This window comes from Pogona vitticeps, chromosome 1, assembly GCF_051106095.1.
Source record: "Pogona vitticeps strain Pit_001003342236 chromosome 1, PviZW2.1, whole genome shotgun sequence".
Taxonomy (NCBI): Eukaryota; Metazoa; Chordata; class Lepidosauria; order Squamata; family Agamidae; genus Pogona; species Pogona vitticeps.
The window spans coordinates 133,211,504-133,355,682 of record NC_135783.1 but is presented as its reverse complement, the minus strand read 5'-3'; the positions used below and the strand labels follow the sequence as shown (position 1 = coordinate 133,355,682).

At 43.1% G+C, this 144,179-nt stretch overlaps 1 protein-coding gene, 1 long non-coding RNA gene and 2 other non-coding genes across 6 annotated transcripts; 2 read left to right on the top strand and 2 right to left on the bottom strand.

Moving 5' to 3' along the window:
* Positions 1 to 14,147: 14,147 nt before the first annotated feature.
* LOC144587844 (uncharacterized) lies at positions 14,148 to 15,010 on the bottom strand. The gene is made up of 2 exons (XR_013543022.1): positions 14,704 to 15,010; positions 14,148 to 14,281 (listed from the first exon to the last, which is right to left on the bottom strand). It is a non-coding gene; the product is annotated as an uncharacterized LOC144587844 (long non-coding RNA).
* A 56,716-nt stretch (positions 15,011 to 71,726) lies between these two features.
* Positions 71,727 to 137,458, bottom strand: RNF144A (ring finger protein 144A). 3 transcript variants are annotated; one of them, XM_073001202.2, is made up of 8 exons: positions 137,198 to 137,458; positions 95,071 to 95,216; positions 80,781 to 80,885; positions 80,528 to 80,588; positions 78,579 to 78,786; positions 77,311 to 77,458; positions 76,306 to 76,395; positions 71,727 to 73,016 (listed from the first exon to the last, which is right to left on the bottom strand). In XM_073001202.2, the coding sequence occupies exons 2-8, from the start codon at positions 95,203 to 95,205 to the stop codon at positions 72,885 to 72,887; spliced, it is 879 nt and encodes a 292-aa protein (XP_072857303.1). In that variant the 5' UTR covers positions 95,206 to 95,216; positions 137,198 to 137,458; the 3' UTR covers positions 71,727 to 72,884. The 3 variants fall into 3 exon arrangements, with proteins under 3 accessions (XP_072857303.1, XP_020632999.1, XP_078245364.1); XM_020777340.3 differs by lacking the exon at positions 137,198 to 137,458 and adding an exon at positions 101,185 to 101,676; XM_078389238.1 differs by lacking the exon at positions 137,198 to 137,458 and adding an exon at positions 99,209 to 99,476.
* On the top strand, positions 105,662 to 105,827 carry LOC140703546 (U1 spliceosomal RNA). The gene has a single exon (XR_012082882.1). It is a non-coding gene; the product is annotated as a U1 spliceosomal RNA (small nuclear RNA).
* Positions 121,538 to 121,703, top strand: LOC140703405 (U1 spliceosomal RNA). The gene has a single exon (XR_012082816.2). It is a non-coding gene; the product is annotated as a U1 spliceosomal RNA (small nuclear RNA).
* Positions 137,459 to 144,179: the final 6,721 nt, after the last annotated feature.

Genomic DNA, 144,179 nt, shown 5'->3' with positions numbered 1-144,179 from the left:
CTTAAGATTATAGCAGGCTTCTTCTATCTAGGAAGAGACCACTGCCCTGCAGAGAAAAGTGTCAACTATTAAGGGTAATTAAGGAAAGTGTGAATAAACCCCCTGCTACTCAGTGGGCATGTTTGTGTTAATGATTGCCCGAAAACACAGGGAGATCACTTAGTCGCCCTTCTTTTTGTGTTTCCGCCTGAGCATTCACTGATGTGATCTGTCGAGTGCTTCAACATGGCACTGAGAAATGAAATATGTAAGAATATTGTCTACCACAAGACCTGCCAGAAGTTTGTTTTTATACCATCTGGGCTGCTTTTATTCATCCAGCTGTATTTCTTTGCATTATATTTTTAATTGGCACATCATTCAAGAAAGAGGTAACATTATTTTAACCTCTTCAGTTCCACTTCATGAAGCCATGTCTAGGAAGTAAAATACACACACACACACACACACACACACACACACACACAGAGAGAGAGAAAGAGAGAGAGAGAGAGAGAGAGAGAGAGAGAGAGAGAGAGAGAGACCCCTCTCACTTCATTAGGGGAAGGCTGCCAGGGCACTGCCTGTTGTATTTTTGTGTATTCCTCTCTGTAATTTTTAATTCATGTCTGATGAACTTTACTCAGGCTCTGCACCAGATTTTGTCAAAATCCCCCAGGTACTTAAAAAGGGGGGGCGGGGGTCTGATCCTGAACAATGTGTGTAAAATCCAGATCAAAACAAAATGGATAGATTCCCCTGAGATATGTACGTAATGATAATCAATCGTGATATGCAACAGGATTCACAATTTTGTGCAGTTTTAATTCTTCCTCACCTCCATACCTGGGCCCATAATTCATTCATTGTAAGCAAAATGATGGCGCTTGATTAAGTAGGTAAAACTATTTGCGCTAGAAGGAAAATTGAATTTTCTTTTTGAATTTTCTGAATGTCTGTGAATTTCGTTGTATGGGTATACTGTGTATATACTTACAATGACAATAAATTATTATTATTATTATTATTATTATTATTATTATTATTATTATTATTATTATTATTATTATTATTATTATTAAATTGACTTTTATTATAGGGGACTGGGCCAACTTGACGCATCAGCACACCAAACAGTGGGAGAAATGACTGTGTGGACAGGCTCTTAGTTTTCAGAAGACAAAAATATCCATTGTGATGGGAGACGAGGTAGAGATGAGAAGTTTCGCATAATCCTGCATAGTTAGTGTGTTGGTGTAAGGCTTGGGTTCAAATGATTCCTCAGCCATGAAACTCACTGGGTGAACTTGGGCCAGTCATAATCTCTGACCCTGACCTACCTCATAAGGTTGTTTATAAAGAATTCTGCCACTTTTAAAACAAATGAGTATCCTAAAACAAGAAAAATAAAGATATAGGATGGGCAATGCTTGACTTGGCAGTTGTATATGTGAAAATCTAAGGAATCTTAATAGACTTTTGGTGATCATGAAGCAACCGTGTCATACACTGGCAAAGGGATTCTTGACTGCTTCCATAAATGTATCGTGTCCAGGTCAAAGGAAGTAACAGGTACCATTCTATTCTGCTTTGGTGAGACTTGGAGTACAGTGTCTAATATACAGTAATCTAGTACACAGTATCACAAGAACCCAAGCAAGACCCAAGACAGTAGAAGATCTGGAAAACAAGCCCAATAAGGAAAAATTAATGTCGTTGGGCATATTCAGCCCAGAGTAGGTTGATAGCTGGCACAAAAGACATATTCACATAGCTGAAGAGCTGTCACATGGAAGATGTAGCAAGCTTGGTTTTTTGAGATCCAGAGGGTAGAACCCAAAGCCAATGATTTCAGATTACAAGAAAAACTATTCTGGCTAACCATTAGGAAGAATTTCCTGACAAAAAGATCCGTTGGACAGTGAGGAAGACCAGTTCTGAAAGTGGAAGGTTCTCCTTCCTTAAACGGAGGCTGATAGCCATTTGTCAGGCATGTTTTAGCTGCCTTGGCAGGAGATTTGTGCTAGGTGGCCATCAAATTGGGATCCCCTCCAGCAGTTCCATGATTCTATCCCATAAACCTCCCGAATGGAATTTTGCAACAAGGGCATAAGAGGAGAAAGTATATTCATTTCTCCTTAGGGAGTTCAAACAGAAGATCATTTCTTTTACTATTATTTTATCACATATTTAGCAAGCTCTGATCAAATTTTAAAGCCATGATATTTATGGGATTATGTGTTATTCTACCTTTGCCATAATTGCCAAATCAATCCAACTGAAAGTGCTCCCATCTGGTTCTCGTGAAAATGAATTATCAAAATAATCTGCTGCTTTTCATTCTTACTTCGTTGAAAGCTGGTTTTTATGGCTGTTGAATGTGTCACCCTCTATTTAACAACATGGACAATGGAGACAGTGTAGTAATATATATATATATTGTAAATAAATAACGCAAAACAAATCACAGCACGGTGGTTTGAAATAAGATTTGGTGCATTTAGAGATAAAAACCCAAGAGTACCATACAGAGAATTGGTGCTCATGATGAAGGCTAAGAGGACAGCCGTTTAAGCGAACACTTCATTAGGAATGAATAATGAATGAGACCTAATGAGAGGAAAATTGCTGCTTGAAAAGGACAGTGTGCCGAATGCTTAGCAATTCATCACTGGCTTGTAGAGAAGAAGTTTGGTCAAGTGTGCTTGTTCTTGCCATCATCTTATGCCCTCTTCCCTCAAGAAACCAATGTGTAAAGCTGAATGGAGCTTCTGCTGTCATTCATTATCCTCGACTATTCAGGACAGGAAAGCTCTAGGCGACTGAATCATGTGAACAAACATTTTCTGGTTAAGAAGCTGATGCTTTTGTCTGCCCTGACACTGCACTTAAATGAAGTTTGCTAAGCTTTTGCATGTGGTACCTTCTATTTCATCCTTCTCTGACACAGGGCCCTCGAAAAATGTTAGACAACAGCATTGGTATGTCCGTTGGCCCCTGTGGCTGGGGATGAAGGGAGTGGTTGGCTAACACATTTGGAGGATTCTTGCATGGCGAAGGCTACTGCCTTGTAACATCTCCATCACACAAAGTGGTTGGAGGTGTGAAACCTTCCATGATCGTCCACAAATATGTCCAACTCCCCAGCCAGTAGCATCTTTTTTTGTTTTGTTTTTTAAATGCTATTAATATCTGGTTACTTTTGCTATTTTTTTATCATTCTGTACTGAAAGCACCAGCCAGTTATTGTGTTAGTCTACTGCTCATCATTACCAAATTAAAGGAAGACCTAGCTACCAATTTCCAATTCTGAACCTTACTTTGCATCATGAGAATTGTTCTTTATACCTTTACAACAGTGGTTCCCAACCTTGGGTCCCCATATATTCTTAAAGTACGAATCACAGAAATCCTGGACAGCACAGTTAGTGGTGAAGGCTTCTGAGAGTTTTAGTCTAAAAACATCTGACGACTGCTTTACAATAATACTATGACATTTATATGGTGCATTATGTCACTCAAAGTGCTGTGCATGAATTATATATGTGCACACTCCCCAAAACTTTGTATTTCAGAAGTGGGCAATGCATGATTTGGGCACAGCGATATGAGGAAACAATCCCACTATTGAAATTCTAGCCAAAACTGGCTATATCAGCACAGCAAGGCAGTACTGTTAACCCTTCTTCAATGAAGACAGGAGGCTGGTAACATCTGAAACTAGAACAGATCAAAACTTCACACCTCAACCCATCTTATATGTGGTATATAATAATATTTATATTGTTGGCAGAGCAACACATATGCTGGAGCTGAACACATTGAATATTTACCAACTTTTTACAAATCACTTGGGTAAAAGTGTAAATAGAGGCAAATTATAAATTATATTATAATTATAATTTTCCAAAAATCTCAATAAGGATGAATTTTGGTTATTAATCTCAGAGGAACACAGTAGGTATTTCATGAAAAATGTATGAATGAATGAATTTACCATTTGTTTATTACCAACATTCTACTAAAAACTATTTGTCTTTACCAACATTCTCAAAAGCACCCCTAGCCTCTGCTAAGGCTTTTCCTCAACCTGAGGAAAGTACAGAGATTACCCCTGCCTCACCAAACTTTCCTAAGCTCCCAACTAACCAGTTGTTTACCAAGCCAAGACCCTTCTGGCATTTAAACTGTCAGGCTCTCAGTTGTGAATCTCCTTCTTCCATTTGATTGGCTATTGCTGTGACAAGATGCCATTAACTAAGAACCTTTCAGGGAGATGGACAATCTACCTGTCCATCACAATGACCTTGAGGATTCTTTAGCTCCTGTGAGAGACCTCGGCTCAGGTACAATGCCAAGATCGCAAAGAGCTTTTCCCACTGTTGTTTTCACAATTTGACCTAAATGTAATTTATATAAACCTCTTGTTTCTGGGCTGCAGTAGTGGCCTTTTCTTTTGTGGAACTAAATAGGCATATGCACACATGCGCCCCAGGCACAATAGGAAAGTTTAATCAGACAGGCAGACATAGACAACCCATATGCTATTGTATGATTTTTCTAATTCGTAAAATGAGTTCAAGGCAACAGTTATCATGTTACTCAGTGTTACACATTTTACAGACTTCTCACAAAATGCAGAGAGAAAGAAAGAAAGAAAGAAAGAAAGAAAGAAAGAAAGAAAGAAAGAAAGAAAGAAAGAAAGAAAGAAAAGGAAGGAAGGAAGGAAGGAAGGAAGGAAGGAAGGAAGGAAGGAAGGAAGGAAGGAAGGAAGGAAGGAAGGAAGGAAGGAAGGAAGGAAGGAAGAGGGCACTGTGTTTCAGGGGCCCATGGCGAGGATAATATTTTTGAAGTTTTCACATTCAAGCAAATACTAACATACAGTGGACCACAAAGCAGCAACACAGACAGGGGGAACTAAACTCTGCCACAGACCCAGAGGCTAACTCTGCCCACACATCTATTCTGGTAATGTGATTACAGGAATAACAATGGCACATAAAATATCAAAGGCACCTTCACTTGCTCCTCAGTTAATGTGATCTATGCCATCTTTAGCCATCGACGCCCCTCTGCACTCTACATAGGACAAACAGGACAATTTGTGATCACAAATCTGACATCAGAAACCACAACACAGAGAAAACTGTCTCCAACCATTTCAGTCTACTAGGACATTCTGTAGGAGATTTAAAAGTCACTGTTTTAGAACAGAATCATTGCAAATCAAGAATACAGAGGGGAACAGGTGAGATAAAATGTATATGCATAATGGACACCCATGGATTCAATATAAGCCTAGGTTTCTCAAGTCATTACCAAATGTAATATTTCTTCTGTTATCTTCTGCTTTTTTCTTCATAACCACCAAGCCCATCTCTCACCACAAGGCTCAAGGTTAAAAACTGTCAATATTCCCTACATTAACACATGTGATTCCTCTTCTTTCACTTTTATATTTACTTTTTATGTATTCTTTTCCCCCTCTTGAGTTTTAACTGAATCCCCAACATAGACTATAAGTTACTGCATGTACGGCATACACCCAACAGCCCATGAATATTTAGAATGTTCTACTTGTGAAATTGATATTTTATTCAACATATCAGTCTGTTTCCATAGGCCTGATAAAGTGGGCATACCCATAAGAGCTCACATTAAAATATAACACTTAGTCTTTAAGGTGCCACATGTTTTTGTCTCTTTTGTTTTGTTTTGTTTTGTTTCTTTGGATTTTGCCTGAGCTGCTTGGACAGACTAACACGGCCGCCTCCTCATTCTGCAGCTCCAGCCCTCCCCAAAACTTAGTACAAAACTTTGATAAGAAATTGGGAGTTCTCTTTTAAAGCAAGGAGGAAATGCTTGAATTAAATACTCTTTGATAGGTTGTCACTGAAGTTATAGTACTAAAAACCATAAACAGCCTTTTTGCTTGTCCAAAAGCTGTATTCTCAGTTTGCCACTGACTTTTGGTGCCACATTGGCCCAAATTCTATTGCAAAATACTATGTACCAAATGGTGCAGTTTGTGTACCACGCTGACTATTATTCACACAACTAGTCCTTTATCCTAGAGCAGTGGCTCCAACCTTGGGTCCCCAGATGTTCTTGGACTAAAACTCCAATAATTCCTGGCCAGCACAGCTAGTGGTGAAGCCTTCTGGGAGTTGTAGTCCAAGAACATCATAGCGCAGCCTTTTAGTCATTGTGCTGCCCCAGCTTATTTTCAATACAGGATTCTCAGCAAGAATTTGACAGATTCTAATATTTCAAGAGGACAATAAGTTGGCCAGTTGACTGTTAATGTCCATAGCTAAAAACAAAAGAGAACAGATTTTTTTTTTTTACAGCTTTTGGGTCACCTGATAGCCATTCTTCATTGTCTGCCCTAGAATCCGGCAATAGTTTTGGGAAGGCAGGTGTAGAGCTAAACCTTGTTCTTCTTTATTGTCACACATGCATACAGAAGCAAGTGCTAATATGTATCGATTTCATTAATAAGTTGCAAAAAAGTGCATGTATAATTTAAAAACCATGTGACATGTGTACCCTTCATAACATGCTGTTGAACTCAGAGTGCATTGGTGTAGATAAACAACCTCTTTGCTTAGTGTTTTATTTTAATTTCTTCCTAAATTTCATAAGCTTTTTTTGGGGAAAATCTGTACACACCAGGCAGAACTGGGAGGAAAGTATTGAGACAGAGCGTACTGTCTTGATAGAATTCTCGAAATTGTCCCAATGATACTCATTATTGCAAAAGCACCAGCAAACTCCCAGAACTATCATTCTGTTGTCTGAAAAACCAGTGATGCGATGTCAAAACCAGTGGTGAGAAAAGAGCAGAGATGTCTCTGAAGCAAAAGCTGCCATGCTCGGGCCAGATTGTGAACAGCTCCTGTGTGGATATGGAAAAGCAGAGAAGTCATCAAACTTTTTCTCAGTTTCCTTAAATCAGTGAGATGGGAGTCCCACAGATGTATATATCAGGCAAAAAGCAAAAGCAAAAAATAAAGAGGATAAAAATGTTGTGGCACCTTAAAGGCTAACTGCTATATTTTAACGTGAGTTTTTGTGCACATGAATGAGGAACTGGACTTGTCCACAAAAGCTCACATTAAAATAAAGCAGTTAGTCTTCAGGATGCCATTATGTTTTTTAATTTTCTTTTATTTGTTTTTGGCCCGACTCACATGGCGACCTCTTCTAAAACTACATATTTGTATGCAGTTCTGCTCATTCAGCTGGACAGTCATCTGGAGACGTCCGCTATTTTCATAGGAATATTTTTATATGGAATTCCAATAAATAATATTAATCTTAACCTGTTATAAACCTTTTTCAAGAAGGCACCAGATATGGAGGGTGGCACAGTGTTCTTTGTGGCATTGTTGTTGTTGTTTGTGTTGCTGTTGCTGGTGATGAGATGTTGGACCCTTTGTTAGCTGTCAGCAATGGGATGTTTCTCACCTAGTCACTTTGTTAGAGTTTTCTTGTTCCACATGTTTTCTTTATTCTGCCCTCATATCTCTGACCCCGTAATGCTAGAAACTACCTTTTTTGCTTGTTCGGTAGAAGGAAGAATAGCAAGACAGGACTAGCACCACACTGCCACACTGCCACACCATCCTGTCCTGGAGCATTTTTTGCTCATTTAGTATAAAGAATGAGGCCATGCAGAATCCAAAACCACAAATCCCAAAGCAGGTGAGGGCAAAGTGTGGCCTTCTTTTTTGTTTTTTACATGCAACTCACAGGCTGTGTTCTAGGCCTCCCCAACCCTCACAGGAATCCTAACCCAGTGATGTGCTTTTAAAAAACAAACCCCAGAAGAATGCTTTTTAATGTTTCTGAAGGCATGCAAAAGTGATGTTTCCATATGGCAAGGAGCACCAAACTCCCCCAAAACTAAAAAAAGGCTTTTCCATAGTGTCCTCCTCGTTCTCGGTCTTGGAACCCCTTTCACAATATGTAGACCATTTTTTACAACCCTTTGTCTCTTTGATTTCATCGTATATCAAGGACACCAAGGATTTTATTCAGAAAATTGAAGGTTGGAGTGTTCCGCAACAGGTGAGATTATTGACCATGAATGTATTGGCTTTATATACCAATATTTCTCATCAAGAGGGTAAGTTCTTTTTCTGTCAGGAATTAATTACTTGTGGACCTTACTGATCGTATATATTATGGAGTTGTTCACCTGGACCTCTTCATGGACAGAAGACACGTTTGAATTGTGATACTGTTGTACTGATATGTTACTGTGTTACACATTTATATAGAGCAAATGGGTGATATTGATTGACGCTGTATAGCCTGCATATATATGGTTTATGTTAATCGTGCATTGAGAATTAAGAATATATAGCTTTGTTAGCGTTTCCACTTCTTATTAGAGTTTGACATGCATATTATACAATGCGATAAGGCTGTATTACTTATTGTACAGAGTTTCTTTCTAGTTGCATTATTTTCCGAAAGACTCAGCAGGAATTGCTTTGAGTGGAAATGTCATCACAGCCCTTGTGCCATATGGGGAACAGCATAAGTAATTACACTTACATTATAGAAATCATGAGATGATATTTGCATATATTAGCCTTTGTAAGTTTAAGGCACAAATGCCCTCCGTTTTTGGTGAAGAAGGTCTTCCATTTAGGTTCTCCTTGTTTCTGCATGTGTCTTCCTTTTTTGGAGATGGAACAGTGGCCATCCTAGAACTCAACATGGTTAATAACAAAAGTCACTTAAGGTTTGGGGCTGGGGATTTGGACACAGTGCAGGTAAAATGGTAAAAGGCAAATGTTCCCCTTGACATTTAGTCCAGTCATGTCTGATTCTAGGGCACGGTGCTCATCCTCATCTCCAAGCCGTAGAGCCAGCCTTTGTTTGAAGACAGTTTCCGTGGTCACATAGCCAACATGACTAGACATGGAACACCGTTACCTTCCCACTGGGGTGGTACCTATTTATCTACTCACATTTACAGTGGTGCCTCGCAAGACGAGCGCCCCGTTTAATGTCGAAATCGCATTACGACAAACTTTTTGCAATCGCAAAAGTGATCACTTTACGATGGTTTCAATGGGGGAATTTCACTTTGCGATGATTGGTTCCCTGCTTCGGGAACCAATTCTCGCAAAATGACGATTTTCAGCCAGCTGATTGGTGGTTTCAAAATGGCCGCCGGGTTAAAAAAAATGGCTCCCCGCTCTTTTCTGGCACGGATTCCTCGCTGCATGGACAGTGAAAATGGCCGCACTATGGAGGATCTTCACTGGACAGTGAGTTTCAAGCCCATAGGAACGCATTAATCGGGTTTTAATGCGTTTTTATGGGCTTTTTAATTTTGCATTACGTTTTCGTTTTACAGCGATTTCGCTGGAACAAATTAATGTCGTAATGCGAGGCACCACTGTACATGCTTTCGAACTGCTAGGTTGGCAAGAGCCGGAACAAGTGAGAGGGAGCTCACTCCTTTGCGTGGTTTCGATCTTACGACGGCTGGTCTTCTGACCTTGCAGCACAGAGGCTTCTGCAGTTTAACCCGCAGCACCACCACGTCCCAACATAGGGGTAAAATGGCCCACCCCTAAATATTGTATTTTAAACACTCGAATGCTGGCCCAAATGTCTTCAAATTGAGAAGTGGATGAAGAGAGGAAAGCTGATCTATCTCCATTCAAATTGTCTTCTTTTCACAGCTATTTTTGCAGCACTAAGAGACATATTTTCTCAGAACAACAAGTTGGGGGGGGTTCCTTCTTTTCTCCCAAGTGATCAAGGTGTTGGGAGGGGGAGTAAAGTCTAAAGGGAAATGGTGGCAGCCAAGTAGTGGTCTATCATACTTCACAGGCATTTCCCATTTACCTCTATCTTCTGGATGAATCAGTGAACTTTCCATTCCTCGCCACAGAACTTCCATACTGAGCAAACATAAGAGGAAAGAAAATTTACCTCAGTTCTAGCTTTTGTTGCTTTTTGTTTGTTTGCTTGCTTGTTTTTTTGTAAATCCAGGTAATAAACTGATACATAGGTGGTCCTGAAAAATAATCATATGTTAGCTAAAACACCTTCCCTAAACCGCTAAACTGTATATTTGCTACACACCGTTTCCTATACGATATCAGAGCAGATGACATTGTTAAGATCAAAGAAAAGTATGGTAAGGTAGAGTGGTGGACAGGTTCCTCCTGGTTCAAGCCCTGGAACTCACACAGCTGTTTCTTACGTATATGCCTATAGACATTTGCAGTCCACTAGCCCTTCCATAAAACCCATCAGTAAATTTATGAACGTTTTCAAAGTCTCTCTCTCTCTCTCTCTCTCTCTCTCTCTCTTTGTAATAATGCAGTCAATAGGATAACAGAGGCAGTTTTTGGGACAAGAACTCTCGGGCCTTTAGCCTGAATTTTCAATAAAGCTAATGCTTCTCATAGGGATTAGTGATTTCTGGGACATATCCAGCCTTTAAAAAATAAATGCCTATTTTGCGGCTCCAAGGTATGCACTGTTTAATCATGGCTTGGCTTGTTTGGACCACAGAGACTCTGGAATGATAATTAGTGTTCTGTATCAAAAGGTTTGCTCAAGTGGCTTCTACACTGTTCAGTTATGCCTCGCCTTCTGGACCATTGCTGATTATTAGTTTTGTGTTTTGTGTGTGTGTGTGTGTGTGTGTGTGTTTTAATTGCCAGATACAGATCACTTCAGAGCGGCCCAAGCTGAAGCTTCAGAGAGACTTGCACCGAACTTTTGCATGGGAAACAAAGCCGCTTAGAATCCAGCTCACAAGAACGGCTGCCCCACAGCAAATGTTTTCACATGCTGGCCCTAAGGCAGTTTGAATGCTCACAGGTCCGTGTCCTATAAAGAATGCAGTGGTGCCAGATGCTGATACCAGTGCAATGTGTTCCACAAGTTGTTCGGAATGCAGTCATGCCCAGGGCCCTTGAACACGCAAAACACAAGCGAGCAACAATCGGAGCCTTGGCAACAGCACAAATACGGCAACGACAGCAGGCTTCAGTGTAGCTTTTGCTTCAGGAAACTTTCCCTTGCTTTCCCCACCCCCCACCCCTGGAAGTGTCCAGTGAATGTTTTCAGGATACGGTCGTGGTGAAGCCCCCACCCCACCCCACACATCCCCATTTTACCACTAGGACAATTCCTTGTTCATCATTTAAAATATGGCTATGCCACTCCACTGGCTGACAACAGGCTCCTAAGGTGGCTGGCAAGGAATGAGAATGAACATAAAACCATTACAAATCAACAGAGGGTGCAGTTAAGTTAAAGAGCGTTGCAGACTTTGGAAGGCGGGGGGGGGAGATGATGGGAAACACATGTTCCCCATGCTTTTGATCAAAGGTGTGGACTCACCTTCAGCTTAAGGGACCCATTCCATTTCAGCGACATTGCTGGGGGCTGCGTTCCAGTGATGGGCAGGGCAAAAGGGTAGGACCAAAAACGCCAGCCTGTTTGAGCTTCAAGCTCGGCCAGTAACTAAGCCTTCAGGGAAGTGCTTTGACCTCTTAGACAGGGAAGACGTCTACACAAAGCCTGAGAGGCTTTGACAAATGACCGTGTGGGATGGAAGAGGACATGACCTGCCTTGCAGTGTTGTTCTTAATTGTATCCTCTGTTGATTTTTAATGGTTTTAATGGATTTACTCCATTTCAGTGTGTTTTTTACAGTGGGGTTCATTTACTCGATTTTTATTATTCTAAAAAAAATAAATAAATACGGTTTTATCTGTTTTCATTCTCTTAAGGAGTTAGTAGGCCTACTTGAGTGTCATCTTTTAGTGGAAAGGTAGCATACAGATGTATTAAAGAATCCATCTATACGCTAACTTTCCACTAAAAGATGACACTCTTTTAGGGACCAGAGACCAAGATTCCCCTTGCTGCTTTAGACATTTGTCCACTGGGGTTTGACTCTTTCAAAGTTCCCTGGAGGCCACAGGGAAGAATAACTCATATACTCAGGCCAGAGAGAGCTCTAAATATTTAATAGTCTGGTAGGGAATGTCATGTCCTCACATGGGCAGCTGGTCTAGACCAGTCATTCCCAATCTGGTATCTCCAGATGTTCTTGTGTGGTGATGGATTCTGGGAGTTTTAGTCCAAGAACATCTGGGGACCCAAGGTTGGGGACTACCAGTCCAGACTCTTTCTAGGGTGGAGTAGGGTTGGACATTTTCAGGGCACCAGCTGAAGCCTTAGGGAAATTGTATGCGTTGACTCTCCAGGTGAGGAGGCAAATCCCATGGGGAAGAGCTCTAAGGAAGGAGGACATTTGATCTCTCTCTCTCTCTGTGCAGATGTTTTTTCAACATAGATTACCAACATTCCAGAAGTTTGTGGGTGTTTCATTGGGATAAGGTGTGCATTCTTAAGATGACAAAACACGTAGTGGTATGTTTTGTTGCTATCCACCAGCCAGGTAGATGATTTAAAAAAAAAAACATAGTATAAGTTCTAACAGCCCCACAGGGAGAAGCTAAACTAGATCTGTTCAGAAATATCATATCACTGTTTTCTGGGGCTCTTATTGCTATATCTATTCTGGAGAGATAAATAAAATAAAACAAAATAAAACAGAGAGAAGGCAGAAATCATTGTAGTTATTCCTTGCAGGCTTTGAAATGCTCCTTGCAGGGTTTTAAATCTGCATCCTACTGCAGGCTTCTAGTGCATTGGACTTTATTTAAACAACAGGAAGGAACGCATCTTCTAGTGCAGTGGTTCTTATTCTTTTCTTTACCATGGAGTCCCTTTAAATATCTTTTGTTGTCGTGGACCACCAAGACTGAATTCAAGATTTGAAGCCCTAAAGTGCATCAAATGTTTATTTCAAATTCTCAGGAAGGGTCTCATTGACAGATATTCCTTGCTGTAACAGCAACACTTTTTAAGAAGACCAGAAGAAGCTTCATTTTGCTTTGAACAGGATGCACCCTCATCAACAGCATGAGTTCTTTTATGTTTCAAATTCAGCCAGCGATCCATTCTGAAGCTCTGTCAAAATCTGTTGTTACAAAAGTCACTGCAATAATATTGAAAACTCATTTTACCCTACAATAACCAAACAGTTTTATTAGCAAGAATCAAAGAAGAAACATTATCACAAAGTCCATCCGAACACTCACTCACACTGACACTGACTGACTCTGACTCTCTGTTCCCGTGGCTTCTGACTGTCTGGACAGTAGCAAGAAATGTCACGTGCTGTCTCTCAGCCACTCAGCATCATTCACTTGCATGTTTTCACCATGTGCAGAAATGTCAAACAGTTATTTGCTATCGAACTGTTATTTTCATAACTGATTTTTTACTTTTATTTCTTTTTAATGGAGATGGTAGGTTAGAAAAGCCAAGTTTTATAAAAACAAGCAAGGCAAATTAACATTTTGTTCTACATTTCCTTCCTTCCTTCCTTCCTTCCTTCCTTCCTTCCTTCCTTCCTTCCTTCCTTCCTTCCTTCCTTCCTATCTTCCTTCCTTCATTCCTTCCTTCCTTCCTTCCTTCCTTTTCTTTCCTTTTTTTCTATTTTAACTGGAAAAGATCACAACATTTCTTAAAGCCTTCACAGACCGTCTGTAAGGACATCACGGCCGCACGGGGGTCTGCAGGCCACAGCTTAAGAACCTAGGTTTGGCGCTCAAAGGCAGCCACTGCCCTCAAGCAGCAGATTTTGCAGTACCAATGTATTTTTAACATCTATCCATGGCATGGATCCACATGAATTTTAATGTACGCTCATCTCCAAATCATTGCCCATCTCCATTTCCTCGGTTGTGGCACTGGCGGTGGTGGAAGGGAAGGAGCGAGTCTCGTTTATTGTTACGGGGTGGCCATAATGTTTGGGTACCCAACTCCAATCCTCTCCAAATGGCACCAGGGCTCACTGGCTTCCTGTGTCTGTCCAACACGATACATAATATACTTGCTTAGGAGCTCAGACAGGGAACCCACTATGCCTAGCTCACTCCCTCTCACATGAATGGAGAAATATTACGTTCTCAATTCCTGTGACATCACAAGGCCCCACACCATGAATTCACAAAGACCCACCCCAGGCATTGGGCCCCAGATATAATGAGGGGATGAGTAAGATAATCCCATGACAGCCCCTGGCAAACAAGACAACACTTCAAAACCATTCTGGAAAAATTATTTTATTGGCTTTGGAAAAGAGGCTAAATGGCTTTCCTCAGCGGAGACAACGGCCTGGTTCAGCTCCAGCAGGACGCTGGTCCCTTGCTTCCCCCTGGGAAAGAGAAAGCTTCGGGCCCTGCAAGAGAAAGAGATAGAAAAAACAAATAAAGGACGGGCTCGTCCACTGCCATCAACCGGCTTCAACCCAGGCGTATCCACCGACCAATGTTCTGACAACTTCATCCTGAAGTTCCGCCTGCAACACCCACTGGCTTCCACCAGGAATATCCACCCGTTCATCTCTTCCACTCTGCTTCTGAACCCAGCCTCCGCCAGCTCCCGAATGCTTGGGTCACACACACGCCCCAGTGACATCCTCACGGAACGCCAGCCAACCCATTCACACACACATTCACACACACATACCAGCCCCCTGATACACACACACCTTCATTCCACCAGCCATTCACACACACACACACGAGCTTCCATCCACCAATATGCACCAAGCGTCCGCCAGCTGGTTTCAGGAGGCAGTCCCCCGGCTTCATCGCCAACCTCTGCCGGCCTCTGCCTTGTTGCCTCAGCCAGCTTCCGCAGGGAGATTCCACCAGCTTCTGTCTGCCAGTGTCCACAGACTTCCCTGCCCCCCGGGTCCATCGCCGACATCAGCCAGTTTCAAGCCACAGATCTCTGCCAGCCTCGAGCTGTTAACTCACAAGCCCATTTAGCAAGTTCCTCTGCTTTCGTGAGAGAAATTGCCTTGGGCAGAAAGGCTGGGTCCCCTGCAGCTGCTGCTGCTTTCTCTGCCGGACTTCTGGTCTCCTGCCCTGCCCCGCAAGCCCATTTTATCTGGCAGCAGAGAGGTGGGGCTCTGTGAAGTCACAAAGACCCAGGAGCAGCATCCTGGGATTGGCTGAGTCCTGAAGATGATGTCAACAGTCCCTCTGATCAAGTGATTCACCCACAAAAGTAGTATTTTGCATGATTTTTTAAAATATATATTTTAATTAATGGCGTATAAATGTATCCCCTGTCACCAATCCCTCTGATTGTTAAATCTCCCCGTGTTGGCGTTCTGAGAGGATTCTAGGCTGGTTTTCTTCCAGCATTTGCACGAACAGGAACTTTCCTATGCTGTGAGCCAGTGGGGGAAAATGAAAGTAATAAATGAATAAGGATGGGCACAATCACACAGTGCAGCCTTTGAACCTTGTTTATTGTTTGTTTGTTTGTTTGTTTGTTTTGCTGCTTTTTGGACATTTTTTTCTTGCCCTTGCCATGAAAAAAAATATTATAAGGAGCCCGTTAAGAAAAAACCTAACAGTTATGAATGGTACACTAGAAAGAGGTCTTGTGAATGATGACACTGCATGCAAATCTTAGCACAGGTCTTTTGCCCATCAAAGCAAGAATACAGGAAGCTTCTCTGCGTGTCAAGTAAGTCGGCAGCAAATTCAGTGCCTTAGGCCCCAATGAAAATGAAAGAACACAACTCTGGCTCTCTCTCAGACTGAGAGAAAAATCAAGGCTTGCATTCATAGACACCTGAACGACTACTGGAATACTTTCCCTGGGTGAAAGATCAGATTATACTATTGTTACTATTGTTACTAAGGGGGAACCCTGTTGTAATAGCAATGGTACCACAGATAATTTTCTGAGATTTTCTGTCATTTCCAGTAGGGTTGGAAGAATAACTTCAATCATGAGCTACTGATGGCCCAGAGAATATGGAGGAACAAGAAATCAATTTCCATCATATTTTCATATGAGCTTCCCTCATTCTTACTTCTAAGAATTAAATGTAGATGGAAATGCAACTGAAGTCATGCATCAGTGCATTTCCAAACATTTAGAACAATTCATAGATTTAAAAAAGTACTTGAAATATGTGGTCATTTAAAAAACACATAGGAAGAATGAATGCATTTGAAAAATGTAACAGAAAACAGGCACTTACTGTATCTATTTTGTTGTTGTTTAGTCGTTTAGTCGTGTCTGACTCTTAGATGAATACACGCACACACACACGCACACACACACAAACACACACTTTAAAAGTGCACATAGAAATATATGTATATAACATATATAAGTCAATTAGGCAAGGGAAAGGGCTCTGAGTTTAATACAGACCTGGCCAGAAGAAGCTTGGAAGCAAAAACAGAAACCTTAGAAAAATTGAATTCAATGAACAAGGCATTTATTAAAGGTTCTGAAGGTCTGATTGCACACCAGAGGTATCTTTGTTGGCACTCTGCTTCTATGTTAATAGTCCCGCACAAGGACCAAAGAGCAGGATGGCCCATGTAAGTCAAAACTGTGCAAAAGCTGGAGGTGGTTAAAATGGTCACAGACATACAATATTGATTCAGCTCACAAATGTAGCTATTATATTACTTGCAGTGAAAGTTGTGACTGTAACATGCAATACAACACTAACACAAATCAAAGTCCTTGAAAGGAAAAAGGTGCCCCACACCTGCCTCTGAGGCTAATTGTGGCTGCTCGCAAGAATCATTCCTTACCCCATGAACTGGCAACAAAATTTTGCCCATTAGAAAGCTAAGGAGAGTTAAAAGCATTCTGCTGTAGCCATGGGCTCTGTATATTAAATATATCACAAGGTTAGAGCAGGGATATAATTTTTAAAAAACTCTATCAGGGCTATGGGGTCCCCAAAGACCTGGGGGGACGGTCTAAAATGTGACCAAATTGTTCCCAGGCATTGAGAAGCCACAAGGGGAACTCTGGAATACATTTTTCCTCCCCACAAATTAGGAGGGGTGGTGAGGTCCACCCTCAGAAGCCATCAATTCAACTGATTGGCTTTTGGGGCAGGGCCTGGGTACTACAGCTCACATGAGCCGTGATGATCTGATCAGAAAACAGCTGGCCTACGAGAGAGAAGATTACCTCCATTCATTTCCTAACACCCTCCCCCCCCCCAACACACAACCATAAGCATGAGAAGACCCTGGCAAGCATATGGACTGAGATGGAGGAGTGGGTGGTGGTGCAACTCCTGTTCATATGATCAATCATCAAACTGTTGCTACAGTGGTAACCAGAGTTCTAACTTGTGGCTCAGTGGATATCATCCTTTAATAAAGGAAGGATGGATAGCAGCAGAGCCTTTGGTAGATGTTAGAATAAGGTTACTGTGGCGATTTTATGATGGAATTAACAGCTTTGATATTGCAGCTATTAAGTGTACACAGATAAGTATACTTGGACACACCTGCCTCAAGAGAAGCAGAACTGGAGAACAGTGTGAGAGAAGGAGCCCCCTTAAAGCCTGGAACACTTCAATTTTTTTTCTTTATACATTTGAAATTATATATAACAGAATGAGCACATATGTATTGGAATATCCACGATGCATTAAGCTGTGCATCAGCTAGATGAGATGGTTGATGGTGTCAGAAAAGACGACCAGAGAACATTTCCTCAAATGCTGTCCCCAGCTTTGCCATAACATTATCCACATGAAATATACTCTCTCAACCCTTCGCCTATGACATTCCCTCAGATTGTGTTTGAGAAGGTTACACACTCTCCCGATTCTGCCACACACAGTTACATCACATCCTCTAAGCTCTGCATTTACTGGGTGACTTTAAGCACAATTACGTGGCTCAGAGAAAAGTTTTCAGGTTGCCTTAATGGATGTGCCATTCAAATCATTATTAACATTTTAGTGGAAGGTGCTTATTAAGAAGAAGGCACCCTAGAGTGTCACTGTAGTGAAAGGACAAAGGACAGTTAATTAAATCATGTTAACACCTTGCCAGATGGCTTCAGTGTCATGCCCATCTCATGCCAGTGCCAAATTTATGAAAGTAGATTCCCTCCACCCTTCAAAAGGCAGCTCATACTAGTTTGATCTAACATGGCTAAAATATATGGGGGAGGGGGGAAAGAACAGAATGTGCTGAACCACAATCCAATGGAAGGCTTCAAACGACAGTATCTCCTATACCCGTAAAGCGCTTGACAAATTAAGCCAAGTGAATGCAAACTTACCAGTTAATTCGGCTTCATAGGACAGAAGGAGGCTATACTCTTCTCAAATGTTTGGTGAAGGTAGTCCCCTCCCCCAACCCTAACTTGTGGGCACTCAATAAATAAAGTCTTGAAGAGAGGTGGTTATTCTGTGGGAGGATTCCTCCACTCCATGCAGCCCATTAAGATGAAAACTGAGTTTTACAATGAACTCCCTCCAAGTAGCTCCATCCAAGTTTTATTTATAATGCGGTACCGTTTGCTTCTTGAGGTGAGACAGTCAGGCCCAGAAACCCAACTCATGTTGTCATAGGGTTCTGATTTCATTGATGCAACAGAAAGTGGGGACATTCCTGAGAGCTGCCACTCAGGGGGCATTTTGAAGCCTTCTCTTAATCCATGTGTGTGAGGACTGCCCATATTTGAACACGTTTTCTTTTTATTGCTGCTTTCAGTAGTCTAGGCCAGAACTTGGCTCAGATTTGGAGCAAAAATGAAAAGTAGGGCTGCACCCAAAACCACACACATATACACACAAAGTGAGAACCAAGCCACAAGTAGACGAACATTTCAGAATATTTGTGCAGAGAGATTTGTGAAGAGGGAGAACTCAGTACACAAGGGTTTAAATTTCACGTTTGATGACTGTCAGTCGGCTCAATATGATTGTCATAACAAGAAACTCACCAGCAGCTGAATAACATTTAACTTCCCTCTGCCCAGTATTTTCCCACTAGGGACGGCACACACAAACTAAAACCATTTTCTGAAAACGAATTGGCAAAGCACATGCATATTCCATGTGCAAATATAATTTGATTGGAATATCTTGTTCATTATGTTGCTGTTATGTGTCTTCAAGTCGGAATGGATTTATAGCAACTCTAACAGGATTTTCAAGTTAAGTGTGAACTGGTTTTATCAGTTCCATTCTCTAAGTGATACTCCATGGCTAGGTGGGGATTCAAACCCTGCTCTCCAGAGTCCTAGTCCATCACTCTATCCACTACACCATTGGTTCTTAACCTTGGGTTACTCAGGAGTTTTGGACTGCAACTCCCAGAAGTCTTCACCACCAACTGTGCTGGCTGGGGTTTCTGGGAGTTGCAGTTCAAAAACATCCGAGTAACAAAGGTTAAGAATCACTGCACTACACCACATTGGGAATCCTCATTTTGTAACAAATACAAAATTCATTGCAATGAGATAGAACTGAAATGACTACCATTTCATTGATGGTGTAAGAGAAGGAGATTCAGGGATTGTGCAGGAGTTCTAATACCCCTACTCTTCAGATTAAACACAACATGCATGTCTGTGCTCCTTTTACAAGAAAAATCATTATCCTAAAAAATTGTTCTAGTTCATCTTTACTGTTGGTAAAAATTCACACTATTTTAATTGCACGTTTAATTGAATGTTTTACCATTTGCTGAAACATAAATTTGAATTTTCAACCTTTTCTCTGTGCCTTTTTGCCTTCAGAGCTCTCAAAGGGCTTTCCGCCTGACATCGGAGGAAGCCCTTTGGGAGCTCCGAAGGTGCCCATCATGGCGGCAGGGACCCCCAGGGAGGTCTCCCATAGTGGCGGGAAGCCCTGGGAGACCTCTCTGGGGGTACCCACCACCGCGATCAGCACCTTTGGTGGTCTCAAAGGGCTTTCCTCCCAACATCGGAGGAAGCCATTTGAGACCTCCGCAGCCAAAAAGGCAGGGAGAAAGGGCAGGAAATTGGAATTTCCAGCCCTTTCCCTCTGCTTTTTTGCTTTTTGAAATGCTGGAACGGATTAATTTCGTTCCCATGCATTTCAATGGGAAATGGTACTTCGACTTACGAACTTTTCGACGTATGAATGTCGTTCCAATACGGATTAAGTTCATAACTCAAGGTACCGCTGTACTTTATTGCTCATTTCTCCAGTTCTGGCACTTAGCAGATCTAGCAGCAGGTGGTTCATGGCATGAGTCATTCCAGCCATGGGCAGTGGGCACCAGCAATGACTCTGCTACCATCCCTATGCTTTGCTACCTGAAGCATCTTTCTTGGCGGGGCTAATGGCAGGACCAGCAATGCAAGTCCATAAGTAGAAACCGAGAAGGTCAGCAGGCAGAGCTTCATCCTTCCCACCCCTTCCCCAAGAAGCACAGTGAAGGTAGTATTGTCACAATTGCCCCCATCAATAGTTGGTACCAGGAATTCTTGCAAGCATGAACTCTGCCAGATGCATAAACCATCCCAGCATAACAAGGAATAATGGCTCCCGTGTCAATGGGGCAATGAATCCACTTCTTGTTTTAGAGGGATATCTGTGTTGCTGAATTCCATCCCTCAGTGCTCTGGATAGTTCAGTTGCAGTAAACCCTAGTGCAGATTCACCATACCACTTATACCAGAGCTACCAGACTCCACTGGCCTGGAAGCCTCCAATGAAGGCACCTCAGTGTTAGCAATGTTTGATTACTAACTCTGATGGCTTCCCACAATCACACTAATGTATATGACTAACAACAAGCTATGTCTTAATGGGGGACGGGGGGAGAAACAGGGAATGATGAAATTCCCATTAAATGACTGGAATCAAACCATAAGCATATTACCCATGGTAGCTCAACTGTAGATCTAATACTATCAACTTCTACTACAGTCAACTTCAGTACCCTTGGTATGCATTTTCCAGGGCTTCCCTTACAGTAGTAATGCTGGAGCTAGCTTTATTTCCAGATTGCTAAGAAGGATAATCTGTCCCACTTCAGTCCCCAAGGGGGTCACAGCAGAGGCTGTTGAGAAACACACAGACCCGAAAGAGTTCAAAGGCTTACTACAGCAAAGATACAACGGTCCTGCAGGAGCATGTTGCAGCACTACTAAAAATTGAGTAGAAATCTCTTTTAAAACTAACACTCATAGACCATATGTAAAGTTTCTACACCTGTCAGGGAACCTGAGTCCTCTGAAGGTGTTCTCAGACAGTATTTAGAGGAAGAAAATAAAGCTGACAAGTTATCAGACTGCAATTGGCTACAAAACACAGAGAAAGATTCGTTCTGCCTATGAAAAAGAGAGAGAAACTTGATGTTTCAGGTGTTTTATCGGTATTTTAGGAAAGTGCTGCTGTTGCATTTTCCCACAGCATTTTTTTTTCTTCATCTTCTCCTTCTTCTAAAGTAATGCATTTGCTCCAGAGCATGTAAGATTTTCAGTCACTGAAGCAACCCCCTGCTGTTTAAAAAAAAAAAATCATTAGTCAAGCAAAAAAGACACTTGGGAGGTAGGGGTCGCAGTTAACAGGCTTTCAGGGAGAAGACAGCTTCATCTTCTCTTTATTTGTTTTTTTGATTTAAAAATGGCAGAACCAGAAGAAGATGGTTATGATTCTTGAATATCATTATTCAACAATGATAACCATCAAACTATTTGTAAAAATGCTCTATATACATGAAAATAAACAAGCCTCTGTCTCATGATCCTTCCTTCCTTCCTCTGATGCCACCTCTGCTGATTCTTTAAAGTGCAGCTGATTCTTCATTTAAAGCTTCAGACTACTACATGTCTCAAAAAAAAAAATTCTGGAGAAAAATAACATGGAAAGGTACTTCACAAAGTGTGCAGAACATCAAAGGTTTGAACAGTAATTTTGCAAAACACATCATAATTTAGATGTCAGAATGATTCCACAACAGAGATCATCACTACCTCCCCCTTCCCATCCATTACTGTTTGCTCTTACTTTCAAGTTACGTGTACAGGAATTGCCTCATTTCTTGCCACATATGTCAACTGGACAGTACCACAAACACAGCTTAGGGTTTACTATGTTCCTCATTGATTTAACCTGCCTCAATGCACCTCAGAGAGGAATTTCAAAGGCCTGTTTGATCCTTCCTCTAGCCGTGGTTGAGAGAAATATCTTTTTCCTTTTAAGAGGCAAAGCATATGGTAAGCACTGAAAGATTTTGTGATTGTTAAGATAGATGCAAACATCTATCTGCTTCTTCAAATTCTTCAGTGAAGGGGGCAGTCATCTTAATTTGGGGGCATTTGAACAACTTCCACAATTTTGTAACAAAAATAAGAAATATGAAAAAGCTCTCTCACTTTTGAGAGCATCAGGAAAGTCGTTATCATCCTCACCAGAGGGGGCAGAATGTTGCAATTTTTCATCTTTCTGCATGAGGACATAACAAATAAGAATTTATTTGTCTAAATATATCCTTATTTATTTATCTTGATATCTACCCGTATCACTCGATCTAGCCAGGATGTGCGACTGAGGAGCCTAACGCCGAGAGAGGCCCGAAGGGAAAAAACAAGAAACCGGGCCTTCTCGGCAGTCGCTCCTCGGTTATGGAATAATCTACCTCCAGAGATCTGTATGGCCCCCTCACTGGGTATTTTTAAAAGCCAATTAAAAACTTGGCTATTCAGGCAGGCCTTCCCTCCGAGCACTATTTGATTTATCGTCTTTATTTTTTTCCATCTTGAATTGTTTCTTAATCTTGATAATGATGCCATTTTGTTTATTTTGTATGTTATACGCCACCCAGAGTAGTTGAACGACTAGATGGGCAAGATATAAATATAATAAATAAACTAAATAAATAAGATTTCTATCCCACTACAGCTGGTTGGATAGCTCAGTGGTTTAGGTATCTGTCTGCAAAACCAGAGGTTGGGAGTTCGATTCCCCCACTGGGCCTCCTGGAACGAGAGCCAGTTTGTGTGGCCTTGGGCCAGCTGCACAGTCCCAGGGCACTCTCAGAAGAAGGGGATATTAAACCACCTCTGTGTATTCTCCACCAAGAACCATCTGTAAAGTGAGAATTGATGGCATGCAATTAATAGCTGGATCGATAGCTCAGTGGTTTAGGTATCTGGTTACAGAGCCAGAGGTTGGGAGCTCAATTCCCCACTCTGCCTCTTGGGAGAAGAGCCAACGTGTGGGGCCTTGAGCAAGTTGCACAGTCACAAAGCTTCCCCAGAAGAAGGGAATGGTAGATCATTTCTGAGTATTCCTTATTGTTTTTGCACTACAAGCCCAAAGTGTCAAAACCTTTCCCATTTCTAAAACAGACTCCTGCAACATTTTCTTCCCTGCTTGCATACACACGCCACATGTGCCTTGGACATGTTATGTGTTTCTGGATCTGATAACTTTCTATGTTCTAAAATAAGCCTCTGCAAATGTTAGTGGCCTGGCTTCTCTTACCGTTTCTGCAGATCCTGATTCTGAGCCTACAAGCAGGATTCCCAAGCTGTGGCGAATCTCAATTCCCGGGAAAGCTATAACTTCCCTATCTCTGCTCCTCCTGCAGCTGTTAAAGGCACAAGTGTCCCCTGAAGAGAGAGAAAAAAGTGGAACGGGGTGGGGTGGGGGTGGGCAAGGTGGGAAAGAAGGCATTTCCGCAGATGCACAAAACTCTCCAGGACTCATGTTTACTATCCATCCCTTCATTGCCTGCAAAGGATCGAAGAAAACCCCAGCCTTCTGTTTCCCTGTAGCTGAAGCATATTGGAAATGAGTGATTTGGGCAGCCATGATGCTAATAATCACCCCTTTCTTGACCTACCCATGATTTGCAGAATGGGCAAATGAGGCTGCCTGGAATGGGGGAATTGGAACATGAGGTCAAGAGACTCGGTGAGGAGAGGTGCCACATGGAGCATAGCCGTGATGTCCTCCAACAGAGAACACACTTTCCCCCTTCACATCACTCATCTTCTGCCCCCTGAGGTGACTACCTCATATGTGATTAATAGTAATGCTGTCCTTCTTCATGTTCAGCTGTTCTTGCACTTTCTCCTAGTGACTAGGAAAATGTCCTTATTACAGATGGATGCTGTAAATTTTTTTCGAACTGGATATGCTGGTCCTCCTTTAGGGCCCATACAGCCACTCCACACACTGATGCCCATTAATCAAAAAGAGTCCACCCAGTTTACAGACATGGCTGCATGTTACACAGATCATGGGGTGGAGTGTTATACACAAGAAACTCTCACAATGTGCCATTTCTATTTTGAAAGACCTTTTCCCCATCCTTTTACTTCAAATGCCTTGTGAGGAGGGGAGGGGAGGGATGAGTCTCCTGTGAGATTTATTTCCTTGATGCTTTTCCTTTCAGCCACCTCGTTGTTGCAGAAATGCTGCTAAGTTATGTCCCAACTGCTCATAGAAAATGCAGATTCCCTACAACGTACAGAGTAGATTAAGAAAATAAAAAATCATAAAAGGCTGTGATGAGATGCACAATTCATGGAAATGTCTCGAAGAGGCAGCACACCAAAGATGTGTGTGAGAGGAACTGTTTCAAAAATATGCCTCTCTGCATAGCATGTAAGAGAATTCCAACCCTGCTAGTATATATAAAATATGAGCATCCCTAATAAACAGCAGCTGTACAATATGGCAAGCTGGATCCTCGTACGGAATATCTTTTAAAGGTGTTTTTGGCACAATGCTTAGGACTGTCTTGACCAACACTTTCCCAGATGTGTAGGATTATGGGATGTCTGTGCCGAAGCCTCTCAAGCTAGGTCTCTACTTTTGCAGCCACACCTGGTTTGAATCTTGCAATCAGTTCCATTGTACTGTACAGTATTCTTATTCCAGTCCTCCACATACTATTTTCCTACCCTGTTCATTTTCACTTATCCAGCAACCAACACTTAAAAAAAAAAATCATGTAATACATTTTCTTCATTCATGGCATCTGGGCAACTTGCTGGATCCCAAACACTAAAAGACCAAATCAAGATTAAAAACAACTACAACAACAACAAAACCAGCAAAAAATAATTCCCGTTTCAGATGGAAGAGCAGATGGTGCTCTTGGCACTTCAGAGGATTTAAAATGACCCTCTGCACCAAGCTTTGGAAAGACAGACTGTCAGCACTGAGCAGGAAACAGTAAAGGGACCTGATTTTTTCCATGCAATGTATAGGAGCATTTCATATTTTCTTCTACTGTAAATTGTGCATTGCAATGATGAAAAGTACACACCCACACACAGACACACACAGAGAGAGAGAGAGATAGAAACATGCAGACACATACACACACCAGTCCAGTCCTTGCTGCAATACGTGCACACAGATTAGTGTTCCATTCACCCTGCGACCTTCTAAGCACACTCTGATCTTATCTTTGTTTGGGTTTATAACAGTATTTATGAATTTCTGGTTCTCTGAAAAACTCAGTATCTGCAAAAAGAGAAACACGAAGCAGCAAGGCCGGGTCATAGACTAAATGGTGGAGGCAGGACAGAAAAGAACCTCCAGCAGTCTGCAGTGCTGGTTGCTCTTTTTACTTTTTCTTCTGTCTCCACACAGTGCACTTTTTTCCAGTTGTGGGACACAAGACAGCTCTTGTCTTCATTTTGGAGCTGTGCTTCCCATCTCTCTTGAAGATCCATCGCTTTTTATTCCCCTTCAAAAACCAAATGCAAAGCAAAGCACACTGCTTATATACCACCCCATAGCGCTTAAAGCACTATCTGGGGCTGTTTACAAATTAATTACGCAAGGCTACGCACTTTCCCACCCCCCATGAACTGGGTACTCAGTTTACCAGCCTTGGAAGGATCAGAGGCTGAGTCAACTTTGAGCCAGCCACCTGAGCCCTTTGGGACTGAAGTCAGGTTGTGAGCAGAGTATTAGCTGTAGTACTGCAGCTTAACCACTACACCACTGAATTCCTATTTTCAAACCACAAATACATTTTGTCACATCATACCTTAATCTTTCCCAGGAGATACTGATGGGAAGATGGGTCTCTCATCTGACAGGATAGGTTGTTTCGCCAGTGTCTATGGCCAGCATCTTCAGAGGAGTGCTGTCCTCTGATGATGCCGGCTGCAGAGACTGGTGAAACGTTAGGAAAAACAATCTTCAGAACACGGCCAAAGAGCCCGAAAAACCCACAACAACCATTGTATACAGGCTTCTTCAAAAGCAACATTCATAGTCCATTCTCAGACCCATAGTCCATTCTCAGGCTCATAGCTCATCAGGAATTTCCCTCCATAGGGTAAAAAAAAAAGGTACTTGTCAGAAAGTTCTCCAAATCCTCTCTAGCAATGTATTTGGTTGGCAGCATCCATTCCCGCCTCCACGGGCACCCCTCCCCATGCTGACGAACCAACATTGCCCATGGGCAATGGGATTTTTGGGAGAGACTCAGCAAAGACCACCTCCTACCCCATTTCACCACTGGAAAAACTCAATTGAGTAAAAGCTTTCCAGGGAAGAAGGAAACATCACAACCGGGTGAGAAGAACTCTAGATACAATTTGGCATCTGTGCACTACAATGCCTTTAAAAACCTCTTCTAAGGTAGAAAGGATAGGAAAAGAGATTTGGGAACAATGGAATCTAAAACAGGCACCATTTGTGAGATAGTTCATAATCCTTCCCCTTAGTAGAAACATACCCCATCCTCATCTCCCCACGTTTTGGCAAAGTGATATGAATTTTCATAAAGAGTGTCCCTAAAATGTCAACAGTATATATATTTTTTTCCTGTGTATTTGTCTGATGGCTGGGAATATGACTTTTTCCCTTCTCTCTTCCTCTGTGTTGTTTGGTTTTTTTTGTTTTTGTTTTTTGGTTGCTTATTGCCATTCACACCAGCTGCTGTAAAACTGCTATAAAAACACTCCCAGTACAGATCTTGACCATAGATCACTGCACCTCGACCCAGCTGCAGATGGATGGAGCAGCTGGTCCAAAGAGGTGCTGTTTTTGTCTCATTCACACACACACACACACACACACACACACACACACACACACACACACACACACACAGACACACACACACACACACACACACACACACACACACTGGCTTGTGATGCATGAAGCAGCACCATCGCTCCCTAGCTCCAGTTCCAGTTCAGGCACAGATTTATGAAGTAATGAGCCACCTACCAGAAGGGGAGAAGAGAAAGAAAGAGAAAGAGGGCAGCTGGAGTGAAGCTGAGGTGGGCGGCGGTGGGTGCCGGGAAGAGAAGAAAAGAGAGAGAGAAAAAGCCCTGGCGTTCTTTCAGCAAATGTGCAGGAATATTCCTTCAATGTAAAGAACAGTCAGTTAGACTTCAAACATGTAGCTTTATTCTTCTTAGGAAGAACAAATCTGACCAACAAGAGAGAGCCAATATTATTAACTGGCAAGACCATGAAAGGGAAGATAATATATCCCTCGGTTCCCTCCCACTCTCCATCTCTCTCTCTCTCTCTCTCTCTCTCTCTCTCTCACACACACACACACACACACACACACACACACACACACAGACACACACGCACACACACAAACAAACACAAAACCACCCACCATTGGTCTAGTTCCTCTTTCAAGTGATTAGTTGCAAATACAATGTTCCCTAATAACTTGAGGGGTGTGTGTGTGTGTGTGTGTGTGTGTGCGCGCGCGCGCGTGTGCACGTGCGCATGTGTGTTAAAGCAATTAAAATGGGCTACATTCCACTTCTAGACTCATAATGTACGAGGCAATAAGGGCTGCAGATTCCCACAGATTGCCCATGAGAACCCGCTTGAATGCTGGCAGCAGACACTGGCCAAGCTCAGTGGCATCAAAGACAAAAACCATTAAGCAGAGAAGAGTTATCAGAGAAAGGACCCACAGCTGGCCTCAGGCATTTTGGCATGTGAGGAAAAGGCAGCTCCTAAGGGTCCCAACACCTCCCATACACATCCTTCTCAAACCTGCCATTTGTCACACACCAAAAGGGGCTCCTTCAGTCCTTCCATTCCTCTTGCTTCTGTGCATCCTTGTTAATGGTGATATGGACTGACAGCTTGAAATCAATGTTATCTATATACTGTATGTATGTTATGTTTATTCTTCTTCTGTGGAAAAAATAGAAATAAAAATCCTCGTAGTTCAGGATCTCACATGGAAGGCCATTCTGTTAAGTTTATTAGCAGTCTTTCACGTGGGATTTGTTGTTGTTCAGTTGTTAAGTCGTGTCCAATTCATTGTGACCCCCATGGACCAGAGCACACCAGGCCCTTCTGTCTTCCATGACCTCCCAGAGTTTGGTCAAGTTCATGTTGGTGGTTTTGATGACACTGTCCAACCATGTCGTCCTCTGTTGTCCCCTTCTCCTCTTTTCTTCACACTTTCCTAACATCAGGGTCTTTTCCAGGGAGTCATCTCTTCTCATGAGATGACCAAAGTCTTGGAGCCTCGGCTTCAGGATCTGGGGTTGATTTCGTTCAAAATGGATAGGTTTGTTCTCTTTGCAGTCCAGGGGACTCTGAAGAGCCTCCTCCAGCACTACAATTCAAAAGAATTCTTTGGTGGTCAGCCTTCCTTATGGTCCAGCTCTCGCTTCTATACATCGCTGCTGGAAAAACCATAGCTTTGACTATGCGGACCTTTGTTGGCAATGTGATGTCTCTGCTTTTTAGGATGCTGTCAAGGTTTGTCATTGCTTTCCTCCCAAGAAGCAGGGGTCTTTTAATTTCATGGCTGCTGTCACCATCTGCAGTGATCATGGAGTCCAAGAAGGTAAAATCTGTCACTACTTCCATATCTTCCCCTTCTGTTTGCCAGGAGGTGATGGGACCAGTGACCATGATCTTAGGTTTTTTGATGTTGAGCTTCAGACCATTTTTTGCACTCTCCTCTTTCACCCTCATTATGAGGTTCTTTAGTTCCTCCTCACTTTCTGCCATCAGAGTGGTATCATCTGCATATCGGAGGTTGTTGATATTTCTTCCGGCAATCTTAATTCCGGTTTGGGATTCCTCCAGTCCTGCCTTTTGCATGATGCATTCTGCATTTAAGTTAAATAAGCAGGGGGACAATATACAGCCTTGTCGTACTCCCTTCCCAATTTTGAACCAATCAGTTGTTCCATATCCAGTTCTAACTATTGCTTCCTGTATAGATTTCTCAGGAGATAGATATGAAATACGCTACTATAATAGTTAACTACGACGAGACTAGATGGAGGAATTTGGAGTGATCCAGGTCATGTTTTGAAGGCTCTTATCTCCAATGCAATCTATTTTACCTCACACTTGAGCAATCCTTGCATTCACAAGCTGAAGATGAGCAAACAGCGTGATGCAGCTGCAAAAAAGGGCAATGATATTTTAGGCTGCATTAGCAGAAGTGTAGTTTCCAAATCCCATAAAGTACTAGTTCTTCTCTATTCAGCACTGGTTACCTTTGTTTTGAGTACTTCGTGCAGATTTGGACACTTCACTTTAAGAAGGATGCTGACAAACTGGAACAAGGGCAACAAGGATGAGCGAGGGAATAGAAACCACACCCTATGAGGAAAGACTGAAAGAACTGGGCGTGTTTAGTTTTGAGCAAATAAGACTGAGGGGAGATACGATAGCACTTTAAAAAGGCTGGAAGGATTGTCTTACAGAGGAGAGCCCAGCAATGGCTCAAGCTACACAAAGCCAATTTAGGCTGAATATCAGGAAAAACATCCTGTTAGAACAGTATGACAATGGAACCAATTAACTTGGGAGGTGATGAGTGTTCTAATGCTGGTGACTACATATGTCAGATGTAGTTTAATTCTGATTCTTTCACTGAGCAGGGGGAGTTGAACTTGATGTGTTTATAGGCCCTTCCAACTTCATTATTCAAAGATTCCTGAACCATTTCTCCCAGAATCCCTTTTTGCTGCGTTGCCCAAAACAGCCATTCGAAGTTCCAGACAACTGGCATGTCTTCATGTTGCATTAATGGCAACTGATGCCTTGATCCCTCTGAAATCCCCTTCCCTTCAACAAAAATTCTGAATGTCTGGGAATCTTCCACCACTGCAATGTGTTATGTGAATCTTCATTGTGGTACAGGAATCTTCCACCACTGCAGTGATGAGCTCCAGGCCAGATATATTCAGAAGGTCAACCATCCACCCTATCTTATCAAGGTGCAATGTGACAATCTGGAACAACATCTCCATTTTAGCCAACTCCATGTGATTCTTCCTCTTCTCCCACCATTGGATGCCTGCAATGCTTTATTCACTGATGTCTGTATCTTCCCCACTCAGAAATTTATACTGTAAACTCTATGCCCTCTTAGATGGAGTATCTATAGAAAGAATGTGTGCATTTAGCCTTGCATGGCAGGATTCATGGCATCCTATTCCTTCCACTCCCCTCACCAGCCACTCAGAGACCATTGGTAATGGCGTGGCTAACAAATATTGTAAATAAATAAATAAATAAATAACAAAAAGAAAGAAAGAAAAGATCGCCTTTGGTTCCCCCCTTCCTTAATTAAAGGTTTCCTCTCCCAGAGGTTCTCATGATTCGTAAGAATCTCTTTTGACCTGGGGAAGACTTTGAGAATCTCAGGATGATGATGGGGTGGTGGTTATCGGACATGAAAGGTTCCCACTCCAATATATATGGGTTATAGGTTTGGGGCTGAGGACAGAGCCAGGGGATATATAGCCCCAAACTTATAACCCACAGAATTACTCTTCTGCTCAGTAGGTAGTCTGAGAGATCAAGCCTGGACCACTTCACGTTGTGAGGTCCCCTCGTTGTTCGGGAAGTGGGGTAAAATGTTTTAACGTGAAGGATGGAACATCAGAAAAAGTCTTCATAAAATGTATGACTGTGTAATTTTATTCAGCTTCTTCTTTAGGCTGAGGGGAGTCCTCCCTGTGAAACGAGGTCTAGGCCAAATGACCCTGCAGACCCGACCCACCATCACTGGTAGGGTCTGTAGGCAGTGACCCTTTCCACAAGACCCAAGTTGTGAGTTTTGCAGGGACTTTATTTGGAGAACAAAACAGCAGCCGTCAGCAAACAGACTGACAAAGACACCAAAGTGGGACAGCCGAGAAAGACACTGTGGTGTGTGTGTGCAATGTGTCACCTAAAGGTACAGTATGTGAAAAATTTTGCAGCTGGGAAAGAGCTAGGCAATAAAATGGTCCAATTTTAGTAGCTTCAGAAAAAGAAGGTGAAAAAGAAGAAGAGAGACGTTCATTCCTTCTGTAGAACAGAGAAAGAGTGGCATAACGAGGTTCGTATATGTTTATGCAATATCTGGGCATCAATCTGTCACAGCACAGGATGTGGCAGTTCCCCATGATGGGAAAAGTCCTCATGGAAACTAGTCAGGAGAACCATTCTGGAGAGCCATTGTCTGTAAGAGGTAATTGGGGGCAGGGGGAAGATAGAATCAACTGAATTTCTGTGGTAAATCTGAATGGGATCAGGTGTGCTTCATTTCAGGAATCCTGCAGTGAAAAAGCAGAAGGAGGGGACACTCTGGGAAAGGGGGCCAGGAGCGTAGATGACCTGGAGGTCTGAGTAGGAAGTGTGCCTTGCCCTATAATGAGGTGGTGGAGGCAAACCTCCCTGCATCAGGCTGCGACCCATTCCTGGCCAGGCTGTCCAAGAGAGAGCCAAGAGGGACCCGCTGGGAAGGAGCACAAGGAGATGGAGTGGCATCCGGTGAAGGCTGACTGCCACGAAAGATGGATGATTTACATACTGTGAAGGAGGGGCAGGAAAAAGTCTGGAGGGGAGAGAAGAGGAACTGGAGGAGCCCCCGCTGAGACATTGCCCCTCAACAGAGAAGGAGACTTTACATTCCCCCTACACACAATCCCACACACACTTTGGGCTGTGAGGTGCTATGCATAACAGGACGGGTTATGCTGCATAGGACTGGTTGAGTGGGGAGCTTTTCTGCTGGGGCCAGAAAGTGTCTTCCTGGAAGCAGAGCTGTGGCTGAGCCCCCACGCTCTTTGCACCACATGCTGCCATGCTGATCACGTTCCTCTCCTCCTCCTCCACCACCACTACCATCACCACTGTGTTTCCTCTCTTAAAGTTTTCAGAACTGGGAGACTGTCGGCTGATCTCCTGCCTCACTTTCTCCTTGTGGCTTCATTCTGAGCCCTCACTTTTTTTTTCCTTTTCAGCCTCCCTTCTCCTACCACTAAATAAATTTAAAAGTCCACCAAAACACACCCACACATCATGCAGCTGATTATTTAGAGGCACTGAGGACAATGAAATGCAGAAAAGGTGATTTCACCAAAAAACAAACAAACAAACAAACAGGCTGCTAATTCTCAGGGAGCAGTACATCACCATTTCATTTTAACTGAAATGAAACCCTCAGTCTTCAAGCTTTGCCTTTTAAAAAGCTAATGTATGTTTTGCCCATCTCTAGTGATTCTTGCCCTGCCCCTAACACGTCTGAAGGAATCAGCAAAAATCACACTATTTCTCTTTAAGACAATGTCTGTTTGTAAATCAGTGACTGTGTACCTTGTTGGAGAAGGGTGGGGAGGGGCAGGATCAAGGTGGTCCCAGCTATTCTGTCCAGCATGATAAAATTCATTATACTGGAAAACATTCTAAGCGCTGAATTTCAGTTTTTCTCCTGTTCCCTTCACTCCTGTGTCTGCCCTGATTTTTTTCTAAGCCTGAAGCCAAGGACTGACATATATTACCTATCTTGTAAGTCCCTATAAGAGCCTTAATGACTCCAGGGCAGATTATAATCAAATAATAATTGTGTGTTGTCAAGTTGATTCTGACTTACGGCAACCCTTTCTAGGGTTTTCTAGGTAGGAAGGACTCTGAAGTGTTTTCCCATTTTGTTTGTTTGTTTGTTTTTTGGAGATGCTTTGGGACCACTTAGCCAATGGGATTAATTTACTACAATCAAATTTACTCAAGACTCCTCTCTGTATGATACATACGTGCATGTGCTCATTACAATAATGCTTCATTTCCTTAGACTTGTCAAGAAATGCTTTTGGTGCATTTAAATACTTAGGTCTTTCCAGACTAGCCTAGAATATTAAAATTGTGTAAAAAACAGTCTAATTCACAGCTGGTTCTAGACAGGCAGTGCTTTGGAATGTAGGAAAGGGTATGGTGTAGGTCTTTGTGGGAGTGTATTTTGATGCCCACTAGGCTCTGTATAGGGCACCTCCAAAGAAATACACTTCCCACCTAGGTACTAAAGACTTAGCCCTCCCAGGAATTGGTGGGGTAGTTTCCTTTTTCTACAGGAAGTTGGCCTAAGACAGCTTGTAAGGTAGGCCCTGTTCGAGGTGCGTGAAATGCAGGTATGTCTCTGTGGACAGGACCTCCATGTTTCCCCAAAAATAAGACAGCAACTCCATCTTCTGGCAAACATGCACGGTGTCCTCCCCTAATTGTCTTGTCGGTAGCAATTTTAAATACAAAGTACTTGTGTGGTGAAAGCCAGCTTGGAAATAATTAACTAATTAATTGATTGAGCGGTTCTTGTACAAACGCAGGAGGATTTCTGCATTTTCCTCAATGATGGGGAATCCTTTTTTTAAAAAGGTAAGTGTTTAAAGTCTCAAGATTCTAACTTTGATCTCTGTGCCAAATAACTTATGCAGATATAACTTGTTTGTTTCTTTTATATTTACCCATAATTTTTAAAATCCTCTCACTGATGTACACACAATAATTGTGTATACAACAATGCTGTGGAAATCAAAATGGGCTCAAGGCCATCGTGGAGAGGACTGAACCCAGCTGGAGACATATTGGCCCTGTCTTTGATTCTGCTGTCTGGATAGTGGGGAGGCCACAGCAGGTAGGCCGTGACAACAAGCTTCCTTCCACAGGCCAAAGGAGAACCTCTTCAGGCCACTGTAGATGGCCCTCTCTGTGGGTGGCCCTCCCTTTCCACCTCTAGAGGTGAATTCCAGAGTAGCCTGCGCTCCTGAGATGCTCTCCCTCTTAAAAAACAACCCATAATCTGTTGGAGTTTTATTGATAACCTCATATGCTTTCTGTAGGTTGAGTGTGACTTGGAGGGACATTTCTAGGCTGGGGTGGTTGTCTATCTATCCAGCACTAACCAATTGTTCCTTCCAGCCTTTGAAATTACGTAAAAGAGAGGTCGGCTTCTTTGCTGAGTGTTCCGTCCCTCTCTTTTGTCAGCTGCTTTGTTGCTGTTCATCTCTTCAGTTGGTTGCTAGTACATGTGCAGTAAAGAAATTACTACACACACGTCTTTACTTTCAAGCAATCGAAAGGAAAGAAAGATTTTAATTCTTTCTTCTACAAATGTCTATGAGTGAGTTATTGAAACTTTGCCAGTTATTGAGAAAAGGCTGGACGCTGGGGAACTTGTGTCTATTCTCCTCTGTGGATCTCTGTACTTCTGCTGTGTGGCCTTTGCCCTTCTGAATTCTAAGTCATATGCAGGCATACCCATGTGCACGTGTACACACACACACACACACACACACACACACACACACACACACACACACACACACACACACACACACACACACACACACACACACACACACACACACACACACGGACAGAGAATTTTACCAGAAGTACAAAACTCTGCAACATAATCAATGCACACACAAAAATCTCTGTACAGCACTAAAAACAGACATTTTAGTTCAGACAGTCTAAAAATCATGAAAAGCAGCAACAAATATTAGGACTAACGCTTCACAGAGTTAAACAACCATATACAGCACTGGTTCTTAATCTTGGGTTACTCAGGAGTTTTGGACTGCAACTCCCAGAAGCCTTCACCATCAGCTGTCCTGACTGGGGTTTCTGGGAGTTGCAGTTCAAAAGTATCCGAGTAACAAAGGTTAAGAACCACTGATATACAGTATATCAAAACAGATCATAATGGCAGATATTAAGCATGGAGTCTTAAGATGCCAATGAAAATTAAAGAAATCTTTACAAACAGGTAAAAAGACATTAAATGATAGGATTGTCAAAGTAGGTGTCCCATGCCATCAGGATAAAACAGAGGCCAGGGGTGGGCCTTTGTGATGTCACAGAACTGGGGCAGGCAATGATTTGAAGGGAAATAGAACTGTTTCTGGAAGCAGTTCTATTATAGAAACAGGCATGAGGATAACCTGTGTAAATGAACCCAGAATTGAGACAGAACCTGGCTTATAGGCTATATATGAGGTAACCTTACAACACTCTCATATGTTCTTTCAGTGCATCCCTTTTCTTAATTAGTGGAGTTGCCATCATTTATTTTTAAAAGCTGCTAAGCTGCCCTGCACCAGCACTAATAGAACAGCTTCAGGGATGTACAGATTGCCACTGTTACTTCATTGACAAACGTTAAATATGTCTCTTTGTTTTGTTGTGTGCATTCAAATCACATACCACTTACAGCAACCCTAACAGGGTTTTCAAAGCATGTAATATATTTAAGGATTGGTTTTATCAGTGCCATATATACATTGTAGGTGAGGGTCCATCACCAAGCAAGGAAGTGAACCCAGAATCCCAGTCCATCCACTGCACCACATTGGCTCTCAGAAACAAGTTTATTTCTGAGTACATACCAATAGGATCACATTGTACATCTTTATGGAATTACAGCTTTTGTGACAGTCCTATTAATCATACAGAAACCAAATGAAAACCTGCTCTATTGAAATATATATCCTATTCCAAAATAAATGAAGTTCAGGGATATTTCATTGGGCACAAGGAAAAAAAAAACCCAATTTCTCCACATTGTGTCCTTGTGAACACTTTTGTTAGTTGTTAGAAAACACCTGGGAAGGAGAACAAAGCTTTTCAGAGGTGAAATTGCAACATAACCATGACGGATTGTGATTCACGTGTCCGTACAGTTGTACATTGTGCTTTAGATGATGTTCTGTCAAATTCCAGTGCAAGGAATTTTTGAACCTCTGCACGTTTTAGATATCAAAACCACCTGGGCAGATGTTGCTTCAACTGTTGCCGTTACCTCATGACAACTGAAATTGCATCCTATAAATCTAATACCCATTATGGAGGTAATGAATTATGTGTGAATGCACATCATCCTGAAGTGCAAGGTACAAAAGGTAGGAACTGTCCTTTTGGATTTACTGTTGTGTGTGGTGCTTAGCCACATTACTCCCAATAATGCCCATGGGTGTGTGTGTGGAACCTTTGGAGATAAGAGATCAGGTTGTCAGAATAACTTGTAGCGTACAGTACATGCCTCACCATTTTAATGATTTATTCTGAAAAGGATTGTGCCTCGTCTATCGCTAGATACTCCTGCTATCGCAGTAGTGTTTGAATCAAGTTCAATACGTAGCTAAGAAGAAGAAGAAGAAGAAGAAGAAGAAGAAGAAGAAGAAGAAGAAGAAGAAGAAGAAGAAGAAGGGAAGATAACACTAAGATCCTTGCCAAAAGGTTATCCTAGTTAGTTGTCCTTTCCAATGAATATCCTAACAAATAATATATAGAGATTTTCCCCCCATAACTCCACGTTATGATAAGATCTTTATTAAACCAATTTAGAATACACACCAAAAAAAAATTCATGACTTCTTGAGACAAAGATCAAAAACAGGTAGGAGGAAAAGTAGGGATGATGGGGTGGCTTAACACTAAAGTCAGTGAAGCTCTATTGTCTGTATGTTATGATGCTATGGAGAAAAAAAAGAATAACAGCCTCTTAAATATGGTTCATTTGGGTATTAGTTCACCTGGAACAGTCCCTATAAAACACAATAAGGTTTACATCTCCATTTCTAAAACACAAACAAGCCCCAAGCTGCCTCAGCCCAGTTCAAGACTCGGTCCACTTTGTATGAAGACCATGGAGATATGTGCTTGCTTGCTTGTTTGCTTGTTTGTTTACCACCCCATTAGTGCAGTGCATTATTCTGGGCAGCTGACAAGCTAAAAACCAAACAATCACAAACAAACAAACCAAAAAATAAAATTTAAAATAAGCAAAATGATTTTTTCAAGTATGAATGCAAAGAGAATGTGGCCCTTCATAATAAAATGATAAAATGGCAGGGCGGTGGTAGAAAAATAATATGAGGTTGCTGTCAAACGCATCTCTAAAGAGCACCATTTTTAGCATCCTCTTAAAAGTAGGAGGAGTCTTCTTGTATGAAATGCGGAGTGCTGCTTCCATGTTCCACTTGCTATGCAGCTGGGAGAGGGGGGAGCATTTCCTCACTACAGAAACCTGCAGGTGGGACATGCACATGGGACACAAGCATATCACAGCATTGGGGGCAGGGAGCAAAGGTTAAAAGGCTAGCCCTGCCACAACACTGCCCCCCTTGGGTACTGTGAACCGTGACATTCAGGGACACTGATGAGGATGGCCTCTGAGGCAGGCTTGGGCTACAACCAGCTTTAAATCATCAGACTTGGGCTGGAAATGGACCTGAGGGCATCTCCCCAAAAGAGCCAGCCAGGACCAAGCTGGTGGCATACAGCAGGACCTTGGGGCCAGGGACTTGCCCAGTCCGGGCAGGAGAAGGGCTGGATGGTCCACTTGGTCCTGGCCCCAGGTTTACACACTGCCTTGGGCCCTACTGCAGGTTAGAGAAATCAAACAGTTAATAAAGTTGTGGTCCTTGTGAATCCCGTCTCTTCTGTCTTGCTTCTTTATTTACCGGGGAATGGAGGGGGCAATTTCAGCCTTCACACAAGAAGAAATAAGTATGTTATAAAAGTCACAACCAGAAATTATTTTAGATCAGATTTATATCATGTTATATGATATAAATGGTCCATGGGGTCACGAAGGATCGGACATGACTAAACAATGACGATACAAATTATCAGGTATAAAAACTAGAAAGCCCAAGAGAGTTATAGAATTATAGTACAAGAAGATGTTCAGACACAGATTTTCCTCTCTTAAACTTTAAAGAGTAGTTTTAAAAAATGTAAAAAAACCCAGTCCTATCCAATTAATAACATACTGCTATAAATGATTCATGCACATGTACCATTAATTAATAATACCCTGTGTATTGATGACAGCAACCTTACACACCAGTATTCCATAATTCTACTGAGAAATAAGTACTATTGAATTCAAGGGGATCTGTACATGCCATATTTACAAAGGGGGCTGTACCCTGATCATGCTGTGAGCCATACAAGACTTTTCCAGAGGCCCTATGCAAGGCAGCGGAAGCTGGTGGTTGGAATTTCATGCGAATCCACTCCAGAGTTTTCATCTGAACTATAAGGGAGTTATCCAGGGAGCTCAGTCTGTTTTGCTCACAAGCTTATCTCCTCATGTGGATACCCAAAGCATAATAATTCCCAGATAGTCCAGATAGCACTCTGAGACCGGGCAACTTTTAGGAATCCAAGCTCCATCTTCCCCGATTCAGATGTGATAACAAACTATGATTTCCCCAAATCCAGCAAGTCAAGGAGGAGAACAGAGAGAACAGAATGGAAGGATGGAGTACGTGAACCTAGCGATGGCCACATCATGACTTGACATTACATGTTAGTCAGTTGCAGGGTAAATGTCAAGGGTATATTGCACTGTCAGTTTCCACTGAGGGCTCTGCTATGCATCATAATACATCTGGTTTCACATTGCCTTTATCATACTTGAAATCAATTTTAAAATATCTACCAACATGATGTAGAGCTAAGCACACATTTTGTTGTTGTTGGAAAGCAAGTTTTTTTAAACATGAAGGGGTTGTTTATTTCAAACCACTTCTGGCCATGGGCCTTTAAAAAATTCATTTTGGCATGTGTGAATGCCTGTGTCAGAGTAAATAGTGTCTGTTGGGGGTCTGCAGGATTTGCCAATTTTTGGCTGCCGAGTTCAAATTTTTCCTTTTAAAAAAAATCTGTATTCTATCGCTGCATCAATCTAGTACTATGCAAGTTCCAAACTTACTTTAAAAATTAAATATCCAAAACTCGAGACCGGGTACGGGCAGCTGCTGCTGTTACTTCCACAGCTGTGCTAAAACTCACGATTCTTGCTCCCTGACCACTTCCTGGAAATAGCCCCTCACCAGAATGCAAAATGTGCCCTCCCTCTCAGCTCCACAGAGCTCCCAGCAGTGGGAGAAAGCAGGGGGACTGGTCTTCAGAGTGAGGAGCAGCCACCAACATCTGCTCACCCCCAGCCTGAGAGAAGCCTTCACTGAGTAGAAGGCTGGGAAACCCTCCCCTACCCTGTCTTCTTAAAACATGAAAAGTAAGAAATGGGGGAGGAGCAGTTTCCATGAGTGTGGCAAAGCCATGTGACATTAAATCGATTTAAAAAAAACCTGAGTCAGCCCCCAGTTTAATCCAACAGTGTAATTGTGCCTTAAGTTGTTTCCCATTCGTGGAATATATTAGTGTTGATCTGAAGGCCGAGGTTCATCTCAATGCGCTTTTGGAATTTTCTACCCTATTTGTAAGCTGACAAAAGGCAGGAACAATTTCAGTGCATTCTCCAGGGGAGGGAGAAATATCCCAAAGCTTTGTCAGAATGAGGTCGTTACTGGTGATTGTAATAAAGCTTTGTGTGTGTGTGTGTGTGTGTGTGTGTGTGTGTGTGTGTGTGTGTGTGTGTGTGTGTGTGTGTTCCTGATAATTCTTTTCCCCCTTACCACCATTGCAAGTGGCAACGAACATTGCATTTAGCAATCTTGCTGCCACTTGGTTTCAGGCAAAATGTTGCTAATGTCTTGTTCGAATGTTTACAACCTCCCATGCTGTCTGTAGTAGGTGTAGCTGCAAAGGGCCTTTCTGGGGTGCCCGTCAATCTATCCACCACTAACCAATTGTTCCTTCCGACCTCTGAATTCAAAGAGAGTCCCACCTCTCTGCTCTGTGTCCTTTTGCTCTCTTTCTTGGGTTGGTGGCAGTTGATTGTCTGCTGTTGATCTGTTCACAACTGTTCACAAGTAATGAAACATTTCTATTCTTTCTCCTACAAATGTCTCCGAGTCAGTTATTGAGATATTAAGTGCCAGTTAGTGAGGAAGGGATGGACTGTTTGGGGAACTTGTAGCTATTCTCCCCTGTGGATCTCTGTACATCCACTGATACTGAAAGGGATTTTACCAGAAATTCAGAACCCTGCAACAGCCCTTTCCCTTTTATAAGCAAACCATAAACACAAAAGTATATGTCAGATTCTTATATAAAGCAGCATTTAAGCAATTCACATAATTTACACAATTGCATGATTTGAATGATTTTGCATTAAAATTATTGTGCAAAAGCACTCTCCCTGATGTGAAGACTCTATCGAGTGCCTCAGTCAGTTCCTTGCCCTCTTCACAATTGGAAATAAGAATGAGGATGGGACAAGTGAAGATTTGCATCCTGAATTCTGACTCGCACCAGCATGGATTGGGAAGAATACATGAGCCCGTAGCTTCCTTTACATCCCAGCATGTATAAATCACACTAATCAGGGTTATGTCTGAACCAGACCTCTACGTAATTATATATATATTTTTGAAAATCTCTTTGATTGCAAACCTCCAATTCCGCTCCCCCTCCCAGTGTTCTTCAATATATGTATGCCTCTGATTGCATTACAAAGGGAAATATGGAATTATACAGACACATTTTCGTCCCCGTGTATATATTAGGCACACTGAAGATAGTAATAAATTCAATTTATGGACTCTTTACTATAAACAAACAAACCCACCCAAGAAATAACCAACAACAAACTTCCAAGCCTTCTTGGCTTGCTCCGGTTCACATGCTATTCTAGACAATGTCAGTTTAGCAATTTCTGAACTTGTTTATAGCCTGCTTTTGGCAGATATCTGCCTCCCATGAGAATACATCGGCCCCATTGCTTTTCCATGACACTGTTTCAGTGAGGAAAGCCTTAGTATTAGTATCTAACTAACAGGTGCTTGCAGTTTACATGACATTAGTGAGAGAGTTCAAATAATTACAAGCAATCTTCTTCCTGTAGATAACTGCAGAGGGCTGCTCCAAAAAAGCTCCCCAAATGTTCAGGATGATAACAACCATCAGATATTAGAGCTGGTGCAAAGCCCAGGGGGGCAATTCCATCGTTGTGTTACATCACCCCTATGCAATGGATTTCCATGGAAAATACACTAGTCAAATCAAAAGAAATAACATTCCATGTGCATTCTAACCATTCTCTTCGCCCTGTTAAAAAATGTGATCCAGCTCCAGTGTTTAAATCAGGATTAGCAGGATTTTAATTAAGGGACTCAGAGTGTTTAAACCTTGGCTACCCAACTTTTTGTGTTGAGATCTCCATTCCATAAGGGGCAATATCACAGGGGCTGAATTGAGGAAGAAATTAGGGCCAATCGCAGATGTAGGTGGCACTAGATATAAAAGCGGGCACGTCCAGCTGCCTGCCACTCCTCCACCAATTTGGCCCCTCTCCTCCTCTCTTCTTCTTTCTTCCCACATAATGAGCTGGAAGGGGCAGGCCTATCTTGTAGAGGCCTGTAATTGTGCTTCTGTGAGATTTTGAAGTAAAGGCACAGGGTCTCATACGGCCCTAGGTTATATGTTCATGGGTCAAATTACTGTACAGAGCTATAGTTCCTTTCCGTGGCTGGTGGGGTTGTAGTGAGCAGCACCTTGTCATGAGAAAGTGTTGGAAGGAAAGATGAGAAATCTGAGAAAGTACAGGTGATCCTGAATAAATTCTGTTGTTTTTAAGAGACTCCAGGAAAGCACATGTTGATTGTTAACAGAAGTATAAGAAGAATTAGCACCTCTAAGATGAACATGTAGGAAGTTCACCCAAAGCATGGTGGATGTCAATGTGATAGTCCAAATGTTAACGGGAAGTGCAAAATTGTCTGAGTAAAGATTTGTATTTGCTGAAAATGTTTATGTTAGCAGCTTTGCTGTTGTTGTGGGCTGGGAAGTGGCTTTCAAGTTATGTCAACTCTAAGAATCAGTGACCTTCAGAAGGCCTTATTATTAACAGCCGTGCTCAGGTCTTGCAAGCTGAAAGCTGTGGTGTCATTTACTCAGTCAGCCTATTCCAGTGACGGCGGAACTTTTTGTGCCCAAACTGCAACACAAAATCAACTCATTTATTTCAAAGTGCCAACATGGCATGTCCTCCGGAGGGCAGTCGGGGGGGCACCTTCCGCCCCACCCCAAACATAGGCAGGGCCCTCGCCTGTGCTTGCTGCGACCCACTCTGCTCTACTCACTCACTTTCCTGCAGTGCCAGAGTCAATGGGCAGCCGCGATGTGCACCGAGGGGCGGCCAGGCACAGCTCCTCCTTCGCCTTTGCCTCCTGCTGCTGCCGCCACCGCTGCCTGATCACCTCCTCCAGCAGCACTCCTTTCCAGTGGAGGACGGGACGACAGCGTGAGCTCAGACTGGGGCATGGCAGGGAGCGGCACCCCACCCTGCCCCTGGCCGGCATTGGCATAGCTAGTGTGCCCACAGGCTCACCATTGCTGGTCTATTCCATGTTCCATCCTCCTCTTTTCCTGCTGCTTCACCTTTTTCCCAATGTTATTGTCTTTTCCAGTTACATTACTCGTGCCCAAAGTACAATAACATCAATTTAGTTATTTTCACTTCTAGAGACAGTTGAGACTTGATTTGATCTAGCACCCACTTGTTGTCTTCCTGGCAGTCCTAGGTGTCCTTAATACTCTCTCCAGCGCATTTGTGCAACAAATTGATTGGTGGTGGTTGTGGGTTTTTCGGGCTCTTTGGCCATGTTCTGAAGGTTGGTCTTCCTAACGTTTCGCCAGTCTCTGTGGCCATGGGCATCTTCAGAGGACAGCACTCTGTGCTCTGATGCAGTTGTGCAGAAAACCCACAACAACCATTAGATCCCGGCCGTGAAAGCCTTCGCTAATGGATTTGTGTTCCTGTCAACTTTCTTCACTGTCCTATATTCATACATAGTCATTGGGAATAAACAGTATTGTTTCTTAGTGGTCAGTATCAAAGCTATGTAACCCTTCTGTAGTCATTAGATAATTTTAGAATTTGGACTTTATGGGTCTTTCAGGGGCCTCTTCTTGGCCCTGTTATTGCTTTCCTTCAGAAATATGCCCATCCCTCCCTGTTTCGTTTGGAGGCTTTCCTGCTCATTCGACTATGTGGAGTCCACATATCTGCACACCTACACCCCGTCCCAAGCCCTGCCCCAGCTCTACCCTGCATTCTCTGTCTGTACTGGAAATATCTTGGAGAACTCATGAGAATAATAGCCATTTGCACAATCACCATATTAAAGGGTTTACTTAAAAGATCAATCTTCATTTTAATTCGGCTACTCTCTGAGTTTCTGGGAAGGATTCCTTGCGTGGAAGGGCAAATAACCCCAACAACCCATCTGGTGCACAATATACTTATTCACAAGCTTCTGACATCTGGATATATAAGTTCAAATCAGGTCACAGATGGGCTGAATGAATGGGAAGTATTCAGGGTTTCTGTTCTGTTCTCCTGTACCTTTAGGGTAGCATAAGTGACCTAAAAGGATTTGCTTCTCCAGCTATTTAAGATTTCTCCTCTTTAAGACCTAAACTACACCAAGCCAAGTCCTGAAAGGAATTCCTGAATTAAGATAACTGCAAGTCTACTTGCATTCCACAATGCATTCCAACAAGTACAGTGGACCCTTGACTTACAGACGGCTTGACTTACAGACTTTTTGAGTTACAGACTTCTCTGGCCGCAAAATTTAGGTTTGACTTGCAGACTGAGATTTGACTTACAGACCAGAAAAAAAACAAAATGGAACAAAAACGGCCTGTTACAGGATTAATCAGTTTTCAATGAACTGTAGGTCAATGGAGACTTGACTTACAGACTTTTTGACTTGAGAACCGCCTTCCAATACGGATTAAGTTCTCAAGTCAAGACCCCACTGTAATCGCTTTCCTACCAAGGGTAGCTCCCGCTGAGATTACAGCACTTTGCAAAGAAGCCTAAGAAGGAAAGCCCCATTTGGAACCTCTCCCCCAAGGACAAAACAAACGCGTCACAGAAAAGAGCCTAAAAGAATTCTGTAAGAGATGTAAGAGGCCTTCCACTGTAGGCATCCTGCCATGCAGCCAATTGCACGCCCACTGCAGAAAAGGGCCACATGCCACAGGGCCTGCAGAAGCCAAGCAAATGCTTACATGAATGCCGCTAGGCTCCATGATTAGGCAGCAGGATTGCTGGCCCCTATTTAAAAAGCAACAACAAAACTGGCATCTGTGAGTGGTGTACACTAATCAAAACAATCAGCCAGTTGACCCTGCTGTTATCTATCTATCTATCTATCTATCTATCTATCTATCTATCTATCTATCTATCTATCTATCTATCTATCTATCTATCTATCTATCTATCTATCTATCTATCTATCTATCTATCTATCTATCTATCTATCTATCTATCTATCTATTTATTTATTTATTTATTTATTTATTTATTTTCCACCTTTCTCCTCTTGAACCTGTGGAAAGACAATCTGGGTTAATCCCTTTTTCTTTCTTCCCCTCCTCATTCACAAACAATAACAGGAAACCTCTTTGTCCTCAACACAGTCAATCATGCTATAATTTACTGTTGTAGCTCGCTCTGTGGTCTGACTTGAGGTTCGATTCCCCACTGGGCCTCCTTGGCAGTGTCTGGGCTTGATGATCTATATGGTCCCTTCCAACTCTGCAATTCTAAGATGATGATGATGAATGCCATTTGCTATTTATTATCATTGCTTTTCATTGTATATAACATGCGAGGAATTTGTAACCAACATGACAAAAGAAAAAATACACTTAAAAATATTTAGCATGCTATTGCAGATTATTGGCATTTTTACTCTGAAGGAAGTGCATAATTCTCTTACACAGATGAGGGCACTTGTGCACAGATAAAGGAAGGCTCCTTCTCTTATCCTACACATTTCCTCTCAAATTCCACTGAAATCTCACCAAAGAGGAAAAAAGGTGGTGGACCTGTCGAAGGAGGCTCTGCTCCCTTTCTTCCTCGATTTGTGCTGCTGTTTGGGGATGATAGCAATTGTAGTCCGGTGTATCCAATTACCATGGGGCTGGGAGAGGCTGACATTGCTACCATGCATAAGGAATTAGTTAATGGTGAGACTGAAGAGGAATGGAGCATTAATAGCCAGGAATCAGAAATTAGAAAGTGAAGGGTCTTGCAGAAGGAAACAGATTAAAATACTGTATATTCTTTGGAATGAAAGGACTGGATTTTTCTCTGAGAGAGGAAAGAAAGAACATTTCAATAAGTTCAAATGCCTGGGTAAGGAAAGATCGGGGGGGGGGGGCGGGGAAGTGACCGGAGGGGTTCAGGGAGAGAAGACAGATAATGTTCTCATGCACGACACTTTCCGTGTTTGTTGTGCAGCTGGATAGCACCTGCCTAACGTTTACACCGGATAGCTTTTATTCGTTTCATGGGATAGTCATCAAAAAAATGGTTGCGAGATGGAGAAAATTCCAAGTATGTGTCATCACTTTCCTGGCTAGTGCAGCTGTTTCCTAAGGCACACAATGATGTTGTGTCATTAAGGAAATACACTGTCACTGTGCTGGACAAATAACACATTTGGTTTTATTGGGCAACGCTGCCATAATGAAGGGAAATAATAGACCTAAATATACTGTTTATTCAGTGGCAACAAGCTCTGTCTTCAGCATCTTTCCCCCTTCCCACAAGAAGAGGCAGACAAAGCAAGAGAAGGAGCTAATCATCCCAAGTCACTTTCCTCCTGTTCCTCTCTTCTGCTGCACAACCTGTTTGCTAAAGCCCTCCGCAAATATCTGCTGATTTAGTCAATGGTTAATGGTTATTCCCAGATCTATAACTGGTTCCAGCATGATGATGATGATGATGATGATGATGATGATGATGATGATGATGATAATAATAATAATAATAATAATAATAATAATAATAATAATAATAATAATAATAATAATAATAATAATAATAAAGTTGAAGATCTCAGAAATAACACCATCAGAGCTACAAAAAATGGCAATATAAAGAACAGCATACACACTACACCGATATTTAACAGAAACTTAGCTTTTTGGTTAAAACGTGTATCTGTTGTATAATACCAGTCAATGTTTTTATAATTTGGATTGACTGTGCCTGGTGTTTTTGATTAATAACTAAGAACTGCTGAAAGATGCCAGTGTCTGTCTTAATAGATTTAGGCGGATGCACAACCGACGCTAAAAATATAGTACTGCTAAATGCATTGAGGTTTGCAATCCTGAACCTTATGGTTTGCAAAGGCATAGCTTTACGATCCTTTAGAGGTCTCCTTAGAAATCATCCTGAGTGGGTGAGGCATATTCTCAGATAAACTTCTATAGGATTGCTGTTCAAAGTGTATTTGTAAGAGGTAAGCCCCCAAGTGAGTGGTGGTATTTCTGAGTAAACACACTCACAAGATTGTATTGTATCTGTGTCGGTCTGGCAACAGCTGAAAGCAAAAGAAAAATGTGGTTCTGGTTTTAGAAGGGAGAATATGGCTTTAGCGAAGGCTTTCTTTGTTTCTTTCTTTTTTCCCCCCGGAAACAAATTAATAGTAAAGTTTATGTGGCAATGAATGTTGCTTCAATTCATTTTTTAAAAGCAAGCCTGTTTATCATTCATTTGAAATCAAAGGTGTAATGTAGAACAACCAGAGGATCCATTTTGTATGTTTGCAGCCCAAGCTTCAACTCCCCAAATGGCTTTCAAGGTAAATGAGATACTTATGAAGTGGTTTTTCCCCCTTTCCCTCCCCTCATGAGTTTCTATGGCTGAGTGGGGATTTGAACCGAGGTCTCCTGAATCTTACTCCAACACTCTGCCCAGTTCATCACAGTAGCTCCCCAAGCTTTCCCTGAGTGATTGGTCTGCCTGAATGGGGTTTTAGATGGATTGTTGTACCTTCCTGCTTGGAATGTGTTTTTGGTGCCGCTAATGTTTTTTCGTACGGCATTTGTATGATCCTTTTGTATTTGTATACTCACCATAGTTAGCATTAAATATGGTATTTTAACGATGTAAGCCACCTTGGATCCTTTTCAAGGAGGAAGGCAGGGTAGAAATATTTTAAACCAATCAATCACAATCCAGGAGACAAGGAACAAAAGTGCTAATGTTGGATTTGAAGACATGTAAAACGTCCTCTGTTTCCAGGGTATATTGGAAGATATGCCTTTGCAGAAGAACAGTAACCAAGTGCATTCCAAGGCGAGGTAGCCCAGCCTTTAGGCAGGGTGAGGCAAAAGTCGTCAGGCAGCAAGTGCTGAGCTATGGCCAGCCACAGAGAGGTGTTGGTGAGCAGCTGTGGGCTTGCCAGATATCATACTCTGGAATTTGAGGCTAGACCTCTGAGCCAGCAGGCACAATGGGAGGTAGTCTCAGCCACACCACCAGTGCTGAAGTAAGGCTCAACATCAAGTTCAGCCAGCTTCTTCTCTTCCTAAAAAGGAAACTGGGGTGTGGGGAAGTCATCTTATCATTTGCATCAGACAGCATGATTATAGTGGGCCAACCTTTTGGAGGGCACAGGCAAGTTACCTGATAAGTACAAAACAGAGAGATCCGTATCCAACTGCCTAGCGCAAGCATCCTTGCAGTTGACTTGAGATGAACGGAGAAGCAGATGCTGCCTCCTGACTGCTACCAGGCTCCATTTTCAGTGTGTGGTTTAGGGTTAGGGTTCTGTGCATCCTGCCTCCTCTTTTGCCCTCTTACAGCAGTATAAAACAGTATCCTACAGGTATTTGTCAACAACCTGTTGAGGGTTATTTTACCCTTTTTGTAGAGTAAGTAGCGAGAAAGGATAAACCAATGGGTAGAATAAAGGAAGCATGAGGAATGCTGAGGTCTCCTTCCTTGAGCTTGTCCTTCCTTCCTTCCTTCCTTCCTTCCTTCCTTCCTTCCTTCCTTCCTTCCTTCCTTCCTTCCTTCCTTCCTTCCTTCCTTCCTTCCTTGAGCTTGTCCTTCCTTCCTTCCTTCCTTCCTTCCTTCCTTCCTTCCTTCCTTCCTTCCTTCCTTCCTTCCTTCCTTCCTTCCTTCCTTCCTTCCTTCCTTCCTTGATTATGGAAAGGAGCCTGGATTTTTTTCCATGTTCACTGAGCGAAGGAAGCAGTGGGGAGACTACAAGACGAACAGGAAGGTAAAGAGAGCAGATCCCTTTACCTGATAGGGCTTACAGTGATGAAGAGAGAATGAACAAGTTTGTTGGAAAGGCCACATCCTGACTGTCCTGCATGTACCTGGGAATGAGAGTATGATCAGGCCGTGTGGTTAATTAAAAAACAAAAAACACACCCCAACCCTGGTGTTACTTGAGGTAGCTAGCAAATCTACTTCGACTCCCAGTGCTGTCTGAGGTTAGGCGGATGTGGAGATGGGAGAAGGTCTTCTTCACAGCAGCACTTAGGCTCTGGAATTCCCTCCCTGGAAAAAATGTGCTTGGCTCCATCTCTTTCCATTTCTGAATGGCGGGTAAATAAGGTTCTCTGTCAGTGGGTACGTTATGATGATTAGAATGCAACCGTGTCCTTTATTCTGCTTCTTTGCTGCTGTTTCTATGTTGCGGCATACCGAATTCCAGTTGTGATTGTTTCAGTATTATTGTTTTATTAGTATTTTACTGGTATGTGAATCTTTGGGGGAAGGTATTAAGATCATCGTCCTTTAGTCGTTTAGTCATGTCCGACTCTTCGTGACCCCATGGACCAGAGCACGCCAGGCCCTCCTGTCTTCCACTGCCTCCCGGAGTTGTGTCAATTTCATGTTGGTTGCTTCACAGACACTGTCCAGCCATCTCATCCTCGGTCGTCCCCTTCTCCTCTTGCCCTCACACTTTCCTAACATCAAGGTCTTTTCCAAGGAGTCTTCTCTTCTCATGAGATGGCCAAAGTACTGGAGCCTCAGCTTCAGGATCTGTCCTTCCAGTGAGCACTCAGGGTTGATTTCCTTTAAAATTGATAGGTTTGTTCTCCTTGCAGTCCAGGGGACTCTCAAGAGCCTCCTCCAGCAGCCTTTCTCTCAGTCCCACCACCCTCACAGGTGCACGTGGTGGCGGTATGGGAGAGGACCTTCTCTGTGGCTGCTCCCAAACTCTGCTATTCTTCTGCAAGCAGACAAGGACCTTTCTCTGCAGGCAAACTTTTGTTTAGTGACTGGCTGTCTGAGAAGGTTTTTTTAAAAAAAAACATGCTTGTTGTGTTCTGTTGTTTTTAAATGTGTTTTTAGTATTGAATTAATTTTCCAGTTTTAATATAATACTTATTTAATTGTTTTTGAATATCTATGTACAGTACTTACTGTTTTCAGCTTTGAAATATTGTCTTTTTAATTGTTGTAAGCCACCTTGGGTCCTTTTAAGGAGAAAGGCTGGGTAAACAAACAAACAAATAAGGAGCACTATGGTTGAAAACAACCAGACTATAAGTAAACTGTAGCTAACTAGAAGCACACTCCAAACCCAAAGTATTGTGGAGTAGAAGGAGGCTAGGGTCGTACACTGATGCCAGTCTGGTGGTGGAGACTGGCATCAATGAGGTTTGGTACAGGAGAAAGATATTCCACAGAGAACAGCGGCCACCGGCAGCTATCCTGGGGGCAACAGCAGAAGCAGCAACAGCTGCAGGTGGAATGGGCTAAAACAGAGTGTCCTTTGGGTTGGTTGTGGATAGGGAAGGAACAATTTTGGATCTACTGGATCCATTGCCCCAGACAAGTCTTACTTCAGCTTGTCGGTTACTCCAGTGCTGATACTGGCAGAGCTAATCCGCTTTCCATACTGCTGTTGGGGGACTGGGATTTCAAAGATCCTCCAGTCTGAAAACCCTCCAAAACATGGAAGCCAAACCGACTGGTTTGCTCATCCAGGGTTGGGAGCGTTCTCTAAGGCCGAGGCTTGAATTCCTACATATTCCCAATGCAGGTTGCCACGTCTCTCCCACCCCCCATGGCCTTCACATCTTTAATATGACACAGCAAACAGATATACAACACAATCCTTTCCATGCTCGACATAGGAGTACTTACCAAACTTGAATGGGCTAAATGGCAAGAATTTTCTGTGATTCATTTAAAAATTTTTTAAAAAAACTTCACATTTTTGTATAAATAAAAGAATTATGTAATTTTCCTTGGGGAAGAATTAATAGGAGGATTTTTGTTGTTGTTGTTAAAGTGCAATGTGGGTGAAAGGGAAATGACAGAACTGAGGTTGGGGAGGTGATGGTGCAAGCTGATACAATATGTCATGGGTGAAGAATAGACATGGGGACAAATAAAAAATAAATTGCAGTATTCATAGAAAATGGCTGATTTGTGGAATATTCATTGCTTGTTATTCATCAGTTCCAGAGACCCTGATGAATATGAAGGGACAAATATTTACCTGCCTCATGGGCTGTCAAAAAAAACAAACACTGACCAACTGATTCATGGTTCATTGGTAAACATTAGAAAATTTGTGGTTCGTCAACCTTGATGAACCACGAACCAAGACATGGTTTGTCCCCATCTCAAGTGAGGAAGCACAGTCAAAAGTAGAATTTTCCAGTGATAGTTCTTAATGGACAAAAGAAGCTTCTTTTCCCCCACTCTTCTCCCAGATTCTTTGAAACATTTCCCTTTATGTTTTTGCTGTGGATAAGTCTTCAGCTTGGACAGCTTTTAAAGATTTATATTTGCTTTGTTCTAAGCACACATTACAGTTATGGAGAACATGCCTCCCCCCCCCCCCCATACTATCAAAAATGGTTTGCAGTTGTCCCTTTTGAAACAAATTCCTGCAAAAAAAAAAAAATAGAGACATCACAACTTCTGGGGGGGAAATGAAACATGTAAAGGATAGAGTGAGCTTGTCAAAGATCATAATGGACCTTTGTGGCAAAGCTGGGAAGCAAAGCCAGATGTCCATAGTCTTGGATTTCCTGTATATCAACGAACACATTGAGGTTTAAAAATAAGGCAATGGAGAAGGGAAAGCTGCCATCTCTGGTTCCTCAGGGGGACAGCAACGGGATGCTTTAATGTAGTGTATGATGTTTATGATAGAAGAGCTATCCCTGTTGTAAAGCTGCCTGTCACATTTATTTTACATTTCAGATTTTGCAGTGCCTGGGATTCTTATTAATTGTGTGTGTGTGTGTGTGTGTGTGTGTGTGTGTGTGAGAGAGAGAGAGAGAGACAGACAGACAGACAGACAGACAGACAGACAGACAGACAGACAGACAGACAGACAGAAACGAAGGTTGGATGTAGGGGAGAAAAAAAGTTGTTAGCATGTTATTGACTGTATAATCAGAGCATTTCTTCTCCAACATTACAGTCAGGAATCACACGACGGGCAAAATCCTTTTGCAAAGCTATGCGAGAGATGTAACTTCTGGAAGCAGATTGCTCCAAGTTCAGAAATCACTATAAAAATTAGTGTTTGCATGCTGAGTTGTACAAATTAACATGGAATTGATAATGTCTACGGTGCCATCTTGCATGGGAGCAAATTGCCTCCAAAAGGCTACATCAACATTTTAGGTAAATGGATTTGGGGCAATGTTATAGCAAAGTCTCACAGGTTACATTTATTCAACAGTTCAGGCTACAAATGATGGAACGACGTTACATCAAAAACGAGTTGCAGTCAGCAATGTGCTTCTCTTTTGCCCTTTTCCAAGAAGCTACACTTAGATGTCTGTCTGTCAGGTAGAATGGAGAATTATGGAATTTGGAGTCCAAAAAAATCTGATCCTTAATCATTACACTGCATTTCTCTGCCCTGAGGGAAGTGCCAGGGAAGTGCTTAGTTTAAGTCCTTGCATATGTCACATACTGCAAGGGCCAGTTTAAAAACATTTTGCTGCCAGAGATAAACCAACAAATGGCACCATCAACCTCTCTCCACAACGATGATACAAATAGTGTCAAATGCCAATCAAACTTTTCTAAGGAAAAAGAATAAATTAAGGAGGTTAGGACAACTGATAATTTGCTGCTTTTGTCTTTCTCGATATCCCAACTCTGCTGTCTGAGGTGGGTGTCTGAGTTAAGTGGAGGGCTCACTCAAGCCCTGGTCACGCGAGGGAAATGTTTTCTAGTTCTTTTGATACTTTCCATACCTCTGTTGTACTGAATCATGGTCACATGGTTTATATCGCAGGATGAACATCCCAAGAACTTTTAGCTGTGCTGATTTATTTCCTCCTACAGTAGTACCTCGGTTTGCAAAATGGATCCATTCTACGCGACATTACGTAGTACAGAAATTTCACAAACCGAAATGCCAATTGTGCTATAAAAGGGGTGGCGCTATAGGGAAAACCCTTTCATAGTGCGAAAAAAAGAAAAGAAAAGAACGTAAACTGGGGCTTTATTTCTTATGGATTTCAGTTCGTAAACCGAAAATTACGTAAAAAGAGGTGTTCGCAAACCGAGGAACTACTGTATTTGAGTTGTTCTGGCCGGCTACATCATGGTACTGGTTTACTTTCTCTCTTGCTTCAAGAGGCAATTTAGCCCCTTGATTTTTATATATTTTATATTTACCTATATATATATATGTAATATAACAGAAGCAACTCTCCCTCTAAGGTGTGTGAATGTGCAGGTGCACAATTGCGCTTGGCTCCACCCTCCCTCCAAACAGCTTTCCTCCTCCCCCGTGCACCCACAGCTATTGTTCCCAGTCACTTTCATTCCTGACACAACAGAACCCCAAGTTGGGGGGTGGATTTGCCCATAAGGCAGGGTGGAAATTAGAGGGAAGAGGTTTCTGTTTAGGAAAGTGTCCTTCTTTTACACTGGCTGCTCCTGCAGAAATACATTGCACACAATGGACCTGGGATATCTGTGCAGAAGTACTGGTGATCACCCACCCACCCCGGTAGCATACCAACGTTTCAATTTATCTTCCCATACGGAAAAAAAAAACACTTGCCGGTAATGTAACGGTGGCGGGCTTCCATGACATAATTTTACCAACATATGGATGTATCAGGCACAATTTTTTTAAAGTGCATGCTGCAGTAATGGCGGCCACCTTCCTGGCTTTGATTCTGAAAGAAGCTGGGCAGGTTGTGCATTCAGGCAATCCCAGTAAGGAATGCACTGGTACAACAAAGGTACAAAATAACACAACCCACCTGGAGATGGGGGAATGTCCTGCAGTTATACAGCTGGCTGGAAAATGTCTCCGTCTTCACTGTGCGCCATATGACCAGAAGAAAAAGCAATGAACTGACTGGGGGATAACTAGAGAGCATTCCCCTCATGTGACCAGGGCCAAAGTGAAATCATTTTTAACCCCTGCTTACAGGTGGTTAAAAATGAAGAAGGAAGCCAAGGCTTCGTCATGTTGGTAGATAATATTTGATACACTTCTGCAGTACGTGGGATGCTGACTGTACCATTAAAGCCAATTGTCTTAAAGTCAATGGGAAGTATGATCTGAAAGCAAGTGGAAGGATAGTTTTCCCATCCCCAAGTTTAAAAGCATTGGAAAGTCTTTGGAAAGAAGATTTATATGACGTGAAGGAGAAGCAACTTTCAACAGTAATTTATGTAACTTGGTTTTTCTAAATGAAGATAATCAGAAAATAACTAAAGGGCATACAGATTGAGTCACCCTCAAAAACTCCTCATAGGCACTGGAGCAACTATGATGGAAGTTATTCCCTGTTTAGAAAATGTTTCGATCTCACTGTGTGCCCAGGGAAAAACGACAACGATCTAACTGGGGGATAACTACAGAACAATTCCCTCGTGTGACCAGGGCCTCAGACTAAAGATAAGTGGTGCCTATGGTCTATGTTTCAATGTATTTGTTATCATTTTCCACAGTAGTCTAACTGTAGTGTTCACTTGATTAAAACCAAAGTACAGTGGTGCCTCGCTTAACGAGAGCACCATTTAACGACGAATCCACATAGCAACGCATTTTTTGCGATCGCAAATGCAATCGCATTGCGATGTTTTAGGTGGCAAAACATCGCATTGCGGTGATCGGTAAGCGTTTCGCTTACCGATCTTCGCATTGCGATGTTTAGAAAACAGCTGATCGGCGGTTCCAAAATGGCCACCAGGTGCAGAAAATGGCCACCCACAGTGTTTTCACATCCTGCCGTCGCTTACCGAGGCAGCGAAAATGGTGGTCGGATGGGGAATCTTCGCTTACCGGTGAGTTTTCCCCCCATAGGAATGCATTAAACGGAGTTTAATGCATTCCTGTGGGGTTTTAAGTTCCGTATAGCGATGTTTCTGGATAGCAACGTTAATCCTGGAACGGGTTAACATCGCTATGCGGGGCACCACTGTATAGATTTCTCAACACATTTCTATTTTTCCAATTATTTTTATTTTTATTTGATAAGAATACTACAGTAGGCCAAAAACGTCTTCCTGTCTTCATTTTTCTTGAGGACAGAATTTCAAAAACTAGCCCAATCATCTAAATAGCTTTCTTTTTTTTAAATGCTTTTTTTTTTTTTTAAAAATGCTATTTATTACAACATTTCTAAAAAAAAATCTGCCAGGTCCCTTGCAACTAATTGTTGTGCTTGCTTTTAATAAGTTTATACAACTGTGTTTAGAACAAGAGAAAAGAAAAGAAAAGTCAAGTCTTAATTGTGGTTGGGTTGTGGTTGCTTTAATTTTGTGATCTCTCTTGCAAAAATGTATAGTTTTAAAAGGATGGGTAGTTTGGGCGGCATATAAATTGAATAAATAAATAAATAAATAAATAAAATAGTTCAAATGATAAAAAATATATAATTCATTTATTTAGTATCATTTGAGTTTGTTTCTTCAACGCATTTATGAGATGCCTTTCGTTCGCTCTGTGTTAATTTTGCTGTTGTCAATGAAACATGACAAGTACTATTTTTTTAAAAAAATAAAAAGCAGGAGACACTCCCTCTCTTTTGGACTCTGAGATTTTAAATAAGCAGCTCCCACTTCATTCCTTTGTCAGGAGAAACTAAAGGGTCCAGCTGGTTCGTAAAGCCAGCAAAGCAGCGAAAGTGATCAGAGCCGAGAAGATTTGCATAAGTGTTGTTGCCCCTGGCTACTGGTCCTCAAGAGTGCTGATTGTTCTGTTGTATAATTATCTGGCTTGCAGACAGCTCCAAGGAACCAGAAAAGAACAGAACACACACCTGGAAAATACTGGCTCGCCAGCACATCCATATGGACACTGTTTTCACTTTGATCTCGTCCTTTCCCTAAACTGGGAAACACTACCTGTGCTCAGAGCTCCCCAAACATCACAGCTCGGTGTGATTCTTGAGAGGTCTCCGTGCCACCATTGCCATCTTTCCTTCCTCAAAAACAGTCAGGTGTTTGGGCATGCTGGTGTTTCCATTCCTAGAACAGAGGAAGAGAAAAATGCTTTAAATCTGACATCTCTAAAGACTGCGAATTTTTCTGTAGGATCCGAAGAGGGAACAAATCGGCTCACATTTCCATGTGAGAAAGACCACTGGGCGAGAGTTTAATTGGGTGCCTCCCATACTGCCTCTTGCCACGTGGCATGGCAATGCTTTGATTTATAAAATTCCCAGGATGGCATGCTATAAAATAATTTAAAAAAACAGTAAATATATTGGTGGCTTCCACAAATTTAAAAACTGCAGCAGCAGTGAAAAGAGAGTTGCAACATGCAGCAGATGCTCCCTGTTGATTTTGTAAACATCCTTGCTTATCTTAGTACCCTGTCCAAAATATGTACAGTAACCTATTTTGCCTCCCCTACATTATTTTTAACTGATTTTCTTCCCTCCTTATAAGATAAAACTATAGAATTGAACATTCAAGTTGTGTGCTCCAGATGCTGATATAGGAGATGAATTTTGGAGAGCTGGATTTGATCGTAGATTATCTAGTCTTAAATGATTGTGACCATAAAACAGCTGCCTATTCTGCTGTTCTACTGACATGTGTTGGATATATTAGAATCTACATACATATAGCATGCCTTTGAGAGGTTTTGGCTGGGAGGGTCGATCCTGGACTGGGGATGCTGTCAGTCAACTCAGAAGCAGACTGTTCTTCTCTCTCTTTTTCCTGCCTTTCCGCCCCCAGTCAGGGTTCTGCCAATGTCAGCAATGGAGTCTGTCAGAAGTGGGCAGTTAGAGTAAAGTGTTCTGTCAGCTGTGTGGCCAGTCTGATAGTCAGTAATGCAGCTAGTTAAGCAGTTCAGCACAATGATGTGACAAATTGACAGTTTAACACAATACAATATTTGTTTTTATCTATGAAGAACTGTGAGGAAATGGAAATGTTTTATTCTTGCTCATTACCAGCGTCTCTGAGTGAATATATGAAGACAGGAAGCGCCAGTTGGGGTAAATTAAGGGGTAGTTTACTAAGGGTGATTTGTAGCTGAGTCAGCTCTGTAATCATTTTATCTCCTGTGTAATTATGAGGAAGACTATTTTAATTTATTAAGCCACGTTCAGTTTCCTCACTAACATGTTGCAGGAACACCCAGCAAGGGGAGTATCTTAGCCCAACTTCTATGTCATCATTTTTATCACCCTGCAACACATGGAAGGTTACAAGTCTGAAGAGGGATAGCCTCCCTTATTTATAGGGGCTTTCTTTGTGAGCAGAAATGCTGGGAAATCAGGGTTCTAGCTCATGTTGAGAGTGCTCATGGACAGCAGAAGATTTTGGCTTCAGACTCTCCTCCTCCACACATAGGAGGGTAATTAATGGGTGGATAGGGCTACAATGTCCCTTCTTCATGGGACTTTGTATGTGGACAATAATTATGAATAGATCTTCTGTTTGTCTATCTATATTTCTATTCGTGTGCTATTGCCCAAATGGTATAGTGCCCTCTGACCAAATATATTTTCAATAAAACAATGTACAAAAACAATGATATGTGTAAAATATACATTCTTTAAAAATCCCTTTTGAAACAGCTGTGAAAAATCAAGTATAGGAGCTGTATATTCCTTCAAAACAGGCCATTTTAATAATTTGTCAAGAATGTTACAGAGGTTCTTCAAAGTAATAAAAATTTGAGGTAATCACAAGCTGTCAATGGCCTTCCCAGTTTCAAACTTTCTCTATTGATGGAGTTACTGTCATGTCACTGTCACCTGAAGAACAAAAGTTTCAGTCTGTTGATGAAGGGGTAAAAAGGTTCTCAGTCACTTGCTCCTACTGTTGTCATGCTGTGGAATGTTAACAAACATTCTGGTTACCAAGGAGAGATTTATCATGCAATTTAGAGTAGACTGTAACCATGACATTCCCTTTATTTTTCACCCCAATTATATTAATTCAGAGGATCTTAATGGGAGAACCAAGCTCATCCACCTGTACTTCTGTGCAGGAATATGTATTTTTTTTAACAGATATTGTATTTCCCCGAAAATAAGACAGGGTCTTATATTAATTTTTGCTCCAAAAAACACATTAGGGCTTGTTTTCAGGGGATTTTTTTAAATGTACAACAATCTAGATTTATTCAAATACACTCACATCATCTTCTACTGGTTGCTTCACAATGCTGAACAATAGTGGAGGGTGGAGTTTCACTTAAGTGGGGCTTATTTTGGGGGAGGGCTTATATTACAAGTATCCTGAAAATCATGTTGTTGTTTGGTCGTTAAGTCGTGTCTGACTCTTCGTGACCCCATGGACCAGAGGACGCCAGGCCCTCCTGTCTTCCACTGCCTCCCGGAGTTGGGTCAAATTCATGTTGGTCGCTTCGATGACACTGTCCATCCATCTCGTCCTCTGTCGTCCCCTTCTCCTCTTGCCTTCACATTTTCCCAACATCAGGGTCTTTTCCAGGCAGTCTTCTCTTCTCATGAGATGGCCAAAGCATTGGAGCCTCGCCTCCGGATCTGTCCTTCCAGTGAGCACTCAGGGTTGATTTCCTAGTATGAAAATCATACTAGGGTTTATTTTCAGGGAAGGGCTTATTTTTGGGGAAACAGGGTAGTTTGACTTTCTGTACACTTCTTTTCTGTTCTTTCTGATCAATTTATATCACTCAGTGGCTGGATTCCAGTCATAGGAGTCATCCCACTAGCTTTCAGTTATCTCTATGAAGTTGCATTTTTAACCTCTCCTCATACAGGAAGGGCCTGGCATGGCAAGCACCTGCAGTTTTAAATTTACTACTCCATCTTTTCCCAAACATCATCTTATGGGGCAACTGGGATGATTTGGAGTTTGCAGTGTGTGCACAAGAATTAAGGTGTCTGCATAAAAACCACTTTGTCACAAAACGCTCTTTACATACTTCAGTGGAGGTTCCACACTGCAGGTGTGGCACATGGGGTCACCAAAGAAGACAATAAGCACACACAAAGAGGGCGGATGTTATATCTGTGCTTGAGCCAAACAAAGTGTGGCTCCTGGGTGTTGAAAATCTTTATTTACATTCTTTGCCGAGGTTTCCTAGCTGTCAACTTAGCAGCTTGCGTTTCAGACAAAAGCAAAAAAGCAAGCAAGCAAACAAAAACCACCAACAACAGGCAAACTGATGATTTAGTCACAAGTACCTTAGAGTACTTCTCTTCTCATGAGAACAGAAGACTTCCTGGAAAAGACCCTGATGTTAGGAAAGTGTGAGGAGAAGGGGACGACAGAGGATGAGATGGCTGGACACTGTCATCAAAGCTACCAACATGAATTTGACCAAACTCTGGGAGGCCGTGGAAGACAGGAGGGCCTGGCGTGCTCTGGTCCATGGGGTCACGAAGAGTCGGACATGACTAAACGACTAAACAACAACAACCTTAGAGAGCAAGCGCTTGCCGAAAACATGCTAATGCTGACAGTGTGATCATCTACTCCCTGTATGTTAATAAAATTCCAGCTTGGTCTGTGAAAATGTTCAAGCAGAGATAAGTGCTGGTGATAATTCTTACTCAGAGACATCAAAGAAAGAATTATTATCAGCCACAGCTCGGAATACAAGGGCATCATCAAAGCACTCATCCTGATGCTTGAACTGAATGCATTATTTTACATTTAATGTGATTCATTGCTCTAGAAATAATAAAGATCAGCCAGAACTGTAAGAACAAAGGATTGATTGAGCACTTACCAATATTGAAAGCTGCAGACTTATGGCTTCTTTTTATAACCCTTTTCTCAGGTTGGGAGTCTGGCACTCACTCATGGATATAAAGCATTTGGCAGAAGGGATCTTTATATCAACTGTTGTTGATTTAAGCTTTGAAGGTTCTAAAATATATGTACTTTGCACATTTGGATGTCATCTGTAAATTCTAAACTCAGGGACAGAAGTGTGGGAAATCAATACCTCGTGCAGGTGAACAATAAATAGACCAAACTATGCAAAAACATGTATTCCCCTTAGAGTAGGATCACAATAGAGAAGAACCTAACACCACCATGCTTGATGGATGTGCAGGATGCGTGTACAGTGGCAGGAAGGTCTACAGTGCTTCAAATGACCTTTATAACATTAAACTAAACACACTGCCCCATGATGTTTACCACATGTGTGCTGGACCCTTGCCCTTTCTGACTTATAAAAATAGCCAGAGGGGGAATGGCTGGGTGGGCATAGGCAGTGGTAAATGCCTCCTTGCAACAGGGCAGGATCCCAGCTTGATTAAAGGAGAGAATAATAAGACCATTATTTAAGAAGCCCTCCTTGGATCCCAGTTTACCAGATAACTATGGGCCAGTCTCAAATATTCCATTTATGGGCAAGTTACTGGAGTGTGTGCTGGTTTCTCAGCTCCAAGGATTCCTGGAGGAAGCAGATTATCTAGACCAATTTCAATCTGGCTTCGGGTCTGGTTATGTGACAGTGACAGCTTTGGTTGCCTTGGTGGATGACCTACACTGGGAACTGGACAGGGGGAGTGTGTCCCTGTTGGTTCTGCTGGACCTCGGGATACCACAAATCACGGTAACTTTATGGGCCATCTTTTTGGAATGGGACTTGGAGACACAGTTTCACAGTGTTTCTGGTCCTTCCTGGAAGGGAGAACTCAGAAGGTAGTGCTGGGGGACTCCTGCTCAACGCCCTGGCCATTGGTCTGTGGCGTTCCTCAGGGTTCTGCTTTGTCCCCCATGCTTTTAACATCTACATAAAACCGCTGGGAGAACTTGTCTGGAGTTTTGGGGTTCAGTGTCACCAGTCTGTGAATGATACCCAACTCTATCTCTCCTTTTGATCTAATTCCAAGGAAGGTGTCTTGGTTCTAAACCAGCATCTGATATCAGTAATGGGCTGAATGAGTGCTTTTGCACGGTTAAAACTGGTGTGCCAGCTGTACCCTTGAGATGTCTGATCTGTCTGCAGTGGCACATGCCTTAGTTACATGCCACTCTGTGTGAGGCTGCCTTTGAAGATGATTCAGAAACATCAGCTGGTTCAAAATGCAGCAGCCAAACTATTGACTGAGGGCAGCTATAGAGGTCATATAATGCCCCTGTTAAAAGAACTGCACTGGCTACGAGTCCATTTGTGGGCTGAGTTCAAAGTGCTAGTCCTTACCTATGAAGCTCTTTATGGCTTGGGTCCGGACTACCTAAAGGACCCTATCTCCCTATATGCACCTTCTCAATGCTTTTGATCATCAGAAGAGTCTCTCCTCTCGGTCACATGGCTGATGGGGAAACAAGAGAGGACCTTCTCTGTGGCAGCTCCCAGGTTATGGGATATTCTCCCTCGGGAGATCAGGATGGCCTCCTCTCTTTTATCCTTTCACCAACAGCAGAAGACTCACCTCTGCAGGCAGGCTTTTAACAATCATGCCTGTGTAAAGTTAAGATCATTTTTAATGTTTACTTGCTTTTAATTATTGACTCATATTTTAATTAGCATACAGATTTTTTAAAATGTTTAGTTTATCTTTTTAATTCTATTCTCTTAACATTGTGAGACTCCTTGGGTCCCCTTATCTGGAGAAAGGCAGCCTGTAAAGAAAACAAGCAAGCAAATGTAAGTTCTAGGCCCTGCCAAGGCCTAACCTTGCTTTGGCTTGTTCAGCATCCTCAGGCCCCTCTTCAGTTCCATTAGAGGAGAGGAACAAAGACCATTTAGTTTGACCCTTGTGTGCAGCATCCAGATGCTCACTGAGCACTCAGATCTAAAATAGCTGATCCCCTTGTTGCCTCTTCCACCTTCTGGACCATGAAATTGTCTGCAAGGTAAAATTCTGGAGCAAATAATTAAACAGACAGTTTGTTATTACTTAGAAAGCAATGGTGTCATCACTAAAAGTCAACAGGGGTTTCTCAAAAACAAGAAACGGCAGACTAATCTGATCTCTCTCTTTTTTACTTTTAATCTTTATAGTATTTTAAAAAGAAATTATAAAAATTAGTAAATACAGTGGTACCTCGACATACGAACTTAATCTGTATTGGAATGGTGTTCGTAAGTTGAAATGTTCGTAAGTCGAAGCACCATTTCCCATAGGAATGCATGGGAATGGGATTAATCCAGTCTAGCATTTCAAAAAAATACCACAAATAAAAATAATCAGAGCAAGTCCCACGCTGGGACTGCAAAAATAATAATAATAATCCAAAAACAAAGCAACACAGCACAGAAACATAACCCCCCCATTCCAAACCCACCCTCCAAAACCCACCCAGAACCGTTTTTTAAAAAAAGAAAAAGCAGCACCTTACCAGTCCAAAGCTTCCCAGGCTTTCACTGCTGCGGTGACCGCCGGTGGTGGGAGGCTTGAGCCTGCCCGGGTTTCTTCGGCCGCTTGCCTCCCAGCTCACCTTCCACGTGCTCCGCACAACCCTCTGTGGGCCAATGGTGGGGAATTCAAATGGTGGAAGACAGTGAGGAACGAGCAGGAGGCGAGCCGGAAGGTGAGCGGCCAAAGAAACATGGCCAGCTCAAGCCTACCTGGTGCCACCGCCACCGCCGATGCTGCCAGAGCACCCAGGAGGCTCAAGCTTCCTGGCTCTGGCACTGGGCTACCCCCACCGCATCCCTTTCCCTAACCGTTGGGGCAAAAGAGCTACAAAGAAGCAGCCTCTTCGCCACCAACGGTTAGTAAATTTAAGTTTCCTGCCCTTTCCCCCTCCCTTTTTGTGTTCATAAGTGGAAGCTCCATTCACAAGTCGATGCAAAATTTTGCAAGCAGAGCTGTTCGTAAGTCGAAATGTTCGTAGGTAGGGGCATTCATAATTCGAGGCACCACTGTAATTATCACAATTTTAGCACACAACCAAAATAACTTTCGATTATCTCTTTCGCAAAACAGTAAATCTTTAACATTTTTACTCCCTTATTTTCCACCAGACATTTATTTTCTTTGCAATCTTAATATCTTTCTCAATTCTTATTTTATATCCATATTAACAATCTGCTTTACTTTGTTTTTACTTCTGTTGAGAGCAGTTCTGTGTCTAACTTAAACCTAAGTCACTTGGTACAGGTTTGGAATCTTTCTTCCATTTCTCTCTAATTCTTTACTTTCCCCCATTGAAATTCGTGCTCCATTCTACTCTTTCCTTTCAATGAGTCTGTTAGCTTGTCCATTAATATTAGTTCCTGTAATTTTATTAAACAATCCTCCACCGAAGGTTCCTCCTTGTCTTTCCAGTGTTTTGCCACTTGAATTCTGGCTGCGCCTAATATGTATAAACAAATTTTTGTCTCTTGTTTCAAGTTTAACCTTACCATATTTAACGTATAAGTTTCAGGTTTCATCTCCATTTTTATTTTTAAATCTATGGTGTTTTTTTTTCTATTTTGTTCCAAAATTTCCTAATAAATTTACATCCTGACCACATAGGATATATTGTTCCTTTTATTGTTTTACATCTCCAACATATATATTTCTCCTTTTTCTTCACCTTTGCCAATTTCCCTGGTGTCATATACCATCTATTTACCCATGAGTAGACCTGCACCTTCGGTGGGTCTTACTCATGAGTAGACCCACACCAGGGATGGGCAGGGAGTGCACCAGCTTCCCGCACCTGCCGGCAATCTGGAGCTGCCCTCACCTCTTCTTCCTCCTCCTGCGCCTCAGGAGTAAAAAAGTTTCCTGACCCCCCCCTGCTCTAACCGTTGTGGCAAAAGAGCTACAAAGAAGCAGCCTCTTCACCACCAACAGTTTGAATTTCCTGCCTTTTCCCCCTGCCCTTTTCTGCTCTTACATCAAAGCTCAGCTCGCAAGTGGAAGCAAAATTTTGCAAGCGGAGCTGTTCATAAGTCAAAATGTTCATAGGTAGGGGCGGTCGTAAATTGAGGCACCACTGTACAACTTTGCCATTTGGTGATTTTTGTCTTCCCCATATTATCTTGTCTAGTTCCGTAGGTTCTTTAACCAGTCCTATTAATTCATGGGGTCACAAAGTGTTGGACATGACTAAACGACTAAACAACAACAATTAATGTATTGTCCATTTTCATTCTTTCTGACAGCTGTCTCTTTTTATAAAAAAAGAGATAATATGATCTCTTTTTTTGATAGAACTTGATAGATGAAGGGAACGCTGTGGATGTAGCATATCTTGATTTCAGTAAGGCCTTTGACAAAGTTCCCCATGATATTCTTGCAAGGAAGCTAGTAAAATGTGGGCTAGGCAATGCTACTGTTTGGTGGACTTGTAACTGGTTGACTGACTGAACCCAAAGGGTGCTCATCGATGGCTTCTCTTCATCCTGGAGAGAGGTAACTAGTGGGGTGCCTTAGGGTTCTGTTCTGGGCCCTGTGCTATTCAACATCTTTATCAATGACTTGGATGAAGGAATAGAATGCTGATTAAATTTGCAGATGATACCAAATTGGGAGGGGTTGCTAATTACCCAGAGGACAGGATTAAAATTCAAAATGAACTTGACAGATTAGAGTCCTAGGCCAAAACTATCAAAATGAATTTCAACAGGAAGAAATGTAAGGTCCTACACCTAGGCAGAAAAAAATGAACTGCACAGATGTAGGATGGAAGACACCTGGCTAGACAATAGTACCTGTGAAAGGGATCTAGGAGTCTTGTAAGACCGCAAACTGAACATCATGTCAACACTGTGATGCGGCTGCCAAGAAAGTCAATGCAATTCTTGGTTGCATCAAGAGGAATATAGTGTCTAGATCAAGGGAAGTAATAGTACCATTCTGTTCTGCTTTGGTCAGACCTCACCTGGAGTATTGTGTCCAGTTCTGGGCACCTCAATTCAAGAAGGATGATGACAACCTGGAACGTGTCCAGAGGAGGGCAACCAAAATGGTCAAAGGTCTGGAAGCCATATCCTATGAGGAAGGGCTTAGGGAGCTGGGAATGTTTAGCCTTACAAAAAGAAGGTTAAGAGGGGACATGATAGCCATGTTTAAATATTTGAAGGGATGTCATGTTGAGGAAGGGACAGGTTTGTTTTCCGCAGCTCTAGACATTAGAACAAGGAGCAATGGTTTCAAACTACAGGAAAAGAGATTCAACCTGGATCTCAGGAAGAAGAACTTCCTGACTGTCAGAGCTGGTCGGCAGTGGAACAGGCTGCCCCAGAGTGTGGTGGAGTCTCCTTCTTTGGAGGCTTTAAAACAGAGGCTTGACGGCCATCTGTTGGGAGTGCATTGATAAAGTTCCTGCATGCCAGGGGGTCGGACTCAATGGCCCCTGTGGTCTCTTCCAACTCTGTGATTTTGATTTTATGTTTGCAGTGTTTCATGGGCACATTATGAATTACATGTGCAGGATAATCTGAATTGAAGATGTGCAATGTCTTCTGACAAATATGTGAAAACAGAATGGGTCAAGGGTATTTGTGCCATTTTGGAGTGACTGTAAGGTGAGCAAGGAGCTGCTGGTCGCCCATGGGATAACATTGACTCCCCCTCTCCCCTGAACCTTCAAACTGGCATCTGTGAGGTCGAACGATCAAGCCATCACCTGGTTTGTACCCATTTCTCACCAGTTTATATTCTCATTAGACTTTCCTATTTTAAGGAAAAAGTTCTGTGTGCTTGACCTCGGGGTGCAGTCCTGCTTTCTGGTACATCTGTGTTTTGAATACCTGCCTTTCTGATCATGTAGAGCAACAACAGAACACACTAAAATGAAAGAATAAACGTACCTTGAAAATACATTACTGTGGCATAAACGTACCCAGTTGTCAGCAAGTAATCACTGATAATATTTATTACAAAACAAATGTTTAGTGCATGAGCGGTAAATAAATAAATGAAGTTATGTTTTATGTGATGCAAATTCAATATTTCATCAAGGGAGCCATGCTTTCATGTTGTGTGCAAACACTGCACCCTGCTGGTTTTTAATTTAAAAAAAGGCGGAAAGATGAATTACTTCAAAACCCACTTGGTTGTCAACCACACATGAACAAGGACAGAACTACAGGTGGGCAGTGGGGCTTGACCCAGGGTGCAGAAATTTAGAGATTGCAAAGCACCCTTACTGCTACTCACCTTTGAAACCTCCCGGTGCTCCAGGAGTTGTGAGCCACCTGCAATTTATGCAAGTGAAGAACAACAGCAGGTAAGGCCGCTTTCCCCCACTTTTACTGAAGATGCAGGAGTGACATGGTAGCAAGCAATACAGTTGAGACTCTGTAAATAAAGGCACCAATGCTCTCCTTCTCTTCTGACCCTGGTGAGGTGTATCTTGTTTTCTGAACAACCAATATCATAATTCTCCATTCTAGGAGCTGTACTTACTTTACAGATGACCTTAGAAACACCCAAATGTGATGAACCTGGGAGGACAGCTGAAACTACAAAAGTGCTGAAGTTTAGCTAGGCCTAGTTCTACCCAAGTGTTGTGTTTCCTGGTCCAGTGTCAGCTGGGAACCATCTTACCAGGAAGCTTGGGCAGAGCTCAGCCTAGCTTAGCCCTAAAGCCATTCCCTAGGGCAATTATGGTTTTGTAGTCCAGAAAATCCAAAAAAGGAGAAGAAAACATCCTTTTCTGTCCTCTCTCCCCCTTCCTTTTTAGATCTTGACTCGTGAGTGAAAGGAAAAGGGAGACTTATGATGGGGTGGGTGGGTGACAGGGCTTCCCCATTAGATCCAGAGCGCTTCCAGATGGTGATCCTTCAGCCTATGTGAACAAGAGAATAAACAAAAGGAAGTGGCTCCCCCAATTCTCCATCTTGCTTTCTTATTGTGCAAAAGACACCCAATATAACCAGCAACACAATCTTTAAAAGCCCCAGGCACCAAAAAGAGGAGTTATATACAATTTAAAGTCACACACAGTTGTGAAGTGTGTTGTTCAGGCTTCCAAATGGAGGAAAGTGGGTGAGTTGATGAAAGAGCCCCCCCCCCAATTATTACAGGCATTAAGCCTCATTAAGCCCACCTCTGCATTCTGTTTGCTGTGCAAGCTGGCCGGCTGACCACAGCCCGCGAACCATGTTCAAGGCCTACGAACAGCTGAATCAAACCCCAGTTTCTGCTGCCTGCCAGGGACTGTGAAACAAGGGCATGGTCAAGGAGCTGGCAGTGAGAACCCATGTCTGGTGAGTGGACCTGGTGCTAGTGTCCACCATGGCAGCACAAGTGCGGGACCCCCGGTGCTGCCGGTGCAGTTGCTAAAACAGATTAGAAACCAGGGCTGTGGAAAGGCTAAGTGGCATCTGAGGCCATCTCGTCCAGCTCCCTGTTCTAAATCAGGAGTGGATTGATACTCCCACACCGTTTTGGATTAACCCACTTCTTTTTGATTGCAGCAAGCCACAAGCAGAGGACAAGCACTAAAGGAGGTGCCCCAGGGAAGGAACAGTGGAGAAAGCATGGCTCCGAGGAACAATATAGGGTGCAAGGCAATAATCCACGACGGGAAGAGGAAGACAAGAAATAAGTCTGCGTACACCTACACCACACAGTTACACCACTCTCCTACCACCACTGCCATTACTCATTCCTACAGCATGTTGGGATTTGTAGTGTGTCGACGAAGTAGTGTGCTATATTTGTTGGGAAGAAGGCACTAGGGCTCCCTAACACCCCAACAAACTACAGGTCCCAGGATTTTGTAGGATGGAACCACGGCAATTAAAACAGTATTGAACTGATCCAACTGTGAAGTATGGATACACAGTCACAAAACTGGCTTTCAGCTATTTGAAGGATCCTTCCAGCCCAGCCCAGCAGTTAAAACATTAGTCTGCCTAAACCTGAGAAGGAGGTTTAATGGAGCGTTAAATGGAGCGATCGCTAAGCGAGGCACCACTGTACAAGATTGGGCCATGGGCTTAGTAGGTTGGAGAGATTGCTCCCAAATCTGAAGTTTGAGCCTAGAAAGGTGACTGTGGAGAACTTCGCACTTAAAGTTTTTACAGTGGGAGCACGAGGAAGTTTGATGAGCCTCACCGAGGCAAAAAAAGGTATTTAGCAGGCATCAGAGGGTGAGATTTTGTTGTTGCGGACCACACAGCGTTTGAATGGGCCGGAAGAGGCCATGAAGAAAAAAGGGGGGGGGCTTTGTACTTGATTTGGAAAATAATAATAGGGATTGGTAAAGAAAGAAATTTTTAAACAATAAATGGTAAGTAACTTCCTTTCATTTTCAGAAAAAACTCACAGAAGCTATTGATCGAGGTTCTGAACATGGCAGTTGTGTTTCAGCGAAAAGAAACTGAAGGGAGATACTGGGGGAGGGGACTGCACTAATGTATCTTTTTGCTGCCACAGAAGGTCTAGAATATTCCGATGCGCGGATCACCCACAGTGTGATTCACAGAGGCCATGAATAACTATTAATAATGAAGATAATACTGTATTACAAACATCACTTTGTGTCGACTTCCTTCCATTCCGTTCCCAGAGAATTGTGCAACGTGGTCCTTTAGAACAGCCCCGTAAAATGGACAAAGACAGGGAGCAGAAGAAACAAAACCAACAGGAGACAAAATTCATTTAAAATATCTATTGAAATTACAAATAAAACTCTTCAATATGATTCAAAGTACAAAACAACATTCAAAGGCATTCAACAGTTCTTTTATACATCACAGTGTTAGTGGCACAAAAATGTAGTTACATTTCAAATACAGAAAACAATTTATTATTATTATAATTTTACACTAATCAAATACTTATAGTACGTATGCATGACTCCTCTGTGCTTCTCTGCGTAAGGTTAAGAATCTAGCCATGGCAAAAGGGGGAAAGGTTTGGCTGTACACTGCCTGAAGTTCCTGAACTTTGTACCCAATGTCCCTGGATATTGTTGAGAGAATTAGAATAAAAGCAAGAACTACCACATGGCTTTCAACACAACTGGCAAACTATCACTTGATGGAAGTGCATTAGTGAAGTATCATGGCAGGGAAATCCTTCTTCATCCTGATACTGCCACCATTATCGTAACCATCCTCCTCACCAGTTCTTTCCATTTTGGCCCACTTGAAGTGAAGTTTCTGGGGCAGCCTCCTTTGTACAGCTAACTTTACCAATTGGCTTTCTATGTCTGATACAAAACGGAGATGAATAGGTTTGGACGACATCGGTGGGAAAGGTGTCTTTCCCAATATTCTGGGGCTGCAGTATACATCAGCCCTCCATCAGCTTAGCCGGTGTTGAGAGATGCTGTGAATTTTGATATCCCCCATCGCTGCTGTAGGCCAAGGCGAAGTATTGTGAGATATGTTATATATAGGAGTGTTTGCCTCTCTATGTTCCATGGCTTGGCTCTACCTGGAACTTCTCCGATCTTCCCCCCCCCGTTTTCATTAGGGCAATGTTCACAATTACTTCTGGAATTGGCATGCAGAAAAACGGGGTGTCGTTTTCACTCCACATTTTTCTATGCCATCCTCACTGTAAAGGTTGTCAAAGGGGAGAAATGTATTTACCTACAGAGGAGAAGAAGTCCTCCAGAGGAGTCTGATATGATTACATCAGTCACAGTATGAGGTTCGTTAACCTTTTGTGCTCAAGGGGAAAATACATGAAAGATAGAGCAGGAAATGAAAAATGGAAGAATTAATTAATCAGTAATCCATCAATAGAACTCTGGAAATGAGATGAAGTAATTCAGAAACTAAAATTCAAAGGAAGATTCTACGGGGGAGAATTTTGTAAGCATCCCTAAAAGTAACTTATTCTCTTTTATTTTTACCAGATCTTTAAAATCACAGACGAGAGAGAGAGAGCGAGAGAGAGAGAGAGAGAGATTTCCTTTTCTTCCTCTCATCCCTCTTCCACTTTGCTTTGAAACAGAAAGATAATTGTGATATTAGATCATTTAATGTAGAAAAAGAATTCATAGAACTGGAGAGCCGGAAGGGACTCTATGGATCCTCAAGTCCAGCTTTGGTCCATAAACTTTCTGTGTTGTTTTATATTTTTAAACAAACCATGAAATACATGTTGTCTGAACAACTGGGATAAGTGACATTGGGAGAAGATGGCAACTTTGTATGATAAAAGGATTCAAGCTGAAAATAATGGAGATGAATACTTAAGTCAGTGATGGGTAACTATCACTGACTCTTCTATTGATGCCAGAAGCCTCAACAGAAGAGTTAATAGCTACAAGGAGTGTGGGTGTTATAATTTAAAACATATGTAAGAACAAAGGACATTTCCCCTCCCTCTTGTACACACACATCTTATATGCTTCTAAGAGAAGCTTGGCATAACCAGTCACTCATAAAGTGGGATTTCTTTCTAGCTGGGCTAGAAAACTCACATGCAACTCAAACAATCCGACCAGCCAAACAACACCACAGGGACATGGTTCCTAAACACTAAGTGAAGCGACACCAGTCTTGTCCAATAAATTCATATCATCAACTATCATGGAAAGTGGATATAAGGCAACAGTAAGCAAAAGTTTTAAAAAAGAAAGCAGGTGATATGCAGAAGTTAAAATTCAGTTTTCATTTGAAAAGAATTAGAATTCCAGAAACACGTACACAAAACCAGGCTATTTATCTTTCCCAGATAGGAAACGTCACATTTTCAGTTTTTAAGTTATATGCTGTCTGGGGCAATTCTCTTCACTGGGATACACAACCATCCTTTAATTACCAACAAAGAGCAAAGAAGGGCCCCAAGCATGAAATGCAGAGCAATGTGTCTCATATGCATAACATTGATTTGAAAGCATGGGCACAGTGGCCAGAGGCTTTTCCTAATTCAAGTGTTTTTAAGGTATTAGATGTGGTATGTTAAGAAGAGCACCCCTTCTGAAGATAGAACCAAGGCCATGATCTGAGGGCCAAAGAGTACAACGCTCATGCCGTACACACTCTGGAGGTTCTCTACATACAGGTGGGTGAGCACACATGCACTCACACATATTTCACACTCAGCAAGTTGGCAAAAGTATATCTCAGCATTAAATGCATAGTGCGTATCTGTCTGTTGTTAGCTGATAGTGCATGCAGTAGGTAATGGTGGTGACCTGGATCAGAGCTACATAAACATTTTATGTAGAAAAGTTTAATTCCCCACCCGCATCATGGCAAAGACCCTCCCCTCCGATGCTCACCTCCTGTGAATTTTAATTAGGGTTTAAGGGAGAAAGAGTTGCCACAGGCACCAAAGAAACCAGAAACGGGCACCCTAGATTAGAAGGTCTTACTGATCCTGGTTGACTCCACAAATTTTGACCTAAAGGATAAGAAATGGGAAAGTTGGACGGAATCAATTTGTCACCATTTGTTGGCCATTATGACCAGAACAGCTGGAAAAAATGGCAGAGGACAGAGTTCCCTGGATGCTAGATTGGACTTTACGTGACAATTAGAAGCAGATATGATCTTTATCATGCTGTGGTAGCAATATGAAGGGATTAATATAATATCTCAACATGCACTTTAACAACTGTTTAGTTTGTTCTTGACTGGATACATTACGATAAAAATCTAAGATCCTAAAATTGAGGAAGCAAGCCCCTTTCCTTCCTACCGTGTAACTGTAGATTAAAGGGTCCATTTCTCTCGCATGCACAGGCATTGGGACTTGCTGTTTGTTAGGCACACGTACCACCTCACCGCTTTCCCCCAAAAATCCAAACTACAGCTTGCTTTCTGCTCTGAAATAACTCCTGCTCCACACACATCTGAAGAATCTGCTTTCAGGAACAGATGACGTGTATTTGTCTTACATCTTTTTTAAAAAACCCTTTCCTTGGTTTGGAAATCAATTATAACTGAGGGAGCTGCTTATAGCCCTCACCTAAAATAAAGCCAAACCATAATGCTGATAATTGATAAGAGTGTCCACATTAGTCTGTGAATGAATCAAAACAGTGATGCTGAATTGCTATTTGTATTTGATGCTGATATTGCGCTCCCTTGGGAGAACTGCAGTGTTTCCCATCATACAAGAGCCAAAACAACAGGAAAAAACAGAAAGATATAAAATCAAGAGGGCCAAAGGAATGTGTTTTAAGAAAGACTCTTTGTTGTCCATATAGCATAAAAAATAATTGGTTTTTTTTTTGTAACTGACAAAAACGCTTCCAGTTTTTAACAAATTCTGTGTTTCACACATTTTTAATTAACTGAAGCAAAGGGGGTGGGAAGTGCCTAACCACTCCTTTGAATTTAGAAACATGCATACTTTTATACCGGTCTACCCTAATCCGGCACCCTCTGGATGCTTTCAGCTAGTCTTCCCATCGTCTCCCGCCTCCAAGAGCATGATTGTATATACTGACAGTTGTAGAAGCACATTTAGCACAGTGAGGCCCCTGTCGTCCTTGTGACAGAACAGTTCAGAGCCCTGTCATGGATGAGCATAAAGCTGGACAGCATCCTTGCTTCTCCGGCCACACCAAGTATGGGGTGCCTGCCAGCCACTGAACAAGCTCAAGACAGACAATCCATCTGCTCACCCTTCTCCCTGTCAGTGGTTCCTGGGGGTTTAAGTCATGCCAGTCAAACAGTGAGCAGGAACAGCATATGCACATGTCCCATTCACGTAGTGGTTATGGCATGCACCAAGGGACGGTCCTTTATTCCCTGGGGTAGTGAAGATGATGAAGGAAAGTGAAAGAGGTGGAGCCCAGTACCCACTCTGAACTATGTGCAGAGCAGTGCCCAAGAGGGAAATGAGCATGGCCACAGTTTTCCATATAGGTCTCTGCCCTAAGAACAGCCAAGTCATGCACCTTGAAGCGTCACAATATTCAATTATCTGCACATTAAGTTTAAACAGAATTCTCTCTTTTCTATCCCCTTCCCTCTCCTCCTCCTTCTCTGTACATAAAAAAGATACCTGATAAGAGGTAGCCCTATTAATGTAGTCAATAGCTAGTAAACAGCTAATGCAAAATCTAGACGGGGGTGGGGGGGAAAGACAATTTTTCAAGGAAAAATGGTTAGAAAAGAGCAATACTTCGGAAGCAGGTGCGAGTCAAATATGTACATCAATCTCAAATCTTTGCCAAAAAGGGGGAAAAAGAGCAACATTAAAAAAAACACAAGTCCACACAAATAACTCTCACCATTTCCCAGAATGTTTGGGGGACAGAAATTGGGATCTCTTGTCTTTGAAGGACGAAAGGCACAGGGTGGCCTCAATGTACCCTCCTGCTTGGCCATCGTTTTGCGTGTCAGAGAGGCATAAAGGCTTCTGGACGCTGAGACATTTCCCTATGACAAATACTAACAGAAACAGATATTGAAAGTCGCATGGGCTGAACTGGCAAGCAATTCTTAAAAACACATAGGTTTAGTAATAAGACTCCTCAGTTAGATGCAGATAGATATGTGGAAACTCCCTCCAGCTTGCAGGCGAGTAAGGAACCGTTTGCATTATGGATGCCTATACAGTATCTCTGACGTTCCCTTTGCTTCATGGCAGTCTCTGTCATGCCACCCTGGAATGCCTTCGTCCCTATAATCCAGCAGATGAGTAAAACTGACGGTGACTAACAGTAATTCCAGGAATCATGGCACCAAATGTCTTGTTCGACGTCAGGATTGGGGCAAGTAAGGCTATGACCATATGAAGTGCAAAAAAAGGGGGGCAGGAAATGGACTGTGAGGATGAGCCAGTTCCATCTCCCTCTGTTCTAAGTAGGGAGAGGGTCATCATCTCCTTTACTGCACTTGCATTTGCAGCAAAGAACGAAAGGGGTAGCCAGGAGAAGGAACGGAGACGCCACTAACAGCAGCAGACCAAATCCTGCAAAGATGCCCACAACCTAGATGTAAAAAGAGACAGAGAGAAAGAGTGATTTCAGCGGATGATTTACTCAAGTGTTGTTTTTTTAATCTCACTTCTCTCCCCCCACCATTCCCCAAACAGGGATTCAGGGTGGCTCACAATAAGATTAAAAACAGATACAGCTCAAACCACAACAGCTGTAATACTTAAAGCACAATTAAATCATTCATAACATTAAAGGACTTATATCATTTTATATCATTTAAACCAATTATAATATTAAACCCTCTACTGAATTAAACAACACTTGAAGTTAAGCCACTGTTCTCAAATTCTGCTTTAGGGGGAAAATCTGTCTCTCTCTCTTAAATTTGTTGCATTGCAAAGGAGATGCCTACCCATTCTTTCTTGTTTTGAACAACCCACACTGAAATAAAAATACAGGTTATCTGGAAGAATGGTTTTGAAAACTGTTGTTCCTCTTTGTGTCAAGTTACACATTTAAGGAGGAGTGTGTGTTACTTCCAGTCCTTTCCCCTCTTGCATCCTTTTGCATGCCTTAGTTACCCACTCTTTGTGGGGCCACCTCTGAAGATGGTTCAGGGGCTTAAACTGTTACAAAATGGTTGCTAAGACTGTATAAATTCCCCCCCACACACACACATACACTCCCTGTCATACTAACTACACAGGCTGCCAGGTTGTTTTCAAGTTAATTAACTTCTCTAAGCACTAACAGTTTCAATTTAGGATTGCTCATTTATTATTTTATTTATGGTTTTGTTAATTATAAATCTAAGAAGATCCTGTTTGACTTAGGCTAAGAGGACTCCCAAATCTCTCCTTCTGGATGCATGTTCTGGGTTAAAGAGCTCTTCTGAACTATGTAGGCATAGTTCCTGCCCTCAAAACAAACAAAGAAAAAAAAATTAAGCTTTTTTTAAAAATGGGCCAAATGCATGGCTGGGTGGGGGGAAAACACCAGTTGTTGGAGTTTACATGTCTGCATACTTTGAAACAGTTTTCCTCAGCCTAGATAACATTTCAGTAGAGGCGGAGATGGAACCTGGAGGATAACTAGCAAGATTATGCAGAAACTGAGTTATATTTGCCCTTGAGGAAGGCACACTGGTTGAAAACTAAAGGGCTAACCTAATTATTAAACACAGAATTTTAAAATGTAATATTCAGTCTATGCTGCCTTGAGTGCTACTTGTGCAACAAAAAAGGTGGGATATAAAGTGATGGAGTGAATGGACAGAATTTAGTTTAAGGGAGGATTAAAAACCTTCAAATTAGTAATGTTGCGGAGAGCTCCCTCGGCAGAAAGAATTGATAAACAAAATGACATTGATTTAATAACCATCGGCTTAAGGGCCAGCAGAACAGATGCAGTTTCCTAGACTAATGGGTTTAGTTTTTCACATAATATGGCTATAATCCTTCATACATGCAAGAAAAAGTGGAATAAAGGGTTAAATACTTCCTAAATATCATGAGTTTCCTCCAGTTTTGCTTTAGCTTTCCTTTTATTGGTGTTGAAAAAAAAATTATTGTTTTGCCAGCTGGGGGCACTGTTGGACAACATTCATTTCAAAGAGCACTCCATACATTATGTAAAAACATATTTGGAGGTCTTTATTCTTCTTTTTAAAAATCCCATGACTTAAAAAATTGGTGAAAAAGCAAACTGATGATTGAATTCAATCTGTGCTTTATGTCGTACAAAATACGTCTCCTTCCCTGTTCAGCTCCCTATCAGACATCTCTACGGGGTAGGTTTTGTATATACACCAAATGTCTGTAATGCATGGCTTTTACATCAGCTGCAGCCCTTTACAATTTTTAAAATGTTTTCTGATGTTAAAATAATGGTTGTAAAATCAGTGGATAACTATCGGCACTGTGGGTCACCTTAATTTCCTTAAATTATTTGAGATTTGCAATGATGCCTGGAAATTGCTATCCCCCTTTTTTGTTTTCCCCTGCCTGGCAAAAGTACAGAGTTTAGAGATGGGTCTTTTGGAGAAAAAGCGAATTCCGTGTCCCATGATACCCTCTTAATGGAGGCGGCTGCCGTCGACACTTGTACCCCCGTGCACCCTTGTGAGTCGCAGGGAATCCTCTTGACTCTCGTGCCTTTCAGAGGTGTGAAGAAATGGCACGGGAACAGGGTGGAGGTAAGAGGGCTGCTCCGCCTCTTGCCAGTTTGATAATTTGGTCTGGGGGGGGGGAGTTCCTGATGAATTGTGGGATTCGGAGGTCATCTTCCCCCCCCCCTCCAAAATCCCATCTCAAGCTAAGAGGAGACTAAAGGCAGCGTTTCACAGCACTCTCTGCCTCACTGCCAGTGAAGTAATGGTGCCCTTCTTCTCCCAACAACCCACTTCAACGAACATCCAAGAGACCTCTCAACAATTCAGAAAGGACCCAAGGGCCATCCTGTCACCCCACCTCGGATTGGGGTTGCTGGAGGACGTGCAGTGATCGCACATACAGGCAGAATTGCTGCAGCGGTTCTGTTGCCAGCAGCAGGCCCAGGATAAGTCCCCAGGGAGCTGGCTGCGGATCTGTTGGATCTAAAGCGGCTCCATTTACCCAGCCAACCCTGATCCTGGCTCAGCGCTGGAGCCGGCACAGCCAATCTTCACGACTGTGTTTACGGCTAGGGAGAGTGAGGCATCCATTCTGAGCAAGAGCCGTGGCAGGTCCTTCCTCACTGGAGAGCAGCATGGCAGCTGTGACACATCCTTCCGGCCTCCCTGAACTGGCCTGGTGCCTGAGTCGCAGGGACACTGTGCCACTGTCAGTGCTGAAGGGAGAATCAGGAACCCAACCTGTTTGCATTTGAAACTCACCTGAGAACTGGGTGCCCTCTTGCACTTCACCTGAAAACAGCAAACTCAGCCACATTTACTATCTCTTTCTATCAACTGCTCTCTCTCTCTCTCTCTCTCTCTCTCTCTCTGTGTGTGTGTGTGTGTGTAGGCAAAGTTAGAAAACCTAACAGATCACATTCACACACACTTTCTGCCCTGCCCAGCATGAACTGGCAAGAGGGGACTTTGGGACGTCAGGACTGAGAAGGATTCCCTAAAAATGGTCTCCCTCCTGTACCTCAGATCTGCTTTCATCTGAAATACTGACAAGAAAACCAAGCCAGGAATATCATCTCCTGTTAAAATTATTATTCTCTTAAGCAAAACCTCCCCCCCCCATTCCCCACCTCCTCTCTGAGCCACAGCTCTCCTGGTTTACTTTTACTGCAACGTAACGGTAACAACGCCAAGAGAACGAAGGTGCTACTAGGCGCAAAGGGCACCTACCTGTGTTCTGTGCCAAATAACGGACGCCCTCGAATGACCTAGCTTGTTTCGGCAAGGCCCTTTGTCATAGTGTATAAGGAGGAAGTCATCCTGTCAGACATCAGTAAAGACAAAAGAAGTCAGTGGTGGCAGAAGCTACGAATCAATTAAAGCATTACAGAAGGGTGCTTGTTATTTTGCAGAGCTGTGGAGATCAATCCACCACATTTTTATGCCGAATCATTTAAAGCCTAACTCATTTCACTGGGGCTTAATCTGGAGACAGCACGCAGAGACTGGCAGCTTCAGGGTTCTGTCACAGAAGAGGGATGGTTTCACTTGCTTTTTGGTTCCAGACAGAAATCATGTCTGCAGCCAACATTTTCCACACATTTTTACATGAAAGAATGCATTTATTCAGGTTCTAGGAATGGTTTGGATATCGAGTGTGGTGTAGTGGACAGAGTACAGGACTAGGAGTCTGAAGGCCTGGGTTTGAATCCCAGCTGAGCCATGGAAACTTACTTGGGGAATGGAACTGGTAAAATCACTCCTTAAACAGCTCACATACCATGAAAGCTCTCTTAGGGTTGCTATAAATTGGTTCCGACTTTAAAGCATGTAACAACATTTTCTACCGAGCCAGAGGCATGGTTAAAGTCTTGAGAGAGCAGTTGATTCCACAGACCTAAAATTTCCCTTGCTCAACCCACACCAAAGCGCTGACCTTGCCCCCCGTCCATGTTCATGTTGGAGCCATGATATCACAAAATTGATCGGCATAAAAGTTTCTGCAGGGGAGCTTGGATCTGGTCTCCTCCTCTGTGATCCGTACCTTCTCTGACCGCTGCGCATGTCTGCTGGTCTATTCAGCAAGCAGGCCACATTCTGTAAGGTGGTCCGAGGGATCACAGAGATAGGGGTACAGCCTGATATGAACTGGCATTTACTACCTATTACAGGGATAATCTGAATGCCAGCCTCCTCCTCTTGCATTAAATTATTCAAATTGTAAAGCGTGCTTACATCAAGCGACTCCAGACAGTACCAGCAGAAGGCATGTTTACAGTTTTTGCACATCATTTGGGCACAGCCTTCATCCCGTTCAATATACACTTTGCATTTCGGGCAGCGTTTGATTGGAGCATCGTCTTCTTCCATTTTATAAACTGAGCTGGAAAAGAAACTGACAAATATTACAGGAGAAATGGTATTTGAAAGCTGCATTTTAGTCCTGGATGGTTTAACCAGAGTGCTGCTGGCTTACACAATCACGGAAGGACACTCCAGCAAGTGTCTCCCTCACAACCAGTTATACAAGGGTTGAGAAGCCAGGCGTGTGACCAGTCATAGGGCCAAGTATTCAAAGCACATCCTGCCAGAGGGAGAAAACTACTTCACAGTTGGTGTGTGTGTGTGTGTGTGTGTGTGTGTGTGTGTGTGTGTGTGTGTGTGTGTGTGTGTGTGTGTGTGTGTGTGTGTGTGTGAGAGAGAGAGAGAGAGAGAGAGAGAGAGAGAGAGAGAGAGAGAGAGAGAGAGACAGAGAGAGAGAGAGAGAGAGAGAGAGAGAGAGAGAGAGAGAAGGAGTTGGACCTTCATATTTAAAAGCTTCTTTTCTGAAACACCCCACAACTTCCATACTTGGGCTGTTTCTGTGTCTATGTTGCAAACTCATGAAATGACAGATTTTCATTGTCTACTGAAATAGTGAACCTTAATTTTTGTCATTACATCTCAGTGACTGATAGTAAACTCAAACAATTCAGATTAATCAGCAATAAGCGTGTTCACCAACTCAAGACCTATACTTAATGTACCAATAAGAATGGGTAAACTCTGAATACAGTTATGGGCTCCTTCTGACGTTCCTCTTGGTGCTGTTCTGCTGTGTGGCTCTTTTTTTATACTGCTAAGTAACATTAGACTTCCACAGGTGCCAGGAGAGGGCAATGACACAGTGTCCTCTCATGACACCACTGAGCTCCCTATTTACCAAGGGTGTGTGGGTAAGAAAAAGCCAGGCTGCTCGAGTTAACTGCACTGACAAGAGCATACATCATCTCTCCAACAGTTGTGGGCTAATGCATATTCCTAATGTACTATATTCTTGGTTTCAGAAGCAGGATAAAACTATCTTCTTGGAGTTGGCTTTTTCTGCTAATCTGTGACAAGTAAGTAACAATTTACTAATGAGATACCCGAGGCAATGACCATGATGCAGTCTTCCTAGCACCGAGTGCAGCTAAAGTGTTAGGAGTCATGTCAATCTCATTCAATAACGTCTTTCTCTGTACCTCGTTTCCCCTGGAAGAAAGTTGACTGGCACATTTTCTTGACAGCCTTGTCCTGGATGCCAGTTGGATTTGCAGGTGGAGCAAAATTCTATGTCACAAGCTTTGCACTGGACCAGTTGGGGATTCTGAGGCCCTGGTTCCTGAAGCTGGCAAACGGCCTGGCAGGAAGAAGATGGGCACCAAGTCCGACACGGATCCAGAAGTACTTCTGTATAAAAACAAGATGAAGTTGGGAAAGGCTGCAGCTTGGTAGAAACACAGCATATGCGTTACAAAAAGGTCTCCAGTTTGATCCCCAATATCTGGAGGTGAAGGTGGGGAAGATGAACGGAAGCCTTGAAGAGGCGGCAGCCGGTCAGAGTTGAGCTACACTGGGCCTGAATGCAGTGCTAAAACTCATCTTGAGTCATGATGCAAGCACAGGGGAATGCCCAATTCTTGGGCATTGCTCCCCATACTCTATTCTAGGTCACCTTCAACATTAAGGAACACAGAAGGAGCAAAGGGCAGCTGAAGCACCTTCCTCTGGGGAGAAATGTTACAACTCCTGTTTTGGACAAGATGGAAAAACACAGAGAACATCTGCTCCTTGTCCCTTCTCTGCCATGTTGTGTCACATCACACCTAAAGCAACTGCAAATGGCACAGAACCGGGCTGCACAGCTGGTAAGTGGTGGCACTGTGCAGACAAATATCACGCCAGTTCTGAAAAATTTGCACTGGCTGCCGGTTGCTGATCAGGCCCAATTCAAAGTGCTTACTTTGACATATAAAGCCCTAAATGGCTTAGGACCTGGTTACCCAAAGCAGGGGTCCCCAAACTTTTTCACCCCGTGGACTGGCTGGAAAAAGCAGGGCAGCCCCGTGTTCGTGTGCATGCGTGAACAAGCACGTGCGCACATGCGCAAATGGCAGTGAGGTGCTCGCATGCATGCATGCACAAATCAGCTGTGCGTAGGTGAGTGTGTGGGGAGGGCGGGAGGTCTGTTTCCGCAGCCTGGTCTGGCTCAGGCTGTGGACCGGGCCACGGACCAGGGGTTGGGGACCTCTGACCTAAAGGACTGCCTTTTTCCATACGAGCCTGCCTGTACTCTAAGATCAGGCCAGGAGGCCCTTCTGAAGGTGCCATCCCTGAAAGAGGTGAGGGGGGTGGCATGTCAAAATAGGGCCTTCTCGGCTGTTGCCCCACAACTTTGCAATGCCCTCCCTATAAAGATCCACCTGGCTCTGACACTTTTAGCTTTTTTGGCGCCAGACAAAGACCTTTCTGTTTAGCCAGCATTTTAAATAAATAGTATCCTTTAGCTGGCCATAAGAGAAGCAGGATTTATTAATGATAAATTGACTATTTTAATATGGGGTATTATTATAATATTGGGCATTTTTAATGATTTTAATATTTCCAGAAGCGACACTAAGGCTGTGTATAGTCTTCCATACACATAGCTGAAAACTACATAAAGAGAATTTAAATGAAACAGGTAGCAATAAAGCTCTTTTTTCCTCTTGCAGAATGCCGAGCCCTAAATACGCATTTGGCTGTTCCCTGCCACATGTTAGCTGTTGAATGTTTTATTTGCATTTTAGTGTGTTTTAAATTTGTACAATATGCCAATAAAGGTTTCTGTCTGTCTGTCCTCTCTTTCTGCCTGTACTGAGATCCTATGACTATTTTAGTTTTTTTAACTCCAAAGCTTCTAAAAACATGGAAGAAGCAAGACCTTTGGATGCGCACAGGGCACCCATGAGAGATACAAAGAGCTTTTCTTAAATCCTACTCACTCTATTTTTCCACCCACACAACTACACGAGTACCACATAAATCCACTGCCCATATTTTAATGTTGATTAAAGATAAATAATTACAAAGACATGGGAACAGAGTGAGTGCCCTGCAGTTTGTGACTGGCATCAAGTTTCAGAGCAAAGATGACCGCTGAATACCATACCTCGTTCAAACTGAAGTTTCTTATACCTCTGCATGATTTCTGAGGCAACCATACACTCAATCTGTATGTTAAAAAAAGAGAGAGAGAACCAGCAGATCAGTAACAGCTGTAATAAAAGAGATGCTAGATAAAGAGAGGGCCAACTCTACTGGCATGATAGTTACGTAACACCAACATGACACACACAAAATGTCTGCAATAATAATAGAGGAGTCCATTTTTATGTAAGAAGAAATGATCTGTGGAAACATACTTCATTTTCTTGTAGATGACCTCGTTTTGGGCAGGCAGCGTCAGGGCAGCTAATTGCTGTTTCCAGGCCTTCCTTGATCAAAAGCTCCACATATTGTTTCAGGCACTGCAAGAAAGTTAAGAGACAAACACTGAAGATCTTACTCAAAATATGTGGCAACGAGACATGCAGCAGGTTAACCCACTTTTCAGGTGTTCTTACACCTATCAGGGAATAAATTCCTGTTTTCACTGAACCTTTTCCACGCCATCATCTCTCTTTGAGCGCCTGCCTCACTATTATACTGCTCACAAAGTTAGGGGGTGCAAATACATTCATAAATGTCAGTTTCTCTCACATCAGAATGTTCAAAACATCAGCTCTTTCTATCTCTTCACCATGTGAAGAAACCTGCAAAATTGACTAAGCTGATTTAAAAAAAAAGTGGAACAAAATTCTCAACCATCTGCCCTGGCAAACAATTCCCAGCCCAGAGAACAGCACGTTGTATTTGCCTGCCATTTGCCTATTAATGATGAGGTGCCTGTCAGAAAAGAAAAAGAAACAGCAACCCCAATACACAAGGATTCAAAGATAGACTTTTTGAAGCTAAGCACTCAAATCTTCAAATGAGATGTTCAAACCAGCCAGAAGCTGATTCAGTCTTTTTTTTTAAAAAAAGCACTTGTCCGAATGTCATGATTGACTCAACCAATCTCTGGATACTAGGGAAAGTGCTGGCAACTCATGCACTTTGATGTGCTGGCTCCCATATTCATGTCCTTGCTCTGAGAAACTGCACCCATCCAAGTTGCAGGCAAAGGCACTTTGTGCGTCCATCAGTGAGGGGTATTGTATTAGTGCAAGTGACACGTTTTTGAAAAACAGGCTCGTTGGGATCATAAAAGGTGGGAAGCCCTCAAACATGGAAAATACTAAGGTAGGTAAGGACAGACAAACAGGTAGGTTAAAACTATTCAAACAAATCAGTTGAAAAAGAGAAACTCCAAAGGTGTTGCCTTAGCGGCAGCTGAAAAAAAACAAGCTGTCCAGTGGGGGAGCATGAGCAGTGGGGGAGGTTGGGTTAATGGATTTATTTAGTCTCTGGAATGTTCTGAGGATGTCCGTGGAGCCACAGAATGAACCCACAGGTGTGGACCACAAAGACTATGAAGGAACAAGATCCCATTTGCAGGACATCAGGAAAACAAACTATAGTTGTGTTCTTGCTATGTCAAATCACCTCCAACTCATTGACAGATTCCATCTCTGTGACTTTAAATAGCTGTATTGGTACCCCTGGTGATTTATTTCTTCCCCATGCTTTCAGAGCAGCTTTCATTTCTCTTTCTAAAGCTGCAAGTTCTTCAAAGAGTCTGTAATCTTTTTGTCTTCAGTATACCATTTCCACCTTCTCGTTATCTTCTCCTGCTCAAATAGTGTGCTTCCCTGTTGATCTTTCAGTATTCCTGATCTTGGCTTAACTTTCCCTTTGATTTCTGAAAAAATCTTTTTCCCCCCCAACTGATATTATTCAGGCAAATCGTGCATTACAGCCCCTAACTGCTTGTGTTACATCCTGCCTCCGTATTAGAGCTATTCTATTTCTTCTAGGTCTGTAATTTTAATGAGTAGTTGTCTGACTGTAAATATCCTGTTTCTGTCTATTTGAATTCACTGACACCACCAAACACGATAGTGTTTATATGTTCTATTTCTTGCTTCAGGGTTTTCACTGCACTTTGATTTATACTCCTCACATTCCATGTTCCAATTGTGTGTGTTGTGCAGCACTGGGCTTTCCTTTCACTTTTGTGCACACCAGCCATTAAACATCTTTTTGGCTTTAATCTATTTGTGTCATTAGTGACACAGCTATTCCTACTTGTCATTTCCTCTTCCCTAGTCACTGACTGAAGGTTTTCTGACCAGGGAGTCTCATCTTTCAGCACTATCTCCTTTCATTTTGGATTGTCTCATCACAGAGAGTTCAGCAAGGTTTTACCACAGCCACCTTCTGTGTAATATGTACTAATAAAAATGTTAGCGTGTCACCGCTGCTGCCTCTTCTGTCAGTGTCACCTCCCGCTACCACTGATGCCCAGCAGTTGCCTTGAAGCTACAGTTAGCAGCAACCATATTTTACTGTAATTAGATAAACTATCTAGGCAATGAAGAATTTGGAAGAAGAAAAGAGCAAACATAGGTAAAGCTCTGTTGAACCCAAGTAATGGGAAAAAGGGTCAACACATTTTTTTTCTCCCAAGCTCTGGGAACACTTCTCACATTGAGGAGAATATTACTCCTGCACATGACATAGCCTTGAAGAAAGTTTTAGAGGCCAAAGGTCCCCTGAGGCTGACAGAGAAAAAGCTGCTTGCACAAAAAATGAAAAACACGTCACAAAACTGTAAAGGAGAAAAGCAAGAGGAAAAAAGAGGAAGAAAAATAAGCTCCACAACAGAGGATGATCGCTTTAAGAACAGATTCTCAAACTGGAATATGTCATGCTCTCTAAAAGCAGGAGTCTTACAATGCTGGAAACAAAAAGCCCACTTCTATTCAAATTTTTGTTTGTATCCGCCGGCATTCTGTTCCTCATCATCCACAGGAAGTTAGTGGACAGGGAAAACAGGACCGAAGAGGCACCAGGCATCCTAAGCTACTGGTCGTATGCCAAAGGCTGACAGATGGATAATCTACGGCATTGTGGGTCAGAAGGAGACAGCACATCAGATTTGCGGAGGGACCAGGTGGTCGACGGAAATGATTGTGATACCTTTTTATTCCATCTGACTCTTCCTGTATCCCATCCATAGTCTACCTGTGCCCCTGGTTGAGAACGGCTGCTGTGGAATAGAGGAGGCCCTATTACTGTTCTTGTTCTGACAGGCAAATCGACAATGGGCAGCCGCTCATACCCAGCTTCCACATTATGGAGGAGGAGGATTGTTGCTTTAGATCAATGCTTCCCCAATTTTGGGGTGTGCTCCCTCCCTTTCTGATTTTTGAGAAACCCTTCTCCTCATTCTTTTGCCATCATTCATCCCCAGTGCAAAAAAAATGTTTTATTTGTAATTAAAAATTAATAATGAACACAGAAACATAATTTTAATGGCTTTAAAATTAAAATAAGCCCCAATAGATTTTATTGATATAGCCTAAATTCTAAGAACAAATACCTATGACAGAACTATGTTTAGACTGATTAAAAATAGTTTTCTTTATGGGGGCCTTATTCTCACATCTCCCTTATGATTTCTTCATTCATACCACAGTGGAGCCACGTGCTCACTCATGCAGTCTGGAAACCAGTGCTCTAGATCAGTGGCCCCTAACCTTTTTAACAACACAGACTGGTTGGGGAAGGCGGCGGCACCCCCCACCCACGCTCGGGGACACATGTGTGCATGTGCGAAGCGGTGGGGCGTTCACGTAGGTGCGTGCGCGAATGGGCTGTGCAGGGGGGAGTGCGTGCGGGATGGATGGGAGATCTGTCTCCGTGGCCCAGTCCAGCCCAGGGACCAGCGCCGGGCTCCAGACTGGGGGTTGGGGACCCCTGCTCTAGATCAATGGCTTTCAGCCTTGGGTCTCCAACTCCCAGAACCCTTCGCCACTAGCTGTGCTGGCCAGGATTTCTGGGAGCTGTAGTCTAAGAATATCTGGGGACCCAAGGTTGGGAAACACTGGATTAGATGGTTTCAAAGTGTGGCCTGCGCAGGCACAGATGCAATGTCTGAAATCTACTAGTAAGTTGAAACTACAGCGGGCCCATTCAAATCAATTAGGGAGGAGTTGACTCAAGAAATCCCCATTGATTCAATGGGCCTGCTCTACTTGTGAGTTACTACAGTACTAGATTCCAGCCAATCTGTAATACACAGAGACTGTAACTCAGAACCATACTTTCCCCAGTTACAACAACACCACCAACTTATGTGTGCTATGAACTAGAATATGCCCACACACAAAGGTGCAAATCTGCAGCATACTCTGGACAGCTAAACTATGAACCAGGCCTAGGAGTGCCATGGTGGGACAATGAACAAAGGAAGAATCAAGGAGTGATCAGCTGTGATCTTCTGGGAAAGGGAGAATAGGACATTTCCCCCTTTCAGTTACAGATCATGACATGCCATGTCACAAACTATTTTAAGTCCTAAAAGCTGCCTCCCATCTTGCATGGCAGCAGTTGTTAAATAAAGCCTCTAGTTCATCCACGTAAGTCTGGCCTTTGTTCTAGGAGTGCAGCGTGCAGGGTTCTGGTAACAATTAATAGAAAAAGACACTGCGGTTGCTCTGCTTTGTAAAATCAATAAAACATTTTCACTTTTCTTTTTCTCCCTTTTGGAAACGGCAAGCATTCTGAGCCCTCTCAATGATGCTCTTAGCAACCATTAAGCTGTTCCCCATTTCAAGGATACAATGCCAGAGTGTTTGGCTGTAATCATTTTTATTTATATATAGACCTTTCCACCCACAGTGCTTTACGTAAGAACGCAATTGAGCCCATGCTTTAAAAAAAAAAACCCGACCAAAAAAAAGCTTGACGTACACAGGAGGCTGTCATTCATGACATCAGATAATCCTGTAAATTAAAAGGTTGTTATGATTAAGGGATATTTTCATACAGCAGTTAGCATACTTATATACAGTATAAAAGGAGACAGAATGCAAGTTAACCCGATATTGGTTTAGATTGGAAAAAAATGGGAAGGGTCAGCATGTAGCCCTATGTTGTGCCCTTAAGCTTCAGCATCCCAAAGTTAAACTAAAGGACAGCTTAAGAAAAGAGGAAAAACGCCCACACATGGGTACCCAGTGTAGCCTAGCAGATAGACTGACGAACTAGGATTCTGAAAATCAGGGTTCGAATCCCGACTTAGCCATGGAAATTTCCTGGGGGAGTAGGTCTGGTAAAATTACTGCTTAAATATCTCATCTTGAAAGCCCTATTAGGATTGCTATAAGTCCATTCTGGCTTGACAGCACAAAATTAACTGTATTAATGTAAATCTGTCACAGTTGCCTCTGTATTTCTGTTTTAGTTTTTCCCACACTGACATCATTTCTCCCATCTGTTTATGCACTTCCTCAAGTAAGCTATTAGCATCTTTTCCTTTGTACATATTTATTCTTATATTTATATCCCATCCTTTCTCCGAGAAGTTGAACGCAGCATACATCACCCCCTGTCCCCCGGCACATACAATTTAATCCTCACATCAACTGGATACTTTAAATTAGAGTCTCACCTTTCCGTGCACCCATGATACTGATACCGTATCTTGCTGTCCACACAATGCAGGAGTGAAACTAATGTCAACGGAGCCAAAGCAGGGCTGAAATGCTCCTTGTGTCACACATCAGTGGTTGTGTATTTTTGCTGTGATTTGCTCCGGTGCAGAATCCGCTCATGTGCACCTTTGTACTGCATCCTTCTATGCTGACCCACACATATTATGGATGTGTGTCATTTGAGGGCATGTCCCTATAAACATTTTCCTGGTGGCCTATCTCTATGCCCCACAGATGAGGAGAACAAAGAGGGGAGAGAGGAGAGATGAAGGAGGAGGGGAGAGCGCAGAGAAGACAGGCAAAAGGGGAGGGCACGCTGCATCGAGATGGAGACCTCAAATAGCAGTTCTGGACAGATGTGGACAAACAGTAACAGGATGACCCAGGTGCAGCCCAGTACCTCTAGCCACAAAAACCCTCCCCAGGTGTAGATGCAAATAGCAGGATGATCTATTCAAAGCTGCAGCCACCCTTAATCTGAGAGAAAGTAACTATGAAATCATGCCAGAAAAACGTCATGAAGGAAGATTCTCATCTAATTTTACTGCAGAAAAGACACTATATTCATCCTCTATCCCTCAATATAGGTTCTGCTGGCCTAAGTCCAAAGTCTACAGCCTTTGCTCCTCATACTGACATCTGGGGCTACACTCTGCTTCTTTCTGCTTCTCTCCTCTTTAAATCAGGTTATGAGCAACATTTGGGGGCGGGCATGATACTGGACCCACTTTGGGGCCTCACATTTTCCTCTGCTCCACCTCTAAAGCTCAGCAATATTATAGCAAAACAGCGGCAAACAGGGTGAGAAAGAACCATGCTCCTTGTTTTTAAGGTGGGTTATGTTTCTAGAAGCCTCCACACACCATCTGGAACAGACCACCTACTGACCCTCTTCCCCCTTCCTGCTGAATGTTGTCCCTTGCTTATCTATCTTCTGAGGAGATGAGAGGGGAAAATGACGGTGGAAAGGATAAGCAGAAGCGGTTGCTACTTGCTTGCTTACTGGCTGTGACCCTACAAAATAAATATGTGAGAAGGGAGACAAGGATCAAATGAGGCAGCAAGTCTCACATTTTGGGCATCTTCATTAAACTTTCTCCTGCTGCAAAATTGAAAATGCAACTCTGCAGCACTGGTAAGCAGAATTTTAAAGACCTCCTGGATATTTTCAGAAGCAAAAATGAAACAACAAATACCTTCCAGCAATCCTAAAATACGTTACATCGTAGGTCATGAGGCTGCAATTCTGCATGCCTTGATAAAGGCGAAGATGGACATTTCCAATGAGAGGTCTATGCAGGTCTGCTTGATAGATGTGTTTTGGAAACTACAACTGGTGCACACGGAAAAAAAACCACACATCTTGCCACTTTCATCTTCACAACAACTCTGTCAGTTAAGTTAGAGTCCATCCTATACCAATCATTTGTTCACCTTTCGCTACTAGACTGGCTGCCTGTTTCTTTTAGGGGAAACTCCGGAGTGCTCATTTTAATTTTTAAAGCAAACTGGGGAACCCCTTTTCAAACTGAGGGCCAAATTCAATTTTTAGAAAAGTTCTGAGTAAAAGGGCATGGTCATGTCGAGAACACCAGAGGGCTGGCTGACAAACCTATACTTTTAAGGAACTCCTGGATAGCTCAGTGGTTTAGGCATCGGTTGGGACTTCAGTTCCCCAATGGGCCTCCTTGACAAGGGCTGGACTTGGTGATCCAGAGGGTCCCCCCCTTTCCAGCTCTGCAATTCTAAGATTGTTCCTGTTTGGGACCCCCGAAGGGCCAGGTTTGGCTGCAGGGCCCAAGCTTCCCCACCCCTACTTGAAAGGACTAAACAATGCATGCTGAGAAAACCTCAAGGGGTTGACAGCTCTTCCATGAACCTCTGCCTCTGGAATGCCTGCCCCCTGCTTACTTGCCCAGCAACATCCATTAAAAAAGGATTGGACACATTTTTGTTTTCCTCAGCCTTTCGTACAACGCGATACTGCTGACGATTTTTATTTTCTTTTAATTTAGTTCAACAGCTATTTTTATTGTTTGGTTGTTAGCTGACTCATGAATCAGCACGTTTGACAAGCTCAATACCAGTATTTGAAAAATAAATGAATTCATAAGAATAATGTACCAGCTTTTATCCATGCAGTATATCTGAAGAGCTTCAATTTACTGTTTCTATAGCAACAGAGACTCTGCTGTTTTGGTAGGCACCAGTTAAATCATGACTCTTAGTTTGCCCACTCTTCCACGCCGGCTTATTTCCCCAAGGCAGTATCTTTTTAAAAAAATCAGTAGAATAAATCTTCCCTGGAGAAAACTATGAAATGCTCCCACCGTTTCTCTGCCCACAATCAGGGTTCTGAGAAGATTTCTATACACAATGATACTGCACTGCATACTAATGTGAATGGTCTCCCCTCATTCTCGTAACACTGCTGTTAATGAGTAGCTCTTGTGTAAAGAGAAATAAACTATGAAGACAGGTGAGCTCTATGCGCATCACAGCTCTACATGCTGATAAGAAATCATGGAAAGAGACACACTTGTCATGGAAGTTAATGCCATTAATTGTACTAGCCATATATTTCCAGTGTTGTACATTGAACTGAGAAGCAGGGGTGGGATTTTTGTAGTTTTTAGATGACAAATCTTACAATCTCCCATTCTGGGAATTCTACCTGACTTGCACACACCTTCCAGATACCTACATGTGGCTCGCCTGGGAGAAAAGTCCTAAACTGGAAGGTTTTGAGACTTAGCTAGGCCTAGCTCCACCCAAGCTTCCCGGTTCCTGCTCTGGTGCTAGCTGAGAGCTGTATGTTCTGAACAGGAAGCCAAGCACAGCTAGGCCTCACTAAGTCTCAAATTTAGGCCTTTCTCCCAGGTGCATCACAGGTATTGGGAGATAAAGGTAAAGGTTCCCCTTGACAATTTTTTTTGTCCAGTCGTGTTCGACTCTAGGGGGCGGTGCTCATCCCCGTTTCCAAGCCATAGAGCCAGCGTTTTGTCCGAAGACAATCTTCCGTGGTCACATGGCCAGTGCGACTTAGAAATGGAACGCTGTTACCTTCCCACCGAGATGGTCCCTATTAATCTACTCGCATTTGCATGCTTTCGATCTGCTAGGTTGGCAGGAGCTGGGACAAGCGACGGGCACTCACTCTGTCATGTGGATTTGATCTTACAGCTGAAGATCTTCAGACCTTACAGCACAGAGGCTTCTGCAGTTTAACCCACAGCGCCACCACGTCCCACCACCGTAGGTATTGGGAAGGTACCTACAAATACTAAGAATGGAAAAATCATGGTATCTGCAGTCTGAGAAATAACAACGGCTTGGAAAACTTTTTTTAAAATTATTTTTTAGATTATAGACATAGAATTCGACAGTGTGTATAGCTACTGTCAGGGATCAGGGATTCTGGGAGATGTAGTCAAGAACCCAGCATTCCTAAACTCTGAGGATACTTACAGCAGGGGCCTCGACAAGACTGATCCAGCTTGCTCCTCCTCCTCTACTGCCCTTTGCTAATAATAAGGAAAGTGAATTAAAATGGAAATGTATACATCATTAATGACAACATTTAGCACCGCACAGAGCACTTTTCAAACGAGTGCACTTTGTAATTATGAATGATTAATTACAAACAAAAAGTCTCTTTCCCACCCAGATTACAACGTTTGCCAATATTAGCTAGAATATGCTCCCCCACCTCCTTTTCCTGACACCTTCAGTCAAAGGCCAATCCCTTTGCACTACCTGGCACTTCAGCTTCATTAATATGATCACAAGGCCAATGGGAAAAAATAGTAATTCTCTCAAATTCATGCCCACCCTGCAAGGGTTTCAGGTTTCCAGTCAAGTGCCAAATAGGAGAGAACGAAAGCTGTTTCACAAAACAGAAAACACTGTGCTGTTGCTATACGTAACAAAACATCAGAGAGCACTGCTTTTACAGTGACATACGGTATGAAATATTCATGCATCAAAGCTACAGTAAAACAAATATATAGCTCAGCAGGAGGACATTCATCAACATACCCCACAGGATGAGTTCACATAATGAAAAAGTGAACAAGTATTTCATTCACCTCGGAACATATTTACAGAAAACTGATAGACACCGCTGGTAAAAATGTACTTGGGTTGCAAATAAAAACATCTCCTGGATATTGGGTAAGGTTTTATATTTGCCACAAACATTGCCCTTTGGGGATATGGGAAAGTGTTGATGCAACTCACATAGAGTCCATTTCCCCCTCTCACTTTTGTCTGCGTGCCCGTTCATAGACATTCTTCCCTCAAGCAGCTCTGCTTTTTGTAGAGAAAATTGCTACCACCATCATCTTAGAACTGCAAAGCTGGAAGGGATCCTATGGATGATCAAGTCCAGCTCCTGTCAAGGAGGCACTGGTGAGGAATCAAACTCCCAACCTCTGGCTCTGCAGTCAGGGATCTAACCATTGAGTTATTCAGTAGTGAACTGCCACCTGCTGCTGAAGTTAATCACACGGACAATCTTTTGCATTTTGCAGGGCAACAATCTGTATGGCAATGCAGCTGAAAGAAATATGCACAGAGATACCTGTACCCAGAAATGGATGTCATTCCCTCCCTCTCTATTAGTTTCAATATGAAGGAGCAGAGGCCCAGTTCTTCTGCCAGAGACAACTGAGCTAAGCTTTAAACACAAAGGCCCATAACAAGAGTTGGTGCAGCATTTAAACAAACTCCACGACAGCGAGCTTTAGAAGGACCAGAATTTCAAATCCACGGATGCCAGTCTATGACATTTAGCTCCTCTTTACAGATTTCATAATAAAGCATCTGCCATCTGGTCAATTCCGAGGTATAGCAGTCCTTCCCAGGGATGTCTAGGTACACGGTGCTCAGAGGTGGTTTGCCATTCCCTTCTTCGGGGGTGCCCTTAGATACTGTCGCTTGCCCAAGGCTACACAGGAGGTAGGGAATCTTTTTCTTGGAGGCCCAGAGGGAGAACTGAACTCCCAAGTTCTGACTCTGCAGCCAGAGGTCCAACTCACTGTGCTATCCAGCCAGCTCCTTACATAGATAGAGGGCTAGAAAAATGACACATGAAATTAGTCAGGTAGCTTCACTGTGCAAATGGGGAGACTGACTGGACTTAACAGTGGTTAGTTTCCTTTTCGCCTTTGTCTCAATACAAAGAAAAACTAGCTCTGCAAAACACAGTGAGACAGAAACAGGAAACAACGGAGGGGAGGAAGAATGAAGCCTATGTCATCTATACACCAATGTTGCACAGGCTGAATGTAAGCTGAGATTCTTTGTCCTTTAGGTCTTTAGCCTAAATCCAATTGCTGGATCCACTAAATCAGTGATGGCAAACCTATAGCATGTGTGCCACAGCTGGCACACAGAGCCCTTTCTGCAGGCACCTGAGCCATAAGTTGCTGGATTGCTATCCCCCCCCCCCCAGCCAAGCCTCAGGAGATGGCTGCAGCTGTGGTGCTGGTGCTTTGACAGGCAGCGGGCCAGGATCCGGAGCAGCTGGTGCTGGCGGTGGATCTGGAGTGGGGTCTTGAGGCACCTCTGTGCCCGGGATTCACCCCTTCCGCTACCACTTCCGGTTCCGCCACGGCCCCCCGTCCTCCCCCCCCCCAAGGTTTGGGCACTTGGGCCCAAAAAGGTTCTGGGAACTGCAGTCCAAAAACACTTAGGTTACTCAAGGTTGGGAACCACTGCACTAAATGAACAGGACTCCTGTAACTATTGACTTAACAGGTCCAATTTATTCAATGGGTTTACTACAGCTGCATTTACCAAGTGGATTTGTTATTCAAGACATAAAATTCACTTTGATGGGTACCCGGGACAGCGATATTATATAAGGTTATTCTAGTAAGTTTACTTTTAAAAAGACCCTCTAGGTCAGTGACTGAGAGGAATAAGAGGAATATTAGCACTATGATTCAGAGAAAGCATCTAATGGGGCTGGAAGCTGCCCTCTCCCAGGTCCTAGAAGTTCCCAATCTGGACTAGCAGCTTCACAACTACATTTTGGGTGTTTGTGGAATATTTAGAAGGGAAAAGGACACTGTGGCAAGAGTGACAGAAAAAGGCTCAACCAAACTCGATAGGAGCCTCCTAGAGAATGTGCAAAGCTTAACTATCAAATGATATGTTTGAAGGGTTTTTTTAAAAAAAAAATCAAATCTACCTTGTTTGTGGCAATTTCCTCTCCAAGAAAGTCTCCCAAAAATGCTAAGTTAATGTCCTATGTATCATCTTTACACCAAAGAAAAATAACCTGACATCCTGGGAAAACTCTCAAATCCCCCCCCCTCAACCTAGCAGGAAAACGCTGGCTTAAAATGAGTCTCTCTGTGGTCATGTAGTTAATCCTAATCCTGGCTGGCCAGAAACAATTTCCTGAGAATATCAGTCATTTTTAATCACTGACATGACTTATGCAAAGCTTGCGATGGCAGTGTGAGGAATGGCTCCTTTAAATGGCACTGGGTTAGACATATATCTAAGAAGAGGTGGAGAAAAAGTGACCAGCATTTCCAGCAGGTGCCCTCAACAAAATACTCAGAAAATATGCTAGTGGTTCCACATCAGAGGATGTTAGGGAAACTGTGACTAGAATGAAAAACAACTGCCTGGTTGACTGAAGAACTCTTTTGATAAAACAAAGGAAAAAAATACTGAAGAAAAGTCCCGTTTGGGCCAAACCCTTTCCTGAAGCCGTCCTGAACTTGAGTAATATAGGATAATTAAGGAAGACAAGGTGGAGGATGGCCTTCTTAGGCCAGTAACATCTGCTAGAGTGTGGCAGGGGCCCTCCTTTACTTCAGCTCCATTACTGGAGAGTTTTCTTAACGGTGTTATGGAGATCAAAAGAAGCCTGTGGCACCTTATATCCTCAATTAACGGGTTCCACATGGTCCAATGTGGCTCGGTAGCCATTAACGCTCACCACACACCAACGCTTCCACACCCACTTCTAGTCCCCGGTGCTTGTTTCAAAGTTCAGCACAATGGAGAAAAGTACACTCAAGCCTTTCTCTGTTTCTGGTTCTGAATCTCTCCCATTAAGACAGGTCACAGAAGCCATTCATCAGGCATATGGGTCCTCTTTTCTGCAATCACTAAAAAAGCTGGCATATTGAGACTTTCTCAGTTTTGCTGTGGATTTTTGTGCCAGATTTTTGTTTAAGATTTCTCTAACACCACCCTGGAATTTTGATGGGGACGGACATATAAACATTTTAAATAAAGGAATGCAGAGAAATATCAGCAGAAATCACAGAAAATTATACACTGTAGTCTTCCACTGTTCTTCTACCAATATATATATATATATATATATATATATATATATATATATATATATATATATATATATATATATATATATATATATATATATATATATATATATATATATATATATATATATATATATATATATATATATACACTTTGAATAAAGCCAATCAAAACCTTTTCATCTAAAGCAAGACAAAAACCAAGACTGAAGCTAAATTAGTTTACTGGGGTTCCCCCCCCCCCAGAGAAAAAATTTATACTCAACATATTCTAGTTACTATGAGTTGCATTCAGTCCCACACAACTAAAAAACACATTCCACGGATAGTAGAATGTGGAGGACACTGATATTGATGATTTTGGTCAATGAAGGAAGGGGATCTCTGCACAGAACTAAATCCTTACTATCCTTCTGCTCCCTTTTGTAAGTGCTGCCCTTCCCAAGACATACTAAAGGAACCTTTGGTATTTTTGATTCGAGGGAGGCAGTTTGACTCCCCCATAATTCCTGCCCATGTTGTTCTCTATATACTTTTGACCTTACCCAGATGGCTTTTCTTTTTCATGACTCTGCTGCTTTCTGAAATTCAGATATCCACCCTTTGTGCCATGATTTATGTGGCTGTTCTCTTGCCTCTCAGCTGCAACCCGTGCTGATGCAAGACATGTTCATTCTACTTCCCTCTTTCCGCAAAATGGGTTTTTTTTGGGGGGGAGACACATGGATGAACAAACACAAACCCTCAAATAAAATATATTGATCATAATAGCCAGGCCCAAATCCACTCTTAGTGTCTGCCCATCTAAAAATCTGATACAGTCACCAAATACTACCTTTGGAAGACTGTCTGATATAATACTCCCATTATCACCGAATCTACATCCCTCTGTTCCTTTATCTAAAGAGTGAAAGCTGATAAGAATTATTCCCATTCTAATCTTCTCCGCAACCTTGTGAAACAGATTAGAACAAAATGGCCTACGTTGCACAAGTGCCATGGAAGAGTAGTATGCTAAACATGTGTCTTTACCACTTTACTCTGATATTTTTCATTATCTGTTCTATTTTTATCTTATTCTTTTTCTTGTGTAATCAGGAAGGTTACACAACATATGTGTGAGCTGGATTAGGCTAAAAGATAATCAAGGTCCACCTGTGCTAAGCAGAGATGTGAATCCCTGTTCTCAAGTTTTCAACCAACATCCTAGTCATGGCACCATTCCCATTTTCTTAATAGCAGGAAATGTTACTATTTTATTCTACCACGTTTTGTCACTGTCATTGCCTCCAAAAATGCTATCAGTAACATCACATAAGTATTATTTTCCAGTGCCAGAGATTTCTGCTCAACTGTTCCACAGCTGGGAAGTGGGCACCGTTTATTCAATGCATCTAATAAGCATCGCTAACACAAACACTCTAATCATCCTTTAAGTGGACCCAAATTCTCACTCTCTTTTCAGGCTTAGACATGTGGATTTGAGCACATGGATCCGACTGAAGATGCAGAAGAATTCCAGTAGCCCAGGACTAAGCCATATGTTTGCCACGTGCCTACAGAATGATCCCCATCAGACATTTCACAGGAGACAGCAAGAGAAGGCCAACCCACAGATCCACAAAGACAGCAGCACTGATGGGGAGTTTGGGGTGTGGAACAGGAGGCAGCCACGGTGTAGGCAAAGTCTGACCCTTACTCACCAGAGTACAGAAGATGCATTGGCATTGTGTTATCGTTGTCATCTGCTCCACTGGAAACTCCCCAAGACAAAGCTTACACGACACAAGAGGATCAAGCACCAAGTCCCAAGTTGGTCTGTATCTTGCTGTAGTCATTGCAGAAAAATCTGAAAAGAGAGACAGAAATTGTATCAGAATTCTTATTCACTGTTTTTAATAGAGTTTAGTTTCGGAGAACCCACAGTTGGGGAAGGAGGCACCGTTCATTCATTCATTCTGACTTGATTCTTCAGGCACGCCTTCCCCCTTCCATCACTTAGTTCCCTGTGTTTCCCCATTTTGGACTTTGCTTACTTTTCTTTTTGTTTGTTTGGGGGGGGGGGTTTGTTTCTTTTTGCTTGTTTCACTTCTTATTTTATATTGCTCGGACTGCAAGCCATCCAGAGTAGATTCGTTTGAATCTAGATGGGCGAGGTAAAAAGCCAAACAAACAACAAATTCATTCATTAATTCATTCATGCATTCATTTTTCTATACCGCCCATCTGACCGATGGGTTATTCTGGGTGGTTCACAAACAGTGGCAATAACATAAAATAACACAAATGTAATCAAAACAAAAATTAAAATTAAGTTAATATTACATTTAAAAACAGGTGGCAACTAAAATGGGAGGCTTTTATTCAATGCAAATTGTGGTGTCAGCTACTATCAGCACAGTTAATTCATTGGCTAGCATGTTTACATTCTGCTTCTCCTAAACTTTTTAACAGCAACAACACCAGGGTGGCGTGTGTATAGTTTAATGTTCGTCATGTCTACAAATATATTCCGAAGCTGTGATATACAATACTAAATACCAAAAATATACAACTACTGTATAGCAGGGGTCCCCAACTCCTGGTGCCAGTCTGTGGGCTTCCCAGGAATGGGCTGCGGAGACGGATCTCTGCCCCCCACCCTCCTGCAAGTGCAACATGCCCCCCTCGAGCACAGGGATGCCCCCGCCCCCTGCACACGGAGCCCACCCCCTCCCAACTGGTCCACAGTTCCAAAAGGGTTGGGATATAGTATAACCCCTGCTATATAGTATAACCAGAACAATGCATATGCACACCTAATAAACAATAATCGAACTAGATAACTGATTGGCATGAGCTGTTCCAATATGTTTTCCCAATATATATTTAGCTTAAAATACTGTCTTTTGCTATAAGCCCTGGCTGGAGTCAGATGCCCTTCAAGGGTTACAAAATAATTCTATAGTTTGGCCTTCTGCCCGTCAGGAAAATGAGAAAAATCTTTCAACTCTTGGCCGCACGACAGCATTGTATAAAGGGATTCCCCCCCCCCCCCAACTGGTACCGACTTGGCATGAATTGGATGCAAGGGGGAAAAAAAGCTCAAACAATTCTATTTTCAGGGGGAATTCTGGGTCACGTCTTCTGAGAATCCAAAAATATGAACTTTGTTCCAGAGGAAAAAAGGAAAGAAAAAGTCACTGAACAGGATATTAGCTCCAAAATACAATCCATAAAAAAGGCACCATAGGCTCAGAACAAATTGTTTGCTTGTGTGAAGATTTAGGGTATGTGACAGTGTGTGACAGTGTAAGACCCAGAGCTTGGGGGGGGGGGGAGAGAAGAGAGAGACAGAGACAGACAGATGGTAACTGTCAGCCATAAAGCCACCACTACCCCACCCTGCATTCAGTGCTGGATTCTGGAGTCATTCCTCAAAAACAACTGTGACTATCCAAAGGAATAAAGGAGCAGGAAGAAAATGAAGGATTACAGTTAGTATAAAAGCCTTCTGAAAGCCTTACCTTTTGTTGAAAAACATAAGAAAAGCCCTGCAGGATCAGGCCAAGGGCCCATCTAGTCCATCTCCCTGTATCTCACAGTGAACCCACCAGATGCCTCTGGGAGCACATGAGACAACTAGATACCTGTCTCCTGATACCCCTTCCCCTGCATCTGGCATTTGGAGATATCTTCTTTTGAAGCCTGGCGATTATACATCCCCATCATGGTTTGTAACCTGCAATGGACTTTTCCTCCAGTCCCCTTTTAAAGGCATCTAGGCCAGATGCAATCATCACATCTTGTGGCAAGGAGCTGCACAGACTAACCACATGCTGGGTCAAGAAATAATTTCTTTTGGTCTGTTCTCACTCTCCTGACACTTGACTTGAGTGGATGTCCCCTGGTTCTGGTATTGCATAAGAGGGAAAAGAGCTTCCCTCTCTCCACTTCATCCATCCCCTGCATCATTTTATACTGGCGAAACCTGATCCTAAAAGGGTCATATTATAATCAAAGAGCCATATTAGGGCTGACTCTAGTATTAGGTTGAGTGAGGACAATCTCAGGCGGCAAATCTGAGGCAGCAAATTGTTATTTATTTAATTTGCTGTGGTTCTACAGTGTCCTGGGCAGCCCCCCCCCAGCAGCCTTCCAACCATGGTTAGGCAAGTGAGATTGATCAAACTGTTTTTCTTACTTTTGAAAAACCTGTCCTAAAATGCTACCATAGAGCAGTGATGGTGAACCTTTTTGAGCCTGAGTGCCCAAACTGCAACACAAAATCAACTTATTTATTTCAAAGTGCCAACACTGCAATTAAAACCCAAATACTGAGATTTTAGTTTAGAAAAAACAACTGCTCCTCCACTGCAAGGGTTAAATGCTCCCTTCCCCCCATGGGCGGTATTAACAAAGAAATACTTATGGGTCCTCCAATCCCCCATCAGGCTGGATTGGTAATCGTCAACCACTGCACCCCTCTACTGAACCACTGCACCAGCAGAGGGGAGTGCCAAAACCCGGGATCGGAGGACAGGTTAGTATTTCTCTATGGCGACTAATGGCTCGTGTGCCCACAGAGAGGGCTCTGAGTGCCAGCTGTGGCACACGTGCCATAGTTTCACCCTCGCTGCCATAAAGCAACAGTCATGCAAGACGGTCTGGCAACATGACCCAACTGTACCTGGAGGGATGTGGGAGGAGAAGAGAAGACAGAGAAGGCTGCAAATGCGCTGTTGCTGTGGCCCAGATATTTCATTAGCACAAAAGAAATGGCAGAAAGTATATCCCTTTGGCCCTGGAGTGGGAACTAGTTTTTTAGGTCTGAAAGTGACTATCCGTTCCAAAACTGAGCAACCAATACTACGTAACAAAATGAAAACAGTACAGGTAAATAACAACCACACAATCCTCAACTAAGGATCAATATCCACACTGTCTTGTGTTATACTTCACAGCAACATGTGTTGAAGCAGATATTTCTGAAAGGATACTTGGGAGGAGTGTTGGTCCCCATTTAATACACAGACAGGTGGTCTTCAGCCCCATGGGACCCACTTGCACCCTAATCCCATGTCAAGGATATTGGCTGTAAGGGCTTGAGCAGACCAACTTCCTTCTTCTTCTCCACCTCCACCTCTCCTTCCTTCCCAAAATTAACATCTTGTTTCATTTTGAACATTTAATGGAGTTTGCAAATAGTTCCTTATTGTCATATGGCAGACTAGGCTGTAGTGGGTAATGACAGCATTGAAACCACCCCCCCCCCCAATTATTAATATTGCAGGCTAGAGGTAACTTGATGTCAGTTAGTCTTTCCCACCAAAACCCAAAACTACTTGAGTTACAGCAGAGGTCAATCTATTTCGCCACTCAATGCATCCTTCCCAGGCCAAATTCAATACCCAAGTTAGTCTTCTTGTGCTCCACTGACTGGCGCATATTCATTCTGCACTATAAACCTATTTATTTTTATAATAGTTTTCATGTGGAACAAGGCTTGAGTTAGAAAGAACATGAATTCTTCTCCTTACACTTCCCTACTATGTCTGGAGACACACATTACTGTCAATTGCAGCCCTGCTTAAAACAAACAAACCAACAAACCCTGAATTGTTTTTCTAGGGTCAGTTTCTACTTCAGGTCCACTTTGGGAAGAACCAAAATAAAAAGGGAGTGAGTCCGAATAAACTAGGAAGTTCTAGACAATGTGGTGAGTTAGGCACCATTTCTATCAGTAGTTTACAAATGCTAGAATGCAACACAGATCATTCTTGGCCAGGTCTTTTATTTTCTATTTTCATAAATTTTAAGTCTTTCTATTTCTAAAAAGTTCTCAAATATGTCAAAACCCACGTCTTATGGAGAGGCGGGGCTTTGTTGCGGTGCTGCCAGTAGCTCCAGAGAAGAGCTCTCTCTGGAAAAACTGGAACCGTCCAGTCCGGGATCCCCTTTTTGAAATGGGGATCGAAGGAGAATCTAGGAGAAGTCTCTCTGAAGCAGATGGTGAGCAGCAGAAGGAGAAGAAAGGGAGGCAAACCTGGACTTCTTCCCTCTGAAGAAATCACCCAGCACGGATTGGAGCGGGCGCCGTATCGGGCACGGAGCCGTGAGTAACCCTTTACTGGGGGAGAAGAGAACAACCAATATAAGCTTAAAATATATAACAACTAAGTAAGCTGAAGCCTTTGATTTATGAAACAGCTCCATTAAGCTGAAAATAAGAATGAAAATAATTGGCTGAAAGAAGAAAAGCAGCAGCGAGCCTATCTTATCAGTTTGCCTCAAAAGCGAAACGAACTCTCCTCCCCAAGTGAACTCTTAATATAGCAGGCTGATTTCAAAGCCGAGAGAGTGAGATGGAAAAATGAATCTTATGTTTCTGGAAAAGAATCCCAGACGGTTTCAATACCATCGGACAGGATTTAAGAGACTTGAGTTTCGTGAATGCAGTTTGGCTGGGACATATTTCTCTTTGCCTTTTCCTGGACTCTGTGAACTGTTAATAACAGAATCTGGTTGTTTTCTGGAGAAGAAAGAAGGAGCTGACGTGGTTGACTGGACTGAGGAGCATCAAGGGGTTAATGGAAAGATCATAAGACAGGCTTCAAGGACAGCTATTGGACAGTTTGAGACTCTGTGATTGTTGTTTTGTTTGCCGGACTGTGTGTGAGACTGATAATAGAAGCGTGCTAAACTCTGGAGAAGAAGAAATAATTGTGCCACTGTTCTATTTGATTTTGAATTTGCTGGGTTAAAAGTTGATTTTTATATTATGGCATTTGGATAAAGACCGGAGGGAGATCTAAGGGGAGGTTTATGACTAGGGGTTTGGATTGTTGATAAAATTGTGGAAATTGTTGAAGGATATCTAAGGGGTGATCATTGTGGTTAAGGGCAACGTATTATTTATACAAACCCAATTCATTGGTAAACCTGAGATGGCCTCCAAAAATTTAAGACAACAAAAGGAGACTTGGTCTGTTCAATCCCAAAGTTTTGGAACAGTGGTACAAGAAATAGAAAAGGAATGGCGGATTACTATGCAAAAGATAATAATAACAGGGTTTCAGCAAGTACATGAAGGTCTTAGCAAAATAGAAGATCTGATGAAAGTGACGAAAGAGGGGACATTAGATGCCAAACAAAACTTAAATGAAACTGCACAAACTTTAGAACCGTCTTTATTGGGCACGACACCAGGTAACACAGATGGGATAGAGAGTTATCCAGTGACCTATGCAGTTTCCAAAATTAAAAAGCATTATGTGAAAAATCTCAAGAAAGAGACACTGAAACAAGAGAATCTTATTGTGAAAATATGGGAAGTGACAAAAATGGGTATTCTGTCAGATGGCCTGAAAGACTGTTCAATTCAAAAGGAAACTGAGCGATGGGATGTATTGTATAAATGGCTGCAGTTACCAGATAGTGTTGGAGTAACATAGAATTAAACTAAAATTAAATGATAAGATGAAAGCAGGAGAGTAATCAAACTGTGAAAAAGTAAAAAAAGTTGATCTGTTATTGTAATATGAATTGATTGGATGATGGTATACTCCGCGTTCTCCTATCCCCCTAACCCTTTTCTCCCTCTTCCCTATTCCCCCTTACTTTTTGTATTCCCCACCCTGTCCTTAAATAAATACTTAAAAAAGAAACCCTATGTCTTATTTTTGTACTTCCCTATTTGGCTTCCAGACAAACAGATTTTCAACTAATCAGTAGCCATAATTACACAGAATGAAACTAGCATACCAGGTTATCAAGTACTCCTGAGCACCATGAAGCACTGGATATACCGTAAATTTCTGCAACACAAAATTACTTACCTGAGAGGAAGAGGGAGAGAAACGTCCCTGGTCTAGTCCTATTCCGATGCTGCTTTGTTTCACTTTCAGAAGCGCTCTGAGAATTGCTTGTTGTGCTCTTTTTCTTTTAAAACACACAGAAGCGGGGAGACAGAGCCATTTCTGGCTGCAAGTCTGCATATCTTAAAGGGGAAAGTGGCTATTTATACTGATGTGAATCCTCACAGCTGATGTGGAAGGGTATTTTCTACTTGGATATATCTGTCTCGACAAACAGAATTTGGCTCGACAGCATTAGAAAGAAGTCTGTCCTCTCTTGGCAAGAAAAAAAAACCACCGAGTCCTCAGCGGGTGCAGAGCAGAGAACAAAGGGGCCTGTTTACTTCGCAGTAGCCAAGTGGGAGTAGAACACTTAATATTTTGAAACCCAGGGTTGTGTTATTTCCTGCTGAGAAGGGCTATAGCTGTAGCCTGAGTGCCCTGCCATGGAGCCTTTACAGAGTTTCTGTAAGTGCGGATGAGGTGTTGGGGGGGGGGGGGCGGAGGGAGAGCAAAATATGCCACTGACAGCAAAATATCTCTTATTTTGCTTTCAGCGGCAACCCACAGGAATCAAGAGAGAGAAAGAAAGAGAGAGAAAGCTCAAATGGGTGGACTGAAGCAATCTGGGAAATGAAGCAACAGGAGATCTGCACAATTACTTCACTTAGCTGAGAACCGCTCATATCCTATGGGCAACTCCACTCTCCCACAGCATCTCTTCCAGAGTTTGGACAAGTTACTTTTTGAAACACCGACTCCCAGAATCCCCGAATACCATGGCCACTTCTTGGAGATGAAATAAAGTGGAGCCGTGTGGTCCAAACAAATTAAAATGCAAATGCAAGAATAAGTGATACCTTAACAGACCACTAAAAATATGCAAGCTTTTGTAGATACAGTGGTGCCTCACTTAACGACGATAATCCGTTCCAGGAAAATCACCATTAAGTGAAAACATCATAAAGCGAAAATAAAAACCCCATTGAAATGCACTGAAACCCGTTCAATGCGTTCCAATGGGGTAAAAACTCAACGTCCAGCGAAGATCCTCCATACGGCAGCCATTTTCGCTGCCTGTATAGAGAGGACTCCATCCCTAAACACAGCGGGGAGCCATTTTAATCACCCAGCGGCCATTTTGAAACTGCCGATCAGCTGTTAAAAAACATTGTTTTGCGAAGAATCGGTTCCCGAAGCAGGGAACCGATCATCGCAAAGCGAAATTCCGCCATTTAGACCAAAAAGATTGTCGTAAAGCGGATTTGTTGTAATGCGGGGCAATCGTTAAGCAAGTCACCACTGTATATAGTAATAATTAAAAAGTCAAATTATGAAGCGATGAATTCTGTTCGGTCTCTTCCCTCCTGAAATCTCCTCGACCAACTCTGTCCTCAATACCCACTCACAGGGTATCTCTGGATGATTTTACTCCAACGTCATCAGGACAGTTTTGTTGGGGCTGCCGCTGGCTTAGCTGCAAGTATCTCACAGAGGGCCTGGAAAGCCCAGGGCGAGGCAACCAAGAGGTAGTTGAAACATTATACTGCATACAATCTCACATTAGTGCAAAATGAGCTACGTGGCGCAGTGGTTAAAACGCTGTACTGCAGCTAAAACTGTGCTCACGACCTGGGGTTCAAATCCCAGGTAGCCGGCTCAAGGTTGACTCAGCCTTCCATCCTTCCGAGGTCGGTAAAATGAGTACCCAGCTTGCTGGGGGGGGGGCAATGTGTAGCCTGTATAATTAAAAATTGTAAACCGCCCGGAGAGTGCTTGTAGCGCTATGGGGCGGTATATAAGTCCAATAAATAAAATAAATAAATAAATAAATAAAAGCTCTACTTACTTTCCTACAAAGTACCCCTGGGGTATGGGAGGGGGAATTAGTCCATTATCCAGCAGGAACTAGGGAATTTCAAACAGGCCAGCAACAGCCTTTAGTGGTTAAACTGCGCTACTGCAGCAAGCTTTGGCTCATGACCTGAGTTTGATCTCAATGGATTCCAGGATGGATAAAAAAAAAACCCAATGATTTCTAAAAGAAAATTAATTTAAGTCACAATTTAAATTTTAACAAAATTATTATTTATTTAGTTAAATAGTAAAAAAATTTTAATTTGATTTAAATCAAATCCACCCTGATGGATTCAGGTAGCTGGCTCAAGGTGGAAGCAGCCTTCCAAGGTCAGTAAAAGGAGTACCTAGCTTGCTGAGGGGGAATGCGTCGTTTGCATAATTATGTTGTAAACTGCCCAGAGAGTGCTCTATCTAGTACTATGGGGCGGTACATAAGTTAAAACAAAGACAAACAGAATCAAGTCTCTTCCCACTTTCTTAAGGTGTTAACAAGGAGTTGCGCTGAGAAAAGTTAAATAACTAGAGAAGTTAAAATTCCAGCCCACGCATCCCTATGCTATTATCTACCATACTTCCTTGGCAAACTGGCTGTACAGTGTCAAAGCCACTGAGTGTGAAGGAATAATCATATTCATAACATGAAGTAAAAAGACCCATGTCAGGGCCAACATTAACTGGAATATGAGGGCCTTTCTACTGCAGAAGACCGATTTTTGCCATCACCATCCAGCTGTAGAGGGTCCAGCCACAAGTGCTCGCTTGCCTGCTATATTCATCATGACCCATGCCACCCAGGATTTGCTACTACAATACACTAAGAAAATTGTACGGCGATTTGTTTGAAATAACGATAGTGTCTCAAACAAGCAAACAAAAGAATGTGATGAGGTACAGTTTACAGTATGTGGAAACAATTCAAAGCTGCAACTCTTAAGTTTCCTGATGGCTAGTCTACTTTGTAAACAATTATTCACTGTGTGTACAAAATCTACTAAAATAACCATAAAACAAGATGGGGTCTGTTTTAGCTGCTCCATGTATAGAAGGACATCCACTTAAAAATGTTCCTGGCCATGATACTTAGTTATTTTGCCCTTAAGATCTGAAATGGCTCTTCCCTCTTCTAGTCTGCAGATCATTAATGTCACAGCTGGGAATTTCTAAGAACAGCCTATTTTTGTCAGGATAAAGCCATCAGACTTCATTTGAGGGAAATTGCATCATTCGTACACCAATACAAATCACTGACACATATTTTGTAAATTCAGAATTATCTCATGAAGGCATTATGGTCTGCTTATTTTAAATCTTAACCTTGACCCCCCCTCACTCAAAAGTGCCTCAACTGGAATGTCATCTTGTTACTCTGACTGTCCTGAACAGAAACTCAAACATAATTTTAGAGTTAGTTCATTTGTTCCATTTTTAGACTGCTTCTCCCAGGCAAGGCCCCAAAGTGGTTTAGCAATGCTAGAGAGCCAGATGAACTAAGAAAAAGAATGCCAAATACTGAAATCAACTGTTTGGTTCAGATGCAGCAAAAAGAGTTAAGGAGGTTGAATCCTATATCCACTTAGCTTGGAGCAAGTCCCCCTGAACCCACTTGAGCTTACAGTGGTGCCTCAATTGTTTTTCTTATGGGCAATTTTCACTGGGCGATGTTTGGGTCTTTGCCTCACAAGATAGGGCTTTTTTTTACCCTGTTTTGCAATATGGTTTCCCCTCATTGAAACACATTAATTACATAAGACCTACTTTTTTATCCCAAAAAAGTGTGGGAGGAAGTTTATGCTGCTAGCTTTGCAGAGTCTGCCTCCTGGAAAAACAATAGCATACACTTCCTCCCCCACTTTTTTGGGATAAAAAAATTAAGTCTTATGTAATGAATGTGTTTCAATGGGGGGAAAACCACCTTGCAAAGCATCACCAATGGAAGTATGACTGCAAATTTAAATGATAGAGAATGGTAAAAATAGACAAGAACCAAAGGGCAAAGAGACTGTAAAAAAAAAAAAAAACCAGGGAAATTACAAATTATGCAGTTGAGCTCCCCACATTTGGAGAAATTACAGGGATTAGCAATATAAAGTGTAATGGATGAGCCTCTGCCTGGAAAAACCACTTTTATGACATGGTATTTCCTCCTGCAAGGTATGAGTTGGAGTGGCCCTTGCACTTCCTACCCCCTTCTGTCCCCTGACCCTCCAAGGCATGGTGACCCCCTGGCTGCACCTCCCACTCAGTACAGGGCTGCACAGCCCCAGTCCTGCCAGAGGCCAAGAGAGCTCATAAGTGTTTTGGGGTGCCCTGCGGGACCCCCATCAGGGGCTAGGTGTTCCTCCCAGAATCCTCTAGTGCACAGGCATTAGCATATGCTAATACCTTATGCTAATACCTGTGCACTAGAGGATTGTGGGAGGAACACCTAGCCCCTGATGGGGGTCCCGCAGGGCACCCCAAAACACTGAGGAGCTCTCTTGGCCTCTGGCAGGACTGGGGCTGTGCAGCCCTGTACTGAGTGGGAGGTGCAGCCAGGGGGGTCACCATGACTTGGTGGGTCAAGGGACATAAGGGGGTAGGAGATGCAAGGGCCATTCCAACTCATACCTTGTAGGGGAAATACTATGTCACAGAAGTGGTTTTTTCAGGGAGAGGCTCATCCATTGCACTTTAGGTATATTGCTGATCCATGTGATTTCACCAAAAGTAGGCAACTCAACTGCATAATTTGTGTTAATGAGAGATTGCACTTGTGGTTTCTCTGGTTTTTCTAGATTCCTTTTTATCTCTCTTTGGGTCATCAGGACCTATTGCAAAGGCAGCAAGTCCTGGTGATGTCTCATATTGCATTTTTCTCCCCCATGGTAAAGGATCAATCAGGGCAAAAGGAGTCACCATTATCAAGAGCCAGGGGGCTGCTTTGACTTCTTTCATTCTCTTTCTTTGTTGCTGGAGAGAGAAAGAGGGGGACAGCTATCTGAGAACCATTGAATTTCCAAAGGCAGTGCAGGTGAGGGGATTGTTTTTTCCCAATATGGTATGGGGAACTGGGTTTTGCAAGACAGTGTTTTTTCCCCCCAATTGGAACGCATTAAATAGATTTCAATGCATTCCAAGAGGGAACTGGGTTTTGCATGATAGTGTTTTTGCAAAAGAGCGATTTCCATGGAATGAATTTAAATTGTCTTGCGAGACACCACTGTACTTATGAGTAGCTTTTAAAGGGCTGTTGTGCAAATCTACATGTGTGATGATTCTGACCCTTAGCCAATGTCAACAACTGAAGTTAACATGTGCAAGGAATCCATGGAAGATTTTCCAACCTAATTATCTGCCAGTCTGAGACAGTTCATACAGAGTGAAAGAGGGAGCACAAGGAACACATTTTGTAAGAATTTTTGGTAGAGCCAATTCCTGGGATCAAAACATACACATCAGATATAGGAGTTTACAGATCACATTCCCCGGCCCCCTATTGATAGATTGTATTATCTGAAAGAGCAATATGTGAACTTTCAGTTTAAAAACTTCTTGGGCAACTCCCATAAAAACAATACAACAAAAACAAAAATTTACATGATTAGTAAATCATGGCAAAATCTTAAAATGCAGCAAAATCAATAAAGCAGAATCACTAAACAGTTGCTAAAATCCTATGGTTGAGTGCAGTAAATTGCCATTAGAGTAGTGCCCCCCCTCCCGATTCAGAGGGGATTTGATGAGTCAGTGGGCTTACTCTGGTTTCAACTTATTACACTAAGTGACAGGTTTTCAGTGATTGGCTTCACTGACAAGCTGGTGAAGAGGGAAAATAAGATGGTTATTGCCTGGAACTGGAAACTCATGTTTCGCACTGGACAAGCCTTCTTTAGGGACAGCTTGCCATATAGCTTCCCCGGGTCATAGATCTGTGTATCTGCCAAGAGCAGCAGGATGCTAAAGATAGCCTCTGGGGAAGGGAGTTCGAATGGAAGTCCTTTAACTACCACAACTGAAAAGTAATGACCAACAGTGCTTTGGAGTATCACATCTCATTTTACAAAGGACAGTCCTCTATTTGAACCGCTGGTTAAAATTAAAGAATCAACTAAAGAGAAAACGAACAAGGACTTTGGAGTTGCCCACCAATACTGAGCAGGTGGACAGCAGATTTAGCAAAAGCACAAAGGCCTCATTACACTCTTAAGCACTGTAGTGAGATGTATTGTACATTCATTTCATTTATTTCAAAATGCCTGCCTGCTTGCCTACACATCCAGCTACATCTGAAAATACACAAAACACCATCTGATTTTTTAAAAAAGTGATGCATTTCCTCTTTTATTTCTTTCTGGTTTGGAAACAGTTAACATTAGATGCCTTTCCCATGAAAAGAAGTCATACAGCTGTGTTTCTCTTGAAAGAAAGTCCCAGGTGCTCTTGACAAGCAAATTCAACTTTTCATGGATTTTAACAATCGGCTGATTGGCAAGGGAGAAAGGGCACCATCCAAAAGATCCTCAGTAATATTTTTAGCCATAGCCTTCTTGGCTTAGACATCAAAGCAGAATGAACAGTGACCTGAATTTTTATCAGTTTTTATAAACAAATTACAATTCCTATAATTGTACTTGTCAAAATTTATGTGTCAAGCGGAGCCTCCTGCCTTGTGGAATCTGCTCTAATTCTGCAAATCGGACATTAATAATCTCATCTTAAATGTAGTTGCTCTAAATGAGGGTCAAAGTAGACATCGTGTTATGTTATACAATAGTACCTTGGTTTATGAATTTAATGTGTTCTCTGGAACGTTATGTAATGCGAAAAATTCATAAACCAAAACGCGGATAGCCATAGGAATAAACCTCCAGGCAGAATGCATCCTGGGGAAACTTCCTTTGTACTGTTGGAAAAAAATGTTAACTGAGGCATTCTTTTCTATGGATTTCCGTTCGTAAACTGAAAATTACGTTAACCGAGGCATTTGTAAACCGAGGTACTACTGTAGTTCCGGCCTTGAATGCAGCCTGCTCATGAACTACCACCACAAGCTTCCCAAACCAGATTAAAAACTTGTTTTCTACACATTAGCCCCAAACAATGTAGACTCACAACAAGTACCATCTGCAGTGGCTATTCATCTATTTTTGGCACTGCAAATATCATGAATGGCAGACCCTGGCCAATTCTGGGTTCAGGTTTTCTGGCAAGAACCACTGACAGGCTAAGACACAAGGCAGCTGAACAATAAGCCAATTTTACTGAAGTACAAAAGTACAAAAGTTCAGCTGGGCCTCCCATCTTAAAAGCAGAGGGAGACCCAGAACAAAGAGTGAACCAATGTTTTATCATGGTTGTAGACAAAGAGCCATAAAAGTACTACATTGCTATTGGTCATCTGTACCCCAACCTTGGATCCTGCTCCTGATTGGATCTGAGGTGCTAACTTAGCCAATCTATTGGTCAGAAGAAAATATCCATTTAATGTCCTGATGTTTCTTTGACCTGTGCCCAAGATGTTCCCAGAAAGTCTGGGAACAGTCCCTCTTATCTATTGATATGTTTATGTGTGTTCTTCCTGATTCTTGGTGTGCCCTTCAAGGGAGGGTAATTCAAGCGTATGTTATCTCTGGCCTTCCTGCCCTCCCACATTCCAGTGTAGCCATCTGGCCAATTTACCACCACAATGTCAGTTCCTGGTGTAGGATGGGGGTTTCTTTGTTTATTTAGATGGCCCATGGATGGGCCATAAAGACTCTATCAGGTATGGCGGTCTCTGTAGGCCTGAATGGTCTTTGTTGTTCCTTGGTCTGAAGGGCAGGATCAGAATACCATTTGGAGAATGTATAAAATGTATACAGCATTAAGGAAGTATAAGGTCCAATACAAAATAAGATTCTAAAATACCACTGAGATAAAGTGCATAAAACCATACCTGATACTGTACATCCAGAGCATTTGTGGTATAGATACAGAGCATAGATACAGAGCAGTGTTTATGTTTTGCAGGTACATAGATAAATTTTCAAGACGTTTCCAAGTGTCAGCACATATGACTGTAACAGTTATGTTAAAATACAGTTTCAGTATCCTCCCGTATCACCTGAAATGGGACCCTGCCTGCGACTGAAGAGCTCATACCACCACCATTCTCAACCTCCATGGTGGGGTCCTACTCCAGAGAAGGACCTTATCTAGGCAACTTGCAGGTGAAACTGCACTCAAGGCCAGAAATAGACAAAAATATTTATTATTTTATTTTATTTTATTTTTATACTGCCCATTTGGCCAAAGGCCAACTCTGAATGGTTTACAAGGTATAAAACCACATGACTAAAATACAATCAACAAAACATAGAATGAAAAGAAATGAAAAGAAATAATACCATCAAAGCATAAAAATATATTAACATAAAACATTCAAAACTTGTAAAACATTTAGGATAGCAGACTTGATCAGAGAGGCTAGCCCAGCTCAGCTGAGTATAACGTTTTTGAATCCCTGCCTAAATCACCAAGTTTTCAGTGATCTTTTAAAGATAAAGGTGGCTCTAGATTCTTTTTGAGATGGCTGAAGCTACCTCTCACTTAGGCATGTGTAGGGCTGAAATTTCATTTTAATTCTCAGTTTTTAATGCAGTTGTAAGCTACATGTGAAAAGTCACCTTCCGCCCCCTACAAGAAACCCCCTACAGGGACCCAACAATGGGGAAGAGTGTTTTCTTTTCTCCTCCTTCTTTCAGCACTGCCTAGCTGGATTCAGGATTAAAACATGGCAACTGGCAAACTTTCTGAAGTTAGATGCCCAGAAGTTCCAAACATTTAGAGATCCTTCTGCAGAGAGATCTTTTATCCAGGAGGTCCAGAAATCATACTCATAATGACTTTTTGCATGCAAATCATTTGCACAGATTTCCCAAAGGACAGTGACTGGAAGCCCCATCCAGCAGACAACACACGTCATATTGTGCTGACTGTGCTCTGTGAAAGAGTACAGGTTGTCCTGCCAGGAGACTATTCTGGGAGGAATTTTCCTTTCAGGCTATTTTACCTTTTGCAACCCTACCTATGTCAACGTTAATAATATCTGAGCCTCTAACGAAGGGCTCGCTCAAATATAGTGACTTCCTGAGTAAATCCTGGTGCCTCTTACAAAGCATCCACTTGTGTGTTTCAGAACCGCACATTCCAAAGGCACTGCGGTTTCGATAGAACATCAAACAAAAGCTTCCTCCAAACACGTCCTGACGTGACACCCCAAGATGTACCCATTTCAGCAGAAAGCGTTATGCACATAAAACAGTACCAGAAAAAAGAACAGCTTCCTTCCTTTTATCTTAGGATTCCGACTAAGATAGGGGAGGGGGAGGGGAGGCGGAGGGGAAGCGGTCAACGGGCTGTATGTAAAACGTACTCAGGTACCCTGGTTGCTTATAGCGTAACCCTATACTTTTGCTTAGAAGCAAATCTCACTGCATTCAATAGGGGTTTAGTCCCAAACAAGTGTGTATAAGATCACTGCCTTTAAAACTTTTTTAAAAAATTGGGAGTTTATTTTTATCCCAGTTCTGTAAATGGTTTAGTTCTTATAAATTCTAAGAATTTGATATATTTTTCTAAATTTAGCTAAAACAAATATATGAAAACACACACACAAACAAAATCTTCCAAGGTTGACTCCCCTGGGCTTCAAGTAAGGACTACAATCACTAAAATGCGGATGTAAAACCTTGACCAAGTGTTTTACCCTCCAGATCACACATATGAAACTGTATGAGCAATATCCATGTCAGTCAGTCTGGACAGAGGCCAAGAGGTGCAGCAAAACTTCAAAACTACTGTGCATGACTCACCTGAAGTGCCACTGCTGGAATTTATTGAAACTGAAACACTAATGACATATTGTAAATGCGCCAAATCAGAATACTGTTCTGCAGTGTTACAAAATTCTGCAAATCCTGGCAATTTAGTGGCTGAAATCCTGTTGCTTAGCATAGTAAGTTGCACCAGAGTAGACCTTTGGTCTAGATGGGCAGAACAGAAATCTAATAAATACACAAATACACAAATACACAAATAAATAAATAAATCTATTGGATCAGACAAGATGGTGAGTCAACTTCTCCATATCTTCCACTGATTCAAATGGACCTACTCCAGTTTTTTCTTACTGTAGCATAGTAAGTTGCAAGTACAATAGGCCCATACAGAGTTGACTCATCAGAGGCTGGCGGGATAGTTCAGTGTCTCCCCTCCCTACCCCTGATTTCCATCAAAAAGTCATCTGCACCCATATATTTGTAGTTTTGCATACAATACTCTATTCTGCTGGAGTGGTTAAAATGAGCAAAGCTACATTGCTGAGTTCCTGTGACTTTTGTAGCTCTGGAAGATGGTCTCAGTCAGGCCATTCCCCTGTGGTCTGCCCTCTGTAAAAGTTCTTACTTGGATAAGGTCAAAATATTTGTCTTTCTCCAATGTGCAAATGCAGAAATAGCCCTTCCACCCTCAGGTATTATTTCCACTTAAAAATGGGCAAAAATAAATCTTACAAATATGTATTTCACTGGAAACCTAGCTATTATTAAGAGACTTGTGGTAAAAACAGAACTAAAAAGTCTACTTTACAATAGCCAAAAAGCATTTTTAGATGGTGGGAAATATGCAGCCTTCAGCTTGAACTGTCTGTGACCAAACCGATCCAAAACCCGCATTCCAAAACCCTCTATTCAAGCTTTTGGGTAGATCACAGAGGAAGACCCATCCACTGCATCTCAGTTGAGTCGTGTGGTAAAACAAAATCATCTTTCAGGACATTATGTGCCTATTTAAAGCCATCCCACTGTACTAACAGTGAATCTTTCTCTGGGCCACACTCTTTCATTACTGAACTTCTCCTGTTTATTTTACTGACCACCGTGTCCTAAAAAGACAGTATTGTAGCTCAAAATTACCCTCTCAAATATAAAAATAGGACCTAGGTTCTAAAGGGACACTATCTCAAGACTTTTTTTAACTGTTCAACTTAAAATTAGATCTGAATGCCCAACTTAGTATTTCCAAGCTATTTTTCGCACATTTCCAGTAACAAATTAAATCTGAATGGTTAAACTTTTCCCCAGTTTAAAAGGATCCCTCCCCCTCAATATATGCTACTAGGAACATCTACCCAGAAGAACAGTATCTGAATAGAACATGGAGTATTTCCACATCAATTAAGTGACATCTCTACTAATTAAATCTTCAGATATTAATGTAGGCAGAAATACACCGCAAGTATTTTGTAATGGGGAAGGAAACAATTCAGATAACAGGTATTTTTTTTCTAAATGAATGGTGATGAAAGGATTTCCAAAAATCTCCACCATATGTTATACTACAAAACTCCGCACAGCTGAATTGCTTGCTAGAATCAAGCACTTCAAAAGAACATCCTAAATAAAAAACCCAACCTTGTTAGAAAATGCTTCAAAGAGCCCCAAATAGTTCAGAGATGTGTTTGTTTGGGGGGGGGGGGGAAGCACACATGTCAGTTTCTATCAAAGAATCACTCAATCCTCACCCCCCCAACTGCTCCTCCAATACAAGGAATCTAAAAACAAAGTATTTGAAATTGCTTGTTCAAAGTACATAGGATTCTTGTCCAAATCAAGAGATTAAAGAGGACTACGTAGTTGCTTACCTGCAACTGCGTTTCTTTGAGCGGTTGTCTGTGAACTCCCAGCAACGGACTGTTCTGTGCAGGTGCACGTCTCAGAACTTTCTAGAGCCGAGCTGGAGCATTTTGGCAGGGGTCCTCCCACCCTCATTTGAGCGTGATCTCCTCTGCCTGCGTCATGGAGTTCAGTTTCCGTGCCCGGCAAAGACAGTGGTTGGGTTGTCTGAGGTCACAGGTGACCACTTCAAGTCCAGTCCCATATAAGCAACCTATCCTTCTTCTCTGTCAACACATGCCAATGGATAATGAGCCAGCTTAACTTCTGAAGGTGGGAAGTGGTCATTGTGAGATGGAAGATAACACTTCCCTACACAAATGCACATCAAGGCAGGGCCTCCTGTCCAAACAGCAGTGTCTGATGAATGTGCCCAGCGCACTCTCCATTGTCACTTTGCTATTTGACAGGAATGAAGACACCCCTCAGGGAGCCCTGAGGATGTGGCATGAACCAAGCATCCAGTTTTCAGGCAGGGGGAAGTGAGCTAGTTGGCAGCAGTTTTCTAAAGGTGTCTACTACCTATCTGGCAAGGCGCTGAGAAGAGACGGCGGTACATTTCTTCCTCGAGGTGTAGCAAAGAGCCTGAGTAACATGCAGAAACAGCCAAGTTCAAGGAAGGCAAAAGGGGCATGCTCCGTGAATGTCCAACGTGTGGAAAGAGTGACAGATGTGACTGGACTGCTGTACTGTGCAGGGAGGGCAATGCTCTGCACCAGGTGGAAGCCAGAGACTAGTTTAAGAAGGAACAAAATTTCTAGACAGAGCATCACCTTATCCTTTTGGCAGAGAAGTTCAGCCGAACTCTGCTCTTCTCACTAAGCAGGAACGCTATCCTCGTGGAAAGGAATCTGATGCCCACTGTAGCGAAAGGCTTGCAAAGGGCCTTAGTAAGCTGATGAAGAACTAGGAAGAGATTCCACCCTGGTGCGACTCGGGTTGCCGGAGGGAACATATTAGGAACCTTTAGGAAGCAGGGAATATCTGAGTGGGAAAAGCAGGAACGCCCATCCAACTGAGGGCTGAAGACTGAAATAGCAAAATGCAGACTAGAAAGCTATCTCCCAATTTCCAAACCCTTGCTCTATCTACAAACATATTGCCAGCAAGTTTTCCAAAAGATACCCTCTACTCTTCTGAAATAAAAAGAGGGGTTGAGAGTTAGCAAAAATTGTTATATCATCATCATCATAGAACTGCATGCAGAGCTGGAAGGGACCCTTTGGATCATCGAGTCCAGGTCATCAGGGAGGCACAGTGGGGAATCGAACACCCAACCTCTAACCCACTGAGCTATCCAGCAGTTCAGCTAAAAACAAGGTCAAAATCATCTACAGAATTTAAAAGACAGAAAGTGAAGAAAGACGGGGTGGGGGGACCAACTGACTTGAAATGTGGTGTTGGAGGTGAGCCTTACGGATACTACTGACAACAAGAAAGGCTGTCATATCTAGCCAAACAAACTATTGGTGAACTCTTCAAACTAATATTGCAAACAATGAGTGTCTTCGAAAAGTGTACAACTTCATCTGCCAGTCTGGATATAGTGGCACATTTCTTCCACTGATTTAGTTACAACAAACTTGGGATGGATTGGGATTAGGATTCACTCACTATCCATCAAAAAACCCTGAAGAGCAGAGGACTCTCCTCACTAAAGCAATAGGAAACATTATAGGTGATAAATGTGCAATGAAATAATGGCTGCTGCAAATCCCTCTTAACTGCAGACAATGATTCTAAATATAAGCTTCACCTGCCCACAGTTCTTTTGTATAGCGGAGAAGAGTCCAAACAGAAAAGAAACACGAACAAGAAAGAGAAGCCAGGGTGGCTAGTGGAAAGGGACTAGCAACGTGACTAATCTGTTTAACGCATGGGGCACCATTTAGGCTTTTCAAGCCTAGACTTTCAAAACCACAGGCAGCTATTATCTAAGTCGTTTACTACACACACACATATACACACACACACACAAACACACACACACACACACCATTAATTATGTGAAATGAGGTCCAGATTATCACTTTCAGAAGTGGCTTAGCCAGATCAGGGATAAACAGATCACTTGATTCTCAGTCTGTGCTAGTTTTGCATATCTTTTATTTTATTATTATTATTATTAGTTTCATTTATATGCCGCATTTCTCCCAACAAGGGACCCAAAGCGGCTTTAAACATAAGTCCATTCTAAGACTTTCATAAGTACTGACTTCCCATAAAAATATGTATGCACTTTCCCTTCCTAAGCACATCACTGAGCTGGAAACAACAATGCAACATTCAGAGAAGTTCCTTTCCCCCAAAGGATACTGGTTTCCCAATCCACCCAACCGAATAAAAAAAGCAACCATTATTTGTCAGCATCTCTAGTTCAAATATTTAAACTTAGCATGTTTACAATGTCAAAGTAGAATGAGAGCTGAACTTCAAAACAAAGCAGTCAAAATAGTGGTAGTTCTGGGGGAAAAACTTGCTTAATGTCTTGCTAACTGGAAATGCAGTTACTGTGCAGTATTCTGATGCCTTCCACACAAGCGCGCATTATTATCACTGGGATACTTGCTGTGGCCAGTTCTAAATTTGTTCATTCCAGCCTACAGAACACAATTAAAATGTACTTGAGCCTTCACCACTTTCCTCTGATGGAGCTCCTCCTTTCCTCTGGAGGCAGTTGAAAGGAAACCAACCAACCCTCTGGCCTCTGTAGGGAAAGAGGTGCTGGTACTTGTACAAAACTATTGTTAAAACGGCCCTCCCCCATGTTAAGAGAGAAGGCCTTCATCCTCCCCAAGTGTTAATTACAGCAAAGTAACAACTTCTCTTGATGAGACAGGGCCTCTTCTCCCCACTGCTTAACCAAAATCGTTGAAAGAAATGAGGAAAAGCACCAACTTCATGCTAGCTCTGCTCCTTTGGCTGCTACTCTCTCACCCTCCACCGACTCAACTGCAACTCTCTATTATACTGAAGACCCTCTTCTGTTTAAGTAGGCTTCCTACACAATTTGTAATGAATGAACAGCTCAATGCTTTCATGGGAAGACTAGTGAAAAACTGGTTGGGTTGCGTGTTACTTACAGAGAATGACAGATACGGAAGTAAAGCAGTGGGAGCTCATGCGCCCGTTCCTACTCTTCCTAACTGGTGGTGAATGGGGAATACCAAAATTGGCCTTGTTTGCTGGTTGAACTGGAAAGCACTCAAAAGGGCTGGTTCACCACGGGGTGAACACAAGAATTCCATACACTCCCATGAGACACAAACTGGCAGGGACTCGGGAGGCTATACTGTATGCTGCCGGGATACGATTACAGCAGCAGTAGAGAATCTCTGGCCTGCCAGCTGTTTTGAGCCACTCCCAGAACGCCTTATCATTGCCCGTGTCGTCTGAGACTCTTGGATGCTGAAGTCCAAATATCTGGAAAGCTAAAGGATCCCCATCCCTGGTCTACCAAATATCATTTAATTTTATCAATTAGTGGTCCTAAAACACACAGCCACCCCCTCCCCAAAAGATGATTTCCCTCTATCAGACAATATTGAACTCCACCAGCATAAGTTATACCTCGTAAGGCTGATGATATCATCAGATGCAGCATTTTTCCCCCCCTGAAACTGAAAATTTCTAATGCCCCCTGCAAAAGGTCCAAGGCTACCACTGAGGCATGTAGGATGAGAGTAGTCTACCAGTTTATCAGTGCTACCACTGGTAAAATCATCCCGCTGGTGGCTGCTTCTGGAAATTCTGGAAAGACTCTTCCACTGTCCCATGGTCCCAAATAGCTTCCTCATGACAAAAGGGAGCCAAGAGACTCGGGGTGGGGGTGGCGATCTGAGATGTATAATTTCCACGAAACCACAGTGGTTGATGACATCGTCGGCCACAGTCACTTTCCAGAAAGTGAAGTTATGTGGCGTAACTTTTGGAAAGAGGATTCCAGCCATAAGGTTCAGCAAGGATTATTTTGAATGTCACAAGAAGTGTTTTAATTTATCCTGCACATTTATACAAATGGTTAGAGTATATAGAACAGCTGATATGGAATAAAGAAGAAGTTAAATTTAATTTGAAAATCCATTGAGACAGCATCACAACTGGTGGCAGAAGTATAACAGAAGATGGTGGTTCTCAGAGTTGGGCTAAGTCAGGAATGGTTAACAAGGTACCATCATGACATGATTTTTTTCCCCAGTTAGATGTGAACTTATATAACGCTTCCTTCCGATGTGAAAGGAAATTTAGAATTTTGCTTCATTAATTCCTTCTTTGGTTAACAGCAGTTTTAAGGGTATTTAAAACTGAGGCCGCATTTCTGGTGTTAACATGTTAAACTAACAAATCACAAGATAGATCAATTCAATTTGAAAATTGCTTTTCAGATTGAATCGATCTACCTTGTGATTTGTCAGCTTTTGAATTTGAAGAAAAGACAAGTGTCTTTTGCCACTACATATTTTTGACAGATTTTTTTAAAAAGGAAGCTTAATATAAGTGTAGCTCTTCAAATCTGGCATTTTAAACCTTGGTGTCTATTTATATTATTTTCTGCCATCTTTCTCCCAATGTACGGCTCACAAACAGCTGAAAATAGGTACAATGAACGCACACGGTACGACATTAAAAAGAATTAAACATACAACATTTCAAAACAGCTGATAAAACCAATTTTGAAAACAATTACATAACAGTAATATTCACGAGGGACAAAAACACACAGCATCCTGCAATTAAACTTTATTATGTTGCTTAAAGCTTGTCTACAAAGGTATGTTTGTTTAGCAAGCCACCCAAAACCTACTCTTTCTTCCTCCTGAACAGGTTTAGCACACAGTATTTTCGTTATCAGAGGAAAAGACGGAAACACCTCTTTCGATTTTTATGCTTTGAGTGAAAAGTGAAAAACGTGTGTGCCAGCCAGCTGTCGTCAAGACTGTGTACACAAGTGTCAAGCACAACAAGCTTCTTTGTTTGCACTGCCTCTCTATGAAAAGGCAGCAAACACTTTAGGTATCCAGGTCAATATTCTAATAAAGCACCGGGAAACCAAATATTATGTATACATTACTAAACTAAAAACAGGCCTGAAAGAGTTCTGCTATGGAATGACTGTGTTTGGAAGGTTACTCTTCATACCTCTGTTTTTGTTAGGCTGAAATGAGCACATAACTTGTTGCAAAGCTTCTAAACAGCAACCTACCCCTTTGAAGAAATGGCAACTGTCCTTTGTGATGCAAATACACTGCTTCCATCCAGGCTATGAATGCTGCTTAAGATAAGGACTAGTATAAAGACCACTGGTTCCCCACCTTGGGTTCCCAGATGTTCTTGAACTAAAACTCCAAGAATCCACCATGGGTAGTTGTGCTGGCTAGAATTTCTGGGAACTGCAGTCCAAGAACATCGGGGGACCCAACATTACGAACCACTGGTACAGACCATAGCAAAATAAAACAAATGCAGTTAATCGAACTAGCATAAACACAGAAAGAAAACAGTTAAAACATAAAAAATTATACATGCTAGGAGCACATACATGTTTAATATCTGCACCTCTAAAATGGGTAAGACTTTATTTGCAAAACAAATTATTATTGATAAAATGCAGATAGAAAATCTATTAGGAGCTGGCATTAATGGGTTTTCTCAGGTTACAATTAAACCCTTTAAGTTTTCAAATTTCAATGATGATTTGTACAGACAGAATCCACAAATTTCTCCCAGCATCCGGTAGCCTTTGCCACAAAGCCACATTCTTTGTCAGATGTTGATTTCTCTCTCCCGTGAAGCAAGCAGACCTCCTCCTCCTCCTCCTCCTCCTTTGGCTGATTTTTGACCCATAGATACAACATCTACCTTGGACTGGTAGGCCATGAAATCTCCCCAGTTTCATAACTGATTCCATTTGTTCAAACAGTAATCTCGTAAAAGCTTTCCAATATTCCATTTTCATGGGATACAAGTATTTTTTTTCCATATTGGCACGGATCTTTTGCGCCTGCGAACCATTTAACAGTTTTTGAGGATCTGGTGGCAATTATGTCAATTTCTGCAGCTACACCTGAAACCCTTTGTTTAAATGTATTTCTGGTATCATTTGCCCATGGATTCAGTGCCTGTTACAGATAATTCATAATCTGGAGGTACACTGGGATCAGAATCAGTATTTGCAGTTTCACTTATCTGCGGTTGGAAAATACTAAAAATATTAAAAGAAAAAACCTAAAAATATGTATTTTTACAATGTACCGTATTTTTCGCTCCGTAAGACGCACTGGACGTTAAGACACACTTAATTTTTAAATACTGAAAATTAAAATAAAATAAAAATATATAAACAGAGCAAGTCCCACACTGGGACTGCCAAAAAAAATCACCAAAACACAAAGCAACATAGAAACATACCCCCAGCCCAAATCTACCCTCCAAAACCCAGCCAGAACATTTTTTAAAAAGTAAAAAGAAGCAACTAATTTTTAAATACCAAAAAATGAAGTAAAAATAAATTAACAGAGCAAGTCCCATGCTGGGACTGCAAAAAAATCACCAAAACACAAAGCAACATAGAAACATACTCCCAGCCCAAATCTACCCTCCAAAACCCACGCAGAAGATTTTTTTAAAAAAGTAAAAAGCAGCACCTTACCGGTTGAAAGCCTCCTGGAGGTCCTCAGAAGCCAGCGATGGTGGTGGTGGGGGACTCTCCACGGGGCCTGCTGAGGCTTCCGGAGGCCTAGGAAGCCAGCGATGGTGGCTGGGAGAGGCCCCCACGGGGCCTGCTGAGGCCTCCGGAGGCCTGGGAAGCCAGCGATGGTGGCTGGGAGAGGCCCCCACGGGGCCTGCTGAGGCCTCCGGAGGCCTGGGAAGCCAGCGATGGTGGCATGAAGGGGACAGTATTCGCTCCATAAGACGCATACACTTTTCCCCCCAGTTTTTTTGGGAGAAAAAGTGCGTCTTATGGTGCAAAAAATACGGTATTTACCAGAACTGGCCACTACAGGGTATCAGTTCTGGTAAAACATGATTAAATTACATATTTCAGGGTTTTTTCTTTTACCATGCTATGTATAGCATTTCCTATTATCCACCGTTTTCAAGCATTATCTGCGGTTTCCTGTTAAGTTAGATGGTATAGATTTAGAAACTGTTAATATCATATGCAGAATAAGGTTTTGAACTTTTTTGATGTTTGTAAGATCAGCAAACCCACACCCTTGCTGGCTTTGCATTAATGATCTTCTTGTGTGTCAGTTCCCTCTTTCAGTGGCATTGCCTGTAGTGTAGAGGATTCAACACACGGCTCAGCCCCACCAGCCTGAGCAGGCATCCGCTCCAAGTTCAATACACACCTTTACCAGGAATTACTGTAGTGCTTATTAAGGCCAGCAGAAGTAAATAGTTATGGATCACCAAACTTACTATGTTCATTCTCCCTTTTTCTTCGAAACCATTCCTTTCTGTATCAGAAACTGTATTTACTTTGATTATGAAAGTCAGCTACAAAATAAAATCAGAACAGAATTTTACAAGAAAAGGAAGCCTCTGGTGTCAAGCACTGGGAGGGACGTAATGCTGTCAGAGTCTTAGTCTTGCCCTGCCATGTAAGTTTTTATTTTTGACTGTATAGCAGCTTTCTATTTTTATGTATGTCGTGTCCTAGAATCTTAGATAAAGCCCATAGGTTTTCAGCATGCACTCGATGCCAGCATTCCTGTATGTCTTGAGCAAGATTACCCTGAAGCCATTGCCTTTGCATTTATGTGTGAGGCACGCACTTTCAGAAGAGGCAAAAGCCCCTGCCGAAAATATACCAGGCACTAAAAACGCTGTGGGTTTTGACGTTTTTCTTTACCCAAGTTAGAAAGAAAACAAGTCATAAACCATTTGAGTGCCCCACTTACAGGTTAACATATGTGTATACGTGCTTTCAAAAAGGCACCCTTGTTTCATGAATCTGTTTAACTCTGTTTATCCAACCCTACATTGCTTTCCAGTTTATCTTAATTCAGGGGACTGTAATTTACATCACACTTTAGGAGGAAGTAGCAAACCTGGAATGAAGGGGGGAGGATCCTGGTCAAAAGCGAGTTGAGAGGAGAGGTGTTAAAAAGACTCTTTAAAAATGTGACATCTTTAATAGTGTGTGCTTAGGATATCAGGATACTGAGCACAGACAGAATGTTTAAAAGGCTTTGTAGTTAAGATAAGAAAGAAGAAATCTAAGTTAGTGATACTGGCAATTTACCTGCAGTTATTGGCAGCTTCTAATTCATCAGCAGCCAAATTTATATCAGGAGTACAAAAATGTGACCTCATCTCCCCGATTCTGGCATGTCTCCACTGGCTCCCTGCATGCTTCCATGCCAAATGCAAAGGGCTGGTATTAACCTATAAAGCCCTTAGCGGTTTGGGAACCTCGTTACCTGACAAAGACTCTCTCTCTAAGATTTCCCACCCATACCACCTGATCCAGCCAGTGTGGACATTCCTAGAGAGGCCCAGAAAACTACCACCAGGAACTGGGCCTTCTTGGTGGTGGTCACAACACTATGGAATGTACCTCCTGCAGATATATGCCAGGCTCCGTCCTTATTGTGGGAGGAACACCTAGCTCCTGATGGGGGTCCTGCAGGGCACCCCAAAACACTGAGGAGCTCTCTTGGCCTCTGGCAGGACTGGGGCTGTGCAGCCCTGTACTGAGTGGGAGGTGCAGCCAGGGGGTCACCATGCCTTGGGGAGTCAGGGGACAGAAGGGGGTAGGAGGTTCAAGGGTCATTCCAACCCATAATTTGCAGGGAAAATACCATGTCATAAAAGTGGTTTTCCCAGGGAGAGGCTCATCCATTGCACTTTGGGTGTGCTGCTGATCCCTGTGATTTCCCCAAATGTGGGGAACTCAACTGCATAATTTATGTTAATGGGAGATTGCACTTATGATTTCACTGGTTTTTCTAGATTTCTTTTCATCTCTCTTTCTCCTCATCAGGACCTATTGAAAAGGCAGCAAGTCCTGGTGATGTCTTGTATTGCATTCTTCCTCTTTTTCTCATGTGTGGTAAAGGATCAGGGCAAAAGGAGTCACCATTATCAAGAGCCAGGGGGCTGCTTTGACTCCTTTCACCCTCTTTCTTTGTTGCTGGAAAGAAAGAGGGGGAAGGCCATCTGAGACCCATTGAATTTCCAAAGGCAGAGCAGGTGAGGGGATTGCTTTTCCCCAATATGGTATGGGGAACTGTGTTTTGCAAAACAATGTCTTCTATGGACAATTGTCACAAGATAGTGATTTTTCCACCAATTGGAACGCATTAAATAGATTTCAATGCATCCCAATGGGGAATCGCGTTTCGCAAGACGATGTTTTCGCAAGACAGATTTCTGCAGAACAAATTAAAATTGTCTTGCGAGGCACCACTGTAGTTTTGTTTTTAAATGTTGTTAGCCACCCCACATAGTGCTCCGGTACTAGATGAGAGGGTTTTGTATGTATGTATGTATGAATGAATGAATGTATGTATGTATGTATGTATGTGTGTGTGTGTGTGTGTGTGTGTGTGTGTGTGTGTGTGTGTGTGTGTGTGTGTGTGTGCGCGCGCGCGCGTGCGTGTAAACAAACAAACAAACAAACAAATAAGATCTCAAGTACCTCTTCCTTTTGGATTCCAGCTTGAACAACAAGCATTTCTCAGTCCATATAAGGTAAAAGTCTTTGCTGAAGCACCCTGAACATCACTTTTATTGCATGGGCTATTAAAGCAAGGGACCTATTGTTTTCACACTCCTTGGCATCTCTTTTCATAGGAACTGGAAGTATATTGAACGTTTCCAGTCAGTGGGCCACTGTTTTGTTTTCTATATTTGTTGGAATAGTCTTACCAGGATTTTGACAGATTCAGTCTCTGTGGTTTGAAACAGTCCTTCTGGTATCCCATCTATCCCTGGTGATTTCTTTCTTTCTAGTGCTTTCAGAGTACCTTTCCCTTTACTTTCTAGAACTGCAGATTCTTCGCCATAAGATTCCTCTTCAAAGGAGTCTGTCATCCTTTTGTTCGTTCTGTCCTCAGTGTACTGCTTCCATCTTCTCTTTATTTTCTCCTGGTCAGATAATGTGCTTCCCTGCTGGTCTCTCAGAATTCCTAATCTAGAATTTCCCTTTAGTTTCTTGGATCTACTGGAAGAGAGCTGTTTTTCCCTTGTGTTGTTCTCTTCTATTTCTTTGCACTTTGTTTCTACATGACAGTCACTGAAACACTGCATTCAGGGTTCTAACTTCTTCCCTATTTCAATCACCTTTTACTTTTGCTTCTTGCAGTTTTAGGTGCTTCTTCCATCATCCATCTACATTTTCTTTTTACTACAGGAATTGACTTTTTGCTTTCTTTCTTGATAGTATATCTGATTTCACTCAACAGTTCTTCCAGCTCACAGTGAATTCAGTTTAGTATCACAAATCTGTTCTTTATGTGGACTTCAAATTCATCAGGAATATTATTTAGACTATATTTTAGCACTATGATTCTTTTAGGGTTTCTGCTTTACTCTTCAGTCTATGCTTTAAACACTACAGCAAAGCCTCTGACTGTATAGATCATGAGAAACTAGGGGTTGTTCTGAAAGAAATGGGTATGCCTCAGCACTTGATTGTCCTGATGTATTGTGGACAAGAAGCTACAGTTAGAACAGAATATGGAGAGACAGAATGGTTTCCTATAGGCGAAAGTGTCGGACAAGGGTGCATTTTATGCCCTTATCTATCCAATCCATACTCAGAACATATACTACAGAAAGCTGGTCTAGATTCAGAAGGAGGAGGAGGAGGAGTGAAAATTGGTGGAAGAAAGTTAAAATATGCAGATGATAACATCTTACTGGCAGAAAGGAGCAATGACTTGAAACAACTTTTAGGGAAAGTGAAAGAAGATAGTGAGGTAAACATTAAGTAGACAAAAATAATGACTATAGAAGAACTACACAACTTTGGCACTGACAATGAAGAAATTGAAACAGAGACTTTTGTATACCTTGGTTCAATCAGCAATCTCAAAGGAAACATCAGCCAAAAAATCAGAAAAAGACTGGGACTAAGAAGGGCTGCAATGAAGGAATCAGAAAAGATCATCAAGTTTAAGGGTGTGTCACTGGAGAACAAGACCAAGTTCATCCACTCTCATGTATTTCCAATCATCATGTATGAGTGTGAAAGCTGGACAATTAAGCTGACAGGAACAAAACTGATTCATTTGAAACACGGTGCTGGAGGAGAACTTTGCTTGATTGATATAGGGCCCACCTGTTCATTTTTTTATTTTTATTTTTATTTTTTTGCCCTGGGTTGCCAGAAAACCAAACAAGTGGGTCCTAAATCAAATAAACTTGAACTATCTCTGGAGGCAAAAATGTTGAAACTGAGGCTGATGTACTTTGGGTACATCATGAGTAGGCAAGATTCTCTGGAAAAGGTTGAAGATGGCAGGAAAAGAGGAAGAGCAAGTATGAGATGGATTGATTCCCTATAGGAAGTCACAGGCTTGAGTTTACAAGCGCTGAGCAAGGTCATTGAGGACAAAAGGTTTTGAAGACTGCTCATTGATAGGGTTGCCATTGGTTGGAAGTGATGTGACAGCACATAACAACAACAGATGTAGTCAGTGCAGTTCCATCAAGAAAACCTTAACATACCTGAGATGTATCAGAGGTTAGTAGAATGGGACCAATTTTTTAAAACATAAATGGCCGTAGAAAACACCTGGATCAATGGCAAAAACAGGCACCTTTGGAAGGGCAAGTGTCTGACAGTTAGAGATGCTGACATTATTATTATTTTTAAGGGCATGGGGAGGAATTAAACTGCTACAGCTAAGACATTATCAAAAGTAAGAAACAAGACAGAAATATGAAACGTTCAAAATGGTGAATGGGAATTGCATGATTTAATTCAAATGTGAAATGACTGGGTGAACAAAATATTTAACACCCGTTGACAGTCTACCAGGAGATGTTCAAGCCGTTTGATTTACAAGTCTTTGAAGGGACTCTTTTTTTGTCAGATCTTCATTTAAAGGTAAATCTCTAACATGAACAGCGGTTAAAATCTATTTCTCATCTCTGTGAAATGTGTCTTCTGCACGCTGTTTGAAACAGAGTAGCATCTTGGAACAAAAAGAAGAAGAAATGTTCTAAGCATACAAAACAGCCTGTTTTTTTGAGCTGTTCCTTTCCCACTGCGCTGGAGGCTTACCTCTGAGTGCAAATAGAAGTCATGTGGAAAAGCTACATTATTGCATAAGAATGTGAACCCCCAGGCTTTGAAATTTGGAGGACAAGTCTCTCATTGTGTGGAGGACAAGCCATAGAACCCTTTGGCCATAATGATCACGCACATAAAAGATGGCATCCAAAAAAAGAAAGAAAGAAAAAAGGAAAGGAAAGGAGGGGGGGAGAAAAGAAAAATGTTTAATGTGCCTTATATTTAAAATGTATTAGAGGACACGATGCATTTTAAATGAAAGAACTGTGATAGGAATATATAGGAGACAGAAATGAGGAAACCATCATGACAAATATAAAACAGGTCAGGACAGCTACTCAAACATAGCTGCAATCCCGTATTGACTTACTGGGGACTCAAGGTTGGGAAGCACCGGCTAGAGCAGTGGTTCCCAAACCTGGGTTGACAGATGTTCTTGGACTTAAAATCTTGGATGTTCTTTGAAGGGGGTTGTAGGGAGAAGAAGGGAGTACGTCGTTACTTCACTGGCAGTGAGGCAGAGAGCGCTGTGAAACCGTGCCTTTAGTCTCTGCTGTCCTCTTAGCTAGAGACTTTTTTTTTGTGGGGGGGCAGAGATGACCTCCCACAATTCATCAGGAACTTCCCCCCCCCCAACCAAATTATCAAACTGGGAGCAGTCAAACCGGCAAGAGGCGGAGCAGCCCTCTTACCTCCACACTGTTCCCGTGCAATTTCTTCACACCTCTGAAAGGCACGAGAGTCAAGAAGATTCCCTGTGACTCACAAGGGTGCACGGGGGTACAAGTGCCAACAGCAGCCGCCTCCATAAAGAGGGTGTCATGGGTGTAAGGGGCAGCGAGGAATCTGGTAGAGCTTGGGGAGGCAACATGCTGCCTGCGGGCCACGCATGGGCCCCCAAGGGCCACGTTGCAGCTCCCCAGCACGCCTGGTATCTAACTCAAGAGACTACAGCATTTCCAGGAGCAGCTCACTCTTTACTCGGAATGAGCACGCCCTCACAAAAATACTTAAGAGTAACACAAGCAAAGAACAGGAAGCACCAAATTACTTTCTGAGGGAAGAACACTACTTTTGTTTTGGCCTAGTAACAGTACAGTATTTTTAAAGCCTCGACACTGCTTGGCCTCGGTGTCAGGAGGAAATGGTTTGTACTGAAGCACTGAGAGATGGCACTTAACCCTTCTTCTGCCTTTCAGCCTCCACCCAAACCACACACACACACAGAGAGAGAGAGAGAGAGAGAGAGAGAGAGACCTTAGATGGAACAGAAAAATGGCCCTGGAATCTATATTGAATGGAAAACAGCAGAAGGGGAGAACTGTAGGGGGAAACCTATAGGTGGCGGAAAGTTTAAACCATTTCCTTCTGCCCACCACATCTATGTGGCATATAATATCTAACAAGTCTTAACGTGAAAAAGAGAAACAGCACCTGGGTGCTCAAGATATGAAGCTGAGACACTTAGGATCCGAAATGGCCTCTCGGCTTTCATTTTAGTACTCAGCACAAAATGAGTGTAAAGGCATCGTATTAACAAGAAAAACACCCAACCAAACCCCCACACATACACAAAAATCCCCCAGAAAATCCTACTGTTACAAGGTATATCTTAAAATTCCTTTATATAGTCTAAAAATATCTCATTTTAAAAATCCACTTCATTTCAGACTTAATCCAGACCTTTACTCCAGGACGAACACCTGCTATTCTCATTGCTTTTGTGGTGAGCAAAACCTCTGCTAACCGTAAGCCTTATATGTAAAGTGTGTAAAATGGGAGAGCTGAGATCAATCCTAACTGGCTCTGGGTGAAGGGCTGGTCTGCAATGTTGCATCTCCTGCCATTCCCAAATCTAAAACCCATCCAGTTTATGCCAACAAACATTGGGCAGTTTTTAGATTGGCAGACTTGGTTATATTTCCAGTATTTCTCCAACAACAGGGCAGAGCAGGGCTGAGGCTTGGCTTCAGTAGAAACCCATTCTTTGTGTGTGTGTGTGTGTGTGTGTGTGTGTGTGTGTGTGTGTGTGTGTGTGTGTGTGTGTGTGTGTGTGTGTGTGTGTGTGTGTGTGTGTGTGTGTGTGTGTGTGTGTGTGTGTGTGTGTGTGTGTGTGTGTGTGTGTGTGTGTGTGTGTGTGTGTGTGTGTGTGTGTGTTTCCCCCCCCCCCCGCAGGAAAACAGGGAGGCTTGGATAAAACAGGACCTATGATGCCTCTTGTCATGCCCCTGCACCATCTAGTTTTGGAGTCTACTCCACTCAGGAACTGGCAGCAGTGGTAAACGAAGGCCCATGGAGCTTTCTGCAGGCATAAATGGAAGTGACTCAATGGTCCTCTTTGCCATCAGTGGACTTCTTTTGAGTCTTCACCTGCTCAGGGCACAATCTAGAGAGAACTGGGCTAGGACATCTTTTTTTCCTTCCTACAGATGTAGGTCTCCCTAACTGTTCCACTCATAATGGCTTGATTCTCTAGTTGTTGCTTTCATGAGGAAAGGTCACCACAAAGCAAGTCCTAGCTACACTGAGTTACCAATCCATTTGTATGCATCCTTTTGTAGCAAGTGTCAACATTTACACATCACGCCAAATTAACATTCAGTGGGTTTCCCCTTATACTGAAAGTATCTTCTTCCCACCACAAGCAAATTAAGTGTTCATTTTGCAAAACCACACAATTTAGTTACTCCTTGGCAGTGTCTATTTTTGTCTCAGCCATTTTCCCCTTCCTTAGTGTACTTTCTATGAATACAAAGGGAAACGATGTGTGATTAGGTATGAAACAGGTAGTAGGACAGTAAAGCTCAAATGCAGATGTCACTCATAGCTGACAGCTGTCTCTCTTCTCCCCAGGAAATACTGAATGCGCTGTATTGAACCCCACCCTCCTCCCCAGACTATCAAGTGTTTGCACAGAAACAAGAGGGAAATGCATGACAAAACAGGGCTACAGAATTCAAAGCAGGTAAGACCAGATTGTCGCTGAAGTAACATTCAGCTCAAACAAAGATGTGAGGCAGAAAGGATTCAAGGATCTCCTCCAAATTTCAAAATAAATTTGAAATCTTCCCACAGAATACAAAAAGCATCTTTAAGATGAAGAAAAGAAAGGGAGGGAATGTGAACACTTGATTTCAGGTATAATAGGTAAGAAAGAGGGGCTGTTAAGTCTCTTCTGCACCTAATTCTACAGCATTTTTGACATCCAAACATCACTCTGAATAATAAATGATACTTCTTTTCTCTATCCCTGTGCGTCATCGTCCTTTAGTCATTTAGTCGTGTCCGACTTCGTGACCCCATGGACCAGAGCACGCCAGGCCCTCCTATTTTCCACTGCCTCCTGGAGTTGTGTCAAATTCATATTGGTTGCTTCGATGACACTGTCCAGCCATCTCATCCTCTGTCGTCCCCTTCTCCTCTTGCCTTCACACTTTCCTAACATCAAGGTCTTTTCCAAGGGGTCTTCTCTTCTCATGAGATGGCCAAAGTACTGGAGCCTCAGCTTCAGGATCTGTCCTTCCAGTGAGCACTCAGGTTTAATTCCTTTAGAATTGATAGGTTTGTCCTCCTTGCAGTCCAGGGGACTCTCAAGAGCCTCCTCCAGCACCACAGTTCAAAGGCATCAATTCTTCGGCGGTCAGCTTTCTTTATGATCCAGCTCTCGCTTCCATACATCACTATCCCAAGACTTCCTTGCCCCATCATCTTCTCCTTCACAGCATTATTAGGGTACTGAGCTATTCACATAATTCTGTATTCCCAGCTCAAGAAATAATTCAGTTTCATCTGCAGCAGGAAAAAAATGTACTCTGCCTTACACTGGGCAAATACAGCCAGGCATACTATGACCATATATAAAGCTTGGGACCAACATTCCTTCTAAGCTGTGAGCACTCGCATGTAGAGCTCCATTGAGGCTGCACACCAGCAGCCAGAGTTGGCACCCATTCCAGTTTTGGCTGGAACTCCACCCATGTGCACAGGGTGAGGCTCCTGCTCAGCAGGGCCAGAAATTTGAGGGAACCTTCCTTGGGACTCAAGTCTAGAAGCCGTCTCGAGTCCCTTTGCCACACAAAACGACAACCAATCAATGCTTTGCTAGAATGATTCACAGACCCTCAAAAGACAAAGACCCAATCTGGGAGTAACTCTTGAACAGCTGCCTGTTGCTGCTTTGTAGCCTCTACTTTGTTCGAGCAAGCCACACAAGCATTCCCTCACACAATGGGTGCTGTGGCTTTCCGGGAGGCTTCTCTGGGATGCTACCCCGGCATCTCGAACGGCTCCTGCTGGCTTCTCATCTCAGTCCATCTCAGGGAGAGCTTGCATGGCGGTTATCTACATAGCCAAATGCCCCTCTGCAAGATCCTTCTTCAGTTCCAGATGTTATGGGAAAAGAAACCTGGAAAAATGTCTGCTTCCAGGGCACCCTGTGCACAATGTCATCTTCCTAGGAGCCCTCAGAGCGAGGCACTTGCAGACACACTGGTTGCAGAAATTCAGCATGCCGTGGCAGCTGGAGGAACAGCCTTCCAATATGAGATTCATGAGGTGGGCCTTTCCCCCCCCGCCCCTTTCAGAGAGAATGCAAAATGGAATTGTTCTAAATATTGCTGAATCTATCCGCCTGGCATTCCCTTCCAAAGGAAACAGGTAAAATGCAAGTTTTCACAACTATAAATAACAATCACAGTAATGACACGGTATGCATAAATGAAGGAAGCTTCCATGAGGCTGGGCTTCTTTGTGTATCTGTCTATCTCCTTTGAAGCATATCTCCATGGGAGTGAACTATCAGAGGTGTTCCTGTGTCAGGCCTAGGTACACATCTCCCCCGTGAAGCACTATGTGAACAGCCTAGATGCTCCTTGAACAGCCCGCTGGCTGATCCTTCTACTCCAGAAGCACCAGGGGACGGCATCTGACACAAACAAAGAAGCAGCGCGCTCTGCATAGGAAGAGGACATGAAGCTATCCAGAAGCAAGAGCAGAGACAGAAGGCAAGAGCCTCTCTGCCCATAGTGTGTAGTTTTCTCCTGTTAGCGCATGTCTCCTATGCTCCAAAAGGTGTGTTTGCCGGATGCAGTGCTCCAAACACACTTGAATCTTCAAAGGTTTGGCCCGGATAGAATTTCCACTTCCCCAGAGCCTTTACCCAAAATGACACAGTGTTCTGCTGTTCTTTACTAGAGGCCAGAACCAAGCCTGCTGCTACTCCTGGCTTTTTTCCTCCCTCCTCTTTCTTCCAAATCCTTCTCAAGAGGACAGCAGGATGATTCCTAAGTGCAGATTCAGAGTGAGACATTTAACTAGTGGTTTCTGATGGCCCAACTGAGACATTCATGGCTACAGTTGTTTTAAAACTGCTGAGAACATACTGTAGCAAAAAGCCTCAACAGATGGAATCAGTCCTGGCTTTGTTTTTACTTTTTTTATTATAAAGCTGAGAGTTGCATTCTAGCGCCATATTGGATGTACAGTATTTTCCAAACCAGTTATTTTAGGGCAATCCAAGAATAGTTCTACCCTGTTTCCCCTAAAATAAGCCCTACCCCAAAAATAAGCCCCAGTGAAGTGAAACCCTGCCCTCTACCACTGTGCAGCAACCAGAAGATGACATGACTGTGTTTGAATAAACATAGATTGTTGTACATGGGGAAAAAAATCCCCTGAAAATAAGTTCTAATGCGTTTTTTGAAGCAAACATTAATATAAGAACCTGTCTTATTTTCAGGGAAACCGGTACTATTTGGTGGTTGTGGTGTGAAGCACTTTTTTAAAGTATTACAAAACGTGAGTTTTTAAGGCATTAGTCCTTACAAAACCAAAAGCTAAATAATAACTGTAAGACATTTTTTTAAACAAAATCTGCTTCAAAACAAATAAAATAATATCGTTTTGAAAATGTTATGTAGCTATAATTCCAGAATTATAAATCAGTCTTTGTATTGAACCAAGCCACTGTTGGAGAAGCTGGCCTTTGCATTTAACAGTCAAATCTGAAATGAAAACAGCCAAAACAAAGATGGATGACCATTTTCTATCACACAAGACCGTGATTGTCTCATACATTAACCTGAAATGAGTGGGCATTCATTTAACAAAAAAAATCGACAGCCCAATTAGACTGAAACAATCATCTCCCTTCCAGGAATACAGGATGGAGCAGGCTGAGAGTATGTACACAACTCTAGGCAGAAAACTTTTCAACATGCATACTGTTTACTGCTCTGCACAAGTGACCATTTTAGTGCTGGCATAGCAAATACCTTGGCCATGGACCTCATGGGCCCATCACTTATTGCAAACCTTCCCATGTATCTTCTGACCCTTGCAAAAACTTTCACTGGCAAACAACCAAGAGCTGTCATTTGCTCTAAAACAACCCAAACTGTGTCATGAAGATTCTGTATTTTAGGAGCATGCACAAATCTGAAATTATCTGCATGCACTCCCTGCCCCCTTGGGAGGCTGTAGGTAAAAACAAAGGGCAAAACCAGTGTTCTTGAAATATTTAGTTATGAAACATTTCGTTCCACCTTCTCTAATCTTAAACAATTTGGTGTCCTTCAGATGCTGCCTTCACCTAAAATATCTAGGTCATTTGGTTGAAATCCTATTTGGCAAATAACAGGCCATCTTTCCAGTGGTTTCTTAACCTGAGACAATTACACCTTTTGCATTATGTTGTGGGCATAACTAACAGGATTTGGGAAGATACAGAGCAAGGTCCCTTTGCTTGCATCTTAGTGAGGAAGGAGAGCATGGAGTGTTTTACACCAGTTTCTCCTCTTGTTCCTCCAAGGCTCTGACCGGCCTTCCCCAAGCAAACAAGCAGGGAGAAGGAGAAGGAACACAGCTTTCCTTTTCGGGGGGGGGGGTGCCTTTCTCCCTGGAAGATACTGAGGGCCACACTGAGAAAAGGAAGCAAGCAAACATTCAGTGAGGACAGAGGTAGCAAGGAGCTGAACAGCACTCTCAGCTGAGTGAATCCACTGTGCCTTACTTACACAAAGGCTTGTTGGTACTCTGTTGTGATGCAGCATGACCTACAACTGCTCAGTGTAATGTTACGACAGTTACACGCTGCATACAGGTAATGAGATAACTGTTTAAGAAAAGCATTCTGTAAGCTGACAAAAAAAAAAAAGAAGTCGCCAAGTTTTCATTCCTTTCTTTGTCTCCTCTCTTTGTTGGCTTTGCTCTTCACAGCTATCTGGAAAACAGCAGTTCGTTCCAGGGAGCAAAACCAAAAGCTAAAAACAGTACCTGCTAAATATCTACATGCCAGGCTGGTGGTAAAAGCCTTGGCAACTTTGCTTTAAAAAACAAGAGTTCATTGTCGGCCTCTGAGTGAGCGCCAACAAGCCTTAAAGAAAGAAGAAGACATACTTTCAAAAACGTGCACTGCAGCTTCGATTCTTTTTAAAGTTATTTCTGTTAGTTGTAGTTAATTAAGAGAGAAATCCTGTACAGCCATCCCCTCTTAAAAACGGCACATGAAATGGAATGAGGAGGGAGAACTCTTTTTAAAAAATGGGATACAGAATCCAGAAAATGGGATACAGAATCTACATCATCATCATCATCATCATCTTAGAATTATAGAACTGTAAGGGACCCTATGGATCATGGAGTCCAGCCCCTTGTCCAGGAGTCATGTTGGGGAATCAAACTCCCAATCTTTGGCTCCACAGCCAGGAACTAATCCTCCTAAAGTCTGGCACACCACAAAATATGAATGCCAGAGTACCAGAAGAGAACGAGAATTTCAAAGGGCACAAAAGGAGCAAACAAGTACTAGTAACAGAGGCTCAGTAATTAGAAGTGAAGGTTTGCTGGAAGAAAACAGATTTCTGTAACAGAACTAGATCTGAAACTGCTACAGAATGGGTGTCCCATGACGTTAACCAAACATGTCCTAACTGCAAATCAAGATGGGAAAGACACATGATTTCAACATTTTAAGGACAAACGGCAAATACAGACTAAACAGAGATATTCCGGGGATTTTTTATGCAGTTTCTCAGAAGGTATGCCATTTGACTAACAGCACAATCCCACACAGATTTATAATAATAATAATAATAATAATCTTCAAACTGCAGAGCTGGAAGGGACCCTGTAGGTCACTGAGTCCAGCCCCTGCCAAGGAGGCACAGTGAGGAATCAAAACTCCTAGCCTCTGACTTGGCAGCCAGAGGCCTCAACAGCTACCCAGCAGTCCAATTAGACTTCCAAGCATTTATGAATAGTATCCCATATTTATAAATCACAGCAATTCTAAAATTAATACAATCGTACGCATCCCAAATATATAGACATAAATTCAACATAGAGCCAGGCACAGTTGTGCCCACTTAAATCAGTGGGTTTATGCCTATGTTGTATTTTTGCCATTTTTTTTCTCACAGCAGTGAGTTCATCACAATTACAGTGGGGTCTCTACTTAAGAACTTAATCCGTATTCGAAGGTGGTTCTCAAGTGGAAAAGTTCTTATGTAGAATCTGCATTTCCCATAGGAATGCATTGAAAACCATTTAATCTGTATCTGCTCTTTTCTGTCCATAGAAACTAATGGGAAGCTGCTATTCCGCCTTCTACCACTAGAGGGGGATATTTTTCTTTTTTTTCCCCCTTAGGTCAGGGAACAGTGTTAAAAGCACTTCTGACGAAGCTAATTTTGAAGCAATGGACTGAAAACCAATTAATCTGTTCTGGCTGTTTTTGTTTGTTTGTTTGTTTTTTGTTATGTAGAGGTGCGTTCGTACATTGAAGCATTAGTTCCCATAGGAACTAATGCAAAGCTGGTTAATACGTACTCTACCACTAGGGGGAGAACTTTTTTTAACCTAAGATGACCTAAGGTTAAAAAAAGAGCAGGAAAGTTTTTTTTTCCTGTTCTTATCTTGGATTTTTGTTCTCAAGTAGAAGCAAAATTTAGCAAATGGAGCTGTTCTTAAGTGGAATTGTTCTTAAGTAGGGACATTCTTAAGTAGAGACCCCACTGTATTTATTTAGATGGACACTTTCACTAGAAGAAAGCGGTACAATCCGTAAATTTGCATACAGCAGTCTTGGGGACGATTTGACTTGATAATAGTTACCGTCTTGTTTATTTACATCTCTCTCTCTCTCTCTCTCTCTCTCTGTGTGTGTGTGTGTGTGTGTGAGCGCTTCTTCCTCTATTATTCTCTGTCTTAGGCTCTCTGTGTAAAGCATGGCTACGGGTAAAAGAACAGGGCTGCTACTGCATTACATGAAAGCATACTTGAAATCGCCATTTTTCTCTTAGCTATTCACACCCACCTACCCTCTAACCTAGATGCCTTCCATTCCTCTGCAAACACTGAGTGTCCTCCGGTAATTTGTGTGGGTTTCCTACCAGGAGTTTCAGGAAGGCTCAGTTTAAAACTCACACCAAGAATAGCACATGAGTCAACCCAGGCAGCAAAGTTAAAGGGAGCAGAGAATCGTCCCTATTTGATTCGATGACCCGACTGTCTTTTAAAGAGCCTATAAGGCACTGCCCTGCATTTTGCAGCCTCAAGGAGGGGGGGGGGCACCAGCATAAATTTCCTCCCACACTTTTTCTGCATTCTGCTGCTTTTTCCCAGGCTAAGTTTAGACACATAGCATCTGCAGCCATTTTAGTAGACCTAGAACTTCAGAAGCAAACCAGAAGCTGAATATCCCACCAGCAAGATCATTTATAGCATCAAACTGCTTGTAAACCTCAATTTGAAGAGGGGGGGGGGATGAGAAGGAGAGGGGGAGTCTTCCCTAAGCTCATCCCCTCCACTCACACAGATGCAGTACTTTAAAAATGACTTCTGTGCTAGGCTAGGGAGTGTGTTGCTGTGTTCAGATGTTGCTGCCCTGCAACTTCCCACCATCCATCTCTATCAGCTTTTCTGGCTATGGCTTGCTAGGAGTTGCATTCCAACAGCCTTCAGAGAACCATACATTCCCTTGTTGGTGACATCTTCTGAATAGATCTGATATAAAGACAGACAGATAAGGAAATAAAAATAGGCCCCTTGACCTTAACTCTTTGGCTCCCCCTCATCCCTAAGGAACTTACACATGGGAGGAAGAGTTATAGGAGTTACTATATGTTTGCAAATTATTAATCTGATATTACATAAACCAATCACACTCTTGTATTCTTCTAAACCAGTGGTTCCCAACCTTGGGTCCCCAGGTGTTCTGAGACTACAACCCCCAGAAATCCCAGCCAGCACAGTGAGTGGTGAAGGCTTCTGGGAGTTTTAGTCCAAGAACATCCTGAGGACCCAAGATTGGGAACCCCTGTTCTACATGAATACAGACAATCCACCACTTAGATCCTTTATCATCACAAAGACCTGGTTCCCACATGCAGGCCAGACACCCTTGTCTCTCTTTTTTCCAAACCAATCTCTCCAACTCTCCTTGGACAACACAGCAGCAATTTCAGCAATTTCACCCCTACTTTTCTAGCCAGGGTGATCTTAAGTACCTGCACCCACCTTTTCTCTCTCTCTCTCTCTCTCCCCTTCCATGTGACCCCCACAGAAAGAAACAGGCACATGGGACTGTATAGGATGTGGGGGAAGCACCTGGTTCTTATGTGCAAACTGTGGCCAACACAACGCAAAACGGAGGAATCTGCTCTTAACCACAGATTGTTTTGACAAGACCGTCAATCTGAACACAGCCATCAGTTTTAAGAATGAAAGAGGCTATAAAGCATCTTCTCACACACATACCGCTTCTCTCTCTCTCTCACTCTCACTCACTCACTCACTCACTCACTCACTCACACACACACACACACACACACACACACATTTGGAGGGCTGCACCACTTTGACCCTGGGAGAATAAATATGCTCTGTCTCAGGAAATGAGAGAACAAACCAGTGGAAATCTCCCATGTTTATAAGGACCTACCCCGCCCCCGCCCGAAATCCCTTCAAAGCTCCTTAAATGTTTTCGCCCTCTGTTCTGCTAACCCTCTCCCAGACACTCAACAGACCTTCCCATCCAGCCAAGGACTGCCAGATCTCACCCCTCCCTGCCCCCACAAGAAAATCTGTCCGTGGAAAGAATTAAAGTCTGAAGGCGCATCTCCCAGCTTCTTCCTCAACCAAAGTGATGCCAAGGCCGCCGGGTATTAAAAGCCACGGAGGACGTAGATGCTTGGCGGCGGCTGCCTCCTCCGCCTCTTTGGTAGACCCTCCCCCGCCTTGGCTCTGGGGAAGGCACCCAGCAGGAAGCGCCTTTAAGACAAAAAAACAAAAAACACCCCCCACCTCCATCCCCACAAGAGCAGGATGGATGCCAAACGGGTCTATGCCTGCCGAGTACTGTAGGGGAGAATCCGAAGAGGAACGCAAAGGCTCTCCCTGGCTGTACATATATTTGTAGGTATACACAAGCATCGCTACCTAGCCAAAGACTTTCAGACTCCTCTGCGTCTACCACCTCCTCGGATCCCGGGCCTTTATAAAGGGACGTTCAGGCTGCCCCCGGGGGGGGGGGGGGCGCGACCGGTCTTGAGCGAAACGACCCGCCTGCCCCGGAGCGCCCGCCTCGCTGGAGAGACGCGTTAAGGGGGCCACGCTGCCAACCGGGCTTTGCCCACCCACCTCCACCGCCCTAGCTAGGGACAAGCCGGGCTGGGGCGGGGGGGGGTGGCGAGCGGGCAGCAAGAAGGCGAGCCCATTCGCACCTGCTCGTCAGGAGGGTCGGGGGTGGGAGGGGGAGGCCCGGCTCCTTCCCCCTCAGGGTGTGCAAGAGGGCCTCCTCCAGCCCCCGCCCTCCGGTCCCCTCCTTGGGGGGTCCTTCTCCCTCCTTCCGCGCGCCATCCCTCCCAAATCCCACCCCACAGCCAAGGAAAGCGTCCCCGGGGGGGGGGTTTGAAGGCGCGCGTGTCGAGGACCCCCGAGCAGCCCCATCCCACGCGAGGAGAAGCCCGGCGACACGGCCAGCCGCTCCCCGCAAGGCAGCCCCAGGAGCTTCTTCCCCCCCCCACACACACACACACTCCCGGGCGGGCGGGCGCCTGGCCCGGCGGGGGGGGGCGTTCCGCCAGGCTCCGAGGAGGGAGCGCCGGAGGAGGAGGGCGCCCTGGCCTAGCCGCTCCGCGCCGCCGAGCAGACACAAAGGGAGGCAGGGACAGCGGCGGCGGCGGCGGCGCCTTCTTACCGTCCTCGGGCTGATGCTCCCGCGAAGAGGCCGGGCCGCCGCGCCGCAGAGGCCGCTCCTTCCTCCCGCGCTCGCCCGCTGCTGCCGCCGCCGCCGGCCGGGGCCAGAAGGCGCCTCTCAGGCGCCCGCACAGCCTCTCCCGCAGGGGGTCTCCCGGCGGCTCATGCTGCTGCTGCTGCTGCTGCCTCCGCCGCCGGCCTTCCTTCCTCCCCTCCGCCCAGGCGACGTCCGTCCGGCGCGCCAGGGCGCCCGCTCGCTCGCTCGCTCACTTGCTGGCTGGCGGCCCCGGCTCCTCCTGCTGCCCGGCCGCCCTCCTCGCCGCCTTCCCTTCGGTAGGAAGGACGAGCAACGAGGAGGAGGAGGAGGAGGCGGGAAAGGGAGGCGGACGGTCGCCGCGGATCGGAGCGCCCGCCGGTTGCGCCGCCCGAGCCGCGACTGCGGAGCCGGGCGCCGCCTGCTGCCCGAGGGCGCCCGTTGCCGCCAGGGCCGCCCGCGCCCAGCCCAGCCCAGCCCAGCGAGGGCCTCCCCCTCCCGCGCAGGAAGGCGGGCCGCGGCCAGGCCAGCGGGTGCGTGTGGATGAAGAAGAAGCCGCAGGGGCGAGGGCGAGGGCAAGGGCGAGGGGCGTTCAGACGCGCCCGGACGGTGCGCTGCCTCTCGGGCCTCCCTGGGGCGCGGACCGCGCCGATGCTTCCGGAGGGAAAGGGGGCCTTCTTTTCCCACGGGCCCCGTCGGGCGCGCCGGCCGGCTGGTCGGTGTGAGAAACACCCGGAGCTGCGAGCATCGCGGGCGCGCTTGCCAAGAACGGGAGCGAGGCCACAGCAAAAAGCGAAGCCCACTCCGGGTGCCAGGCGCGGGGCCGCTTCTCAGTGGCAGCGGATGAGGGCTTTCGGAGCGGGCGCCGCGCAATGGGCCGGTACAAACGGCTCCCCAGCGCCCTGCCGGCTGGGTGCGGGCGGTCCAGCGCCAGGCTGAAGCGCAGCCCTGTGCAAATCGGGCAGAAGGAGTTCCCCACATCAGCACCCGAGGCCAACGTCTCTCGGGGGACAAGCAGGGATGGGGAACTCCAGTGGCAGGACTCGCTGTGGAGTCGCACCTGTGACTCCACTGGATTCCCTCCCCCCCCTCCGCAGTCCTTCGGAGTCTACCTGGGTCATGAATCGCCCTCAGCTTGTGATCAACCCTGCTCTACTGGTTGGCAAGGTTAAAAGGCGAGAAAAAAACCAGAGTATTGTGGCACTTTTAAAGACTTACAAGTTTGTTCCAGTGTGAGCGTTTATGAATCGAAATCCTCTTCTTCAGATACAGTGAACATCCACTCTAGGGTTGTTGTTAGAGAGCCACCCATGCTTTTCCTCCCTGTTTCTTAATTAGACTGTGGCTCAGGGGATTAGTAGTCCAATAAAAGTCTGGGGAAGGGGGGTCAGGCAAGAATTCCCCATTCCAAGACAGTAAGGGTAACATTAAAGTTAGTATTGGTCAGTTCCAAGGGACTCAGCTGCTAAATAGCCAATATTCCAGTTGCCTATTTATTTATACATACATACATACATACATACATACATACATACATACATACATACATACATACATACATACATACATACATACATACATACATACATACCGTATTTTTCCGTGTATAAAATGAATCTTTCCCCTAAAATAATTAGAGGAACAATTGAGGGTCGTTTTATACAGGGAAGGCAGCAGCAGGAGGCGGAGACTGAGGCAAAGAAGCAGCCGGGCTCAGCAGCCTCTGGCTGCTGCCCATTGACTACTGCTGCCCCCTCCAGCGATCATCTCCTTGCAATTGGGCAGCGGCAGCAACACTCAATGGGCAGCAGTGAGAGGCGGCCAAGCTGGGCTGCTTCTTTGCCTCAGTCTCTGCCTCCTGCTGCTGGAGCCCTTTGACCATCCCCCTTTCCCTTCCTTTTGTTAAGCTCTGTGGCTTCACAAAAGGCAGGGACAAGCAGGGATCAAATTTTCTAATTTGGGGTGGGGTTAGAAAAGGGAGGGGTCATCTTTGAGTCATAAACAGAAAAATACGGTACATACATACATACTGCCCATCTGGCTACCAAGGCCACTCTGGACATTTAACAAATTCAGTAAAAGCATAAAACAAGAATAACAAGAAATAATCAAAAGTCAAAATTAAAGATAAAAATACAACAACATCATAAAATAAAGTAATAAAAAGCACGGTGAATGATTTGAAGGTGCAGTTGTTAAAAACACCATTGTATTAAGATGTTTTATAGTCTTGGAAAGGCCTGTCTGAACAACCATGCTTTTAGTAATTTCTTAAAGGTTCCCACTGAAGGGACCAGGTGGATTTGGGGCCCCAAAGTTACAGGGCGACCACCAACACAGCCCGGTTTCTAGTTGTCGCTTTTCAGATTCTCTCGGGGTCAGAACTCTCAACTGCCTGGCCTGGGAGGATCATACAGGATGGGCAGATCTAGTCGGAAGGAGGTGTTCTGCCAGACATCGGGATCCTAAACTGTTTAGGGCCTTATAGGGTAACACCATCACTTTAAAGCTGGCAAAGAAACGGGTAGCCAGTGCAGGGCAGCCAGAGTAGGGGAAATGTGTTGATACCTCTTTACTCCACTCAATAATCTGGCTGCCGTGTTCTGAACCTGCTGAAATCTCCGTAACAGCCCCACGGGCAGAGAGCATTACAGTAGTCTAATCTTGAGACTACCAGCACATGAACCAGCATGGTGAGGGACCCGGTGGTAAGGTAGGGGTGCAGCTGGGCAATCCGCCTTAGGTAGAAATAGGCAGAGTGGGCCACAAACACTATCTGAGATTCCATTGATAGTGGTGGGTCCAAAAGCACAACCAAGCTACGAACCTCATCCTTAGTAGAAAGAGTGCCCCCCAAAAAGAGAGCGAAGCCCCCAGACCACAAACACTAAGGGCATGCACCCGTAGGATTTCCGTCTTCTCCAGGTTCAGCCTCAGTCTATTATCCCTCATGCACCCCAGCACGGCATCCAGGCAGCGCTCAAGGGACAGGCTGACATCCTCTGCAGAAAGATGGAAGGAGAGATAGAGCTGGGTGTCATCTGCATATTGGCAGCGCGAAGCTCCAGAGCTCCCCAGCAGTCCTATATTAAACAGCACTGGGGAGATGATCCACAATTGAGTGTCCAAAGGTAAGCATCATCTCCCCAAGCTGTACTCTCTGGGCACGATCCTGTAGGAAGGACCGGAGCCAGGCCAAAGCCAGGTCACCAATCCCCAACCCAGAGACCATTCCCAGGAGGATACCGTGGTTGGCGGTATCAAAAGCTGCTGATAGTCGAGGACGACCAACAAGGATATTTTGCCCTTATCAGACTCCCTCATAAGGTCATCTTGCAGGGTGGCCAATGGCATGGCATGGCCTGAACCTGGGCTGGAATGAATCGAGGGCATCGGTTTCCTCCAGAAGTGCCTGTAGCTGGTCAGCCAGCACTCTCTCCACTTAGGTTAGGCATCCTTCAGTCTCGAAAGACTATGGTAGCGTGCTCTGTATGGAGGGCTTGGAACAGCGCCTAGTGTGGCTGAGAAGGCCAATTCGAGAGTGACAGTCCCTTCCATACTGAAGACAAACCCAGTCTGTCCCCTGTCCGGCTCCCTGGTTTTGCTGCTTATGTGACTTCCTCTTTGCCTCGGCCTGCTGGGCAAGGGTCTCTTCAAATTGGGAGAGGCCGTGATGCACTGCCTGCCTCCAGGCTGAACGGTCAGATGTCAGGGTTTCCCATCTGTTGAGGTCTATTCCTAAGGCCTTCAGATCTCGCTTGCAGATGTCCTTGTATCGCAGTTGTGGTCTCCCTCTGGGGCGCTTTTCCTGCACTAATTCTCCATAGAGGAGATCCTTTGGAATCCGACCATCAGCCATTCTCACGATGTGCCCAAGCCAACGTAGACGTCGCTGTTTCAGTAATGTATTCATGCTGAAAATTCCAGCTCGTTCTAGGACTACTCTGTTTGGAACTTTGTCCTGCCAGGTGATCCCAAAAATCCGTCGGAGGCAACGCATATGGAAGGTGTTCAGCTTTCTCTCCTGCCGTGCACAAAGGGTCCAGGACTCACTGCAGTACAGGAGTGTGCTTAGAACACAGGCTCTATAAACCTGGATCTTCGTATGTGTCGTCAGCTTCTTATTGAGCCATACTCTCTTTGTGAGTCTAGAGAACATGGTGGCTGCTTTGCCAATGCGTTTATCCAGCTCGACATCTAGAGAGAGGGTGTCAGAGATGGTTGAGCCGAGGTACACAAAGTTATGAACAACCTCCAATTCTTGTGCGGAGATGGTAATAGAGGGAGGTGAGTCCATGCCCTGGCCCATGACTTGTGTTTTCTTCAGGCTGATTGTTAGTCCAAAGTCTTGGCAGGCCTTGCTGAAATGATTCATGAGTTGTTGGAGGTCTTCAGCAGAGTAGGCAACAATGGCTGCATCATCTGCGAAGAGGAAGTCCTGCATGCATTTCAGTTGGACTTTGGTCTTCGCTCTCAATCTAGAGAGATTAAAGAGCTTTCCATCTGATCTAGTCTGGAGATAGACGCCCTCGGTTGCAGCTCCAAAGGCATGCTTCAGCATGACAGCAAAAAAGATCCCAAAAAGTGTTGGTGCGAGGACACAGCCCTGTTTCACTTCACTTCGGATGTCAAAGGGGTCTGATGTTGAGCCGTCAAAAACTACAGTGCCTTTCATTCCCTCATGGAAAGATCTGATGATGTTAAGGAGACGAGGTGGACATCCAATCTTGGGAAGTATTTTAAAAAGGCCATCCCTGCTAACCAGATCAAATGCTTTTGTAAGGTCTATGAAGGCCACTAAGAGTGGCTGTTGTTGTTCCCTACATTTCTCCTGCAGCTGTCGGAGGGAGAATACCATGTCAGTGGTGGATCTATTAGCTCGAAATCCACACTGTGATTCTGGATAGACTCTATCTGCAAGCACCTGGAGCCTCTTCAGCACAACACGGGCAAGCAGCTTCCCTACCACACTAAGAAGAGAGATGCCACGGTAGTTATTGCAGTCACCCCTGTCACCTTTGTTCTTGTACAATGTGACGATGTTTGCATCCTTCATGTCCTGTGGTACTCCACCTTCCCTCCAGCAGAGACAAGATACTTCATACAGTTCGGTGGTGATGATCTCCTTACCGCATTTCAGCACTTCAGCAGGGATGTTATCCTTTCCAGGTGCCTTGCCGGAGGCGAGGGAGTCCAATTTTATTTCTGCTAGGGTTGGTTCGTTGTCCAGCTCTTCCAAGACAGGCAGGCACTCAATGTTATTTAATGCTTCTTCGGTTACTACATTCTCTCTGGAATATAGCTCAGAGTAGTGCTGTACCCAGCGTTCCATCTGCTGTGCTCGGTCCTGGATGAGCACACCTGTAGAAGACTTCAGGGGAGCAGATTTCTTCTGTATTGGACCTAAGGCCTGCTTGATACCGTCATACATTCCTTTGATGTTACCTGTGTCCGCTGCTAACTGTATCTGAGAGCAGAGCTGGAGCCAATAATCATTGGAGCATCTCCTGGCAGCCTGTTGGACTTGACTGCGAGCAGCTCGAAGAGCTTGCAAGTTGTACTCGCTAGGACAGGCTTTGTATGCTGCTAGAGCTCTTCTCTTATCCTCGATGGCTGGCATTAACTCCTCTGAATGGGCTTCGAACCAGTCAGCCATCTTTTTGGTCTTCTTGCCAAAGGTGGACAAGGCGGTGTTATAGACAGTGTTCTTGAAGTGTTCCCATCGTTCAGATGCATTTCCATCAGCCGGACCTGGAAGGGCTTCCTCAAGTGCTTGGGCAAATTCCTTCACTTTTCTTTGATCGCAAGTCTTGCTGATGTCAATACGTGGTCTTCCTTCCTTTTTCGTGTGATATACTCTCTTTGTTCGTAGTTTTACTCTACTACACACCAGGGAGTGATCAGTATCACAATCAGCACTCTGGTAACTGCGTGTGATCGTAATACTAGGAAGGCTGGAACGTCTAGTGAGGATTAGATCGAGCTGATGCCAATGCTTGGATCTTGGATGCCTCCAGGAAACTCTGTGTTGCAGCTTCGTGTTAAAGAATGTGTTGCTGACACAAAGACCATAATAGCAGCAAAACTCCAGCAAGCGTTGGCCATTTTCATTCATCTTTCCAATGCCAAAACGGCCTAGACAAGTGGGCCAAGAATTATGATCAGCACCAACTCTAGCGTTAAAGTCTCCAAGAATGAACAGTGCTTCTCTTTCAGGGACTTTTTTGATAGTAGCTGCCAGATCGTCGTAGAATTTGTCTTTCACTTCTGGAGTGGATGACAGTGTTGGTGCATATGCGCTAATGAGGGTTACTGGTCCTGCTGATGAGTGGAGCTGCAGAGACAGGATTCTTTCACTCCCCACAGTAGGTGGAATAATGCATCTCAGAAGAGTATTTTTGACTGCAAAGCCAACACCATATTCCCTGGTCTCATTCGATGGTTTTCCCTGCCAGAAGAATGAGAAGTTTTTTTCTTTGACAGATCCAGAGTCTTTCCTGACTACGGCTTTCCTAACAACCTGCAAGAAATAGACGATGTGCGCAAGACAGCTGTCATTGACATGGAACTGAGTAGACTGCAGATGGACATTGTTGCCTTACAAGAGACAAGACTACTCTCTCCACTAGCTTGCTAAGAAATGGGACATTGGTGACAGGTCTATAGTTGTTAATATCATCCGTCACCAAGTTGGGTTTTTTTTAATGAATTGGCCTAATGAGCATCTCCTTGAGGGCATGGGGAATCCTGCCTTCAAGGAGAGACCCATTAATACTAGCCGTAGCCCACTCTGTTGTTAAAAGGCCTGGCTGCTTTTAAGAGCCAGGCTGGGCAAGGATCCAGGGAGGTTGTGCTGGCCCTGCAGTAGTCAAGCACCCTGTTGACTCATAAGCAGGGCCTGTACTGCTGGAGTAGCATCAGTTGTCCTACTGAAACATTTCCTACAAAA

What these genes read in the sequence shown, in the direction of transcription:
- RNF144A (XM_073001202.2), bottom strand. Translation starts at nt 95,205, where the DNA reads ATGACTACAGCAAGATACAGACCAACTTGGGACTTGGTGCTTGATCCT. An exon ending in GAAACTTCAGTTTGAACGAG is followed by an intron (nt 78,787 to 80,527) that starts GTATGGTATTCA and finishes GTTTTTATACAG; the next exon opens with AAGTACTTCTGGATCCGTGT. An exon ending in TTATTTGGCACAGAACACAG is followed by an intron (nt 73,017 to 76,305) that starts GTAGGTGCCCTT and finishes TTTTACATCTAG; the next exon opens with GTTGTGGGCATCTTTGCAGG.